General features: G+C 41.3%; 3 protein-coding genes across 3 annotated transcripts; 2 read left to right on the forward strand and 1 right to left on the reverse strand.

Moving 5' to 3' along the window:
- The first annotated feature begins 578 nt into the window (after nucleotides 1-578).
- Nucleotides 579-36621, forward strand: LOC132774475 (sodium-dependent neutral amino acid transporter B(0)AT1-like). The gene is made up of 12 exons (XM_060774622.2): nucleotides 579-901; nucleotides 11983-12123; nucleotides 14306-14443; nucleotides 16946-17127; nucleotides 20583-20693; nucleotides 22806-22918; nucleotides 24121-24249; nucleotides 24605-24761; nucleotides 26505-26709; nucleotides 29967-30126; nucleotides 33784-33946; nucleotides 36343-36621. The coding sequence occupies exons 1-12, from the start codon at nucleotides 700-702 to the stop codon at nucleotides 36553-36555; spliced, it is 1914 nt and encodes a 637-aa protein (XP_060630605.2). The 5' UTR covers nucleotides 579-699; the 3' UTR covers nucleotides 36556-36621.
- Nucleotides 36622-40166: 3545 nt separating this feature from the next.
- Nucleotides 40167-80632, forward strand: LOC132773457 (sodium-dependent neutral amino acid transporter B(0)AT3-like). The gene is made up of 12 exons (XM_060772706.2): nucleotides 40167-40329; nucleotides 49245-49385; nucleotides 53289-53420; nucleotides 56550-56731; nucleotides 58090-58200; nucleotides 61775-61887; nucleotides 64307-64435; nucleotides 66581-66737; nucleotides 71170-71374; nucleotides 73264-73423; nucleotides 78452-78608; nucleotides 80411-80632. The coding sequence occupies exons 1-12, from the start codon at nucleotides 40167-40169 to the stop codon at nucleotides 80576-80578; spliced, it is 1818 nt and encodes a 605-aa protein (XP_060628689.2). The 3' UTR covers nucleotides 80579-80632.
- A 5569-nt stretch (nucleotides 80633-86201) lies between these two features.
- Nucleotides 86202-133859, reverse strand: TERT (telomerase reverse transcriptase). The gene is made up of 16 exons (XM_067467557.1): nucleotides 133637-133859; nucleotides 129280-131131; nucleotides 124823-125021; nucleotides 124178-124367; nucleotides 121635-121817; nucleotides 119303-119464; nucleotides 117563-117658; nucleotides 113017-113102; nucleotides 107630-107743; nucleotides 103076-103147; nucleotides 100587-100775; nucleotides 97166-97292; nucleotides 96548-96609; nucleotides 91319-91443; nucleotides 89159-89275; nucleotides 86202-86471 (listed from the first exon to the last, which is right to left on the reverse strand). The coding sequence occupies exons 1-16, from the start codon at nucleotides 133856-133858 to the stop codon at nucleotides 86368-86370; spliced, it is 3900 nt and encodes a 1299-aa protein (XP_067323658.1). The 5' UTR covers nucleotide 133859; the 3' UTR covers nucleotides 86202-86367.
- Between the last annotated feature and the right edge of the window lie 265 nt (nucleotides 133860-134124).

The raw sequence follows: 134124 nt of genomic DNA on the forward strand, positions 1-134124 counted from the left end.
GCTGCAATGATGCTACCCTTACAAAATGAGTCAAAAACTTCAGCTATCTGATTAAACTTGTGTTTTGACATCTGTACTAGCTGTATCTTCCAAATTTAAATAATAATAATAATAATAACAACAACAACAACAACCACGATGATGTAACCATTATGTAGGCTAAATAGATGTTGGGGTGTAGTCAGCAAGCATGATTTCTAACATTAAGTCTTCAATGTACATAAAGAGGTTAATAAAACACTCTGTTGTTAAGGAAAATGTGTATATATACTGAAGTATCAGCACAGAAAGAAAATCCACTCAGAAGAGAATTACAGAAACCTTTTTTCAAACTGTGATTCTCCTGGGATAATTTTCTCCTCTCTGTTGTTAATGAGTGTTAGGCGCAGCGAAAACTACTTAAACATCCTGCTAGAAGTATGTACCATGCACCAAATTGCCCTGTGAATTGTCATGACAGCTTTTGATAGCTTCGATTCCAAGCAATCACGACATTTCATTGGAGCTTTGGCAGATAAGGCATTAATAAGTCTCAGAGTAACTGCAGTTAATCAAATGAGCTGCTGACGCTTCTTTTTCTGTCCCAAGTCAAGTTTAGTGTCAAAGGTTCACTATAAAGAGCTGAATCCAGCAGTTGGAGCGCCCATTTTGACCAGCCTCAGAACCAGCTGAGACGGGGACATCCAGCACGGAAACATCATGGTCAAACTACAGTTTCCAAATCCTGGATTGGAACAGAGAATACCTTCCCACAGAGACTTGGAAACTATTGAGGCTGCAGAGGCAGAAACGAGACCCAAATGGGACAACAAGGCACAATACATGCTCACCTGTATTGGCTTTTGCGTAGGGTTGGGCAATGTATGGCGATTCCCTTATCTCTGCCAGAGTCATGGAGGAGGTACGTCTCTGATCCTTCAAATGATCAAAAGGACATTTAGTGGAGAAAAACTGATTATAGCACATATTTTTGTCTACTGTGGTTTTCAGCAACACAATAACAAAGTTTAGACTTGTCATAGAGACAGAGAAATACATAGGATTGTGCTGTATATTTGTATTTTTAAACCAAGGCACCACAGAGTTAATTGGGATTTATGAGTAGAATATGCATGGGGATACAGTGGGTTTAAAAAAATGGTATATATGGATATTACAAGTAGACTTGTTTGTATTATTTGGTCACTTCCCTTGCAAGCAGAAAGAGTTAAACCTTCTGTGCCGTTCAGACAGGGGCGACTCAACCCATTACGCAAAGTAAGCATTTGCAGTATAGTTGATTTTTCCCAGGGACGCTCTTGAGGTGCTCTTGGAAGAAAATAGATCTTGACATATGCGAGTTGTAGTTACTGGGATTTATAGTTCACCTACAATCAAAGAGTATTCTGAACTCCACCAATGATGGAATTGAACCAAATATGGCACACAGAACTCCCACGACTAACAGAAAATATATTACTTACTTACTTAGGCGATCCCTCGCTTTCCGAGGATGATTGTCTTCCAATAATCTTGTGGGTCCGTATGTGGCTGTAGAGCCCTATTCTTGCTCTGCATCTTCTTCCGCAGTGAGGGCACTGGTTTCCAGGTGGCAGGCGGTCTCGGTCGGGGTTGGCTTGACGCGCCTTCCTCTTGGCACGTTTCTCTTTTACGCCCTCCTCTCGTGCCTCCTCAAATTCTACAGCACTGCTGGTCACAGCTGACCTCCAGCTGGAGCGGTCAAGGGCCAGGGCTTCCCAGTTCTCAGTGTCAATGCCAGAGTTTTTAAGGTTGGCTTTGAGCCCATCTTTAAATCTCTTTTCCTGCCCACCAACATTCTGTTTCCCGTTCTTGAGTTCGGAGTAGAGCAACTGCTTCGGGAGACAGTGGTCGGGCATCTGGACAACGTGGCCGGTCCAGCGGAGTTGATGGCGGAGGACCATTGCTTCAATGCTGGTGGTCTTTGCTTCTTCCAGCACGCTGACGTTTGTCTGCTTGTCTTCCCAAGCGATTTGCAGGAAAATATATATCAGTGATTAGCTGGGGGGGGGGGGGGGGTGCCAAAATACTGTTTGCTTACCGTTGAAAATTACCTAGGATCGCCTCTGCGTTCAGAGGTCCTTCTAATCCAGTGGTTCTCAACCTGTGGATCCCCAGATGTTTTGGCCTTCAACTCCCGGAAATCCTAACATCTGGTAAACTGGCTGGGATTTTCGGGGAATTGTAGGCCAAACATCTGGGGACCCACAGGTTGAGAACCACTGTTCTAATATTATGTATTCAAGCTCCAAAGCATACATCATTGCACCTGTTTTACACAATAGTATACATTGATGGAGAGCTCGTAGCTTGAGTGTTTGAATACGACTCTAGAGATTGGGTTTTAAATCCTTGCACAGCCATGGAAAAGTACTGGGTGATATTGGGCAAGTTATACTTTCTCAGCCTCAGAGGAAGGCAGAAACAAACCCTCTGAACAAATATTGCCAAGAAAACCCAGCAATAGGGTTGCCATAAATTGGAAACAATTTGATGGCAGATAACAACAAGTTGGGGACAATATTTCAAGATAAGAGCATATAACATGATTGTGCTGTTCTTGTAATAACATTTTCTGGCCTGTAAATCAGACACATGACCTTGCTTTTCTTTTCTTTTTTAAAAAGAATTTTTATTAAATTTTATATAGAACTAGCTGTCCCCTGCCACGCGTTGCTGTGGCCCAGTCTGGTGATCTGGAAAATAAAGTAATGAGAAAGTGTTGGTTTCTAATATATGTAATTCCTTTATGCTTGTGGGTAAATAGTATTTCTTGCTGTTTCTTTGTCAGTGTTGATGTGGAGAGTGTCTGGTTTGCCTACTCTGGAATATGCAACATATCATAGTCCTTCTTTAAGGGTCTCTTTCAAATCTATGATACTATATCTGTGTGTGTGAGAGAAAGAGTCATATCTATCTATCTATATTTATGACTGGATGGCTCTCTGTCAGGAGGGCTCTGATTACATTTTCCTGCCCTGGTGAAGAGAGTTGGACTGGATGGCCTTAAGTATTTTCTGTTGGTCATGGGGGTTCTGTGTGGGAAGTTTGCCCCATTTCTGTTGTTTGTGGGTTTCAGAATGCTCTTTAATTGTAGCGAACTATAAATCCCAGTAACTACAAATCCCAAATGTCAAGGTCTATTTCCTCCAAACTCCATCTGTGTTCATATTTGGGCATATGGAATTTTTGTGTCAAGTTTGGTCCACATCCATCATTGTTTGAGTCCACAGTGCTCTCTGGATGTAGGTGAACTACAACTCCCAAACTCAAGGTCAATGCCCACCAAACCCTTCCAGTGTGTTCTGTTGGTCATGGAAGTCCTGTATGCCATGTTTGGTTCAATTCCATCATTGGTGGAGTTCAGAATGCTCTTTGATTGTACGTGAACTATAAATCCCAGCAACTACAACTCCCAAATGTCAAGGTTATTTCCCTTAAACTCCATCTGTGTTCATATTTGGGCATATGGAATATTCGTGCCAAGTTTGGTCCAGATCCATCATTGTTTGAGTCCACAGTGTTCTCTGGATGGAGGTGAACTACAATTCCAAAACTGAAGGTCAATGCCCATCAAACACTTTCAGTATTTTCTGTTGTTCATGGGAGTTCTGTGTACCAAGTTTGGTTCAATTCCATTGTTGGTGGAGTTCAGAATGCTCTCTGATTGTAGGTGAACTATAAATCTCAGCAACTACAACTCCCAAATGAAAAAAAATCATAATTTTTTGAGTGATGGTCACTCCTTGTGTTGTGAGATGTTTTGTTGCCAAATTTGGTGTGATTTTGTTCACTGGTTCTTTTGTTTTTAAGGTACTCATTATGACCAGAGCATTTTTAGATAGATAGATAGATAGATAGATAGATAGATAGATAGATAGATAGATACAGCGAAAGAGTGAGAACAATAAAGTATAGAAAAGTAAAGAAAAAAAGAGAGATGGAAAGGCCAATAAAGTAAGAAGTAAAAAAGATATCCTAAATAAAACCCTAAAAAAATAATAAACTACAAGAATATATCCACACCAAAAAAAATTGAAAAAAGAAAAAAAAGTGACTTCCATTCCATCTTCTTGGATAAAATGGGCCCGGTCCTGTTCAACATCTTTATTAATGACTTAGATGAAGGGCTAGAAGGCAGGATCATCAAGTTTGCAGACGACACCAAATTGGGAGGGAGAGCCAATACTCCAGAGGACAGGAGCAGAATTCAAAACGATCTTGACAGATTAGAGAGATGGGCCAAAATTAACAAAATGAAGTTCAACAGTGACAAATGCAAGATACTCCACTTTGGCAGATACAGAATGGGGGATGCCTGGCTCGACAGCAGTACATGTGAAAAAGATCTTGGAGTCCTTGTGGACAACAAGTTAAACATGAGCCAACAATGTGATGTGGCGGCAAAAAAAGCAATTGGGATTTTGGCCTGCATCAATAGGAGCATAGTGTCTAGGTCCAGGGAAGTAATGCTACCCCTCTATTCTGTTTTGGTTAGACCACATCTGGAATATTGTGTCCAATTCTGGGCACCACAATTCAAGAGAGATATTGACAAGCTGGAATGTGTCCAGAGGAGAGCAACTAAAATGATAAAAGGTCTGGAGAACAAGCCCTATGAGGAGCGGCTAAAGGAGCTGGGCATGTTTAGCTTGAAGAAGAGAAGGCTGAGAGGGGATATGATAGCCATGTATAAATATGTGAGAGGAAGCCACAGGGAGGAGGGAGCAAGCTTGTTTTCTGCTTCCCTGGAGACTAGGACGCGGAACAATGGCTTCAAACTACAAGAGATTCCATCTGAACATGAGGAAGAACTTCCTGACTGTGAGAGCCGTTCAGCTCCCTGGAGTGTGGTGGAGGCTCCTTCTTTGGAAGCTTTTAAACAGAGGCTGGATGGCCATCTGTCAGGGGTGATTTGAATGCAATATTCCTGCTTCTTGGCAGAATGGGGTTGGACTGGATGGCCCATGAGGTCTCTTCCAACTCTTTGATTCTATGATTCTATGAAAATATTCTTATTATTCAAAAATATAAAAAATATATTAAAGATAATAAAATTGTCTCTCTTGTTTTTTATATTCGAAAATTGTCCAGATAGTCATGAAGATTGTCCCAATTCGTTCTTTTTTTTTAATCATGCCTGTACTTTTCTTCAAAAACTGAACTGTATCAGAAATCCAGGATGATTATTTCTTTCCTGGATTTCTCCGTCCTCTTGTGAATTGTTTGCCCTGTGAAATGGCCATCTGATGGGAATTGGCAGCGAGCACAGTCAGAGCCAACAGTGGATAGGAGACATTCCCTTTCCCCTCCCTTTTCTGCAATTGCCTTCTGTCTTCTTTTTCCTCCCTGTCTGTTTGTAGATGGATCATATGGATCATATCATTCTGTAACACATACAGGACCACCCCCACTTCCAGAACAAATAAAAAAGATAAAAGACACTAATGGCTGGGTGGTGAGAGGTTGTTAGCTATCATTTGTTTAATTGTCGTGGTGGCTTCGACAAATTTTAAAAGAGAGCGGTTTGCACAGATGACAGTCTGAGCAAGCTCCTTGAAAAGATATGCTGCTTGGTTAACATTCGCATTCTGCTAAATCTCTCCATTAATATACTTACTGAATCTCTACCTTGCCAAACTGCTGATCCACTCTTCATAATGATCCGCTTGACGTCATACAGGCAGACCAGCAATTAGGGAGAGACACAAGCTGCCACAGATCATTTTCCTTCTGCATTTTGAAAAGACTTTTTCAAAAAGGGATTTCCACTTCCACTAACCTCTCACTGTTTGAAATGTATTTCAGAGGTCTTGGAAGACTTTTTGCTTTCAAAAAGCACTAGCATAAAATAGTAGTAGTTTGCTGTCACACGCTGGGCCTGTGAAAGAGTCTGTAGACAGGACGTGTTTTCTGAATGCCCAACGGGACGCCGGGGGTGCCTCGGCTGAGAGGCCTTTCGGATTTCCCCACACAAAGTTCTTTTAAAGACTTAGAAAGTTTAACAAAGTTTTTATTGTTGCTTAAATCTTCAATAAATCAAACAAATACTTCAAGGATCTTGTGGATTTTTTCGGGCTATAGGGCCATGTTCTAGAGGCATTTCTCCTGACGTTTCACCTGCATCTATGGCAAGCATCCTCAGAGGTAGTGAGGTCTGTTGGAATTAGGACAATGTGTTTATATATCTGTGGAATGGCTGGGGTGGGGCAAAGAGCTCTTCTCTGCTGGAGCTAGGTGTGAATGTTTCAACTGACCACCTTCATTAGCATTTGAAGGCCTGCCTGAGCCTGGGAAAATCTTTTGTTGAGAGGTGTTAAGATGTGCCTGGTTGTTTCCTCTCTGCTGTTTTGCTGTTGTAATTTTAGAGTTTTTTAATACTGGTAGCCAGATTTTGTTCACTTTCATGGTCTCTTCCTTTCTGTTGAAATTGTTCACATGCTTGTGGATTTCAATGGCTTCTCTGTGTAGTCTGACATGGTGGTTGTTGGTGTGGTCCAGCACTTCTGTGTTCTCAAATAATATGCTGTGTCCAGGCTGGTTCATCAGGTGCTCTGCTATGGCTGACTTCTCTGGTTGAAGAAGTCTGCAGTGCCTTTCATGTTCCTTGATTCGTGTTTGGGCAATGCTGCGTTTGATGGTCCCTATGTAGACTTGTCCACAGCTGCATGGTATATGGTAGACTCCTGCAGAGGTGAAAGGATCCATGCAGCTGTGGACAAGTCTACATATGCGTTTTCTTGAAAACTTTGCCTACCTTTTTCCTTTAAATGCCTAACCTGCATTTTTTTGTAAAATGAAGTTACCACAACACTATAAAGTTGGAGAGTGAAGACAAAATTCATTGGAGCAACAGAATTCTTAATTGAGATAATGTCATGCCTTCGTTTTGATACCCTATAGTTAACCCATGACCTAAGCATCCAGTCTGCAAGCATAAATGGATAGTTCTGATTCCTCTTAGAAATACTTTCCTCATAAGTGAATGAACCTAGTAAGTTTTTTTTTTTGTTGTGTCAGGAGCGACTTCAGAAACTGCAAGTCACTTCTGGTGTGAGAGAATTGGCCGTCTGCAAAGATGTTGCCCTGCATGATTTTGATTTTTTTATCATCCTTGTGGAAGGCTTCTCTCATGTCCCCGCTTGAGAAGCTGGAGCTAATAGAGGGAGCTCATCCACCTCTCCCCGGATTCAAACCTGCGACCTGTCGGTCTTCAGTCCTGCCGGCACAGGGGTTTAATCCACTGCGCCTCTGGGGGCTTCCAACCTAGTAAGTGAAGAAATTCAACATTTTTTCAATGTACACCTTTTAGTCTTAAAACACTACTGGTTCTCGTTACGGGGCAAACGTGGTGGCCTAAACTTTCATTTTTAAAGTTTTCTTTAAAAGTCCCAACTAACTAGCCTTCTCAGATTATTACAGTGTTTTGGCTATCAATTTCTCAGATTTCAGGTTTTAGAGCGATGTATAGTTAGAATGAAAATTTGAAGTAATACCATTGATATCCCCCAATTTAAAGGAGAGATGTGGTGATGTCCTGCTGGTAGCTGCCTAGCTGTATGTTGACTTTAGATCTTTAGAAACAGGCCCAACAACTTCAGTAAACTGCCAGAAACTACATCTGATACTGAACATATTCAAGATTTTTTTTTACAAAATGTAGATTGCTTTACTTTGAAAGAAAGTAGAAATTCCAAGGAAAAATGCCTTTTTCCTATTGTGATGATCCTCAAGAACAGCCTTCTCCTCAAGCTAATATTTGCTTTGTGTGGGAAATCTTCAGTGACAGCAGTCATGTTTGTAAATGCACTTTCACACTAATTTTTAACAGTGGTTTAGGTATTCAGAAGAGCCAGATCTTGGTTAAATATTGAGCCCTTCCAGATTGGTCTAAAGTGTGGCGTAATGTAAAATAAACCACGTATTGTTCACGTTTGATCAGCCCGTACACTGCCTTGCCAGAGGAAAAAAAAAACATGCCACACAGATGAACAATAAAGAACAAGTAGTTTACACTTCTTAATTCAGAACAGCATATGTACAATGTGATCAGTTGCATCAATTCACATAATAATAATAATAATAATAATAATAATAATAATAACAAACTTTATTTATACCCCACCACCATCTCCCCCATATAAAACGGGGACTCGGAGCGGCTTACATGAGGCCAAGCCCGGCGACAATACATTACAGCAAAAATAAAAACAAATCAACAAAATAACATCACAATGAAATAAATAAGACATTCAAGTAAATAAACAGTGCAAAAATAATGTCCTTTTATGAGTGGTCGTATAAAATGGTCTTTCTCTGTCCACGTGGATTAACTCCTTTAGCATCTCATGAAGCAAGAGCACATTCCATACTCTGTCTCTCTGCTTCTCTTTTCAAATTGTCCATCTCTGCACCTTCATAGCTCAAGCCTGAACAAAAATGTAACAGTATCCAAAAGTCCCATCTCTCCGGGCATTGCCCAACCAACCATCTTCATGCTTCTTATTTTACAGTTGACACACATAATAGATAATAATAAAATATAATCCTAGAGTTGTAAGGGACCCCCAATGGTCATCTATACAGATGGCCACCTAGCCTCTGCTTAATTATAATAGAGAATAATAATAATAATAATAATAATAATAATAATAATAATAGAAGCCTAGAGTTGTAAGGGACCCCCAATGGTCATCTACAGATGGCCACCTAGCCTCTGCTTAATTATAATAGAGAATACATTTTTTTGTTGTGTCAGGAGCGACTTGAGAAACTGCAAGTCGCTTCCGGTGTGAGACCGTCTGCAAGAACGTTGCCCAGGGGACACCCGGATGATTTTTTTGATGTTTTTATCATCCTTGTGGGAGGCTTCTCTCATGTCCCCACATGAGGAGCTGGAGCTGATAGAAGGAGCTCATCCGCTTCTCCCCGGATTCGAACCTGTGACCTGTCGGTCTTCAGTCCTGCCGGCACAGGAGTTTAACCCACTGCGCCACCGGGGTCTCCTATAGAGAATAATAATAATAATAATAATAATAGGAGCCTAGAGTTGTAAGGGACCCCTAAAGGCCATCCAGTCCAGCCCTCTTTCTCCCAGGCAGGCCTCTTCTTTCTCCCATCTACTAACTCCCAACAGATGGGCATGTTGCCTCTGCTTAATATTAATAGATATTACTTGCATGCTCCAATATAAAGCAGTCTGATTTCTTGCAAAAGAGCTCTTTGAGTTTTACTAAGTTTAACTGGTCGCCCACTGGTTCTTTTTAAAAGGGGGTCTCTGTAGCAATTTCTGGACTCTGCAACAGAACTCTTCCAGGGATACAAGAAAAAATGGCATATTTTGATGAGCTGATCCTGTACTTCGATGGGGAACTCTTCATTTCACCATCTGTTTTATGTGGAATCATAGTGATATCATACAAAAGGGCCATTTCACTGATCCATTAATACACTATAACTTTTAAAAAAATTTTAATTAAAGGAAGGAACAAAGAATCCATTGTATTGTTGAAGGCTTTCATGGCTGAAATCACTAGGTTCTTGTGGGTTTTTCCGGGCTATAGAGCCATGTTCTAGAGGCATTTCTCCTGACGTTTCGCCTGCATCTATGGCAAGCATCCTCAGAGGTAGTGAGGTCTGTTGGAATTAGGACAATGGGTTTATATATCTGTGGAATGGCTGGGGTGGGGCAAAGAGCTTTTCTCTGCTGGAGCTAGGTGTGAATGTTTCAACTGACCACCTTCATTAGCATTTGAAGGCCTGCCTGAGCCTGAGAAATTCTCTTGCTGAGAGGTGTTAAGATGTGCCTGGTTGTTTCCTCTCTGTTGTTTTGCTGTTGTAATTTTAGAGTTTTTTTAATACTGGTAGCCAGATTTTGTTCATTTTCATGGTCTCTTCCTTTTTGTTGAAATTGTCCACATGCTTGTGGATTTCAATGGCTTCTCTGTGTAGTCTGACATGGTGGTTGTTGGTGTGGTCCAGCATTTCTGTGTTCTCAAATAATATGCTGTGTCCAAGTTGGTTCATCAGGTGCTCTGCTATGGCTGACTTCTCTGGTTGAAGTAGTCTGCAGTGCCTTTCATGCTCCTTGATTCGTGTCTGGGCAATGCTGCGTTTGGTGGCCTCTATGTAGACTTGTCCACAGCTGCATGGTATACGGTAGACTCCTGCAGAAGTGAGAGGATCCCTCTTGTCCTTTGCTGAACGTAGCATTTGTTGGATTTTCTTGGTGGGTTTGTAGATCCATTGTTGGACATAAAAAGAAACCCACTTGAGGGTGGGAATATATAGAATCATAGAGTTGGAAGAGACCTCGTGGGCCATCTAGTCCAACCCGCTGCCAAGAAGCAGGAAAATTGCATTCAATGCACCCCCGACAGATGGCCATCCATCTGTTGAGAAGGAGAAGGAGGAAGGGGAGGAGAGAGAGGGGGGAAGGAAAAAAGAGGGAGGTGGGCCACACACTCTGTGCACACACTCTGACTATCTCTCCCACACACACACTCCCACAGCACAAGGGAAGGAGGAAGGTGCCATGATGAGGGTAATAGGGACACACGAAACTGACATTGCTTGGAAAAGAGCCCCAAAGACCATCCATCCCAACCTCATTTGGCAGTAAAGGAAGACATGATCAAAGCCCTCATAACGGATGGCCAACCAGTTGAAAGGGAGCCCTAAAGGCCATCCGGTCCAACCCCCTCCTACCCTCCTTCCTTCCCTCCCTCCCTTTATCTACTTCCCTTCCTTCTCCTTCCCTCCCTTCTCTTCCCTTCCTTTCTTTCCTTTTTCTCCTCCCCTCACCAGCTCCATCCTCCTTTATTAAAACTACAGTGTAGATGCACCCAAAGTCATCCATTCCACACTGCCATGTAAAATCAAGATTATCTACTTAGGACTGGATTATATGGCAGTGTAGACACATGCACGCGCACACACACATGGATGGATGTTGGATCACTGGTTGGTGTGTGTGTGTATAATTACAATACTTTATATATTACTATTATATATATATTGCTATATAATACATTTATTATATATATATATATATATATATATATATTTGTTATATATATTACTATATAATATAATGTTACTACTATATATTACTATATTAAATAAACTCATAGAATAGACTTAGAAGGGACTCTACCATGGTATTGGGGGAGAACAGACAGGAAGGAAGGAGAGAAGAAAAGAGGGAGGGAAAAAGGGAAGGAATGAAGGAGGGAAGGGGGCAAGGAAGGAGAGAGAGAAGGAGGGAGGGAAAGAAGGAAAGAGGGAAGGAAGGAAAGGAGAGAAGGAAGGAAGGAAGGAAGGAAGGCAAGAGGTACCAAAGGAAGGAAGAAGAGAAAGTAGAAAGGAAAGAAAAATGGAGGGAAATGCAGGAAAGAAGTAAAGAAAGAAAGGAGAAAAGGAAATTAAGAAGTGAAAGAAGGAAGGAAACAGGGAGAGAAGAAAGGAGACAACGGAAGAAGTCGAGAAAGGGGGAGGGAAGGAAGGAAAGAGAGGAAAAAGGATGAAACGAAAGAGCGAAAGAAGGAATGAAAGAAAGAGATAGAGAAGGAAGAAAGGAGAGGAAGGAGAAGAAAAAGGGGGAAGGAATAGGTAGGTAACTCTCTTTCATAATAGTCCAGATATCTGCCTCTACTTCGAAAATTCTTACTATAGGCCACAGCAACGCGTGGCAGGACACAGCTAGTTTATTTATATGTGTAATCTTTTCAGGCTGAGTTTCACTTTTAAAAAGTCAGGCATGTGATTGGAGAGGAGGACGTGTGGTGTATTTCTAACTTGCTTACTTGTAAAATAATGTTTAAGATATAGGTAATTCAGATTAGGATTCCTTTCAGTTGTTTTTGTATTTATCTTTCTATTTGATAGTAAGTCATTCTTAGGATCATTAGCTCCAGTTGTCCTTTTGAACAAACAACTTACCCATTTTGGATTTTATCCTCACAGGAGCGTTTATGATCCCTTTCCTCATTTTGCTGGTTCTGGAAGGAATCCCATTGCTCCATCTTGAATTTGCCATTGGGCAAAGACTCAGAAAATGTAGTGTGGGAGTCTGGAGTGAGGTCCACCCAACCCTGAAGGGAGTAGGTAAGTTTACAGTAACAATAACTATAATAGTAATAATAATAGTAATTTATTTAACCGAGTAACAAACTGACAAAAGTTTGACCTATAATAGAATAAACCTGTGTCAAAAACATAGATCTCCCCTGCCTCCAAATTATAGTAAATGAACATCAAATTGCTAGCTGATTCTAGAAGCAATTGAATTATTATTTGAAGAATCTTTTCACCAACACTTAATTCTTTAATATTTATGGGGAAACACATTTCCCTCTTCCCTCTTCAGCAAATCCCTCTCTATATGTACTCATTTTGAAGCTTCATGCTTGCTGGACTATTATTATTATTACCTATTAAGCAATTTTTCAATTTTTTCAAATGAGAAATACCATTATTTCACCACATAATAGTCGCGATCGCATAACAGTCGCACCTCCCTTTTTGGAGTTCCATTTTTTGGTATTTCACGATTCTTCGCAAAATAGTTGCAACCCCTGCCCATGTGCATGTCTTTTGGGAGCCACCCATAGCTCTGAGGGGCAGGCACATGGGGTGGGTGAAGGCATGAGAGCTATGGGGCTTCCCTCAGCTGCTCCCAATTGAGGGAGGCCTTGGAGCTCTCGCCAGCAGGAGTGCAGGCAGATGAAGGATCACACACCTGTATGTCTGCCGGAGAGTGCTACAAGGTGTCACTCGGCTGCTGGGAAGAGCTACGAGGACTATCTCACCTGCTGAGGGAGACCCTGCATCTCTCTCTGGTGGGCGCATGGGCAGGCAGGTCTTCACCCGCATGCGCACATGCTGGTGACAGCTCCAGGTCCTTTGTTGGCAGACGAGGAAGGCCTTGTAGGTCTTGTTGGCAGGTGTGAGGGTTCCTTTGCAGCTATGGGGTTTCCCTCAGCTGCCAGAAACTGCAAAAAAAAGTCCTCACATAATAGTCGCACCCCCCCCCCTTTTAAAAAAAAAGAGTGGGGAAGTATATATTCAATATATTCTGTGTATTGAAACCATATAGAGAGTGACATCACTCTTTATATGCCAGTGGTTCTCAACCTTTCTAATGCCGTGATCCCTAAATACGGTTTCTCATCTTGAGGTGACCCCCAACCATAAAATTATTTTCGTTGCTCCTTTATAACTGTAATTTTGCTACTCTTACAAATCATAATGTAAATACCTGATATGCAGGATGTGTTTTCATTGTTACAAATTCAACATAATTGATGCATCGTGATTAATCAGAAAAAATATGTTTGGGGGAATATGGAAAACAGTTGGTGGGATTTGCAGTACCTTCGGCTGATTCAGCACTGACTTCCACCAACCACTGAAACCTTCACAAATTACACACCTGGACCAAAATTGGCACACAGAAAATACTGGAGGAAGTTGGGAAAAATTGACAATGGCTTAGGGGAGATGTAGTTCACCTACATCCCAGAGAGCACCATGAACCCAAACAATGATGGATCTAGACCAAACGTGGCACAAATACCCAATATGCCCAAATTTGAATACTGGTGGAGTTTTGGGAAAATAGACCCTGACATTTGGGAATTGCAGTTGCCTGGCTCTTGCCCTTACGAGGCCAAGCCTCAAGCGGAGCCCCTATAGCTTGGCTCTCACCCTCACCAGCTGGCGGGGTTGCAAGTCAAGCGAGGGTGGCTCCGCTCGCGGCATGGCCTCAGGTGAAGCCTCCCTCGCTGCCTCGCAAGCCCGCCAGCCGGCAAGCAGGAAGAGCCAGGCAAGGGATGCCTCGCACGAGGCCAGGCCTTGAACGGAGCCTCCCTTGCCTGGCTCACACCCCTGCCGGCCCAGCAAGCAGCAAGAGCCAGGTGAGGGAGGCAGCCATTTTGAGCAGACGAAGGGGGCAGGGCCGAAAGAGGCAGCCTCACGACCCCTCCAAAATAGCCAAATGACCCCCCCTGGGGGTCGCGACCCCCAGGTTGAGAACCGCTGTTATATGGTTTCAATACACGGAATATATTGAATATATATTTCCCCACTCTTTTTTTAAAAGAGGGGGTGTGACTATTATGTGAGGACATTTTTTGCACAGAACATATTGAATATTTTATTTTCTTTCTTCCCTCCCTAAGGCTCACTCTGTTGTTCTATAAATATATTCTATAAATATATCATAGCTGTAATTTTTTAAATGATACAAAATACAATTTGTCTCAAGTCTTTTCTTCTGCTCCATTAGGTTTGGCAGCAATGCTGGTCTCTTTCCTTGTGGGTTTATACTATAATACAATTATTGCCTGGGTGATGTGGTATTTCTTCAACTCGTTCCAAGAACCACTCCCCTGGAGTCAGTGTCCTCTCAATATAAACAATACAGGTATGGACCATGGCATGGAATGCTAATCATAACTGGCAGTCTCTCATTTCTTAATAATAACGTATCTCATGTGGAAGCCTTTCCAAAGGGGGATTTATTGGATTGAATGAGCAAAACTGTCATTTTGCTGCTGTTATGAATAGTAATGTAAATATCTGATATACAGGATGTATTTGGCACAAATACCCAGTACACCTGGATGTGAATACTGGTGGGATTGGGGGAGGGTATTGATTATGTCCTGTGGGAGTTGTAGTTGCTGGGATTTATAGTTCACCTACAATCAAGAGCATTCCGAACTCTACCAACGATGGAATTGAATCAAACTTGGCACACAGAACTCCCATGACCAACAGAAAATACTGGAAGGGTTTGGTGGGCATTGACCTTGAGTTTTGGGAGTTGTAGTTCACCTACATCCAGAGAGCACTGTGGACTCAACAATGATGGATCTGGACCAAACTTGGCACTAATTCTCAATATGCTCAAATATAAACACTGGTGGAGTTTGGGGAAAATAGACCTTGATATTTGGGAGTTATAGTTGCTGGGATTTATAGTTCACCTACAATCAAAGAGCATTTTGTTTATGTCTTATATTTCATGGTCTTAATGATTTTAAGTCAAAGTTATATGTAGTAATTAGTTATTATAATTTCTTTGTGCTATTGTAAGTTGGCATTGAATTTTTGCCATCAATGTGTTGTAAACCGCCTTGAGTCCCCCCAGGGGTGAGAAAAGTGGTATATAAATATAGAAAATAATAATAATAAATAACAATAATGCAGTTTTATACTGCTTTAACTGCTATTGCTGAATGCTACAGGATCTTGGGAGCTGTGATTTTACATGATCTTTAGTTTTCTCTTTTATTTGTGTTGTATTTTGAAATGGTCATATGACTGGTCAAATAAATAAATAAATAAATAAATAAATAAATAATAATGGGTTGTTGTAGGTTTTTTCGGGCTATATGGCCATATTCTAGAGGCATTCTCTCCTCACATTTTGCCTGCGTCTATGGCAAGCATCCTCAGAGGTAGTGAGTCCTTACTACCTCTGAGGATGCTTGCCATAGATGCAGGTGAAACGTCAGGAGAGAAAGCCTCTAGAATATGGGCATATAGCCCAAAAAACCCTACAACATCCCAGTAATTTTGGCCATGAAAGCCTTCGACAATACAATAATAATAATAATAATAATAATAATAATAATAATAATACATCGCACAGTCCTAGACGCTTGGGAAGTGTTTGACTTGTGATTTTATGATACGAAATCCAGCATATAGATCTCGTTTGCTGTGACATACTGGGCTTTTGTGTCAATAATAATAATAATCCAATACAATGATCCAATACAACATGATCCAATACAACAGCCAGCAGAGTGATCTTGTCTGCTGTGGACTCATCTTGTTGTGTTTCAAATAATAATAATAATAATAATAATAATAATAATAATAATAATAATAATTTGAAACACAACACAACAAGATGAGTCCACAGCAGACAAGATCACTCTGCTGGCTGTTGTATTGGATCACACGTAGGACACTTCCCAAGTGTCTAGGACTGTGTGATGTATCGGAGAATAATGCATGCAGATCCCAGTAAGGTGGCCTTCTGCAGCTGGCAGATGGTAATTTTGTCAGTGTCAATTGTGTTTAAGTGCAGGCCGAGGTCTTTAGGCACTGCACCCAGTGTGCCAATCACCACTGGGACCACCTAGATTGGCTTGTGCCAGAGTCTTTGCAGTTCGATCTTTAAATCCTCATATCAGACACTCTGCTGGCTGTTATATTGGATCACACGTCCAACACTTCCCAAGTGTCTAGATCTGTGTGATGTATCGGTGAATAATGCATGCAGATCCCAGTAAGGTGGCCTTCTGCAGCTGGCAGATGGCAATTTTGTCAGCACCGATTGTGTTTAAGTGCAGGCCAAGGTCTTTAGGCACTGCACCCATTGTGCCGATCACCACTGGGACTATCTTGACTGGCTTGTGCCAGAATCTTTGCAATTATTATTATTATTATGTCTTCTCTGCCAAAGAGTGCTGGTTCCTTACTACAGCTCACGTGATTCCATAGCATTGCACTAAGGCAGTTAGAATGGTCTCAAATTGCATTAATTCTACAGTACAGATTCATATTAGAAATAGCATCACTTGAAAACAAAGAAAGGATGTTTTTCCTCGCAAATTGTATTGATTGCTTGATTAAAACTCACCTTGATTGACTGAAAAGGATTTGTCCCATTCCCTGTGTTCCATATGAGTACCCATGGACACATCTTAATGTTTCATAATCTGTTTTGGAATTTCCTAAGTTTTCCCATTTATTTGTTTTCTGAAGAAAATTTATTTTTTGGAGTTTAGGATGTTGTTCTCGGGGAATTATGTTGAAATGTATGGGAAGTGTGCATGGGCACTGCCATGTTCCTTTTGATGCAACGAGCAACACCCACCTGGATCGTAACACTTTGTTTCTTTGGTTCAAGGTTTTCTAGATGAATGTGCAAGGAGTTCTGCTGTTGATTACTTTTGGTACAGGAAGACCTTAAACATCTCCACTTCTATTGATGATTCTGGGACTGTGCAGTGGTGGCTTCTGCTGAGTTTGGCTTGCGCCTGGGGCGTGCTGTACGTGTGCACCATCAGAGGCATTGAAACAACAGGAAAGGTACTTGCAGTCCTAGTGGCAAATGGAGAGCAGAGTATAGACAAAGAACAACAGAAAACAACTTGCTTAAAAGACTTACAACTTTGGTTGTAACCACAGAGGCTTGGTTTGATATGGGATCATGGTGGGTGATCCCAAGGGTGCAAATGGCAATAATGGTTCCCTGCAACTTGGAGTGAACCCAACATTCTCCAAGTTGTGCATCCCCCTTGCTGCCTTGACTCCCAAGTTTCTTTGAGAGGACCCTACAATGGGGATGATTTATTATTATTATTATTATTATTATTATTATTATTATTAACAGTATTTATATACCGCCTTTCTCACCCCTGGGGGGACTCAAAGCAGTTTGCACATAAATAATGGCAAAATTCAATGCCTTACATTGGGCACCGATACGATGCCAATACAAACAATTTCAATAGTAAAACATAAATTATAATTAAAACAATACATCAACAAGCATTAAAACAATAAAACAGTCTCGTCAGTCAAATCGCCATTCCAGCCAATCTCCCTCTAAAATGCTACATACATCTACTGTCCAAAGGCCTGGACCCAGAACCATGATTTAATTTTTTTTCTAAAAGTAAGGAGGGAGGGAGCTTATCTTACCCCATTTGGGAGTGTGTTCCATAGGCGGGGGGCCACAGCTGAGAAGGCCCCGTCTCTCTTCCTCGCCAGACTTATTTGTGCTGTTGACGGAAGCGAGAGCAGGGCCTCCCCAGATGATCTTAGATTATGACATGGGACATAGGGGTGGATGCGTTCAGACAAGTAAGCTGGGCCAGAACCGTATAGAGCTTTATAGGTTAAAACCAGCACTTTGAATTGGGCTCGGAGATGGACTGGCAGCCAGTGGAGCTGGCACAACAGAGGGGTGGTATGCTCCCTGTATGTTGCCCCAGTTAGTAATCTGGCTGCTGCCCGTTGGACTAACTGAAGTTTCCGAACTGTCTTCAAAGACAACCCCACATAGAGGGCGTTGCAGTAATCTATTCGGGATGTAACCAGGACCTGTCCTTCTCCAAATTGAATCCACCTCAAGCTAAAACTGCCCAAAGTTATGAAAATACATGATCGGAGAGTATATAAACAACAGGAATTCCAAGGCCTCCTCTCCACATTGAAGTGGATTATATTTACAGTTTTTCAAGTTTTTGTAGGTTTTGATTTTTAAAAATGTTTGGCACTTCCTTTATTATCTACTGAGTGAATAAGATCTAAACGCAAATTAGAAATGAATCCTATTGTTGTGCTGAGTGAATAAGATCTAAACGGGTGGCCAAATGGCGACATGGTTCCCCTCACTTAGGGGTTAATCCAGTCCTACATTCTCCAAGTTATGCATCCCCCTTGCTGCCTTGACCCCCAAGTTCCTTTGAGAGGATCCCACAATAGGGAAGAATGGGCATGCAGGCCCTGTCCTTCTCCAAACTGAATCCACCTCAAGCTAAAATTGCCCAAAGTTATGAATAATACATGAACGGAGAGTATATAAACAAAGGGAATTCCAAGACCCCATCTGCACATTGAAGTGACCAAATGACACTTGGCCATTATTCAGGCGGAACAGCAATAAACAGGTTTTAAAAGTCTGGGTTCAGATGAAAAATGAGGTGCAATGAGCATGGGGAAAATGCGAGACTTGGTGAAATTTACATGTGGTGCACTAGTGTGCACCAATGCATAACTGCATTAAAAAAACCTCTCGGGTATTCTTCAACTTTATGCATGCACTGCAGTGCATCTCCGCATCTCCGCAGCTACCTGGGGGGAAATGGTGGAAAACTTCAGGCAGATGTTCCCCCGATTTGGATCGTTCCAGATTAATGTGGTCACTCTGGCAGGGTTGCTCTGGGCCACAGAGTCAGGTGGACACTCTCTGGAAAGTAACGGGTTTTTAAAAACCTCGCTCCCCAATGAGATTAGATTGGCGTCCTCCCTCCTTTCTTTTAGGAAAAAAACTTAAATCGTGGCTTTGGAACCAGGTCTTTGGCGAGCAGGCATAACGGCACTTTGGACATTGAACTGGACCATATGATTGTGATAATAATGGAAACGGCTCTATGATTGTTTAACGAATGTTTATTGTTTTTAAATTACTGTGTATTAATTTATTTATTTACTTATTTATTTACAGTTCTTATATTCCGCCCTTCTCACCCCGCAGGGGACTCAGGGCGGATTACAGTAAACACATATATGGCAAACATTCAATGCCAGTTTGACAAACAACATTTAACAGACAAAGGCTATTTAACTTTTTTCTGGCCGCCGGGGGAGCTGCTGCTTTTCATCGTCCATCAACGACACCGATGAAGTTCTTCCGCATTCCACATTCCCCGGAGTCTTCTTTCTTTATGGCCTCATAAATTAGTTAAATTTAGCCTCCCACACAAGGTGGTACCTTATTTTCCTACTTGACAGATGCAACTGTCTTTCGGGTTGCAAAGGTCGACAACGGGCTACACAATGGCTGGACACCCACTCCAGCCCGGGCTGGCTTCAAACTCATGACCTTTTGGTCAGAGTGATCTTAATGCAGCTGACACTCAGCCAGCTGCGCCACAATCCCGGTTTATATTGGGTTTATATTGTTGTTATACTGTGATTTGTGGCATCGAATTCTTGCCAGTGTTAGCCACTCTAAGTCCCCCCTCGGGAGTTGAGAAGGGCAGGGTAGAAATGTTGTAAATCTATATAAATAAAAATTTAATGTTCGTTTGTGGGATTAACATAACTCAAAAACCACTGGACGATTTGACACCAAATAATGTTATCCTCTAATAAATAAAGCCTCCAGTGGTGCAGCGGGTTCAACTGCTGAGCTGCTGAACTTGCTGACTGAATCTTGCTGGTTCGAATCCGGGGAGTGGGGTGAGCTTTCGCTCTTAGCCCCAGCTTCTGCCAAACAGCAGTTCGAAAACATGCAAATGTGAGTAGGTCAATAGGTACCGCTCTGGCGGGAAGGTAACGATGCTCCATGCAGTCATGCTGGCCACATGACCTTGGAGGCGTCTACAGATAACGCTGGCTCTTTGACTTAGAAATGAAGATGAGCACCACACCCCAGAGTCGGACACGACTAGACTTAATGTCAAGGGGAAATCTTTACTAATAAACTCATATGTTAAATTTCAGCAATATGAGAGACAACATTTTATTCATTTCAGTCTTTTCATTCCACTTTTTAAAATCTGAGTTACTTTATGCATTGCAAAAGCAACAATTCCCAAATTTATTTGCATCAGAAAGGAGTTTCACATGGTTCTGTCTGTTGTGTTCTCCAATCTTGACTGACCATAAGCTATTAGGTACCCTTGCAAGCAGTAGTAGTCTTTAAGGCTGGAGATATCTATAGATGGAGAAACAGAAAGAAGGACAGAGATAAGCGTAGCAAAAAGAAATATGTGGGTGTTACAAACTCACTTGTACACATTTCTTCCCTCCAGGCAGTGTATATAACCTCAACGCTTCCTTATGTTGTGCTTACCATCTTCTTGATCCGTGGCTTAACACTCAAAGGCTCTGTCAGTGGAATTGTATTTCTTTTCACACCTGATGTAAGTATTACGTGGATTTTAAAAAATATATTTCATTGGAATTATTATTATTATTAATATTTATTTATACCCCGCATAGGAACATAATTGAGGAAGTGTGGCTTGGTTCCTACTTTACTTTATTTGCAAAAGATTGTTGACTCCTCTGTTTTGACAGTTAGGCAATCCCTCACTGTCTGAGTAGGATTGTCTTCCAAGATCAGTGTACTGGCGGTGGGTACATAGGTGACTGTGGAGCCCTATTCTTGACCTGCATCTTCTCCTGCAGTGAGGGCATCGGTTTCTAGGTGGAAGGCGGTCCCAGTTGGGGTTGGCTTAACATGCCTTCCTCTTGGCATGTTTCTCTCTTTCACCCTCCATTTGTGCATCTTCAAATTTACAGCACTGCTGGTCACAGCTGACCTCCAGCTGGAGTGCTTAAGGGCCAAGGCTTCCAAGTTCTCGGTGTCAATGCCACGGTTTTTAAGGTTGACTTTAAGCCCATCTTTAAATCTCTTTTCCTGTCCTTCAACCTTTCCATTGTCCATTCTTGAGTTTGGAGTAGAGCAACTGCTTTGGGAGACAGTGGTCAGGCATTTGGACAACGTGGCCGGTCCAGCGGAGTTGATGGTGGTGTACCATCGCTTCAATGCTGGTGGTATTTGCTTCTTCCAGTACGCTGCCATTTGTCCACTTGTCTTCCCAAGAGATTTGCAAGATTTTTCGGAGGCAACGTTGATGGAATCATTCTAGGAGTTGCATGTGACGTCTGTAGATAGCCCACGTCTTGCAGGTGTATAGCAGGGTTGGGAGGACAATAGCTTTATAAACAAGCAGCTTGGTATCCCTACGGATGTCCCAGTCCTCAAACACTCTGCTTCATTCGGAAAAATGCTGCACTTGCAGATCTCAGGGGAGTTGTATTTCTGTGTCAATGTTGACTTTTGTGGAGAGGTGGCTGCCAAGGTAGTGGAAATGGTCAACATTTTCTAATGTTACACCATTAAGCTGTATCTCTGGCATTGGAGAGAGGTTGGCTGGTGACCGCTGGAAGATCACTTTGGTTTTCTCGATGTTCAATGACAGGCCGAGCTTCTCATATACTTCTATGAAGGTGTTTAGAGTGGCTTGTAGATCTTCTGAATGTTGACTCCTCTACCCTGCAGATGGCTTGCGAAAGGAGATGTGTGAGCTTCCAGATGTTGTTGAATTGCAACTTTGGTCATCCCTCATCCTTAGGTGTAGTTCTAAGACTGATGGGACTCATTAAATGACATTTGTGGGTCACACGTTTACCATCCCAAATTCAATGTATGTCCTGGGCTTCATGCAAATGATCTCTACTGATTTAGCTGTTGATCAGGGGACATGAAAAGGTCAGCGGTATTGAACCTTGCTCTATGAACTCCTTTTCATCATGCCTGATGTAGCTTTTCAATATGAGCAACTTGTGCAAAATAAGGAGCATGGGAGTTCTGAAGCCCAGATTTGGAAGGCTGTAGACCAGTGGTTCCCAACGTTTGGTCCTCTGGGTGTTTTGGGCTTCAGTTCTCACAATTCCTTAACGGTTGGTAAGATGGCTGGGAGTTCTGGGAGTTGAAGTCCAAAAGTTGTGAACCAATGCTGTAGACAGTCATGTACTAGATGAACCAATGCTCTGACCTGATAAAAGATGGTATTATTTCCACAAACATTTTTTGGGTTGGGTTGTTGTAGGTTTTTCGGGCTACACGGCTATGTTCTAGAAGCATTCTCTCCTGACATTTCGCCTGCATCTGTGGCAAGCATCCTCAGAGATTGTTGGATTAATTACACACATGCCACCTGCCTTGCTTACCTATCACTGCAATGCTCTACTTTTTCAACTTGACTATCCCCTATTTCCTATTTTTCTGAATTGCAATCACTGCAATGCTCTACTTTTTCAACTTGACTATCCCCTATTTCCAATTTTTCCAAATTGAAACTTTGAACCACCACAATAGGATGCTTCCTATTTGGAATATGCCCTGTTCAGATTATCTTAAATTAACCAGATTTCATACCTAGAGTCACAGTTTAATTTGTTTTCCATGAGCTCTAACTGTGAAATTACCACCTTCACTTAAAGCTTTATTTTTTTCTCTTCCTCAGGTCAATGAATTAGCTAACCCGACCACATGGCTAGATGCTGGAGCACAAGTATTCTTTTCTTTCTCCCTTGCCTTTGGAGGCCTCATCTCATTCTCTAGTTACAATTCAATTCAGTAAGTTGCCATTACCTACGCCCCCCCTCAAAGCTTACGATCTTCCGGGGATGCCCTGCTCTTGAGCCCGCCTCTGTTGCAAATGCAATGAGAGACAGGGACTTCTTGGCAGTAGCCCCCCACTTGTGGAACTCACTCCCCATGAAATTAGGTCAACCGTTTCTCTCTTATCCTTCAGGAAAAAGTTGAAAATGTGGTTATGGGACCAGGCATTTGGATAGTAGGTTGATAAATGATGACAATACTATGGTAAATGGGCTATGGACAGGCTTCGGACCAAGTTGTTGATTGTAAAACTCAGATATAGTTTTGGCCAACTAATTGAATTTGCAGTATTTTAAATTGTTTTAATTTAATTTTCTGTTTAAAAGCTTCCAAAGAAAAAGCCTCCACCACAGTCCAGGGCAGAGAGTTCCACTGCTGAATAGCTCTCACCGTTAGAAAGTTCTTCCTAATGTTAAGGTGGAATCTCCTTTCCTGTAGTTTGAAGCCATTGTCCCGCATCCTAGTCTCCAGGGCAGCAGAAAACAAGCTTGCCTGCTCCTCCCTATGACTTCCCCTCACATATCTATACATGACCATTATGTATCCTCTCAGCCTTGACTTCTGCAGCCTAAAAATGCCCAGCTCTTTAAGCCGCTCCTCATAAAGCTTGTTCTCCAGACCCTTGATCATTTTAGTTGTCCTCTTCTGGACACATTCCAGCTTGTCAACATCTCCCTTCAATTGCAGTGTCCAGAATTGGACACAGTACTCCAGGTGTAGTCTAACTAAGGCAGAATAGAGGGGTAGCATGTGTGTGTGTGTGTCAGAAGTGACTTGAGAAACTGCAAGTTGCTTATGGTGTGAGAGAATTGGCTGTCTGCAAGGACATTGCATAGGGGATGCCCGGATGTTTGATGTTTTACCATCCTTGAGGGAGGCTTCTCTCATGTCCCCGCATGGGAAGCTGGAGCTGACAGATGGAGCTGAACCCGCTCTCCCTGGATTCAAACCATTGACCTGTCAGTCAGCACAAGGGTTTAACCCAGAACGCCACCGGGGGCTCCAATATCCATTTAAACTCATCAATAGCACAGTGACATACATGAGACTGAACTCACTCTTGCATCCCAACTAAGTGATATAGGTCCACAAATACATGTGAAAAGTTACAATGACAATTTTCTGAATTCACTGTAGATTTCTGTTTTGGTTTGCAGCAATAATTGTGAGAAGGACGCTTTGATTATCTCGGTTATCAATGGTTTAACATCCGTTTATTCAGCCACAGTCATATACACAATTATTGGATTCAGAGCAACAGAACGATATGATGATTGTTTTGAACAGTAAGTTGCTTTCTTCTCTTTGCGTTAACACTTTTCTAGTCTTTTGTCCCTTAATGTGATCAACACAATCATGCCATATTAAAAGTGTGGAGACCTCATCAGACAGCTGCTAGGCTCCATTTCTAAGAGACAATCTTAAGTCGAGCAGCAGGCATGTTGTGATGCCCACAACTTTTTCCATGCCCATATCACCCTTGCTGGATCTCATCTGGGACAATGGATATTAACTCTTTGTTCCTATTCACTTTCAGAAAGTATATAAGAGAGCTTTGATTATTCTAGTTAAAATGTAAAACATCGGTGTTTTGTGCAACAAAACTAGAAAGGCTTTGATTATTTTCTTTTCCATTTGCAGGAACATTCTCTTGCTTACAAATGTTTTTGATTTGCCAGAAGGTAACGTAACCCAGGATAATTTTGAACAAATGCAAGCATTCTGCAACATGACCAATCCGGCTCTTTTTCAAAGCCTTAAATTCCAGACTTGCAACTTGGACTCATTTTTAAATGATGTAAGGTGACAACATATACATATTGTGGCAGATTGAAGATAATAATGATGATGATGATGATGATGATGATTATGTTGTTGTTGTTGGTGTTACAAGGGAGAGGTAATGTTGAGGAAGTTTGGAATTTATTTGCACAATTTAAATGGTTGTGATATATCCTTCCACAGTTTATAGCAGTGTTTCTCAACCTGGGGGTCGGGACCCCTGAGGGGGTCACGAAGGGGTGTCGGAGGGCTCGCCAAAGACCATAAGAAAACACAGTATTTTCTGTTGGCTTTGGGGGTTCTGTGTGGGAAGTTTGGCCCAATTCTATCATTGGTGGGATTCAGAACGCTCCTTGATTGTAGGTGAACTATAAATCCCAGTATCTACAACTCCCAAATGTCAAAGTCTATTTTCCCCAAACCCCACCAGTGTTCACATTTGGGCATATTGAGTATCCGTGCCAAGTTTGGTTCAGATCCATCATTGTTTGAGCCCACAGTGCTTTCTGGATGTAGGCGAACTACAACTCTACTCAAGGTCAATGCCCACCAAACCCTTCCAGTATTTTCTGTTGATCATGGGAGTTTTCTGTGCCAACTTTGGTTCAATTCCATTGTTGGTGGGGTTCAGAATGCTCTTTGTTTACATGTTAACTATAAATCCCAGCAACTACAACTCCCAAATGACAAAATCAATCCCCCTGCCAACCACACCATTATTCAAATTTGGGCATACCGGGTTAGGGTTATGGTTGGGGGTCACCACAACATGAGGAACTGTATTAAGGGGTCGCGGCATTAGGATGGTTGAGAACCACTGGTTTATAGTTTACTTTATTTACAGCTGGGCATGGGAACAAAAAGACTAAACCAAAGATCATGAGGAGAGGTAAAGGTAGTCCCCTGACATTAAGTCCAGTCATGTCTGACTCTGGGGTGTGGTGCTCATCTCCATTTCTAAGCCGAAGAGCCGGCGTTGTCCGTAGACACCTCCAAGATCATGTGGCCGGCATGACTGCATGGAGCACCGTTACCTTCCCGCCGGAGCGGTACCTATTGATCTATTCACATTTGCATGTTTTCGAACTGCTAGGTTGGCAGAAGCTAGGGCTAATAGCGGAAGCTCATGCCGCTCCCCGGAATCGAACCTGCGACCTTTCGATCAACAAGCTCAGCAGCTCAGTGCTTTAACCCACTGCGCCACCGGGGGCTCATGAGGAGAGGAAAGGTGGAATTTGAAATGGGATGCTTTGGGAAGACTTAGGGCCCTTCCACACTGCCCTTTATCCCAGGATGTGATTCCCGATTATGTGCTTTGAACTGGAATATATGAGTCCCCACTGCCAGGTAACATGGGATAAACAGATAATTTGGGATCAGACCCTGGGAAATAGGTGCAGTGTGGAAGGTCCCTTAGAAGCTCAGTCTGAAGGCAATAGCTTTCCTGATAGTTTAAATCGATTTTTGAAAATAATTTAACATGAAAGTCAAGCTTCTTCTTGGCACATTTTGTCACGGCAAATTTTATACCTAAATTAAAAGTTGCATGAAGTAGGACCTAACTGTGTGTGTTCCAAATCCAGTTAGGAAACATGTTGGGGTCTCAAAATTGAGTATCACTAATGAGAGATAGACCTATATGTGTTAGGCAGTCACATAATTTAAAACAATAATAATTAGCTAATATTCTCAATGTCCTAACAAATACATTTTTAAATTATGTATCATTTTACAGTTTTTTATCTTTTACCTTGTGCAGGGCGTTGAAGGAACAGGCTTAGCATTTATTGTCTTCACTGAAGCTATAACCAAAATGCCCGTCTCACCACTGTGGTCCATCCTCTTCTTTATCATGCTGTTCTGCTTGGGTTTATCGTCTATGTTTGGGAATATGGAAGGTGTCATGGTACCTCTAGAAGAACTCAAAATAATACCCAAAAAATGGCCTAAGGAACTTGTCACAGGTTAGTTGGAAATTGTTGAATAATAGAGTTGTGCGCAGAATTCGTTCCTACCGTTTCTACCATTTCTTTCGTGTCTTCCGTTTCTTCGGGAGCACAAAATGAGAAGCCCCCTACTTGCTCGAAAATCTGTTCAACACAAAAGCCTGCTTTTGTCTGTAGTCGTACTTGCCTCCTTGCCATGGAAAGACAGCGAGTGTGTGGCGGGGTGTGCAGGCAGGCCCAGAATGCATCTGCAGCTGAGCACCTCTTACTCTAGAACAGGGGTCCTCAAACTAAGGCCCGGGGGCTGGATACGGCCCTCCAAGATCATTTACCCGGCCCCCGCTCAGGGTCAACCTAAGTCTGAAATGACTTGAAAGCAAACAACAACAACAATCCTATCTCATCAGCCAAAAGCAGGCCCACACTTCCCATTGAAATACTAAGAAGTTTATTGTTATTCATTTTATTGTTATTCATTTTAATTATTGTATTGTTTTAAAGTGTTTTTTGCACTACAAATAAGATATTGCAGTGTGCATAGGAATTCATTCATGTTTTTTCAAATTATAATCCGGCCCTCCAACAGTTTGAGGGACTGTGACCTGGCCCTCTGTTTAAAAAGTTTGTGGACCCCTGCTCTGAAATAAGAGACGCTATATTGTTAGGCACTGGCAGGTGCACACGCTTTCTGGGCCTGCCTGCATGCCACACCACACTCACACTCTCTTTCCAAGGAGAGTGCGTGTGTTGCGTGGTGTACATGCAGGCCCAGAAAGCACGTGCGCCTGCCAGTGCCTACAACCAAGCACCACTGTTGCACTCTGGAACAGGAATAATCCTCTGACTTTAAATACCACATGTTGAATAGGAAAAAAATCCTTTTATTGAAGATAAATAAAAAGCAGCAAAGTAAAAAGCACTTTAAAAAAATAGGTAAATCCAATTAGGTAAGAAGATAAGCAGGAACAAAATTAGTCCAAGGTAGAGTTCAGCAACGTCCATAAAAGCAAAGTCCACACACCTCCTGTCGGAACCCAGATGCCTTAAAGAGCCAGACACAGGAGTATATCCAAAACAATAGTTTATTAAATCAAAGTAAACAGGACTCAGAGACACTTGCTTCAGTGCCCCTGGTCAAATTTTGCAGCAATTTGCAGCTTGAAAAACAAACTTGGAAAATAAACCGGATTAAACTGGCAAAAAATCCGGATTAAATAAGAGTTTTTCCAAAACACACCAAAATCACACAGTTCAAAGATAATAAGCAAACAAAGAGCTGTGAAGAGAAGCCGTCATCCAGAAGCAGTCCAAAGTCGAAGACATCCCAGTTGAAAGTTCCAAAGTCCAAAGGGCAACGTCATCGTCAAAAACAGTCCAAAGTCAAGGAGATTCCACACTTACGAGAATCCAAGCCGGTCGGTACACGAAGTAAGCAGCAACCTGCAGATCCAGGACCCAAACCTAACAAGAAAGCAGCAGTGACAAGACCCAAGGCACGAAACCAACACTTTGCCTACTGCAAAGTTCTATCATTCCAGTGCCTACATTTATCTTACAGCTTATCATCCAATGATGAGCTGCCCTCCACCCCATCCTCATCACTCTCAGCTGGCTTAGCCTCTACAGCTGAACGCCAACGCCCATCCTTCCAACTCTTCCACCTTTTGACAAGACTTAGGTCTCCCCACGATCCCATGGTATCACCAGATTGCCAATTCCTGCCACCAGAAAACCCCTCAAAAGTGTCACTGGACGTTGGTTGAGTACACACATTTTGAATCTCCTGAACCTTGGTCCAATCCAGTGGTTCCTCTTCATCCCCATTACCCCCAGACACATCATTCCCAGAAAAGCCCATGAAATCCTCTTCCTCTGTGGAAGCAGTAAGTATGTCCTGGATCTTCTTTCTCTGACGCTCCTCGTCTGACTCCTGCTCTCGAGAAATCCTCTTAATGCCTCTATTCCCATCTGCATCTCCTTCCTCCTCCTCCTCACTCATTTCACTCTCAGAGAAACCTTCAAAGGATTCTTCATCAGTGGGTGACATAAGTATCTCCCGGATTCTCTTCCTTTGCTGCTCCTCATCTAACACCTGGGCACCTCGTTTCCCTCCTCTACCACTCCTACTACCAGTTGCAGCGTTGCCTACAGACCCTACTACAACACCTCCAATACAGCCCAGAAAATCAGGAATACATTGATCCAAGGCTTGGGTAAGCAATCATGAAATCCAGGAATCCAGAACCATGAACAAGAAATACCTTAGCATGAAACTTCAAATCAGGGTTTCCATAAAACAAGGACGAGAAATTGGTATGATTCTAAACGATGCTTCATCTGACTACACTTCTCAAACGTAAGACTTTTATCCCCTCGTTATCTAGGTCACTAGCGGTCAGAAATTGGTTTCTCTTTAGTTGAGGCTTTGTTATTGTTTTCTGTCAAAGCCTGGCAGAGCGTCTAAGCCTTTGCACAGCTCTCCTGTTTTGACTGAACACTTCTCGTCTATCTCTGGGCTCGTTATCTATTTGTTCATTAATTTCTGCAGGTGCTGAGCTATTTTCATGTCATCTCTCATGAGAACTCTCTGGTAACAATTCAGAAAGCACACCATCATCCCCATACTCCTTAGGGACATTCTCATGGGAAACTACAGGGATCTCCTGGTCATTCTCTGCATCACTATCACTGACCAAACCATTGCCATCTTTAAACTAATCTTGAACCTCATTAACATAATTCCCCACATCTAAAGCACCGATTCTGAAACGCAACAGCCTCTTATTCTAGAATAGAAACAGCAGGTGCCAAGTAAGAAGAACAGAAGTTGGTGGGAAGCCCTCCCATAATGGTCCGATTTTTGAGGCCCATACCGAAAAGAAATAGCTACCCTCCTGATTTCCGGAGGCTCCCAAAAAAATGGTTCGGGGGCCCCAATGAAAGCCGGGTCACAAAACCGGGCAAGATTTACCTCTAACGCACAATTCGATTGAATAATTCAAGCAGGGTGACAGAGGGGTCTGACCTTGATACAGCTTGGGTGGAATTACAAAATAGTCACCAGATGCCAAGAAATATATTCTTTGCCACTCTAAAAACATAAAATTATCTAATAATTATTTTCACCACAGGATCAAATAACACAAAGTGAAATGGTAGTAAATCCTTATTGATCTTCCATCAGAAGGCAATGAACCTCCCCATTTCCCCCCCCCCCCCTTTTTTTACATTGTATTTAGACTGACATAGTTTTGCTATCTCTTGTCTGTTCGCAGGTCTCATTTGTGTGGTGTCTTTCTTGATCGCCATAATTTTTGTGCTGAACTCTGGAAACTACTGGCTGGCTTTGTTTGACAACTTTGCTGGATCCATTCCATTGCTGATTATAGCTTTCTGTGAGATGTTTTCAGTCGTCTATATATATGGAATAGACCGGTAAGATGTCAATTGCTTGCCTCTCTACAGGCTTATCTTAAAGTTGTGCTAGAGTTGTGTAGTTTTCCTACGCCATGCATTTGAAGTACGAAATAAATACTTTCTATCAATTTTGTTGGGCCATTTTATGAATCACAGAAATGTCACTTAAAATTCTATATAAATACTATTACCTCCTTAATAGTAGGAGGTGCAATGTATTTATTCGTTGAATGGTTATGGTGCACTTCATAGTGGTTTATAATTATGAATTACTGTATATACTCAAGTATAAGCCTAGTTTTTCAGCCCTTTTTTAGGATGAAAAAGCTCCCCTCGGCTTATATTCGAGTCAAGGTTATTTATTATTTTACTTATTATTATTATTATTATTATTATTATTATTATTAATAATAATAATAATATTAATATTATTGCATTTATAGGTTAACGGTTGAGATTAATTTCACAATTCAGCAGTGCTTTCCAGTAGCTTCTTCCTGCACAGTATTTTCAGTCAACTGCTCCCACAGCCTGTAGTCACTCTGTAACTCTTTTACAGACACTTGAGCACATGCCCGGCCATTGTCAGTTTTACCATTGTCTTTCCCCCAGTCTAGATGATATTACAAACTTACCACAGCATACAGTTATATCTTGTCTTAGCAGACAGGTTTTTTTAATTACATATAGCCTTCGACGAACAACATCACAGCACAAGAAGAGAGAATACACTGTACATGACTTCCTTATATACAATTCTATACAATTACACATAGCAATCTCTGATTGGTTCCCAACTCATTAACTTAACTCAGACCCAGGATTACATCATTCACAATCACCTGGACTAGGCCAGAACACATTCCCCAAATGAAGTTCTATATACAGTTAATGCATGACTCAGCATTTCCAATAGAAGCCCATTAGCAGTGCATGACTCAGCTATATTACATTACAATATAATACAATTATTATTATTATTATTACATTTATTATTTTACTCTATTATTATTGGAAGGATACATAAACACATGTATATTGAAGAAGGTTAGAATAATGATTTAGTCAGAGTTGGACAGTCTAATCTTACAGTTTTATGTAAATATTAATAAACGTTTAACCTAGTGATGCTTCAATTAATGTAATTTTATTGGTATCTATTTTTATTTTGAAATTGACCTGTAGCTGCTGCATTTCTCACCCTCGGCTTATACTTGAGTCAATAAATTTTCCCAGTTTTTTGTGGTAAAATTAGGTGCCTTGGCTTATTTTCGGGTTGGCTTATACACGAGTATATACGGTAGTTATCTTTTTTAATTTCAAGACATTAGACCAGTGGTTCCCAACCTGTGGTCCGCAGACCACCAGTGGTCCGCAAGAACTAAAATATGGTCCATGGCCTCACCGTTATTACACCATTGCAACTTCCCACGGACCATGTCCCCTTCCTCGTGGCTATGCACCTGTGGCGAGAAGGTGTGGGAAAGCCATTAAAGACAGTTTCTTGGGTCTCGCACTCTATTGAATTTTTTCAACCTTCTTTTTTAAATACACAAACATTAACAAAATCCATGGATAATAACATAACCCAACCAAAAACATTTTTTTCTTAGTGTCTTTGTTTTTAGGCCTGTTCCTGGGGTTATTTGTGGTGCTGTTTCAGAAAATGGCATTGGATAGGCCATATCAGCTCTAGATTATTTTCTGTGGATGATCAGCTTGTTTTCTATGGGTGAGGAGATGGCAACTACTGGATGGCATATAATAATAATAAATAATAAAACTTTATTTATACCCCGCCACCATCTCCCCAAGGGGACTCGGAGCGGCTTACATGAGTCCAAGCCCAACAACACATCAGTAAAAACAACAAGCAATAAGCAAATAAAACAATACAATTAATATAACTCAACATATAGACAATAACACACAAGGGTTTAAAAACCTATGGCCGGGCCAGATGTAATAGTTTAAAATTTTAAAAATAAATGTTGGGCATGAACAGAGATAGGTTGGATGTATCTAGTAGGAGGGTTTTAAAGGAAATGTAGGGAGAACAACCCAATTGATAGTTAAAGTGCTTCTCAGGACATTTTGAAGGGAATTATTTCCTTTATTCAAGGAAGGCAGACTGGAACAGTCACGTTTTCAGGATCCTCCTAAAGACTGCCAATGTGGAGGCTTGCCTGATATCCTTGGGAAGTGAGTTCCAGAGTCAGGGGGCCACCACAGAGAAGGCTCTCTCTCTTGTCCCCACCAATCGCACCTGCAAAAGGGGCGGGAGCAAGAGCAGGGCCTTCCCAGATGATCAAAGAGATCGTGTGGGTTCGTACACCAAAATGCGGTCACGCAGGTAGGCGGGTCCCAAACCGTTCAGGGCTTTGTAGGTAAGAACCTGCACCTTGAATTGGGACCGGAAAATGAACGACAGCCAATGGAACTCCTTAAACAGGGGGGGCTGACCGCTCCCTGTAAGTCGCTCCAGTTAGTAACCTGGCTGCCGCCTGTTGTACCAATTGAAATTTCTGAGCCGTCTTCAAGGGCAGCCCCACGTAGAATGCATTACAGTAATCCAATCTGGAGGTGACTAAGGTGTGGACCACCCTGGCCAGATCCGACTTCACGAGGTATGGTTGCAGCTGGCGCACGAGTCTTAATTGAGTGAAGGCCCTCCCAGCCACCGCCGATGCCTGGGCTTCAAGCGTTAGTGATGAGTCTAGGAGGACACCCAAGCTGTGGACCTGTGACTTCAGGGGGAGTGCAACCCTATCAAGCAGAGGTTGCCACCCTATACCCCAATCCAGCTTATGATCGACCAGGAGGACCTCTGTCTTGTCAGGATTGATCCTCAGCTTGTTCATCCTCATCCAGAAAGCCACAGCAGCCAGGCACTCATCCAATACCCGAGGGGCTTCCTTAGAATTAGGTGGAAAGGAGTAGTAGAGTTGGATGTCATCTGCATAGAGATGGCATCCAACTCCAAAACTCCGGATGACCTCTCCCAGCGGTTTCATGTTAAAAAGCATGGGAGACAGAATGGAACTTTGTGGGACCCCACAGGTCAAAGGCCAGGAGTCCGAGCAGGTGTCCCCCAGCTTCACCATCTGGGAACGACTCTTCCAAGAAGGAGGGTCTGTATCAGAAACTAGAGCTGATGTGGTCTATCCAATGAAATTTTCTGAATCACCATCCCAAATAACCAAACCGAATCTGAAGTTGACCCAAAACGGATTTGTAATCCTTTTGGAACTAATATTGGAGAGTAATCAGGCAATATTCCCTAGTAAAAAAAAACAACAGCTTGGGAACCACTGCATTACACATTCTCTCTCTCTCACATCCACGTGTCTGACTAAGAGTGTTTGAATGACAATATATCATCCATCTCTTGGTTGGAACCTGTCGGAATCTGTTGATATATCAAAAGATTTACTACTGGAAAACAGCTTTTAGAAATCAATTAATAAAAAATGCCTTGGGTGTGTCAGTTGATTTTGCTGCACTTGATAACCAGCATTGGGAATTTTTAATAGATTTTATTGAAAACTATTGGATTTTATGTATTTGGAGTAGATTTCTGTATGTCTGCAACAACCATTTATAATATGTAATAGCTTTCAGGCAACTCAAATGCATGTCTAAGGCAGCCCTTACCTTTCTTTCTGTCTTTTCCAGATTTAACGACGATATTGAGTTTATGATTGGGCATAAACCCAATATTTTCTGGCAGGCGACCTGGAGAGTTATTAGCCCTCTCATTATGTTAGTTATTTTCCTTTTTTACTTTGTGGTGAAAGTGGGAGAAAGACTAGAATATAACATCTGGGACCCTGATTATGTAAGTAGACCTGCCTAAAGGAAGACTCCTTAAACCATTTTGTAAGCTTCTCTTTTCTCATCCTCTGCTCTCCTTTGCCTTTTTTTGCCCAATCTTTCTTTGCTTCTTTTCCCCACTCAGGGTTTTTTGTTTGTTTGTTAAGGATTCTGTTTGGGTAGGTAAGTAAAACAAATTACTTAACCCTAGAGAAACTAATGAGCTGTTTTAATGTGGCTATTAATTGGTATATACTGGATGCTTATGTCATTGTCATTCACCCAAAAATATGAAGCCGTCAAAAGGAAGAGGGAGTATGGTTGTTGAACCAACTATATATTTAAGTATCTTTTTATTTTAATTGTTGAGATACATCACACTGAGTATACCAATATACTCAGTGAAGGGGTGAGACACCTAGTATTATAAAGGTTAGGAACTGGGAAACACTAGAGCTGAGAGACTTAAAATGCTTCTTCAAATGAATTCAGCTGCCACCATTTCAATATTAATCAGGCTGAGGTAATATTGTGAGTTTTGTTCTGTAACACCACTGTGTCACTATAGTTTCTTAGAGGCTGCTGTGAAGCTGATTTTTAGTAATACTTTGACCACAAAGGTATTCACACTGAGGCTGGTATGAGTAAATAAAATAACAAGAATATTTATTGAACAAGCTTGAAATATTCAGATACAAATGCTTAATGGTTTCAGTAAAATACTGGCATACAAAGCTTGTGGTTGCGTTAGAGTTAAAATCTTAAAATCTTCTGGGTTACAAGTCTTCAAAGTTCCACCACAGAAAATTACTTCAGGAAATTAATCTCTGACAGTAACTCCCAAAAATCCCCCTCAGGAATCTAACCAAAAATACCCTTGAGAAGATGTGCAAGCCAATTGTGCAGATGTGGATGATTGTGGAGGGAATTAATCTCAGGCCTCAATTGTGTATAAGAATTTATTATAGAGGAGGCCAATTATTAGTTGTAAATTAAGGTAACTGCCACCAACGTTAGGTATTTGAGGTACCACCGATGAGATCTGGCTCTACAGACGCAGATTAATTGAGATGAGACGGTCTTCAACAAAAGATAACAAGTTTATTGTGTACAAAGCTATGGTTGCAGGTTGTTAAATAACTTATAGAACTTTGAATATCACTTGGTTTGTAATACAGTCAACTCTTTCAAATAACACAGCTCGTGGCCAACTTTTACTGAGGTGAAGCTCTTTAGTGAACAATGTTTCCCACTATAACTAGCCTTCCAATTTGATCTTTCCTTGATCAAATCTCTGATCTCTAGTCCTTCCTTGACTAGGGATCCTAACAGGCTTCCTTTGGTCTTCCTTGACTAAAGAAACTGGCCAGGTTTCTCTCTTTAGCCCTTCTAGACTGACCCCCCCCCCACTGCTCACACACACGTCTCTCCCAGGCTTTTCAAGCCTCCACATTCTCACACACTCACTGCTTTTTTCTAAAGACGCCTATAACTTTTCCAGCTTGGCTCCGCCCACTTCTCACTCTCCTGAGCTAGCCTGCCTGGTCTCCTTGGCAACGCTCACTGTGGATTCAAACCAGATAACTCTAGTTTTAGCTACTGTTACAAACACAAATATATATTCTAACAGTTAAACACATACATAGTATCAATGACTTCTGCACAATCCTGAACTAGACTTCCTTAGGAATTGAACAGACCACTAACTGCGTATTGCTCCTCCACAGTATTCTAGCTATTTACTCAATAGCTACTCTGAATACTTCACAAAAGACTAACCCAATCTTCTTCTCTAAACCCAAACCCGCTCTGACTAACACCAACACTAAGTGCTCTCTCTAACACCCAAACTCCAACTCCAACAAACTAACCGAGGCTTCAAGCCCCTGGTTTAAAAGGACACTTTTTTCCTCTAGACCACTTAGGCTCTGCCCCATCTTTCTAGCCTCCTTATTTTCCCTCTAAGACTTGAACACACCCCCTCAAGGCAAACCTAACTAAAATGGCTTCTCCCTATCTCCCTTTTCCAAAATGGATGCCATGGCTTTGCCAAGCCCACTCCCTTAGGCTATCAGGGAGCCAGCTAAGGTAAGGGATTCATTACAAGAAGCAAGAAAGGAGAGAAAGAAAAGGGGAAGGGAAGGAAGAAAGGAAGGAAGGAGAGAAGGAAAGAAAAAATGGTAGGAAGGAGAGAAAGAAAGGAGAGAAAGAGGGAGGGAAGGTTGGCCACAGCAACGCGTGGAGGGGTTGTTTCCAATCTATGCTCACCATAAAGTGAGCGTATCATGGAATTTTCTTGGCAATATTTATTTAAAGGGGGATTGCTAAAGTTGTAGCCTAACACTCACACCTCTGGATGTAAAATTCTCTGCATCCTAACCATGCTCCAAATGTCTGAAAATCTTTTCTTTCCTTCCACAGGATCAATTTCCCAAATCAAAATCAGTGGAATACCCTAACTGGGTTTATGCCATTGTTGTCATCCTTGCGGGAATACCCAGCCTGTGTGTTCCTGGATATGCCATCTACAAAGGCATTGCAACTTTGGTGAAGAGAAGAGATCCCGGACGGCAGGATCTAGTTAATGCCATCTCAGAAATGTCAATAAAGGGAGAACTGAGGAATAAGGTGTAATGCACTCTTCTGGAACACAATGAAAAAAAAAGACTTATCACCGAGAGGATCCAAAACATTGATATCTCTGTACCTTGAGATCAGACTATACCTGTATTTGGAGGATCTCAGATTTTATACAGGACTCACATCTTGAATGACTGCCTGCAGGAGTTACTGGATTGGGGGTTGGATACTGCTGATAACTGATATACATTTTTGCTACTTTGCCCCTCCACATGAGAGCCGCCATTTTGCATAAAAAATTGAACAATTCTATTTGCAATACTGTATTATTAAACTGATCATATTTGAACAATGAAATGAGTAGTTTGGTTCTTTTTAAAATTTGTGGAATTATCAATCTTCCTTTTCATCTGAACTGAAAACAATGAGTTTTACATAATAATAATAATAATAATAATAATAATAATAATAATAATAATTCCCTGACCCACTTCTATTTATCACAGAATGCTGAAACTGCACATGTGTACTTAATTACTTAGGCAATCCCTCGTTGTCCGAGTAGGATAGTCTTCCAAGATCAGTGTACTGGTGGTGGGTCCGTAGGTGACTGTGGAGGGCACTGGTTTCCAGGTGGAAGGCGGTTCTGGTTGGGGTTGGCTTGACGCGCCTTCCTCTTGACACATTTCTCTCTTTCACCCTCCATTTGTGCCTCTTCAAATTCTACAGCACTGCTGGTCACAGCTGACCTCCAACTGGGGCGCTCAAGGGCCAGGGCTTCCCATTCTCAGTGTGTATGCCAGAGTTTTAAGGTTGGCTTTGAGCCCATCTTTAAATCTCTTTTCCTGCTCACCAACATTTCGTTTTCTGTTCTTGAATTCAGAGTAGAGCAACTGCTTTGGGAGATGGTGTTCAGGCATTCGGACAACGTGGCTGGTCCAGCGGAGTTGATGGCGGAGGACCATTGCTTCAATGCTGGTGGTCTTTGCTTCTTCCAGAACGCTGACATTTGTCCGCTTGTCTTCCCAAGAGATTTGAAGGATTTTCCAGAGGCAGCGCTGATGGAATCTTTCCAGGAGTTGCATGTGGCATCTGTAGACAGTCCACAACTCGCAGGCTGATCTGTAAATTAATGTAAATACTACAAGAGACAATAATGCCTCAGTAAGGTTTCCAAAATGAGCCAAATTTGGGCAAGTGTTGCATCTTCAGAATGTTATTGTATTTATTTATTTCATATCAAAAGCATTGCATAAATTAGTATAAAATCGATAAAAATAGAAGGAGGTCAGGTGGCTAAATATCTTTTGACTAAAAACGGGCAACAGCAATGGCATTGTCTGGAGCCTCCAACAATACTTCCTCTGTACATGTGGCACTGCATAGTGGGCAAGCATAGAGATTCGGAGTTGTCTGTTCTGCTCCACAGTCACACAAGGTGTGGGATTCTTTTAGGTAGTGCCATTTTGCCAGGTTGTCTTTTGATCTGCCCACTCCACTTCTGAGTTTATTCAGGGACTTCCAAGTTGCCCATTCTTGGTTTGCCCCTGGAGGAAGACCCTCATGGGGGGCCATCCAGTTGGGGTTTCCTGGTTTCGCTGCCCAGAGGGATACCCTTGCTGTTGCTGGGGGGGACGCCAAGAGGAGTGGTAGTTCTCATAAAGCTTTTCCTTGATTTGAGTCTACTGGGAGGAGGCTGGTAGCCAAGTAGTGGGTGGCTTTCACAGTGTTCAACCTTATTTCTCTCACATTTAGCAACAACTTCCCATCGTACATTGGGGGGGGGGGGCAATGCCAGCTAGCTTGTAGAGTTTATCAACAGGTGTAGGTTTAAGGCATCCTGTGATTATTCTGCATGTTTCATTCAATGCTATGTTCACCTGCTTTGCATGGGCAGATCTATGCCAAACAGGGCAGGCATACTCGGCACTTGAGTAAGACAAGGTAAGGCTGATGTTCTTACTATTTTTGAGTCTGCACCCCATGCCCTACTAGTAAGTTTCCACATGATGTTATTGTGTGCAGTTACTTTGTACTTGGTGTTCAAGCAGTGTTTCCTATATGCTAGTGTTCGATCAAAGGTGACACTGAGATATTTAGGATGGAAACAATGTTCAAGCTCTTGACCTTCCCAAGTGACTTTCAATTTTCTGTTGGCTTCATTGTTGTGTAGGTGGAAAACACACACTTGTGTCTTAGCAGGGTTAGGCTTTGAAGTAGCTGGAGAGATCTTTCAAGGCATTAGTAAGTTGGATTTCAACTTTTTCAAAATCTTTTGCTTGTGTTGTTAGGCCAGAATGTAATGCTTTGGGAGAGCTAACTGTATGGATTTTTTTGAAAGTACCTATTTGCATCTCTACTAAAAGGTACCTATTTCAACAAATAAGTTAATAGGTCTGTGCAGGTACAGCTGTACCAGGAGCTCCAATTTTGTTTGCTTTGCATTGAATGCTTGTTGTAGTCCTAAGTTTCAGGGACTCAGCAGATAGGTGGCTTCTTTTGGCTGCAATCATAGGGCAAGCCACCTGTCAATTATCGTTAGGTTCCCTGGTCCCGCCCCCTTTTTGGGTTTTGGAGGGAATAGGAGCCATTTTGGGTTCAGTCCACACAAAGAAGCTTTTCATGCAGGACATAAAACTAAGAGCTCCTGTAGAAAGCTTCGTCTTCTATGGCTTGGCCGGGAGATATACAGTATTACAGCTCAGCCGGGGAGATATACAGCCCCACAGCTTGGCCGGGGAGAAAAGGCCCCATAGCTTGGCCGGGAGATATACAGCCTTACAGCTCCTCTGCTGAGGGAATCTGGTCTCACACCACTTCAGCCAGCCATCTCTGAAATCTGAACTCCTTTTTTCCTTGGAAGTCTACAAAGCTCTGCTTGGTAAGGGTCACTCGCGGAAGCCAGAAGCAGTTGGTACCGGGTGCAGGGGCTCCACGCCAACAGAGGCAAAGACAGACTGCGCAGATTAGAAGTTAAGGATTTACCTATTAGTTAAAATACAGTTATGAAGATAGTACCTGTCCCCTGCGGACAAGATTGAGAGAACTAATATTTTATCAAGAAAACCTTGAAGTTCCTGTTTGATTTCATTAATAAAGAACTTTGTTGAACCTTTAAGCAATCTAAAGACTCTGTTTTAAGGAAATCCAAAGGCCTTTAATCTGAGGCAGCCCCGGCGTCCCGTTGGGCACACAGAATTTATGTCCTGTCTACAGTCTTATGCACAGGCCCAGCGTGCGACAGCAGAAAGTCACAGGTGCAAAATAGTAGATATGCTTAATAAAGACTGCCATAACTACCTGGTGTAATTATTAGATTTTGAAATAGGGTTGCATAGCTACTCAACCCTTTGGGGGAACTAGTATGGTACAAGAGAAAGCAGAGGTATATTAAAAATTGGTACAAGGTCGAGACACCTATCAGCAATTAACACTCAGTGTATGTCTTTAAGTTGCTAGTCAGTTGTATGTAAGTTGCTAGGCAGTTGTATGTGCATACAATCTTTTGTATGATGTCAGAGCTGGAAAATTCCGCATTCATTGTTCAAGGTTTCCAAGCTGGTGTTTCCCTGTCTTGGGTTTGACAAATGATTGAAGGATTCAATGCTCAAGATGCTGCTTATCTCAAATAAACTCCTGGAGAAATAAAAATATAAGCAGTAAAGATGCAGCCAGAACCACCTGCTGATGATAGCAGGGTCATTGCCGATGATGCATCCAGACCAAAATGGGATAATAAAATCCAATATCTTTTAAGTTGCATTGGATTTGCTGTTGGTTTTGGGAATGTCTGGCGGTTTCCATATCTGTGCCAAACCTATGGAGGAGGTAAGAGAATAAAAAAAAAACCCAATTCACTATGTATTGTCGAAGGCTTTCGTGGCCGGAATCACTGGGTTGTTGTAGGTTTTTCCGGGTTATATGGCCATGTTCTAGAGGAGAAACTGCCTCTAGAACATGGCCATATAACCCGGAAAAACCTACAACAACCCACCAATTCACTATATTTGGTTTTGTTGTCGCTCATTTGGGTGAAAAGGAAATTGGATCATGAATGTTTGGAAAGATACACAATTGTTCTCTTATACATTGCCCCCCCCCCCTTTTTTGCTGGTTACATATTTTAAAAAAATATTTGGGATTTGAACTGAGAGATTGCAACTCATCCTTCCCTATCCTTCCCATTCAAGTCTTCTTTCCAAAATAAAGGCCAACTCAATCACTAGGTTAATAGATTAAAATATGATTGACTTCAGTGAGTTCGACTTTGAAATCTTCTGATCCACTGTGAATGTAATTATGTATATTCAACTCCCATCTAGAAGGATGAATTGAGATAAGTCAGTTCAAGTCTCAGATGTTTTAAAAATATGTCACTCATGTTGGATGATCTGTTTTTGTGAAGACAACCCATAACTTTAGAATAATTGCTTTTCTTTTGGAACATGAGGACACCAACAGTGGACTAGGAGTATATGGGCTATTATCAACAATATTTATTTATTTACAACATTTATATGTTGCCCTTCTCACCCAAAAGGGGACTCAGAGCGGCTTACAAGATATATATGCATTAGGGCTGGGCGGTTTCGTTAATTCGTAATTCGTTAAAAATTCGTTTTTTTTGTTAACGAAGCGATAACGAACCATTCTGGAGCAACTTAAAAACGAAACGAATTTTTCAATTCGTTTCGTAAATGCTTCGTATTTCGTTATGTATTCGTTTCGTTATTAGTTTGAGGTCGTTTCGTTATTATTTCCGCATGTCTGGGGCAAGTTTTATAGTTGTTTTTTGTTTAATTAGTGAAAAAAAATTATAATATCACACCAACAGTCAACAACAGAGGGAGAGGGAAGCTTCAGAAGTTCCCCCTGTCCCATTTGGAGGTTTTTTAGCGTATTGCGCGGTCGCGTCCGCCATTAACGAATCGATTCGTTATTGTTTCGTTTTTTTTACCATTTACGAAATTTCGTAAATATCGAACTTTTTTTTAAAAAAAATTCGGAATTCTTTTAAATATCGAAACGCAAAAAACCCCCAAAAAACGAATCGATTTTAGAAACAAATTTTTCCGTTGTTACCCAGGCCTAATATGCATACAATATATTGTATTATTAGCATAGTACAATATCAGTATTAAATAATAAGCACAGTGCATTTCTTTGCCGGACACACACACACACACACACACACACACAGAGAGAGAGAGGCCCCTGGTGGGATATATATATAATGTAATGTTCATTTGTGGGATTAACAGAACTCAAAAACCACTGGATAAATTGACACCAAATTTGGACACAAGACACCTAACAACCCAATGTATGTCCTTCACTAATAAAAACACTGAAAAACACAGCAGAAGGGACTTAAAAAGCCCCCAAAAGCTAAATGACGAAAAAGCCCCAAAAAGCTAAATCCTGCTGTCACCTGGGATTGCGACATCGGCGATCCATACTTTTGTTTTTTAACACGATTGTGAGGTCAGGATTATTATGCTCCAAAACTCTATTTGTCTGAATCCGGAAGTTTGACGTGTTCATTCTCTGTAACTTTTTCCAGCTTGTTACCAGTTCTTTGTCACAGGCAGATGGTATTTGTGGCGCAAGTTCCAATGAATCACCTGAGCAACGGCGTTATGCCTCTGCTTGTAGTCTGTCTGCGCAATCCTCTTGCAGCAGCTGAGGATGTGATCTACTGTTTCATCTGCTTCCTTGCAGAGTCTAAATTTGGGATCTGTTGTCGACTTTTCAATTCTGGCTTTGATGGCATTGGTTCGAATGGCTTGTTCTTGGGCTGTCAGAATCAGGCCCTCCGTCTCCTTTTTCAAAGTTCCATTTGTGAGCCCCAGCCATGTTTTTTCTTTGTCAATTTGGCTCTCAATTTTTGCCAGAAACTGTCCATGGAGAGCCTTCTTTTCATTATGTATTATTATTATTATTATTATTATTATTCTGCATCTAAACTCATTGGACTCCTGAGACAGGGATGCTGTTTTAAACCATTTCTTTCCATAGACCGCATCTCCGTCTATGAACCCGCACGCTCTCTTCGTTCATCCGGAGAGACCCTGCTCACGATCCCACTTGCGTCGCAAGCGCTGCTGGTGGGGACGAGGGACAGGGCCTTCTCTGTGGTAGCCCCCCGACTCTGGAATTCCCTCCCCAAGGACATCAGACAAGCCCCTACGTTGGCAGTCTTTAGGAAGAGCTTGAAGACTGGCTATTCCGGTGTGCCCTTCCAGAATAGGAAACCCCAGCAACACGTCCCAAAAGCACTTTATTAGAGATTAAGATTGTCCACACATTGCACTTATCCAAAATCCTTATATCACTCAGCATACTCAGCACTTTTTACTCTGTACCCAGTACATTTGCCCGGCCTAGTTTTATTGTGTCACGGTGTGCTGTTTTTACTGTTTACTGTTATTGCTTTAATGTTTTTGATTTGCTTTTGGTTTATATGTAATTGTTATACTGTTGTTTTATTGTGGCCTTGGCCTTTGTAAGCCGCATCGAGTCCTTTGGGAGATGCTTGTTAATAATAATAATAATAATAATAATAATAATAATAGGAAGGAGTAATCATCCATTTCTATAAACAGAGATTATATCTCTCTGCTAAGTACAATATTATAAGTGGAATGAATCAGCAAAGGAAAACTGTCTGTTCTCTATTCTTCAGTGCCTCTATTAAGCTATATCTCTCATTAATAATTTTTGAACAAGAAATTTGTGAAGGGAAGGAGTTATTATACACGTCGGGAAAGAGGGATGACTGCTTGCTGCTAAGGACCATCCATCAGAATGGCCCTTTTCACCATGGCAAGCTACAAAATAGAAAGGATACTGTCATGGACCCCATCACATGTTGTTAAGAGCCAAAATAGCAAGTCCTTCATGCTATTTTGGCTAAATTCATGATTTTTCCCCGTGATTACAGATCTGCTCAATTTTACGATTGCTCTGTAGTTCTGTGACAGGACAGGAGCAATGAGCAGAAGTTGTCTGACAGCAGCCATGACTCCCAGTAAATTTATGGTGACTGCCCATAAAATTGGTGGGGGGAGGGTTAAGTGTGATGAGGTGGTAGGATCACATGTGTTCAGTGTTTGGACTACAGAGGCAAACATTTGTATTTGCCGCTCTCATAGAATCATAGAATCAAAGAGTTGGAAGAGACCTCATGGGCCATCCAGTCCAACCCCCTACCAAGAAGCAGGAATATTGCATTCAAATCACCCCTGACAGATGGCCATCCAGCCTCTATTTAAAAGCTTCCAAAGAAGGAGCCTCCACCACACTCCGGGGCAGAGAGTTCCACTGCTGAACGGCTCTCACAGTCAGGAAGTTCTTCCTCATGTTCGGATGGAATCTCCTCTCTTGTAGTTTGAAGCCATTGTTCCACGTCCTAGTCTCCAGGGAAGCAGAAAACAAGCTTGCTCCCTCCTCCCTGTGGTTTCCTCTCACATATTTATACATGGCTATCATATCTCCTCTCAGCCTTCTCTTCTTCAGGCTAAACATGCCCAGCTCCTTAAGCCGCTCCTCATAGGGCTTGTTCTCCAGAGCCTTGATCGTTTTAGTTGCCCTCCTCTGGACACATTCCAGCTTGTCGATATCTCTCTTGAATTGTGGTGCCCAGAATTGAATACAATATTCCAGGTGTGGTCTAACCAAAGCGGAATAGAGGGGTAGCATGACTTCCCTAGATCTAGACACTATGCTCCTTTTGATACAGGCCAAAATCCTATTGGCTTTTTTTGCCGCCACATCACATTGTTGGCTCATGTTTAACTTGTTGTCCACGAGGACTCCAAGATCTTTTTCACACGTACTGCTCTCGAGCCAGGCGTCCCCCATTTTGTATTTTTGCATTTCGTTCTTCCTGCCAAAGTGGAGTATCTTGCATTTATCACTGTTGAACTTCATTTTGTTAGTTTTGACCCATCTCTCTAATCTGTCAAGATCGTTTTGAATTCTGCTCCTGTCCTCTGGAGTATTGGCTATCCCTCCCAATTTGGTGTCATCTGCAAACTTGATGATCATGCCTTCTAGCCCTTCATCTAAGTCATTAATAAAGATGTTGAACAGGACCGGGCCCAGGACGGAACCCTGCGGCACTCAGTAGTTAAAATGTGGGAATGTGTCCTGAATTTTTCAGTGAACCCTGGGCACCATCCAAACTTTATGAATTGCATTCCAACTTTTTAGTGTCACTAAATAACTCACACCTGAAATGCCCTACTTAGCAGTCGTCTCTCATACACAACCTGACATTTTGATCTTTTTGGCGTTCTCATCATTCTCCATCGTTACTGATTGACATGTCTTTATTGCCTGGATTTATTGCCTGGGTGATTCCAGTTATTTACTTTCTCTGACTAAATAGACATGGATTTGTTTGTTTTAATTTTTCCAAGAATCATCAGAGGCAAAAGGATAATAAACAGGTCTTGATTGTTTCTTAATATTGATTTCAAGAATTGATTCTCAAATATGCATTATTCATTGTGGGAAATTATTGTAAATTTTCTGCAATTGGAGAAATTGGGTAGAACTGAAGGTGATCAAAAGCAGGGCTTGCAGTTTTCTTATAATTTTAGACTACCTTATGGGATCTTAGTACATGATTTCCAAACGTTCTGCTGAATGAAGATTTTGCCCTCCATTGGATGTAAATATTTAATAAGCATGTGGACAATTTCAACAGAAAGTAAGAAACCATGAAAATGAACAAAATCTGGCTACCAGTATTAAAAAACTCAAAAATTACAACAGCAAAACAACAGAGAGTAAACAATCAGGCACATCAAATCACTCTCAACAAGAGATTCCACCCAGACACTTCCAAGCCATTAAATGCTAATCAAGGTGGTCAGTTGAAACATTCACACTTAGCTCCAGCAGACAAAAGTCCTTTGTCCCACCCTGGTCACTCCACAGATATATAAACCCATTTTCCTACTTCCAACAGACCTCACTACCTCTGAGGATGCTTGCCATAGATGCAGGCGAAACGTCAGGAGAAAATACCTTTAGAACATGGCCATATAGCCCGGAAAAACCTACAACAACCCAGTAAATATTTAATATTTTTTATTAATATTTTCAAAAACCTGCGAAACAGCGAGTCCACTAAAAGCGAACCGCGAAGAAGCGAACGAACCCTGTACTTATAAACTAGCAAAGTCTAGTTTAATACTAAATCCAAATGTTGCTGAGTATCATGCTAAATGTTTTACAATTAAGTTTTGTTGTATAAAATTACAAAACTGATAAAACAATGCAGATTAAAAATATATAGTCACAGTCTAAATCAGTGGTTCTCAAAGTGTGCTCTGCAGAGCCCTTGGAGCTCCACGAAGCAGACTGAGGGGCTCTGTGCTTCTCTCCTCCTCTTCCCTCCTCCTTCTCCAATCTCCTCCCCCTCCAAGCTTTCCATCCTCTTTCCTGCCCCCCCCCCCCCGTCCCTACCTCCTTCACTGCCAAAAGCCTTCCCCCCCTTTCGATTGCTGCCAAAAGCCTTTTTCCTAACCTTCCTTGTTTCCAAAGCCTATTTCCCTCCCACCACTCAAGGGTTGCTTTGATTTTGTTGTTCCTGTATGGCGTAAGGAGGTTGAACTGGATGACCCCTGGATTTTCTGCTATTATTATTATTATTACTAGCGGTCCCCTGCCACACATTGCTGTGGCCCACATGGGGGTTTTGTGTGGGAGGTTTGGCCCAATTCTATTGTTGGTGGGGTTCAGAATGCTTTGTGATTTTAGGTGAACTATAAATGCCAGGAACTACAACTCCCAAATGTCAAGATTCTATTTTCTCCAAACTCCACCAGTGTTCACATTTGGGCATATTGAGTATTCTTGTAGAGTTTGGTCCAGATCCATCATTGTTTGAGTCCACAGTGATCTCTGGATGTAGGTGAACTACAACTTCAAAACCAAAGGATACTGCCCACCAAACCCTTCCAGTATTTTCTTTTGGTCATGGGAGAACTGTGTGCCAAGTTTGGTTCAATTCCATTGTTGGTGGGGTTCAGAATGTTCTTTGATTGTAGGTGAACTATAAATCCCAGCAACTACAACTCCCAAATGAAAAAAAAAATCAATTTTTTTTGAGTGAAAGACATACATTGGGTTGTTAGGTGTCTTATGTCCAAATTTGGGGTCAATTTGCCCAGCGGATTTCAAGTTCTGTGAATACCACAAAACAACATTACATTTTTATTTATATAGATTATTATTATTACAAAGGCTGGATGGTCATCTGTTGGGGGTGCTTTTCCTGCATGGTAGAACAGGGTTGGACTGGTTGGCCCCCGAGGTCTTCCACTGAAATACTATTAAATTTAAGTTGGTTAAAATTGTTTTTCAGAAGTTTGACTATGCCTAATATAGATAAAATGAATATAATATAATATAAACATTTCTTCCATAAGAAACTTTTGCTTCAGATAGGCTCAGTGGCTGAAAAAGCTTGAGAACCCCTTGTCTAAATCATGATACTAAGAAATATTATAGTTTATCGTTATTGGGAAGAATTGCCACTATTAAAATGAACATTTTGCCAAAGCATCTATACCTTTTCCAGAATGTTCCGATAATCAAAAACAACAGATTATTTAACTACTGGAACAAAGAAATATTTAAAAAATATTAAAAATCTGGAAAGGGAAAAAACCGAGAATAAAGTTTAGATACCTGACGGACAAGAAGGACAGAGGAGGGTTAGGTCTACCAGATCTTAAACTTTACTACGAAGTCTGCAGTTTAAGCTGGATAAAAGATTGAATTTTATTAAGAAAGGAAAGAATACTAGAACTAGACGGCTTTGACAATTGGTTGGCATGCGTATCTCTGGTATGACCAAATTAAAAAGGAAAAAAACTTCAACAACCACTTCATCAGATCTGCACTAATGAAAATATGGGCCAGATATAAGGCTAAACTTTACCCAAAGACTCCTTTGTGGAGACTATTAGGATGGGCAAAGTGGCCCACCTATAAAGACATCTTAATCAAAAAAGAGGGTTCGCTACAACTGAAAACAAGGGAAGAAATTGTCCAAAAATTTAACAGTTTCATGGTTCCAGTTCATACAACTTAAGGAATACTTCAAGAAAGATAGAGAAGTAGGTTTCATGGAAAAAGGCAACTTTCAAGATAGAATCATATTGAAAGAAAAAAAATTATAACCAAGATTTATAACAAGCTGCTGGACTGGACGACGGAGACAGAGCTAGTTAAAGAATGCATGATCAAATGGGCATCAAATATTGGAAGAGCGATAAAACTGAATGAATGGGAGAAGCTATGGACTAAAAAGATCAAATACACCTAATCGACAGATTTAAAGGAGAATTTGGTTAAGATGTTCTTTAGATGGTACATGACCCCTCAAAAACTAAGCGTAATGTACAGAAATACCAAGAACAAATGCTGGAAATGCGATATGCAGGTCGGAACATTCTTTCACACCTGGTGGACATGCCCCAAAGTGAAGACCTTTGGGAAGATGGTACAAGAGACATGCAAGAAGATATTGAAAGTAAAGATCCAGCTGAAACCGGAACACTTTCTATTGGGACTAACAGATGAAGAAGTTGAAAGGGACCGAAACAAGGACATTTTATTCACATACCTCTTACTGCCGCTAGAATGGTAATAGCAAAAAAATGGAAACAAAGTGAACTCGTAACAAAAGAAGAATGGCTAAATAAAATTCAAGAAATCAAAGATGTGGATAAATTAACATTTGCTTTAAAAGAATCTTATGGAAGACCGATCGTAAAGACAAACTGGAAAATGGTGGACGATTACTTCACCGAAGAAAACAGACAAAAAATAACAAATAAAAAGAAAGGAAGAGTATGACACATGAAAGCAGTATAGAAGAGAAAGAAATGAGAAGAAAGGAAACATTAAGATCACGATATAAGTGGAAAGGAAAGACTTATTAAAGGCAAAATGGAACAGACCGGCAGTGGATATGTGGAGAAGAATATTGGAAGTCGATGTGAATTCCCCTACCCTCCCCCCCCTTCCTGCACCCTCTACACCCCCCTCTTTTCTCTTTCTTCTTTTTTTCCTATTGCGCCCCCCCCCCCCTGTATAAAATTTTTATGTATATATTCAGCCCAATATCACCCTATACCCTTACCCTGGTTTTATGTATGATTAAAGAGAAAATGTATCTAATAAAAAGTATTTAAAAAAGAAATATTATAGTTTGACTAGTTGTTGATTATTTGATTTTAATGCTGTTGATGTTGTCCAATTTAAGTTAAGTATTTCCAAACTGTATTTGTCACTTTCCTTTGTAAATATTCAAGTTAATTGCTGATCTTCCTAAACGATGGTGCCCAGAACAGTGAACAGTGCATCAGGTAAGTCCTAACCAAAACCGGATGAAATTGTGCCATTATTTCTCATGAGAGGGATACTACATTTCTATTTACGCAGTCTGTTCTCTCTTTAGCCTTTTTGGCTGCCACATCACATGGCTGACTCACATTTAGTTGTTGATCTTCCCATTATGGCTCTAGAGTTTGATTAAAGTGGCTGCATGACCATCTGTTGGGGTACTTTGTGTATTCCTACATGGCAGGAGGTTGGACTGAATGGCTCTTCTGGTCTCTTCCAACGATGATTCTAGGTACCATTGTCTATCGGACACTACTGTCATAACAGTTTGAATGGTCAGCCTCTGAGTGATCTGTACTTGGCTGTTATATTTTCAGGGGCCTTCTTGATTCCGTATGTCATCGCCCTTGTGTTTGAAGGAATCCCATTATTTCACATGGAGTTGGCCCTAGGACAGCGCTTAAGAAAAGGTACCACTGGTGTCTGGAAACACATCTCCCCTTATCTGAGTGGACTTGGTAAGTTTCTCTAGCTGTCACTATGAAATAATGCTAAGTATTGTTCAATCCTGGAAATGCGAGTCTGTGATGATATCAGGGACAAGTCAACGTTTGTATAATGGAAAAAATCAAGTATCTCGTTTCCCCGAAAATAAGACAGTGTCTTATATTAAGTTTTGCTCCCAAAGATGCGCTAGGTCTTATTTTCAGGGGATGTCTTATTTTTCCATGAAGAAGAATTCACATTTATTGTTGAGCAAAAAAATTGAACATTTATTATATACTGTGCAGTAGGTGTCATCACAAACTTTAGACCATGGGTCCTAAAACTAAGGCCTGAAGGCTGGATACAGCCCTCCAAATTCATTTACCCGGCCCTCACTCAGAGCCAACCTAAATCTGAAACGACTTGAAAGCACACAACAACAACAACAATCCTATCTCATCAGCCAAAATCAGGCCCACACTTCCCATTGAAATATTAATAAGTTTATATTTGTTAAAATTGTTCTTTATTTTAATTGTTGTATTGTTTTTAAGGGGTTTTTTTTGCACTACAAATAAGATATGTGCAGTGTGCATAGGAATTCATTCATGTTTTTTTTCAAATTATAATCCAGTCCTCCAAAAGTTTGAAAGACTTTGACCTGGCCCTCTGTTTAACAAGTTTGAGGACTCCTGCTTTAGACCCTTCAACAGAAAAGCAGACACCCCCTAAAGAATCAAAGTGACACACTGGTTGGCTGACTTACACACAGGGCCACAAAAAATAAAATAAAATAGGGGCTTTAAAGTAACTGGTTCCCACACACTGTCTGGAGACTGTAATGATCTCCCACAGCAGTTTCTGGACCACTTGTACAGCAGGGATGGTATTGCAGCTTCTGGCCACCATCGCAACAGACTCACACAGTAGGGACAGAGCGTACAGTATGGCGGCTTCTGGCCATCCGGGGAGCTCACCACAGAACACTTGTACAGAACAGTAGGGACAGCGTACGGTATGGCGGCAGGTGACAGGCGTCTTGATGCCTTGCCTGCACATTTACAAGCGATGACCATGGAAGGGAACATCAGGGTTGGTGGTAGGTGATGGTCTTCATGTCATGCATGCAGCTGCTCTACAACGGAAAGTGAAGATAGGGGACAATGGCGGTGGGCTGAAAGAATCACAGCTGCATGCTCTGGTGTTTTGTTCAGCAGACATGCTTCCAAACAAAAACTTCACTAGTGTTGTGGCTGAGCTATTTTCTGATGATGGGATTCAGATTCTTGCTGGGATTCAGCTTCCTGGCTCTTTGTCTGTGCCTCAAATCTCTGGGCCTGCTTCTGAGGCTCCCGCAGACAGTGCAGTGTTAACACAGCCGTTTCCACCAGAAAGGAATTTTAACGAAGGAGATAGTGAGCAGGTGCCTTCCCACGCTGATACCGAAAGTGTAGATAGTGACTTGACCCGGCAAACTCGCCTTGATCTCTGGGTCAGGCAGAGTTCTCATCTGGCCAGCATACGAGAAGCCAGCTCGGTGAAAGGTCGTCGCAATGCTTTTATGATTATGAGAGCCTAATGTTTTCATATTAGAAAGGTATTTAGGCCTTTTGCAAACTCTGAGAAAGCGTCAGTTCAACGTAGCTTACTAGCCTGGAAGCTTCATGGAATAACGTTAGCCTGGAAAGCAGTACGCTTGGGATTTCTTGCATTGTGATTCATGGGGCAATTGTTTCATTGCTTGTACCTGAGACTCTGGTTTGAACTTTGCCAATAGGATTGTGTCTCCTGTTTTTACCTGAAGGTCTTTGGAACTATATTCTGCATTTAACCTTATTCTTTGGAACTTTGCAATGCTTATTCTTTATTTTGACTTGGATTTTTTCCTCAATAAACTATAAAACTACAGCTCTTGTGTGGTAGTGTTTGGAAGCAAGGTGAAGCTTACTCTGAGTTGCAACAACTAGGTCTTATTTTTGGGGAAAGCCTTATATTTAGTAATTCAGCAAAACCTCTACTAGGTCTTATCGTCAGGGGATGTCTTATTTTTGGAGAAACAGGGTAGGTAAAGATTTTCTCTGGCATTAAGTCCAGTCGTGTCCGACTCTGGGTGGTGGTGGTGCTCATCTCCATTTCTAAGCTGAAGACCCAGCGTTGTCTGTACACACCTCCAAGGTCATGTGGCAAGCATGACTGCATGGAATGCTGTTACCTTCCTGCCGGAGCGGTATTTATTTATTTACTTATTTATGACATTTTTACCCCGCCATTCTCAATCCCCAAGGGGGGACTCAGAGAGGCTAACACTGGGAACAATTAGATGCCGCAATATTGATCTACTCACATTTGGATGTTTTCGAACTGCTAGGTTGGCAGAAGCTGGGGCTAACGGCGGGATTTCACACCACTCCCCGGATTCGAATCTGAGACTTTTAGATCAACAAGTTCAGCAACTCAGCGGTTTAACCCACTGTGCCACCGGGGGGTCCGGAAACAGGGTAGCTTGGCACTTATCAGTTTGGAACTGAAACAGGAGTATCCAAAATTGCAGCACGAGGAAAAATCAAGCTATTAGTGGCCCAAACTCTCCTTTGACTTGAGACAGGAGGAATATTTCCTTGTATACATTGTTGATTTTTTTGTCAAGACAATATGCACATGACTTTCGCCATTGCCGAGTTTCTCTCCGAAGTGGCCAGGATAAGACAAGTTCCTGTATTAGGCTGAAGCTTGCTCTGTATTTATTTGCATTGTTCCCATTCTTGTACATATATTCCTTGTATAGTGCACCATCCTGCATTTTAACCAGTTTTATCAGTTTGTTAATCTGTCTGCACTTTGTGTATCTTTTACAGCTGAGCTTTTTGGGTCTTTGGACTGTAATAAAGTTTTGATTGAGAAGATGAAAACACTTACGCAGGACAATGAGGCAATGAGATAGCAAAAGCATAATGAGTTTAAACATTCTCTAAGCTGTTATCAGATAATTTCTTAGATAAATTAAATTATATGAAAAACGTATATTTTTACATTTTTCTGTTGGGACAAAAGAACTGCAGACTTCTGAGCTCATATAGCTGCTTGGTTTCACAAGATAAAATAATAATAATAATAATAATAATAATAATAATAAGAGAGACTGAATGATATCAGAGAACATGACATGAATTGGGAGGAGTCATCCTTCAGCTGTGTGATAGGACATAAGCTCATTATTTAATGAGATACACAAAGGAGAGAAATATGTGAGATGGGGTGAGTAGTAATCCGGTCTTCTTCAAACATGGTTAAACAATGGGTTGCCTACTTTAAAATGAGTTTTCTGCGTAATAAAGTCCACAGTCACTAGATATGATCCCCCCCCCCCCCCACACACACACATACAAAATCCTCTTGTGTAATGACTTTGGACACTACCTCTGTATTGACGAAGGCTTTCATGGCCGGAATCACTGGGTTGCGGTCAGTTTTTCGGGCCATGTTCCAGAAGCATTCTCTCCTGACATTTCACCTGCATCTATGGCAGGCATCCTCAAAGGCTACCTACCATAGATACAGGCAAAATGTCAGGAGAGACTGCTTCTGGAACATGGCCATACAGCCCGAAAAACTTACTGAAACCCATCTCATTTTTTTCTGTCTTCACTCAACAATAATAAATCCTCAACCCGAGGGACTGACAAAAATTGCAAGTATATTTATAGCTGCTTTCACAGTATTTTAGACTTCAACTTGCAGTTCATTAACAGTGGTGTTTGGTTCATGTCACTATAGTAACCAGAAACTTGTTGCAATTCGAATGCAGCTTGATCATCATTGGATCTTTTCATTGGATGCAACTAACTCCTGTAATAATGTTGATGTTAAATTGCAAGCTCTGATTCATTGCTGTCACTTGTTGATGCCTATGTTGTGTCTACTTATGTATTCCACAGGTTATGGCTCTGTGGTGGTGTCATTCCTAGTGAGCGTCTACTATAATATGATTATGGCCTGGGTGCTGTGGTATTTTATAAACTCTTTCAGAAATCCCTTACCATGGAGTACCTGTCCACAAGATACTGCAGGTGAATTCCAAGATGCTTATTACTGCTTTCAGTTATTCGTGTCTTAGGCATTTTAAATGTTTGAAGGAGTTTTAGACAAGCCAATCCTCCTGGAGTCTCGCCATTTCTCCCTTGCTCCCACCTTTTACAAGGTCTTAGCCTTTCACTGCCAAAGAGTGCCAATTCTCACACAGCTGTGACTCCCAGGATTCCATAGCATTGAGACATGGAAGTTTAAGTGGTGCATCAAACTTCATTTACCCCGACTTTGGAACACCCTCCCCAAAGATATTAGACTAGCACCCACGTTGGCAGTCTTTAGGAAGAACTTGAAGACCTGGCTATTCCGATGTGCCTTTCCAGAATAGGATAACCCCCAGCACTATGTCCCAGAAGCACTTTATTAGAGTTTAAGACTCTGCACATTGCACTTGCCCAGAATCCCAACATACCACCTGTCACACCCAGCACTTTTGTAACCTGTACCCATCACTGGCCCGGCCCTGGTTTTTATTACGTAATGGTGTAATGTTTTGTTATTGCTTATGTTTTTAATTTGCTTTGTATTGTATTGTTATTGTTTGCTGTTGTTGTGTTGAGGCCTTGGCCTTTGTAAGCCGCATCGAGTCCTGCGGGAGATGCTAGTGGGGTACAAGTAAAGTTTAATAATTAATAATAATTTATTATACAGTGGAGATGCACCCCTTTTCATCTTTCCTCCAATGAGGACAAGACAGCATGGATGGCTCTACTCCTTGCTATTTTATTCTCACACCAGTAACTCTTTCAGCTACATCAGGTAGACTTGTGTGGAAAATTTGTTTCTTTCATTTCCTCCGTTTCCTTTGGTACCTTCGGTACTTCGGGAGCCCCTAACGGTAAAGGCTCTCGTGGTACGAAAACCTGCCTGACGGGAAAGCAAGTGGGAGCCGATCTCAGCTCCTCCTCCGCTTATCAGCATCACAGTTTAATCTTTTTTATTAATCCCCCAGCAAACAAAAAGAAATCCCTCATTCCCTGAAAACTACTACCAGTTACCTCTCCTCTTCCAAGAGGTCATCGCTCTTCCTTACCTGGAAGTGGGAAGACTTAAAATGCTATGGAAAGAGTGTGTGGCTGCTGGCATGATGCAGGCCTGGTTGAGAAAGCGTGCACGCACCTGCCTGCAGCACCTCTCCTATAGAGTAGATAGCTTTATGAACAAGAAGTCTTCCTAAAGCCTGCAGCCAAGCGTCTCTCCTCTAGAGTATTTATTTATTTATTTATTTATTTATTTCGGGTACTTCTACCCCGCCCTTCTCAACCCCCGAAGGGGACTCAGGTCGGCTTACAAAAAGGCACAATTTCATGCCTACACAATAATACAAATAAATATGTAAAACAGCAATTAAAACAATTAAGACCGTTAAAACAATCAATATATAACACAGTCAATAAACCAATCTCAAGCTCAGCGTTTGCCAACTCAGAGTCCAACTCAGCGTTCGCCAACTCAGAGTAAGAAGGAGCTTTAAGAACTTGCCTCCTTTAAATGCCTTGGAAAGAGTGCTGAAGCCCAGCACCTCTCCTCCAAAGTAAGAAAAAGCTTTCCAACAACAACGGTGACGTTGTTGTTGGAAAGAGTGCTGCAGCCGAGTGCCTCTCCTCTAGAGTAAGAAGCAGCTTTAAGAACTTGCCTTCTTTAAATGTCTTGGAAAGAGTGCTGCAGCTAAGCACCCCTCCTCTAGAGTAAGAAACAACTTTAAGAACTTGCCTCCTTTAAATGCCTTAGAGTGTTGCAACCTAGCATCTCTCCTCTAGAGTAAGAAATAGCTTTAAGAACTTGCCTCCTTTAAATGCCTTGGAAAGTGTGCTGCAGCCTAGCACCTCTCCTCTAAAGTAAGAAACAGCTTTAAGAACTTGTCTCCTTTAAATGTCCTGGAAAGAGTGCTGCAGCCTGGTGCCTCTCCTCTAGAGTAAGAAACAGTTTTAAGAACTTGTCTCCTTTAAATGCCCTGGAAAGAGTGCTGCAGCCTGGTGCCTCTCCTCTAGAGTAATAAACAGCTTTTAAAACTTGCATCCTTTTAAATGGCTTGGAAAGAGTGCTGCAGCCTAGCACCTCTCCTCTAGACTCTATTAAATATTACTATATTGATTAAATATTACTATATTGTACTATACCATTATATTGTAAAATTATTAGTAATATTACATGTAATATAAATATATAGTTATAATAGCTTATTGGCAGTATTATATTGCTTTACATTATAATATTATAAATATTGTATATAATTTTAACAAATTGCTCCCCTTAAAAATCAAATTGCTCCATCTTGGGAACCAAGTTGCTCTTCGATATTCACAGAATACCCCCTTACTCTGCTGATTAAGGGGGTTCAAAACAATCCCACCGAAACGGATGTGCTGTTAGATCTCCAATACAGAAAACCCTTGAGTTCAGCAAACTATCCAAGGGTCTGCGCGATTCTTGCCTGCAACGAAGCTGATCTTTAAGAACTTGCCTCCTTTATATGCTTTGAAAGAGTGTTGCAGCCAAGCGCCTCTAGAGTAAGAAAAAGCTTTAAGAACTTGTCTTTTTAAAATGCCTTGGAAAGAGTGCTGAAGCCAAGCTCTTCTCCTCTAGAATAGAAACAGGTAAGAAGCCTCCTTAAAGTGCAGGCGTGCCTGCAGCTGAACACCTCTAGAGTAGAAACAGCTCAAATGCCTAAAATGATGGAAAGGGAGCCTGGGAAGCCCTCCTCCATAATGGATAGAAAATTGGTCCTCTGGCACTACAGAGCAAAAACAGATACCTGCCCTCCAGATTTCAGGAAGCTCCTAAAAAATGGATCGGGGCCCCCACTGAAAGCCAAAACATGAAACAGGTAAAGGTTTACCCAAATTGCACAAGACTAATATCAGGTTGAATGGAAGTGAGTGGCCCACCATTGCCCAGTCAGGATTGTGCAGGAATTAGAACCTGGATCTCCCTGGCTCTGGTACAATATTCTGAGTGCACTGAATGCTGAGCAGAAAAAGGTTTCCCACATAGGGGACTTTTTCTTGGAATTAAGTAAATAGTTGGTGTTGTTCAGTCGTTTATCAGATGGTGCTAACCAGGTGTGTGGGTATCTCATCCAATAATGATTTATGTGCTTCTTATTTCAGAACTCATGGAAGAATGTCGTAAAAGCACACCTACCAATTTTTTTTGGTATAGGCGCACTTTGAACATCAGCGCAGATATTACGCAGGGCAGCTCGTTGGTGTGGTGGATGTTTTTGTGCTTGCTTGCTTGTTGGGTGGTTGTCTATATCTGTACCATTCGGGGCATTGAATCAACTGGAAAGGTGGTTGTTTTCTTAGTTCTTGGTCTTTTAAAAATATAAATATATATATCTATATACATGAAAATGTAATGTTCGTTTGTGGGATTGACAAAACTCAAAAACCACTAGACGAATTGACACCAAATTTGGACACAAGACACCTATCAACCCAATGTATGTCCTTCACTCATTAAAAAAACACTGAAAAACACAGCAGACGGGACTTAAAATGCCCCCCAAAGCTAAATGATAAAAAGCTAAATGACAATACAGAAAAAAGGGAAGAAAGAGGGAGGGAAGGGGAGAAAAAAAGGAAAGAAAGAAAGGAAAGAAAGAGGGAGGGAGGGAAAGAAAGAAAGAAGGAAAGGGGGAAAGAAGCATGGAAGCAAAGAGAGAAGGAAGGAAGGAAAGAGGTAGGGAAAGAAAAAAGGGGGAAGGAAGGAAGAAGAGAAGGAAAGACGGGAAGGAAGGAAGGAAGCAAAGAGGGAGTGAAGGAAGAAGGGAAAGAAGGAGAGAAAGAGGGAAGGTTGGCCACAGCAACGCGTGGCAGGTACAGCTACTAGTGTATATATATATGTGTGTGTGTGTCTTTAATTGTGCTGAATCTATTTAAATGCTTTGAATGTACTTTGCTTGAGTAGTAGCTTTAACAGAAGGACTGGACTCTATATTTAGGAAATAAATAAATGTTGGGGTAAGGTTGGCATTAAGGTAAGCTGGACCTATGATAGGCTAACTGCTGGACATTCATGGTTTCAGTCATGAGCAACTGAATGTAACCCCAAAAACCCATCCACACAACCTGGCAGCATTTGGAAAGACCATGTTTCTCCATGTGCTTGTTCTCAAAGCATTCCATGACCAGAAATGATCAAATCTCCAGCACCTGAAAAACACTTTATTAATGGTGCCCCCAGGATGTGAAGGTAGATGGAGGGCCATTGTTAATTGTAACTCTCTTTTGTAGAGAGAAAAAGCAGAATATAGATAAACATGATCATTGCAACCATGACAACTAAGGATCTTATCACATTGAGGTCCCAAAAGGAGGCAATAGTGTGGTGTGGGGGGGGGGGGGGATTCACCAGGCAGTGTTTCAAATCCAGTGGGCAGAGGGAAAACTATCACGCCATGCCCTGCATAATCCACGTTAGCGTTTCCTCCATCCCAAAGCAGAAAGCATAGCTATCCGGCTTACTTCTACACTAGCCCCATTCCTGTCAGTGAGAACACGGGAGGCAGTTCGTGTGATGTGGGATGTGGAGCAAGATTCGCTATGATGTGGATTTTACTATTAGTCACTAACAGTGACTTCACTAGTTCCCTCCTCTTTCCGTCCTTGTAGCTGACTGTTTTTTCTACTTTTTCTCTCTTTTTAGGCAATATATATTACAACCACATTTCCTTACATAATCCTAACTGTATTTCTTATTTATGGATTGACTCTTCCTGGAGCTGTTGATGGATTAGTATATCTCTTCACGCCTGATGCAAGTATCCCCCCCCCCCAAGTATCGTTGTTGTTGTTGCTGCTATTATTATTATTATTATTATTATTATTATTATGTTTATCTTGTTCCCACTTAAGTGACTGAAAAGTGAACTTAACATTTTTTGCAATTCAAACTATTTTTAATGAATTTGGGGTGGACAAAATGCAAACCCTAAGAGAACAATCCTTCCCAGAAATCATTCCTCTAGGAGTGTAGAAAGCATGTTGGTGACCTGGACCTCCTGGACCTCCAAGGAATCAAAACAATGTGGGGTGTTTTTTTTTGTTTTTTGTTTTTTTTTTTGCAATTTTTAAAGTAGAATTTTTTGCTTCAAAATTACCCAATATAGCCTGAGGGCTACAATGTGTCAAGGTCTCCTGGGCGCTAACGTGGTACTCAAAACACCTATAGTTGGCCACCCTTGCAATAAATATGGGTTGAGACATGCAAAGGGACTCATGTATCTACTGCTGTGAAAAGGGCAAGGGTAGAAAGAGGAAAGTTCAGCAGCCATTATATACATGGAACGCTTCATGGACCCTGGTCCTTTGCCACTTCACCTGTGTCAGTGTTCACTTAAGATGTGCAACAGTGTTTTAGGATACTATCTCATCTGTTAATATCCCCTTTGGATTTTTTCTGTCGTGTCAGGAGTGAGAAACTGCAAGTCGCTTCTGGTGTGTGATAATTGGCCGTCTGCAAGGACATTGCCCAGGGGACGCCTGGATGTTTTGATGTTTTATCGTCCTTGTGGGAGGTTTCTCTCATGTCCCTGCATGAGGAGCTGGAGCTGATAGAGGGAGCTCATCCGCCTCTTCCTGGATTCAAACCTACGACCTGTTGGTCTTCAGTCCTACTGGCACAGGGGTTTAACCCACTGCGCCACCGGGGGCTCCTGCCTTTTGGATAATCTGGGACTATGTGACTACTGGAAACATTCATTAAAGCTTGGCTAGGCCCAAGAACGGGAAATCATGTTCAATAGAGAGAACAGAACACTGGATAGCTGGAAAGAAAAGAAATATCTATATACTGTAAATGAAAATGTAATGTCAATTTGTGGGATTAACAGAACTCAAAAACCACTGGATGAATTGACACCAAATTTGGACACAAGACACCTATCAGGCCAACGAGTGACCATCACTCATAAAAACACTGAAAAATACAGCAGAAGTGACTTAAAAAGCCCAAAAAGCAAAAAGGTGCTACAGTGCATGCATAAAAACGACTCCTCCAGCAAACAAAACACACAACAGCATATTCACACTCTCTTCCGGACTACAGCTCCCAGCAACCCCTAGACCAGGCTCTTTAGGAGAGGAGGATGATCCAAATGCACTGCTTCCAAGATGCAAGCTTTCTTCTCCTTGGATTTCTTTGAGACCATCCCAATACCTGCATATTTCCAATTTCGTATTCCTGGACTGCAACTTCCAGCAATCCTCCAGATAGATAAGATAGATAAATTAGAGATAGACAGGTTGGTAGATAAATAGATTAGGAGGACTGCTGGGAGTTGAAGTCCAAGAATTGGTAGAGAAGGAGGAAAGGGGAGAAAGAGGAAGGGAAAGAAAAAGCGGGGAAGGAGGAAAGAGGAAGAGAAGGAAGAAAGGAGGAAAGAGGGAGGGAAGGTTGGCCACAGTAACGTGTGGCGGGTACAGCTAGTAGAGTATAAACACAAAATATTGGTTGGGGGGGGGGGGAGAAAAAGAAAAAAAAAGAATATGTAGATGACCTCCAGCCCTCTAGGCTTCTTAGCATTGACTCCTTTCTTGAGCAACCCACCCCTCTCAAATTATTCTTCAAAACTAAAAAATTGCGTCTTTCTCTTCCCCTTGAAATAAATAAACAAAAGGTTTCCAGTCTTTCCTCCCCCCCCCCCCCCCGCCCCTCAAATGTCCCTTCTTTTAATAAACAAGTTAATTTGTCTATCTCGGCAAACATTTTTATCATGGGTGCAAATCTACCAAGAAGATTTTGGGGTAATGCCATTGCAACAGCTACTTACCTACAAATCAGATTACTAACACAAGAAAGCACAAAGACTCAATTTGAGATGTGGCATGGAAGAGTACCAAACATAAAACACATTAGAAAATTTGGAAGCATAGCTTATGCATATATACCAAAACAAAAGTGACACTAACTAAACTCTACACCTGAACAAACAATTCTGATTGGATATGCAAGTGGAACCAAAGAATATTGAGTTGTGAACTTGAAATACTGGAGAAGTATCTGTCAGATATGTGACCTATTTTGATGAGCAAACTAGAGTCAACATCAGAGGAACCATAGTAGAGGAACCATAATAGATGAAGAAGATACAAGCTTAGAACTTCTTGAGTCTCTGCCTGATTTCGATGGGGAAGCTCTGGTTCCGTCTGCCACTGTTAAAAGCCTTGGGGTTGTGTTGGACTCATCACTGACAATGGAGGCCCAGATCACTGCCATAAGTAAGCAGGCCTTTTTTCATCTTTGACAGGCAAGGAAATTGGCATCCTACCTTTCGGTAGAAGCATTGGCAACAGTAATCCACGCAACAGTCACCACGAGGTTGGACTATTGCAACGCCTTATATGCCGGCCTTCCGAAGTCAACAACCCAGAAGATTCAGATGGTCCAAAATGCAGTGGCCAGGCTGCTAGCGGGATCACCTATAAGATCCCATATCACACCAATTCTGCCACAACTGCATTGGCTACCAATAGAACATCGGATTTCTTACAAGATTCTGATCCTGACATTTAAAGCTCAAAATGGCCAAGGACCTTTATATCTTAGGGACCGCCTCATTCCTTTTCTCCATCAGTGGTCACCTTGATCCACCGAGGAAAATCTCCTATACATACCGGGCCCTAGGGAGGTACACCTGGAAGCTACAAGGCGTAGAGCTTTTTCGACCTATGCTCCAATTCTGTGGAACTCATTGCCTCCATACATTAGAGCAATGTCGGCGTTGCGACCTTTTGTAAAGGCACTCAAGACTTGGCTGTTTGGTTGTGCATTTAAGTAATCAGATCTAATTTGCCAAATAGTCACTGTTGAATGTTTTTATGTTGAATGTTTTTATATTGTGTAAATGCTATTTTAGACTGTAAGTCGCTCGGAGCACCTTGGTGGAGAGCGACTAATTAAGAAATGAAGTGAAGTGAAGTGAAGTGTATTGACAACAATGTTTCCAGATGAAACACCAGAAAAACCATCTGAACTAGATTAAAATAACAAAACAGATGATTGACTTCAGAAGGGCAACGTGAGACATCCAACAGTGATACACAAACCTAAGAAGAGCTAATTGATACTATTGAGCCAGAGACTGAATCCACAGATAGACCAAATTCCAAAAGAAGAAGCTCATAGATATGTAGTACAAATCAACAGAGGTATACCACCTGATTGCAACACTTCGTTGTCACTGTATTTCTGTTTGCAATGTATTGGAACTAAGCAAACACAGGGGTGTTCTCTTCACTTACAAAGAAAGTTGCCATTCAGTGATATAGTGAAAAGGATAGTTTAATCATGCATTTAGCATTATTCTCTTTTCTATTTGTTTGTTGAACAGATAAAAGTCCTGAGCAATCCACGAGCGTGGCTTGATGCAGCCAGTCAGATTTTTTTCTCCCTTTCCGTAGGATTTGGGGGACACGTAGCATATTCAAGCTACAATCCACAAAAGTAGGTATATCTTGTTGAATTATGCAGTAGCTGTTGCCATCTGCTAGGTTATACAGAAATCTCCCAGTCTCCATTTTACTACACTTCTTTGAATCCAACACACATTTTCTTCCTGTCTTTATTTGATATTTAGTTATCAACTTTATGATTTTTTGAGCATGAAAATTCACATGCACATTTTAACATGATGTAGTTTTCAAATCTGTACCTTTTTCTCTCCCCCAATAATTGAATTGTGTGTTTGTGCAGATTTTTCAATTATTTGCAGTTTAGCAGTTAGCATTTCAGGTTATGTACATGGTCATGTGTATACTTTATTCCAACAAACCACCTTGTAAGCCTGGCAAATCTGTGATGGCTTAAAATTTAAGTGGATTTCTTATTGTAATGAGACCCAAAAGGGGCAACAAGACCTACTTTTGTCAATACTCTTGGATCAAGTGAAAGACGTTGACTACCCTTACGTTCCAAGTAGGAAATTGCTGTTATCAGCAGGTTGTTCAAGTCATTCTAATACAATGCTCCTCAACCTTCTTTAGAGATGAAGGAAAGCTCCTGCTATTTCTCTCCCATGACATTGCTCTGAAGAATAGCAGAGTGTGGCTGTTTAGTTCAGGTAAAAGCCAGCTACAAAAAATATTGCTGACCGGAAGGTTCGCAGTTCAAGCTGCAGGTCAGGGTGAGCTCCCACTGTCAGTCCTAGCTTCTGCTTACCTAGCAGTTTGAAAACAACAATGTGAACAGATAAATAGGGGAGGTAAAAGGTGCCCCAGAAAACATGCCAGAAATTTGATCAGGAAGGCGTCCATGGACAACAGGCTCCTTGACGTGGAAAAAAGGTAACAACAGCACCACCCTATGGCCGAGTCAAGCATAGCCTCCAGGTGCCCAAGATGCAAAGGACAGAAGCCTTGCCTCTGTCTATGTACTGTCTGTCTTTGTTGTTAATTGTATAACGGCATTGAATGTTTGCCATATATATATTCTGTAATCCACTTTGAGTCCCCTTGGGGAGATAGAGTGGAAGATAAATAAAATATATTATTATTATCCCCAAAACTGGCCTTTTAAAAATAATTGGAAGTTCAAGAAGCTTTAGAATACTATCGAAATGTTTCATCACTGTTGAAATTTACAGATACTCATATAGCAATAGATTGTGGATGAATGGCCCATCACTGTTGTGTGGATGAGTGTCCCAGATCACAGTTACTCATATAGCAACAAGATGTGCAGCTCTGGTGAGCTCCACAAATCATCCCCATGAAAAAAGTAAACACAGAGAGGGGATCGTTCAAAAATATTTGAGCAAATGAATTCAAGAAACAAGACTTCTTGGAAAATTAGTTTCAGCAAAGTCAGCAACAAAAGCCTGACTTGGAACCAGAGCTCTTTATGGCTGTGAATGTGAGAAGTCTTTCAGATGAATGGTCCAGTCAGTCAACAAATCATGTCCATTCCGTTTACTCTACTCCACCCCATTTTCCACTAGTTTTTTTTTTTTTTGCCTTCCTAGTTGTATAGCGAGAAGGAGCTGAGGAGTCTTCTAATCAAGGTGAAAGAAGAAAATGCAAACCTGGGTTGCAGTTAAACATAAAAAAAAACCAAGATTATGGCAACCAGACTGATTGATAACTGGCAAACAGAGGGAGAAGAATTGGAGGCAGTGATAGACTTTGTATTTCTAGGTGCAAAGATTGCTGCAGATGCAGACTGCAGCCAGGAAATCAGAAGACACTCACTTCTTGGGAGGAGAACAATAACCAATCTCGATAAAATAGTGAAGAGTAGAAACATCACACTGGCAACAAAGATCAGCATAGTTAAAGCAATGTTATTCCCCATAGTTACCTACAGATGTGAGAGCTGGACCTTAGGGAAGGCTGAACGAAGGAAGATAGATGCTTTTGAACTGTGGTGTTGGAGGAAAGTTCAGAGAGTGCCTTGGACCACCAGAAGATCCAACCAGTCCATACTTCGGGAAATAAAGCCTGACTGCTCACTGGACGGAAGGATATTAGAGACAAAGATGAAGTACTTTGGCCATATAATGAGAAGACGGGAAAGCTTAGAGAAGATAATGATGCTGGGGAAAGTGGAAGGAAAAAGGAAGAGGGGCCGACCAAGGGCAAGATGGATGGATGGCATCCTTGAAGTGACTGGCTTGACCTTGAAGGAGCTGGGGGTGGTGATGGCCAACAGGGAGCTCTGGTGTGGGCTGATCCATGAGGTCACAAAGAGTTGGAAGCGACTGAACGAATGAACAACAACAAATTTGTATAGCTTCCTAGTTGCAATTTCAGAATTGATATTCAGTTCCATGAATTTCATAATTTTCTTAGGGAAGGAATGCTTAGCATACAGTTTAGTACTGTCCTTTATCAATCTTAATCGGCTTACATGGAATTCTTTCCCCCAGAAATGACTGTGAAATGGATGCTGTCCTAATTGCGGCAGTGAACAGTTTGACATCGATGTATGCTTCCATCCCAATTTTCTCGATTTTGGGGTTCAAGGCAACCACGGGGTATTGGGAATGCTTGGATAGGTGAGTGATTGCAAATTAATGAAGAAAGTTTAAGCTATTGATCCATTTCCCCTGCTCTTCATATTTTCCCTGTGTGTTTCTTTATATAGTATTTAATGACATTTTGGTTTTTTTAAAAATTAAAGGCACTTTGAAAAGCGTAAGTATGTGTATGACCTTGGCTAGATTTTTTAAACTTGCTATACCTTGACCTGCAGTGTAACAGACAAATCTAGATCTATGGAATGGCCGGACAATGCAATTGGATAATGATTCACTAATGAGATGCTGACGATTTATGTTTTTATTGGTTTTGTATGGTTTTATATTTATGCTTAATGTTTTAATTGTATTTTGTGCTATTGGGGGCATCAAATTGTGCCAACTGTAAACGCCTTGAGTCGCCTTCGGGCTGAGAAGGGCAATATATAATATGTCTTTGGAAAATAGTCTCGGAACATCCATCGGTTCAAAATGTTGCTATCATGATTTTGTTTGGGATTGGAAAATATAATAATATTATATAAATCCTTTTCCTGCCTCACTTGCTGATACTTTTGTGGAGCTCAGTCCAATATTACTGTTCCAGCTGCAACCAAAAACAGTATTTTGGGGTGGTGGTGGCGGCAGCGGCGGAGGGATTGCATTTCCTTTAGATTTTAACAAAAAGGGCATGTTGTATTTCTACAAATTTTAGTAATACCTACAGTCTGCTGGTAAGGATTCATTTTGCCTACATGCACATAAAATCTATATTCATATGTAGGTACTTATATCCCCATACCAAAAAAGGGAAATGCGAAAGACTGCTCCAACTTCCGTACAGTGGCCCTTATTTCTCATGCCAGTAAGGTAATGCTCAAGATCCTGCAAGGAAGACTCCAGCAATACATGGAGCGAGAGGTGCCAGATGTTCAAGCTGGGTTTAGAAAAGGCAGAGGAACGAGAGACCAGATTGCCAATATCCGCTGGAGAATGGAGAAAGGCAGGGAGTTTCAAAAAAACATCTACTTCTGCTTCATTGACTATTCTAAAGCCTTTGACTGTGTGGATCATAATAAATTGTGGCAAGTTCTTGGTGGGATGGGCATACCAAGCCACCTTGTCTCTCTCCTGAGGAATCTGTACAAGGACCAAGTAGCAACAGTCAGAACTGACCACGGAACAACAGACTGGTTCAAGATTGGGAAAGGCGTACGGCAAGGCTGCATACTCTCACCCAACCTTTTTAACGTGTATGCAGAACACATCATGCGATGTGTGGGGCTGGATGAATGCAAAGCTGGGGTGAAAATTGCTGGAAGAAACATTAACAACCTCAGATATGCAGATGACACCACTCTGATGGCCGAAAGCGAGGAGGAGCTGAGGAGCCTTCTAATCAAGGTGAAAGAAGAAAGCGCAAAAGCTGGGTTGCAGCTAAACATAAAAAAAACCAAGATTATGGCAACAAGAATGATTGACAACTGGAAAATAGAGGGAGAAATTGTGGAGGCACAAAGATTACTGCAGATGCAGACTGTGGCCAGGAAATCAGGAGACGCTTACTTCTTGGGAGAAGAGCAATGTCCAGTCTCGATAAAATAGTAAAGAGTAGAGACATCAGACTGGCAACAAAGATCCACCTAGTCAAAGCCATGGTATTCCCTGTAGTCACCTTCGGATGTGAGAGCTGGACCTTAGGGAAGGCTGAGCGAAGGAAGATCGATGCTTTTGAGCTGTGGTGCTGGAGGAAAGTTCTGAGAGTGCCTTGGACTGCGAGAAGATCCAACCAGTCCATCCTCCAGGAAATAAAGCCCGACTGCTCATTGGAGGGAAGGATACTAGAGACAAAGTTGAAGTACTTTGGCCACATCATGAGGAGACAGGAAAGCCTAGAGAAGACAATTATGCTGGGGAAAGTGGAAGGAAAAAGGAAGAGGGGCCGACCAAGGGCAAGATGGATGGATGGCATCCTTGAAGTGACTGGACTGACCTTGAAGGAGCTGGGGGTGGTGACGGCCGACAGGGAGCTCTGGCGTGGGCTGGTCCATGAGGTCACGAAGAGTCGGAGACGGCTGAACGAATGAACATGTAGGTACTACTTAGGATAAATGGTTGTAGGTAATTTTTGTCAGGAATTGTAATGATGCAAATAATTAAGGTTGATTATGGCTTCCCTTACAGAAATATTAAAGACCTCACCGATGCATTTAAGCTGGTGGATCCAGCCCTTACAAGAGACAACTATACTATATGGCTGGATTATTATAAAAAACGTTTTCCAACTCAAATGAATAGTCTTCATCTGAAAGAATGTGATCTTCAGCACTTCCTGGATCAGGTACATTTCACAAAAACTTCCTGTTGTGAAAAAATAGTATATTTTTCTATAACTCAAAGGGATCTGCAGATGTTGAAATTTTAATGAGATATATGTACTAGTGGATGGGACAGAGTGAGCTACTTTCGAATTGGACAGATTATGTGCCATTGTCAATCGAGCTATTTACATAAAAAGTGGGAGAACATTTGGTTTCCAGGAAAGTAGGGAAAAAAAGATAAAGAAGGGCCGGGCTAACTAGGGAGAGAGAGAGAAATAATAATAATAATAATAATAATAATAATCTATATATATATAAATGCTCTGTGCATAATGAGTACCTTAAAAACAAAAGAACCAATGAACAAAATCACACCAAATTTGGCAACAAAACATCTCACTACACAAGGAGTGACCATCACTCAAAAATTATGACTTTGTCATTTGGGAGTTGTAGTTGTTGGGATTTATAGTTCACCTACAATCAAAGAGCATTCTGAACTCTATCAACGATGGAATTGAACCAAACTTGGCACACAGAACTCCCATGACCAACAGACAACACTAGAAGGGTTTGGTGGGCATTGATCTTGAGTTTGGGAGTTGTAGTTCACCTACATCCAGAGAGCACTCTGGACTCAAACAATGATAGATCTGGACCAAACTTGGCACAAGCACTCAATATGCCCAAATATGAACACAGATGGAGTTTAAGGGAAATAGACCTTGACATTTGGGATTTGTAGACACTGGGATTCACAGTTCACCTACAATCAAAGAGCATTCTGAACCCCACGAACGACAGAATCGGGGCAAACTTCCCACACTGAACCCCCATGACCAACAGAAAATACTTGAGGCCATCCAATCCAACTCCCTTTACCAGGGCAAGAAAACATAATCAAAGCCCTCCTGACAAAGAGCCATCTAGCCATAGATATAGATAGATATGATTCACACGCACACAGATATAGTATCCTAGATTTGAAAGGGACCCCTAAAGAAGGAAAATGATATGTTGCATGTTCCAGGGTGGGCAAACCAGACACTCTCCACATCAACACTGACAAAGAAACAGCAAGACATACTGTTTACCCACAAGCATAAAGAAATTACATATATTAGAAACCAACATTTTCTCATTACTTTATTTTCCAGATCAACAGACTGGGCCACAGCAACGCGTGGCAGGGAACAGCTAGTAATAATATAAAAAAGGGCAAGATGTATTTATTGAGTCTTTCTGAGTCATGTGTACCTTGAGCTCAATTCAACATTAGCACTACCTAAAATAAACCTTAACTAAATGAATATGACTCATTGGTCGCAGTGAACTTGAAGCTCATAAATTTCATAAATATTCTCTAGTTTTATAGGCAGGGCCTATAAAAAAGGTGGGGAAAACCATATGTTGAATATTCTCCAAGTCATTGGTTCTCAACCTTTCTAATGCTATGACTTTTTAATACAGCGCCTCATGTTGTGGTGACCCCCAACCATAAAATTATGTTTGTTGTTACTTCATAACTGTAATTTTGCTACTGTTATGAATCACAATGGTCTGCAGTTTGGAGGTCTTCCTGGACTCAGCACTGGCGCTTGATGCGCAGGTGTCAGTGGTGGCCGGGAGGGCCTTCGCATAATTAAAACTTGTGTGCCAACTGCGATCATACCTCGTGAAGTCGGACATGACCACAGTGGTCCATGCTTTAGTTACCTTTAGATTGGACTACTGCAATGCACTCTACATGGGGCTACCCTTGAAGACCGCCCAGAAACTACAACTTGTCCAACGCTCGGCAGCCAGATTAATAACGGGGGCAAATTACAGGGAGCGGACAACCCCCGTTTAAGGAGCTCCATTGGCTGCCGTTTATTTTCCGGTCCCAATTCAAGGTACAGGTTATCACCTATGAAGTTTGGGACCCACCCACCTTCGTGACCATATCTCCCTCCATGAACCTGCCCGATCCCTCCTATCCACGGGGAAGGCTCTCCTTTCGCCCCTGCCGTTATCACAGACCTGCCTTGTGGGAACAAGGGAGAGAGCTTTCTCCTCTGTGGCCCCCCAACTCTGGAACTCATTGCCTGGTGAGATTAGGTGAACCCCCACCTTAGAAAGCTTCAAGAAGGATCTGAAAACCTGGCTTTTCCGTTGCGCTTTTGGAGAGTAACCATACAATCTTATATTGCCGCTCACCCTCAACGTCTGTCTCTATAGTATACTTCCCCCCTTCTGTATGAAGGTCCTGTTATGACCCCATTTTTGATGAGCTTCTCCCCACAAATAATCTGCTCCATCTCTATCTCTTTTTAGCCTTTAGTATTTTATCCTGTACATGTGACGCGCTCACTGTCACTGTGATTGTGAAGGATTTTATTGTAATTTTATATTGCTTATTGTATTTTATGTTTTATGTATTTTATTATGTTGTTAGTTTGTGTTTACATTTTATTTTATTGTATTGCGTTGTTGGGCTTGACCTCATGTAAGCCGCCCTGAGTCCCCATTGGGGAGATAGTGGCAGGGTATAAATAAAGTATTATTATTATTATTATTATTATTATTATTATTATTGACACAAAAGCACAGAATGTCACAGCAAACGAGATCTCTATGCTGGATTTCGTATCACAAAATCACAAGTCGAACATTTCCCAAGCGTCTAGGACTGTGTGATATATTTTCAAATGATGCACGCAGATCCAAGTAAGGTGGCCTTTTGCAGTTGACAGATCGTGATTTTGTCGATGTTTATTGTTTCCAAATGCTGGCTGAGATGTTTTGGCACGGCACCCAGTGTGCCGATGAACACTGGGACCACCTGTACTGGTTTATGCCAAAGCCTTTGCAGTTCGATTTTGAGGTCTTGATAACAGCTGAGTTTTTCCTGTTGTTTTTCCTCAATTATTATTATTATTATTATTATTATTATTATTATTATTATTATTATTATTTAAATATGCAGGATGTATTTTCATCATTACAAATTGAACATAATTAAAGCATGTGATTAAGCACAAAACAATATTTAATTATATATTTTGAAATATTTATTCTAATTACAAATAAATGAAATTTTGTTTTAAAGCATAGCATGGGTAACAGTCTTAATATAAGCTTCTCCCAGGGCCTTCTGGGAACGCTACTAAGGCAGCATGCTTCCCCTATTCTCATCCTCCCTCTGCCAGAGCCAATAAATTCATTTTTATTTTTAAAATATCGCGTAACAGAGAATCCATGTAAAGCAAACAACGAAGTAATTTACTTTTACTTACTTAGGCGATCCTTAATTGGCCAAGTAGGATAGTCTTCCAGGATCAGAATTCTTGCGAGTCTGTAGGTGGCTGTGGAGCCCTATTCTTGATCTGCATGTTCTTCCGCAGTGAGGGCATTGGTTTCCAGGTGGAAGGCAGTCCCGGTCGATGTTGGCTTGACGCGCCTTCCTCCTGGCACGTTTCTCTCTTTCACCCTCCATTCGTGCCTCTTCAAATTCTGCAGCACTGCTGGTCACAGCTGACCTCCAGCTGGAGTGCTCAAGGGCCAGGGCTTCCCAGTTCTCAGTGTCTATGCCAGAGTTTTTAAGGTTGGCTTTGAGCCCATCTTTAAATCTCTTTTCCTGTCCACCAACATTCCATTTTCTGTTCTTGAGTTCGGAGTAGAGCAACTGCTTTGGGAGACGGTGGTTGGGCATCCGGACAATGTGGCCGGTCCAGCGGAGTTGATGGTAGTCTTTGCTTCTTCTGACTTTTGTCCACCTGTCTTCCCAAGAGATTTGCAAGATTTTCCGGAGGCAGCGCTGATGGAATCGTTCCAGGAGTTGCATGTGACGTCTGTAGACAGTCCACGTTTCACAGGCATATAGCAGGGTTGGGAGGACAATAGCTTTATAAACAAGCACCTTGGTATCCCTACGGATGTCCCGGTCCTCAAACACTCTCTGCTTCATTCGGGAAAATGCTGCACTCGCAGAGCTCAGGCGGTGTTGTATTTTGGTGTCGATGTTGACTTTGGTAGAGAGGTGGCTGCCAAGGTAGCGGAAATGGTCAACATTTTCTAACTGCGAAGTAGCGAGGCACTATATTCCTTTATGGCAAGTGTTTGGACTGGAAGGCCATGTGGTTTACTCAACCTTTGTTATATTATTAATTTAGGCTGGAAGTAGACTGGAAACTGCTGCAGTTGGTGAAAAAGCAGTGATATACGGTTGCTAAAGCAGATCCTCAGCTGCATGTTGCATTCAGTCTAGCTGCCAGAAACTTTCCAAGGGAGACCCAAACTGTCTTGGCACAACTGTGGCCAGCGTTTGCCCTTGTTCATCTTTATTTTTGTCCTCTCTGTCAGTATTGAACCATTATGAATCGATCTCTGTATTATGATCAGATAGCATTTAGAAACTAATTTGTCTCATTGAACTGCAATCTGTTCAATTTATATCTGTTTTTTTGGCAGAGTGCTTCTGGAACTGGCCTGGCCTTTATTGTCTTTACCGAAGCTGTTGCTAAGATGCCTGGAGCCCAGGTTTGGTCTGTTCTATTTTTCATCATGCTTTTCAACCTGGGACTCTCTTCTATGTTTGGACTTGTTCAGGGGATCTTGACTCCTTTCATGGACGTTCCCATTTTGGCCAGACACTTACGCAAGGAGGTCATATGCGGTAAGAATATTCTTTAGAAACATGTTTTCTTCACTCTCCTCCTTCATCGTTTGTCTAAAGCTGAGTATACTATCTAGTACAGGAGTCCTCAAACTAAGGCTGGATACGGTCCTCCAAGGTCATTTACCAAGCCCTCGCTCAGGGCCAACATAAGTCTGAAACGACTTGAAAGCACACTTCCCACTGTAAAACTAATAATATTTGTTAAAATTGTTATTCATTTTAATTATTATATTGTTTTTAATTGTTTTTTCACTACAAATAAGATGTGTGCAGTATACATAGGAATTCATTCTTTTTCCCCCCAAATTATAATCCGGCCCTCCAACAGTTTGAGGCACTGTGACCTGGCCCTCTGTTTAAAAGGTTTGAGGACTCCTGATCTAGTATATTAATACTATCATTTAAAGCCCTTCTCATGAATTACTTCAGTAACATTTATATCAACCCTCTAAGGGTGATGTTAGTGTTAGTAACATATTTCAAGTTAAGGCAGAGAGGCTACCGAGTGAATGTTCAATAGAGCTATAACCTTTTTCTTGTAAAGGCTCATTTTTAAAAATATTGTTAGCTGTTCCTACAATCCTTATGCAAGGTAGCTGTATGGGTATACAACCAAAAGAAAGACTGGGTCTTGTCCAGAAAACTAATCAATTTATTATTTATATTATATAATAATTTTATATATATTCTGTATTATAATAATATTATATAACATTTTAAATATTTAAAACAATAATACTATTAATCCCTAAATGTTTCCTTTTATTTATTTACTATATTTATATCCCATCTTTCTCTACCCCGGCTTACAGATAGGCATTACGAAGTAGGGGTGTGCAAAACAGCAGAAATCTGTTCTGTTTTCATTTTGAATTTCTGGTGCCCCTCATTCTGATTTCGGGAAGACTCTGGGAGATTAGGAGGGGGGCTGTTCCGATTCATAGTTTGGAATGTGGAGTTCCATTTCAAGAAGAATCTTCCCAGAAACAGAAGGGGACGCACACACACCCAGGAATCAAAACAAAAACAGAACGAAAATAGAAATGATATCTACCACTTTGCACGCCCTTATTAGAAAGGGGGTGAGGTGGGTGACTGTTCTTTTCCGCAGAGTGCCCGAGTCCAGGGAAAGCACAATAGCATATTATCAACTGTGCCACTTCCTGAATGGAAAACAGCACAGTTGATTACCTGGCCCCAAAGTTGTCGGATAATCTGGAATTTTGGGAAAATTCCCGATTACCGTGATTTCAAAGAATGCAGGTCAAGGTTGTGTTGTGCTGGATCAGCTGAATGCATCATCCAACAATTATAGTATTGCTCTGATGCCCTTGTACAGAAGAGAGTGTGTCCTAAACCATCCTATGTTTGCCCTAGATCTTACCTAGTCATCTGGTTGGTGGCCAGAAGTTATTTTTCATTTGTTATTCTCACTGGCCATGGGGGAGTGCTTTCTGCATTCCTTGGACTACTGTATTAACAGGTGGAATAACTAAAGAGCAGAGGGTTCATATGTATTGTCAAAGGCTTTAATAGCTGGAATCACTGGATCGGATAAAGTTGCTCAAATCCATTCCAACTTGGACAGTGTTGTTATACTCTTTAAGACTGGCTACTTGTTATACTCTTAGGACTACTGCCATCCCTCCACCTGCTGAGGTTAGCAGCAGCTCCCACCAGGTTTAATATAGTTGGATTGCAATCTTCAGTGCATGGAAGACATGGGGGGGGGGGGGGGGTTGTCAAACATAATCTTGAAAACTGGGTTTAAAAGATCTGGTATTAAGCTATAACTGAATGGATTGGGTGGGACTAAGGATAAACCCAAACTGGAATGTGAATGACTATCTATTCTTAACGAGAACAATATATTTTGTCTTCTCTAGGCATCATATGTTTGGTCTCTATGTTGCTGGGCCTGTGTTTTACTATCAGATCAGGTAGCTACTGGCTCGAGGTGTTTGACAGTCATGTGGCATCCCTACCGCTGTTGATCATTGTATCCACTGAAGTGCTCAGTGTTATATTTATTTATGGAATGAAAAGGTAACTTGGATACATTAACATACATATCTGGATAAGTTTTGAAGTGTTTGCATCATTATCATCATCATCATAATTTATCATTAAAGCTTACACAACAATTAAAGCAGTTATATAGCGTTCTCCTTAGTCCTACCCAAGCAGCAACCATTAAAAAACTGTAAGATAATTTCTCAATTTTGGCTTTCTGGTTTCTAATTTTTCCAACCTTAAATTGCACTTTGGATTTTTGGACACATTTTTTTGCAAACGAGTGCATTCCCATCTAATATTATATTTGTATGTCTGTACTTTTTCCTAGTCCATGCATTGGCCAAACTGCATTGGCATTTGATTCAATGGAGAACTCCAATGCAATATTCAGCACATTGAGATGGTGGTTGTTTGCACAGGCATCCTAACACACAAGCTTTTGTCTGCATAGGATTTTGCCATGACCAAGATGACTTACAGCTAAAACAGGGGTCCTCAAACTAAGGCTAAAGGGCCGGATACGGCCCTCCAAGGTCATTTCCCCAGCCCTTGCTCAGCGTCAACCTAAATCTGAAATGGCTTGAAAGCACACAACAACAAAAACAACAATCCTATCTCATCAGCCAAAAGCAGGCCCACATTTCCCATTGAAATACTAATAAGTTTATATTTGTTAAAATTGTTCTTCATTTTAATTATTGCATTGTTTTAAAGTGTTTTTTGCACTACAAATAAGATATGTGCAATGTGCATAGGAATTCATTCATGCTTTTTTCAAATTATAATCTGGCCCTCCAACAGTTTGAACGACTGTGACCTGGCCCTCTGTTTAAAAAGTTCGAGGACCCCTGATCTAGAAAGTCCAGTGGTGTCAGCTAGTGACTCCCATTTCAAGCAGAACAGTGAACCTGCTCCCCCAAAGAGACACAGCATCTTAGATAGGCAACTTCCAACCCAAATCCGGGTTGCATTAATATCTAACCTTTCTTGGTTAATCTAGAAATACAGCCATCTGATTAGGTTTCAGAGATCAACTGGCAATTGGCTCAACAACACTGGAACTAAGAATATTGGTTATCTCAGTGTTGCAGGCACCATTTCTGAAAATCACAATCTTGATATTGCTGTCTTATCTGATATTTCCAGTTGAGGCATAACAAGAAACGCAAAATAGATTTATAAAAAATGTGTTAGATTGTGAAGGTACACTGGTCAAGTGTCTTAAAAGTATTAGAATTAATTATAAAGGGCAGCCACCTCAGATAGTTTCTCAGTGTGGCTTTAAAATCTTATTACAGCAGACAAGATGGAATTAACTCTCTTGCCTTCTCAGTCAAGACTGTTAGCATTAAGTACTTTTCCATCACTGATGTAGCATTGGAATGGAAGATATCTCTTACAGAAAAAAAATGCAAAAACTGCTCTGCTTTTTTGGTTAATATTTGGTGTTGGTTGGACTGGAGATGTAAAATGTCTAGGGGCAAAGTGAAAGAATTGGGGAGATATTTTCCCTAAAAGTTTTGTTTTCTAAAGGGAAAAAAATCCCCATGGGATCAAAGTTTCATATCTCTAGGTGTGGTTATTTCCAATGGCTTTTATTGATATCTATCAAAAACCTTGTAGTACAGGCAGGCATCTATATCTGTTGCCTTCAGCTGTTCTACTTCCAGGATGTAAAGGACTTTAAAGACCAATGCATCACTTTATGCTGAGCCTGGAAACTAACTTGGAACTGGTGCGGTTGGCGGAGCTCAGGTGTAATCCGTTCACAACACCCAATTCCAAATATCAAATTTGGAAGACTATCTGGAATCCCTTACTCCCAAAGACTATGCCCCTGTGAAGTAAATGAAGTAGAAACAATAGAACACATTTTATTGCAGTGCCACTACTAGTCCCCCTAGGGGTGAGAAAATCAATATAGAAATACTGTAAATAAATACTATACAGTGCAACGTAGCCAACTTCTATATCCGATTTTGTCTCATATGACCAGCCATCTCCCACAGGGGATTGTTAAGTATCTTTTAGAGTATAAATGCCACAGGGTGACTCTCAGGGTGGCAACAAGGCTGAGAAAGAAACGAACCCCCAACAGAGATATTACTTATTTATCGTGTCATCAGCAACCATACCATGTTACTTTTCTAACAGAACAAAACAAACAAGCAGATAAAAAACACAAATTTTGCAAACTTGGTAGTTGATTAAATGTCCTTTGATCAGTATCTGGCCACTTGGAGTGCCTCTGGTGTTACCGCAAGAAGGTCCTCCATTGTGCATGTAGCAGGGCTCAGGTTGCATTGTAGCAGGTGGTCTGTGGTTTGCTCTTCTCCACACTCGCATGTTGTGGATTCAACTTTGTAGCCCCATTTCTTAAGATTGGCTCTGCATCTGGTGGTGCCAGAGCGCAGCCTGTTCAGCGCCTTTCAAGTCGCCCAGTCTTCTGTGTGCCCAGGAAGGAGCCTCTCATCGGGTATCACCCATGGATTGAGGTGCTGGGTTTGAGCCTGATATTTTTGGATTCTCGCTTGCTGAGGTGTTCCAGCGAGTGTCTCTATAGATCTAAGAAAACTATTTCTTGATTTAAGTCGTTGACGTGCTGGCTGATACCCAAACAAGGGATGAGCTGGGGATGTCACTGCCTTGGTCCTTTCACTATTGGCTGCTACTTCCCGGCGGATGTCAGGTGGTGCAATACCGGCAAAGCAGTGTAATTTCTCTAGTGGTGTAGGGCGCAGACAATCCGTGATAATGCGGTATGTCTCATTAAGAGCCCCATGCCGCATTATCAGTGTGGTGAGATGTGTTCCACACTGGGCATGCATACTCAGCAGCAGAGTAGCATAGCACAAGGGCAGATGTCTTCACTGTGTCTGGTTGTGATCCCCAGGTTGTGCCAGTTAGCTTGCGTATGATATTGTTTCTAGCACCCACTTTTTGCTTGATGTTCAGGCAGTGCTTCTTGTAGGTCAGAGCACGGTCCAAAGTGACTCCCTGGTATTTGGGTGTGCTGCAATGCTCCAGTGGGATTCCTTCCCAGGTAATCCTCAGAGCTCGGGATGCTTGTCTGTTCTTAAGGTGAAAGGCACATGTCTGTGTTTTAGATGGATTAGGGATGAGTTGGTTTTCCCTGTAAAAGGCAGTAAGAGCACCTAGAGCTTCGGAGAGCTTCTGTTCAACCATCTCAAAGCTCCTTGCTTGAGCGGTAATGGCACGATCATCTGCATAGATGAAACTCTCTGTCCCTTCTGGCAGTGGCTGGTCATTTGTGTAGATGTTAAACATGGATGGAGCAAGCACGCTCCCCTGAGGCAGGCCGTTCTTCTGTTTCCGCCATCTGCTTCTCTGGCCTTGGAACTCAACAAAAAAACTCCTGTTTTGTAGCAGGTTTCCTATGAGGTGGGTGAGGTCGTAGTCCTTTGTGATATTATACATTTTTCTCAGGAGGAGGCGGTGGTTCACAGTATAATAAGCCGCTGACAGGTCTATGAAGACAGCTCCTGTGATCTGCTGCCTTTCAAAGCCATATTTTATGTGCTGTCAGGTTCAGCACTTGCGATGTGCAGCTTTTGCCTTTCCTGAAGCCAGCTTGCTGGCATGGTTGTATGCAGACATGGGTGTATTTTTTCCATAATTCTATGCAAAATAAGTCTCTCCAGAACTTTGTAGAGGTGGCACAACAGGGAGATTGGTCTATAGCTTTTTGGATCATTACTGTCTTTGCCTGGCTTCAAGATGGCGATGACTCTTGCTTTCCTCCAGATTTTGGGGATCTGACAGGATGCAGTGCAGTTGTTCATCAGCTCCAGCTGAGATATTACTTGAAACCATGCGGATATATCTGGTATTTGATAGAATGAACTTTTCCTGAGATGGGAGAATTTATAAACAATTGTCTGTTTCACTGATGGGTCTATGGACCATAATAAATATTGTTGTTGTTATAATAAAACTGGATTATTAACATATTTGAATGCATATCAATTTACAGCTCTGTTTTGTATATATCAGTTTACTTCTCCTTGAAGACATAAACCATGGTTTAGTCTGGATCACAAATATGTCATAATTGTATGGTCAACCTTATTTTGATAAAATAAAAATCCTTCCACTTTCTCCCTTCCATGCTATTTCAACATGGAGGGATTCGAAGCTACAAGAAATAGTTACATTGCTGTCCATCTTTAATCTTGTTGGAAACCACTTTGAACAGAAAGGAGTAGAAAAAGGAATGATTTAGACAATCCTTCAATCATTGCATCTTATTGTGAACTTTGATGTTACCTCCTCTTTTTTCACCTTTCTTATGTAGCAGTAATAAGAAATCTGTTATTGAACTAAGATTCGTAACAGGACACTTGCAATAGTGTTCAATGAGCATTGGTGCCTGATGCATCATGCACTTTGCCGACTCTGCTATGCAGTAACATAATAACCATCCTCAACTCCTTCTTTTTTTGTAACTACTTCTTCAGCCACCGCTCTAAGGAGCACTGCTCTAATCCAGATTTTTTGGTCTACGATTCCCACAGTCTTTTTCTGTAGGCCAGTGAGTATTAAGCCTGAATTAATAATGTAGGGATATTGTTGAGCAGCAGAAACATTATTCCCTGGCTTAAGAGAACCAGCCTGTTGGGTGAATTGACAGGGAAGGTGGCCAAAGAAGAGGGGCATGCTCATCTGTCTCCTTTTGGTGACCCTGTTCCATGAAAACCAAGCTCCAAATTGCCACCATTATTGACCAATGCACCATGTGGTAGACCTCATAAGAAGCAGATGACCAGTTTCCACATACAACCAATCCCATTATAGACTATTTGGAGACTTGCATTTGACAATAATTTGATACTTTGTACTTGAAGGGCAATAGGACAGAACTTTCCATGGTCTTTCAGTCATTTGTGAGTCATCACCTGATGTTGTAATGATAAGGTAACGAAACAGTGTGTGTACAAGAATGAGATTTAGCTGGTTACATGTTTAGTATGATGCAGTGCAAGTATAAAGGCACTTCTCCGTTGATATGCCAATAAATGTAACCAATTTGGCTCACAGGTTTTGTGATGATGTGGAATGGATGACAGGACGACGTGTGAATTTCTACTGGAAAGCGTCGTGGCAAGTTATCAGTCCTGTGTTAATGGCGGCAGTACTTCTGGCCTTCCTGGCTATTCAGGGCGCACCAGGCTACAGTGCGTGGAACCCAGCTTATGTATGTGACCTTGGTATTCCTAGCCCTTTCTTATTTCTATGGCTAAAATTTGGTATTTACCTCTCACCCCCCCCCCCCCAATCTTGTAGTTATGGCTTTCTAAATTAGAAAAGGAAATCTTAGCTGAGATCCCACCACATGGTCTATATTTCTAAATTTCACAAATCTGCTGCTATGTCGCAGAAATGCAATGAAACCCTATTAGTGGTGCAATCGGTAAACCCTTGTGCTGGCAGAAAGGCTGACCAAAACATCGGCAATTCAAATCCATGGAGCAGGGTGAGCTCCTGTCTGTCACCTCCAGCTTCTCATGCGAGGACATGAGAAACGCCTCCCACAGGATGGTAGAATGTCCAGGCACCCCCTGGGCAACTTCCTTGCAGACGGACAATTATCTCACACCACTTTCTCAAGTCACTGCTGATACACACAAAAATGCAAAGATCAATCTGGGTAATGATAAGTGTTTTGATGTGCACTGGGCACTTTTGATGTGCATTAGGTGCTCCTGTTGTGTTCCAACATTTCTTGGTCAGTGCCTACATGCTTATTCAGGAGTGTTGCAGTGTGTATTTGGTGTTGTGGCACATTGGTCACTTCCCTGTGCAAAGGAAACCTCTATGTTGCGCTGCCCCTAGGGCTGTATCTAAACTGTAGTTTGATGAGGCACAACACTCTTTGGCAGAGAAGGCTGAAAAACTTGTAGAAATACAATGCCAATTCCACAGCATTGAATTATGGCAGAGTGGTGTCAAACTGCATTAATCCTACAGTGTAGATGTAGCTAGGTGAACAGAAATATTGAGAAAGTACTCCATTCCATTTTCAATATGTAAATCCACTTATGATTACACAAGTCCAACACAAGTCAACTTTAAAGAATATTATTCTTGCGGAATCCCAGAATGGGCATGCCTACACATCACAGCAGCTTAAAGGGCCAATGGGATTTTGACCTGCATCAATAGGAGTATAGTATCTAGAGCCAGGGAAGTCATGCTACCCCTCTATTCTGCCTTGGTCAGACCACAACTGGAATCACACTCTGCCCAATTCTGGGCACCACAATTGAAGGGAGATGTTGACAAGCTGGAATGTGTCCAGAGCAGGGTGACTAAAATGATCAAGGGTCTGGAGAACAAGCTCTATGAGGAGCGGCTTAAGGAGCTGGGTATTTTTAGACTGCAGAAGTCAAGGCTGAGAGGATACATGATGGCCATGTATAGATATGTGAGGGGAAGTCATAGGGAGGAGGGAGCAAGCTTGTTTTCTGCTGCCCTAGAGACTAGGATGCGGGACAATGGCTTCAAACTACAGGAAAGGAGATTCCACCTTAACATTAGGAAGAACTTTCTAACTGTGAGAGCTGTTCAGCAGTGGAACTCTCTGCCCTGGACTGTGGTGGAGGCTTTTTCTTTGGAGGCTTTTAACCAGAGGCTGGATAGCCACCTGTCAGGGCTGCATTGAATGCGATTTTCCTGCCCATGGATGGCCCACGAGGTCTCTTCCAACTCTATGATTCTATGCTCACGTAGTGCTCAGTATGTGGGAAAAATCAAACTTTGCTTTTTGGAATTGTTTCCCTGAATACTTTGGAATAGTGGTTCCTTGAATCCACAGATGTAAGACTGGATATGGAGGGCTGACTAGATATACTGCATTCATATACAACAGACGGTTTTTCCTTTCTATTTTCTGAACTTTCCTTTTTGAACATTGTCTATTTTTGTCTATCTTTACTCAGGTTTCATTGTACTAGTATTTGAAGCTGATTTCATGCTGAGTAATTGTTTTTCCTGCAGGTAGATTTTCCTGCGAAGGAGAAAAAAACTTATCCTGGCTGGGTTGTGTTCATCTGTGCCTTGCTGGCAATTATCCCATGTATGACAATCCCAATTGGAGCCCTTGACACTTTTATAAAAGTTAGATGCGGAATAAAACAGAACCAAGCTCCACAACCTTCTGCTTGATTTTACTGTCCTGCAATAATCTGGGTAGCCCTCTTCTACCTGTTTAAAAACAAAAACCCGAATTTTGAAGGTATTCTCTGGAAGTTCTGAGGCAACATCTGTATAAACTGCTCTACAACCTTCTTAATGGAAGTAGTGAGTATTCTAAAAAATAAACATGCTTTTCTATAGCATTGCAGAAGGTTGAAAATGGCTCGTGTATTTATTTCAAGCAGTTTTGTGCTACTCTCCAGTGAAAGAGATTTTATACAGTATCACCCATTTTAGTATCAGTACCAGGGCACATACTCACTGGGGAGGGGTTTGCTGACACCGAATGCCTAGGAATGAGCACTTATTAGCATTTTGGGGCTTCTTTGAACACTGTCAGCACTAAGTAGGATGTTTGACCTTTTCATATAGCTACATCTGCATTTCCTTGCCTACAATGAAAGGTGGAAATTAAGGCATAAACCCGATTGGCTCCCTGGCCATAATTCCGTTGATCTGTTTATTTATTTCTCGTGTCAGGGCAGCCAGTCAATTATATTACATTTCTAACAGAACAAAGCAAACAAACAGAGAAAATACAAAATGTGTGAGTTTGGTAGTTGATTAAATGTCCTTTGACCAGTATCTGGCCACTTGGAGTGCTTCTGGTGTTGCTGCAAGAAGGTCCTCCATTGTGCATGTGGCTGGGCTCAGGTTGCATTGCAGCAGGTGGTCTGTGGTTTGCTCCTCTCCGCACTCGCATGTCGAGGATTCCACTTTGTAGCCCCATTTCTGAAGGTTGGCTCTGCATCTCGTGGTGCCAGAGCACAGTCTGTTCAGCGCCTTCCATGTCGCCCAGGCTTCTGTGTGCCCAGCGGGGAGTCTCTCATTTGGTATCAGCTGTTGGTTGAGGTTCTGGGTTTGAGCCTGCCACTTTTGGACTCTCGCTTGCTGAGGTGTTCCAGCAAGTCTCTGTAGATCTTAGAAAACTATGTCTGGATTTAAGTCGTTGACGTGCTGGCTGATACCCAAACAGGGACGAGCTGGAGATGTCTCTGCCTTGGTCCTTTCACTATTGGTTGCCACTTCCCGGCGGATGTCAGGTGGTGCGATACCGGCTAGACAGTGTAATTTCTCCAGTGGTGTAGGGCGCAGACACCCCGTGATAATGCGGCATGTCTCATTGAGAGCCACATCCACCGTTTTAGTGTGGTGAGATGTGTTCCACACTGGGCATGCATACTCAGCAGCGGGGTAGCACAGCGCAAAGTCTTCACTGTATCTGGTTGTGATCCCCAGGTTGTGCCAGTCAGCTTTCGTATGATATTGTTTCTAGCACCCACTTTTTGCTTGATGTTCAGGCAATGCTTCTTGGAGGTAAGAGCACGGTCCAGAGTGACTCCCAGGTATTTGGGTGCGCTGCGATGCTCCAGTGGGATTCCTTCCCAGGTCATCCTCAGAGCTCGGGATGCTTGTCTGTTCTTAAGGTGAAAGGCACATGTCTGTGTTTTAGATGGGTTGGGGATCAGCTGGTTTTCCCTGTAAACCTAGAGCTTCAGAAAGCTTCTGTTCTACCATCTCAAAGCTCCTTGCTTGAGCAGTAATCTGTTATTATAATACATCCAGTAATTTTCTGGATCTGAATAATGTGGGGCCCAGAATTGACTAAGGCACTTACAAATGTGTAACCAGTTGAGATACATAGTATGTAATGATTTCTCAGGCTTAAAAATTCTAACATAATAATAATAATAATAATCATCATCATCATCTTTATTTATACCCCGCCACCATCTCCCCAATGGGGAATCAGGGCGGCTAACATGAGGCCAAGCCCTTTTAAAATACAACACAGCACAGTAAAATACAGAATACAAAACAAAATGTATCAGAAAATAAATTACAATAACAAAGTGACATAATAAAGCAAATTCACACAGTTTAAAATTGAACTGGATGGGCAGGCCAAATGAACAGAAATAAAATGATAAAACCCTGGGTGAGGTAGGAATAAGAAGAATGTAAGTGGGAGGGGCCCAACAAAATGAAACAGGGGGTAAGGCTTTCAGTTTAGAATGGGGGAAATGACTGGAACGTCGATTTGACGAATGAGACTGTTCGTCAATTTATGTTTAATTGTAGTGTATAATTGTAATTGTACTGGCATTGAATTTTGCCATTACTTATGTGTAAACCGCTTTGAGTCCCCCTTGGGGTGAGAAAAATGGTATAGAAATACTGTAAATAAATAAATAAATAAATAACTGAATAAATAAATAAATAAAGTGCATCATATAGGCAACACTATAGATAGAGCAACACAAATAGTATGGATGGTCACTCTCCAAAGGCACATCGGAAAAGCCAAGTTTTCAGATTTTTCTTAAAGTCTGCTAAGGTAGTAAGTAAGTAACTAAATCTGCTACGAAACAGGAGCTTTTTTGTTGAGTTCCAGGACTAGAGAAGCAAATGCGAAGACAAAAGAAAGGCCTGCCTTGGGAGCGTGCTTGCTCCATCAATGTTTAACTTTACAGAAATAACCAGTCACTGCCAGAAGGGACAGAGAGTTTCATCTATGCTAATGATTATGCCATCATCATTCAGGAAGCTTTGAAATGGTTGAATAGCTCTCTAAAGCTTTAGATGTTCTTACTGCCTATGACAGGGAAACCAGCTGATTCTTAATCCATCTAAGACACAGACATGTGCTTTTCATCTTAAGAACACACACGCATTTTGAGCTCGGAGGATTACCTGGGAAGGAATACCACTGGAGCATTGCAGCACACCCAAATACCTGGAAGTTACCCTGGACCATGCTCTGGCTTATAAGAAGCACTGCTTGAATATCAAGCAAAAAGTGGGCACTAGAAACAATATCATACAAAAGGTGATTGACACAACCTGGGGATCACAGCCAGATACAGTGAAGACATCTGCCCTTGTGCTTTGCTACTCTGCTGCTAAGTATGCATGCCCAGTGTGGAATACATCACAACATGCTAAAACAGTGGATGTGGCTCTTAATGAGACATGCAGCATTATCACGGGGTGTCTGCGCCCTACTGGAGAAACTACACTGTTTAGCCGGTATTGCACCACCTGACATCCGCTGGGAAGTGAAAGGACCAAGGCAGTGACATCTCCAGTTCATCCCTTGTTTGGGTATCAGCCAGCACGTCAACGACTTAAATCAAGAAATAGTTTTCTAAGATCTTGTTGCAACCCAGAGCAGGAAACTGGAGCCTCAGACAACAATCCACCATACTTGGCTTCAGGAAAAACAATCCTTTTTATTGATGAAAGATGAATACAAAATAGAAGAAAAATGCAAAGGTAACAAGTCACAGTAAAAATCAGCAACAAGAAATGTCCATAAACAAGATCATGAAACCCACAGCAAAACTGCTGAATCCTGGAACCTGTTAGCTATCCACTAACCGTACTTAGCACAACTAGAAAGCCTCCGAGGAACAAGGCCACTTGAATCAGGAGACCTGCAAACGCTGGCACATGAATCTGGAACGATGCCTGGTCTGAAGCTGTATTCAGACCAGGCATATTTAAGGCCAAGAAATCTATTGCGAGACACGCCTGAAGATTTTGTTTGAATTTCTTTCAATTTGGCTGACCTGCGTAAACATTGTGCTTCTCCCCGACTCTGCCAAATCTGCCCCCGCCTATCCTCATTAGGCAGGCCAGGTGTCTGATTCTCTGGAGACCTAAGACTAAGAGGAAAAGGGAGTGAACTGTCTCCGCTCGGCTCGGAATGTATGTTCTCATGGGAATCTTGATTTTCGCTTTCCAAGGCTGTAGGATTTTCACTACTCAAACCATCATCTAAATTGGCCTCAGAATTCACATCTACATGGGCATCAGGAAATACAATCAGAGAGTCAGGTTCAAGTTCACACACAGGCTGAACCCCAACAGATCTACAGAGACATTCGCTGGAACACCCCAGCAAGTGAGAGTCCAAAAGTGGCAGGCTCAAACCCAGAACCTCAATCAATGGCTGATACCAAATGAGAGACTCTCTCCTGGGCACAAAGAAGACTGGGCAACTTGGAAGGCGTTGAACAGACTGCGCTCTGGCACCACGAGATGCAGCGCCAACCTTAAGAAATGGGGCTACAAAGTGGAATCCACGACATGCGAGTGTGGAGAAGAGCAAACCACAGATCACTTGCTGCAATGCAACCTGAGCACTGCCACATGCACAACGGAGGACCTTCTTGCGGCAACACCAGAGGCACTCCAAGTGGCTAGATACTGGTCAAAGGACATTTAATCAACAACCAAGCTTGCAAACTTTGTGTTTTGTCTATTTGTTTGTTTTGTTAAAAATGTAATACAACTGTCTGGCTGCTCCTGACACAATAAATAAATAAAATAAATAACTCCATGTTTGTGTTTATACCAAGATCTACAAATAGCAGTATCCACTATAACCAACAAGATGCAGAAACAGCAGCAGATTGTCATAGAAATGAATCAGGTTTTATTTATGCTGAACAGTATCATCACCGTTGAAGCCTACAAGTAGAAACATACTAAGAAAGGTACAGTAATCCTGGCAAATGACCTCATGGATATATCAATAAATCAATCGTGAAGAGGACAGCAATTTCTCCTGTGCAGGTTTAATGTCCTCAATAAAACCACAGTAGTATCTCAAATCCTTATGCATGAGTGCATATTCTAATCTCAGCCTCATCTAATACTCTCACATAAAATGCTGGAGGGTTAACACTGAGCAGAGCAAGCCCCGGGCTGCACAGGATAATGACATCCCTAGTGAATCACCTCCTTGCGGATATGGAATAAGCAAGCTAAGAATGGGACTCTCAATGCAAATAATGAAATATCTTACAACGCTTCTGCATTTTTAGCAAGGTTTGAGAGAAATTACATGGTTCCCACACCACACATTATACAAACAACCCCCTCCCTTTCTAGTATAAAGATACTGGTCCTTTTTTGTAAACAACATACACAGAGAGTGATGCAGAAGTTGCAACCATTATTCCTTTTTTAGGCAAGATGCCAAAACAGACAGATATTTGGCCAGTGCTGGATTATACCAAAATGTTTGTTCTTGTTTAAATAAAAACACAAGAAAGGGCCCAAATCATATTGCTAGTGCCAACTAAAGCAGACCCACTGAGTCAGATTTACCAAAGTGTCAATTCCCTACTTAACAACTGCTTCAATGGGTTTATTCTAGCTGGGACTGAGGCTGGATCGACAATGCCATGTAATGCATCTTGGATATGATCAGAGTAGACCCATATTGTGTGATTCGATGCAGTTAAACTGCATTTTATAGTCTACGTTGACCATATAATGCGGTTCCAAACTGCATTATATGGGAGTGTACATCCAGTCTGGATTTCAACCAAGATTATACACAATTTTATCTAAGAAAAAAAACCCACTTAGTATTGATTTCTATCCTTACATTTTCAAAGATAATTTTCTGCTTATCATTGGTGCATGGAAGCAAACGCACACTCCACTCCTTTATGAGAAACAGCAGTGTTCAGCAGACACCAAATTACTCCACATTTTCTTTCCTTGGGACACCGATTTAAACATTTCTCATGGAGAGGGGATCTGGGAAAGTATTTTACCTTAACAATGCTCATGTTAAGTGAAGATCTAATTTAAGCAAACAGAAGTGTATTTAGACTTCATCTTTCAGTGGACCAGGCAAAGCTGTTAAAGAGAGCCTGTTGTGCTCTTAGGAGTCTGAAGAGATCTTGCGTGTGGAGAAGAAAAGGGAGCATGGATCTCGAGACGAATGTGGATGCAGGCAGTTAATCAAGGATAGTTTTGAAGTCGTCGTAGATGGATGGCTCTGTCACTTCCCTTAGCAACTGGACAGTAGCTTTTGGTATTTGCCGAAGTAATCTTTTTTTACCTACAAACACAGTGTCGCTGAATAATTGCTACTCGTCAAAGTGAACCAAACAGAACGAATACACCAGATCACCAAAATATAGGAGTACAGGCATGTGCGATCCATTAAAGAATGCTTCAAAAGTACCTACAAAACTTGGGGGGGGGGGGGGGTCACGCTGGTGCTTTGTTTCTAAAGTGTTTCTAAAGTATACTTAGTGAAAAACTGGTTACTATAAAGAGAATAATGAAATTTCGTTACTATTTCATTACTGTAACTGCGCATGTGCATAATTAAATTATTATAACTGGAGAAACTATAAGTTTATGTAAACATTAAAAAAACCTACAAAAACTATTTACTTGAATTTTATATAGCATGTAGCGGGGGGGGGGGGCTTGAGGGACTTCAGCCAGCCCCCCCCCCCCCCCGAAATTCTCAGCGTGGCCCGCGAGAAGGCCTTACTGGTACATCATTTAAACTGTTATGTTTATTCATATCATGATCTGATCACCATACTCAATATATCCCATATGCATGGGGCTATTGGGATAACGAAACAAAAGGTTTGCTAGGGTATATCCTCAGCCCCTCCTCTTGAATCAAACTCACCCCCCCCCCCCCCCAATCAAACTCAGCACCCTCCGAATCAAAATCCTGGCTACGGGCCTGTATACAATGCACAAGATAACCAGGGAATCAATTCCCAGGAGTTTCAGAAAAAATCACACATCTACAGATTTTGGGGGATTTTTTTAAAGTATAGACAAAAACAATTTATCCCCCCCCCCCAAAGCAACAGCCACAAGCCTTTTGAATGTCTGTCTATGACACACAACCACGTAACTTCAACTTAGCAGAGATTTATACTATTACTTACTTACTTTACTCTTCTTTGCAGATTCAATAATTTTATTATTATTAGACTGACTCTAAACACTATGGCTGGCTGCTGCAGCCCAATGCTGAGCATTGCATTCTGGGAAATGTAGTTTATCACAGGCATATGGCTCGCTTCCCAAACTGTGCATGGGCATCATTACTATAATTGGGGAAACATCAGGGACTCCTATATCCTTCATTTTTAAAGCTATGAAGGTGAAACTTGCTACAACAGTAGAACACATTTACCACGGTTAGCCCACAAAATTTCATGTTTCACTTATCTGTGGATTTTTGGCAAATTTTCAAAGTTTTTATAAACAACATTAAAAAAGACTACAAGAGCTAGCTCCCAACTTTCAGAAATACTCATACATGTACTGATTTTAGGGATTTAAAAAAAAGTTTTGATAAAAAATGACTGTTTAGGGAGGGACAAATCTTTCTTCTCTCTCTTGATTTGTATTTTCTGATTCTGAGGCATACTGAGAAATGTAGTTTAGGACAGAGCCTTTTGAATTCTTTGGCATAGGGCTCCCTCGCTTCCCAAACTACATTTCTCAAGTTCTGTGCGATTCCCAAAATGCAATGGTTCCTGTCTTCATGGCAAGAAGCCATTAAATCTTCACAGCGAGAAGCTATTAATCTACAGGGAGAGGAATGACAAAGGAGGCAGGTAGCTTTTCTTATGATTCCTTCCATTAGCTTAGCTTGCTTTGCATTGAATGAAACTGACTTTGGGAATCTTCCAAGCTTTATAAAACTAAAACGAAAAAGTATGGGGTCAATTTCAATTCTTAAGTTTTTGGTGTGGGCCACGCAAATGCTTCGGAATGGCTTAGGACTTACAAAACTTCCGATTTTCTTATGAATTCCTACTCATTGAAATGTTTTGCACACCTCTACAAAATATCCCAGCTTTCATAAAAATCAAGCCAAAAACATTTGAAAGTACTTAATCTCTTTCTTCTATGCTTAGAGAGGAACTAGTTGAGATGCTAAACATACCACTTGGAGCAACATGTTTGATGTATTTTTTAAATGAAGTTAGTATCAGAACCCCAATTCTCATCGGGTCCATGATATATGGTTTCTTGTTGGCCCAAAAAACATTTTCTTCCTTGGTAGTTAGCTCTGTGCCTTGTAATCAGGTGCCAAAAGATTGACTTCTGGCAATGAAGGAAAAGATGAACCAAAAAACCCCGCAGGAGAGAGCAACCAGTTAATCAATAGGGTGTGGCTGTCAGTTCAGCTATCACTAATTTAAAAAAAGTAACGATATGGTTGAAATGTGCAACAAGGCTATTTGGATCAATGTTCTCAAGGAATAACTCATATCAGATTAGATTTTATTACAAGAATGATGCTAGTGACTGTACAGATAAGGTTCCCCAAGTATAGCATGAAGACCTAGGCAATATTTAACTGTGTGTCATAAAAATCCACATATCCCCAATGCACATTTACTTACATCTATAAATAACTCAACAGTCATGGTTCTATAACTGCCTCCCCAACCCTACAGAAGGGAAACGCTTTATGTTTTCAGCAGTATTTCCTTACCAACTCCCTCCCCAAAACAAAAACAAAAAAAAAACCCCAACAGTCCTCTTACATAACCAAAACTGAGCACCATTAAGAAATCTGCATCTTTAGTTGGAAGTAACAGCTGATAAATTACTGTAATAAAACTGATTGTTTTTAATGAACGATTTATAGTACTGCACTTCCGTACTGCAAAGGTGGCTCAGAAGTGAAGATTAAAGATTTATAGTAATGCCCATTCTCTGTGTATATGAAGTATATAAAAGTAGAGAAGTACTTACACAGTGCGAGGGGCACAAGAAGGCATTTGTAGATAACTCTGTGAATGGCCAGTTTAACACTGAAGGCATGATAGCAAAGCCACTGGACTGCTTTGTAAGTAAGTGGAGATGAAATACCTATGGGAGAAAAAGGAATGTCTACAAGCAAAAATAAATCAGCAAGTGCTTATTTAGGAGCTATATATCCCATACTTTAAAGGTGCATGTGTGTACAATGTGGATTTGAAGACGGTACATCGCCAAAGTTGCAAAAGTTACTTTTTCGAACGGTGCTCAGAATTTCTCAGGCTGGATTAACACCGCCATATAATCCAGTTTCAGGATGCAGATTAACTGCATTGAACTGGATTGTATGAGTCTATGTTGCCATATACTCCAGTTCAAGGCATTCAATCTGCATTCTGAAGCTGGATTATATGGCAGTGTCGATCCAGCCTCAGCATGTTCATCAGATAGATAGGCTGAGGGAATCTGGGAGTTGTAGTCAAAAGCAATCATGTTTCTAAACTCTGGGGAAAGGACATGCTTTGCTTACGCAAGGGCACAAATCCAACCTTCAATGTGAACAAATTCAGCACATCATGGGAACTCTTATAACTGCCTTCATTAATCAAGAGCATCAAGATGTCAGTCTAGTCCTAAAAGGTCACCTCTCCAGGCTCTGGATGTGTTTTATGCCATTAAGAGGAGGCACTTTGGAACCTTCTACACGGCCATATAAAATCCAGATTATCAGCTTTGAACTGGATTATATGGCAGTGCAGATTCATATAATCCAGTTCAAAGGATATAATCTGGGTTACCTCATTTGACAATCTGGATTATATGGCAGTATAGAAAGAACCTTCCTGACAATACGTTTTGATCGCTGCCAACAACACATGCAGAACGAATATCTGAAGGGAAGGCTAGGTATGTTTCTAGTGTCTTTGTCCTCCATGCAGACCTGCTTCTCTTTAACACAAAAAGGAGGAATACTCTTGGTGCCACTGAGATTTCAAATTTAAATAAATCAATGTATTGTCGAAGGTTTTCACGGCTACCAGCATTAAAAAAAACTCTAAAATTACAACAGCAAAACAACAGAGGGAAACAATCAGGGACATCTAATCACCTCTCAACAAAAGATTGCCCCAGGCACTGTCAGGCCATCAAATGCTAATCAAAGTGGTCAGTTGAAACATTCACACGTAGCTCCAGCAGACAAGAGTTCTTTGTCCTACCCTGGTCATTCCATAGATATATAAACCCATTTTCCTAGTTCCAACAGACCTCACTACCTCTGAGGATGCTTGCCATAGATGCAGGCAAAACGTCAGGCGAGAATGCCTCTAGAACATGGCCATATAGCCCGAAAAAACCTACAACAATCCATTAAATAAATCTGTTATTCTAGAAGCTACCCTACTATCTTTACCAGCCTATCCTTCTGTTCTTTTCCTGAAAGTATGTTCTAAAGATGGGAGGGTGGCTGCTTGCAAACCAAAGCCTCAGTAAATTACTACTGCTAAAGTTCGTTGGACTGGGAATGTCTTATTTGTATGACTTGGGGCTTTAATGAAAGCAGGCGAAAGAACCAGAATGAGCAGTTTGCTTACTACTGAACAAAGTCAGAATTACAATGAATTATTTCTCTTTTGTTTTTGAAATTCACCACCATCATTAGGAAGGTCAAGCACTCTGCAAGGTTCATTGCCTTCCAGCTAGCCAAAATGGAGAATAGTGAGGGCCCTTCCACACAGCCACACAACCCAGAATATCTGAGTCCACATTGCCATATATCCCAGTTCAAAGCAGATAATGTGGGATTTTATTCAGCTGTGTGGAAAGGGCCTGAGTTAAAATGAATGGACTGAGAGTAAAAACAACACCTCTTAACCCAAACAATTTGCTTGTGAGGGAGGAAGGTGATCATCACTGGTTCTGAATCGGTTAAATTTGTCATTCAACTTCTCATATTCCCAGTCTTGGTTGTGTTATTCTCTCAACTCCCCAATTTGGGGATAGGAAAGCAAAAGAGAGAGTGACACAGTATTCAGTGATGCATTTATAGCACCATATCTAGCTCTCCTGGGGGGGAAAAAGGTAAGAAAAAGCTGCTCAAGCAGCCCTTCAGATAGACCTTTGGGATCTATTTTAGGTACATTTTATTTCACTCACCTGAATTTTTGGTTTTCAAAACACAGAAGCAGCATGAAGCAGTCTCAGATATTATTCCCAGGAAGAAACTAGGGTTGCTTTTAATTTTTTGGTTAAAGGGAAGTTGAAGAACACACGCATGAAACCTAGAATGAAATAGGACACAAAAAGCCCTCTCCATAATTAAAAAAGTAGCTAAAGTGTGCTTATGATTCAAGCCCTTGATAGGAAATAAATTCCAATGAAATTAGTAGAGGAAATCATTGTTTGTTTTCAAGTAGTAAGTTAAAACAGCAGTCGTTTAAGAGAGGGTGTCTTTGGTCATAGAGAAATCTTCTCTTAGGTCCCATCTACACTGTCATTATAATTATATATTTATATTACATGTAATATTACTAATAATATTACAATATAATGGTATAGTACAATATAGTAATTGTGCAGAAGTCATTATTATTATGCTTGTGTTTAACTGTTAGAGTATGTATTTGGGTTTGTAACAGTAGCTAAAACTGGAGTCATCTGGTTTGAATCCACAGTGAGCGTTGTCAAGGAGACGAGGCTGGCTAGCTCATGAGAGGGAGAAGTGGGCGGAGCCAAGCAGGAAAAATTATGTGGTTTTTAAAAAAACAGCAGAGAGAGGCTTGGAAAGGCCTGAGAGGGAGGTGTGAGTGTGAGCGGCTGGTGTTTTTCAGTCTGGGAGGGCTGAGAGGGAAACCTGTCCAGATTCTTTGGTCAAAGAGGACTAGAGGAAGCCTAGTTAAGATCCCTAGTTAAGGAAGGACTAGAGATCAGAGATTTGATCGAGGGAAGATCAAATTGAAAGGCTATTTATAGTAGTGAAACATTCTTCACTAGAGAGCTTCACCTCAGTGAAAGTTAGCCACAAGCTGTGTTATCTGGAAGAGTGGACTGTATTGTAAACCACGTGATATTCAAAGTTCCATAAGTTATTTAACAGCCTGCTTTGTACACAATAAACTTGTTATCTTTTGTTGAAAACCGTCTCATTTCAACTAATCTTCGTCTGTAGAGCCAGATCTCATCGGTGGTACCTCACATTGGTGGCAGTTACCTTAATTTACAATTAATAATTGGCCTCCTCCATAATATACTCTTCTATACAATTGAGGCCTGAGGTTAATTCCCTCCATAACATCCACATCTGTACAATTGGTGATAGCGGTGGGGATCTTCAAAGTTAAAATCCCTATACCCTGTCCATCGTTGTGTTCGCATCTTCCCAGTAATATTTAATACTGATATTGTACTATGCTAATAATATAATATATTGTGTGTATGTGTGTGTGTGTGTGTATGTACACACACACACACACACATATATTGTAAGCCGCTCTGAGTCCCCTTCGGGGTGAGAAGGGCGGCATATAAATGTCGTAAATAAATAAATAAAGCTCCATTATGAACCCACATTATATGACAGTGTAGATGGGGCCCTACTCTTACCTAACAGTACCTATGGCCTTTCAAAAAGCTACCTTTTACTTTCCTTCACAGCTGTTGCCTAGAAGAGTGACAGGACATAACGCGATTAAAGAGATAACTTGGGTGGTTTCAAAATACGCCTTAAGCCATTCTTGTTTGGCCTTGACCAAAGTGTATGTTCAGTATGATAAGCAGATGTTCACAGGGAGACAAGGAAAATAAATCCCTGTAGAAGAAAAAGGAAGAAGGAAGAAAAAGTGATTCAAAGGTTATCAATGCTCCAGAAAGTGAAGATGGGAGCCTCAGCTCATTACTTGGCAAAGCTGAGAGGACACAGGTTAAAGTCCAGGCAGAAATATCCAGACACTATGTTCTAAGGGGAGAAGTGGTTAATGAATTACCAAAAAAAAAAAATGCCACCTAAATTTAGAGAGCAACGAAAATGAAGAGAGATTGAAAAAAAGTGCAGTTAACAGGTTTGGCTTCGATTAAGGGCCTTTTCACACAGCTGAATAAACTCCCACATGTTCTGCTTTGAATTGGAATATATGGTAGTGTGGACTCAGATAACCTAGTTCAAAGCAGATATTGTGGGGTTTTCTGCTTTGATATTCTGGGTTATGGCCCTGAGATGAATTTAATCAGATGCTGATTTGCAGAAGCCATCATGTTTTGAAAATCATGTAGACCCACATCTGATTTAGTTCCCTTTGACTTGACACTGAGCCACAGGCAGCTCCTCATGTGAGCACACCTTCAAACCCTAAATTTGGTTCAATTAATGTGTGGATCAGGGTGTCACAGAACTAAATTGTGGGAAAGATCTCTGATGTCACAATGCACTTGGAAATCCTGCTTGGTACGTTTTGGCTGTGTTGTTATGCCCTTATACCTTTCCAGAGTTCTCTTCCTGTAGTCTTCAAACATTCTTCATAGAACCATACTTTCCTCTAATTATCAGGCAAAATGAAGTTCCCTTCCAGTTCCTTTCCTGCCCACTAGAGTTTGGAAGAACTGCTATTTGTGGCCAGCACTCCCAAGTGGCACAGCGGGTTAAACCGCTAAGCTGCTGAACATGCTATTTGTGGCTGGTGCTCCCAGTGGCGCAGTGGGTTGAACCACTGAGCTGCTGAACTTGCTCACTGAAAGGTCAGCAGTTCAAATCCAGGGAGTGGGATGAGCTCCCATTGTTAGCCCCAGCTTCTGCCAACCTAAGCAGTTCGAAAACATGCAAATTTGAGTAGATCAATAGGTACCGCTTCTGCAGAAAGGTAACAATTCTCTATGCAGTCATGCCAGCCACATGACCTAGGAGATGTTTATGGACAATGCCGACTCTTTGGCTTAGAAATGGAGATGAGCACCACCACCCCAGAGTTGGACATGACTAGACTTGATGTCAAGGTGAAACTTTTACCTTTTACAATTGTGGCCATGCTAGCTGGGGTTTAATTTAAAAAGTAACTTCCAAGTACTGCTTCAAAGGACTCATTTTTGCAACAGCAGATTTCTCCTTGTGCTCTGGTATACTCAGGGAGGGCATATGTGCCAAAGCAGCGACCTATTAGCATGACAGAAAGCCAACTGCTCCCACTGAAGCATACCAGTGGGATGGTAGAAGGAGGGGAAGCTGGAAAGATCTATTGGCAAGAAGCCTATCAACAACTGAAGCTCAGCATTTTAGAGCTCATGGAGCTCTTCTTCAGACAGGTTGTCACTGAGATATATAAGGACAGTTTCCGGGGGGAAAGTCTAAGAGAGGGCCGAGAGGGCGTATTATCCGAGACTGGAGAGAAGGGTTTATAGAAACAGACTAGTGGCACAGAAAGTGTGCAGCTGATGAGGCTAGAACAATTCCCAAAAGGATTGTAACCACTTTGGCTCCAAACACAACATGGCACTATGGGAGAGACAAGGAAGGAGTGGCACTTCAGATGCTGCTGGATTACATTTCCCATAATCCCTAACCACTTGGCTAGCAAGGATGAAAGTTGAAGTCCAGAAACAGATGGAGGTTTCTGCTATTTTTCTAGAATGCAGGAGTGGGCAACTGCATGGGGTTCAGGGGCTACACTGCGCCCGGAAGAAGGCATCACCCCTTGACATCCATCCTACCCACACAAAAATGTTTGAAAATTATTTATTTATATATTATTTATTTACTACACTTTTATCCTGCCCTTTTCAGACTGAAGACGACTCAGGGCAGCATACAGACTGGCAACATTAGATGCTGAACACACATAAATACATCAATTAAAACAGATTAAATCACATAATAAAATTCATAATAAAACTATATAAAATCAATTACTTCTGGGTTATTGTTTCTGTGCCCCACATACTTGGGAAATGATGATTGTAATTGCATTCTGCTATCCCTCCTGGTCATGTTAGTCAGTTCCTGTCAGAAAAAAAGTATACTTCTAGGCCTAAAACAGCCCCTCTCCCCAAATACAGTGATACTTTGACTTAAGAGTTCAATTAGTTCTATGACTGAGCTCTTAACTCAAAAACTTATCTCAAAGCAAAATTTCACATTGAAATGTTATTAATCCGTTCCCCCCCCAAAAAAAACCTTTTTATTACATGTTTTAAGAAAATGTACTTTATACATAAATAATGTACAAATGCACATTCACATGAATCAATAAAAAAGAAAGACCATTCCAGTCTCCCTCGCTCTCTCTCTCTTTAGAAAGTCAAACATACCAGGAATAAAAATCAACAAATCCAAAGTATCTCAAATAGACAGAAGCAAAGCAAACAGTAATCTCCAAAAATGGGCCAGAGCACGAGGCACAGAGGCTGCTCCCTTGAAGCCCTATCGCCCTGTATTCTCACACTAGCGCTCCCTCTGGAACTAACTACTAACTCAAAATGCTGCTTGTATGTCAAAACAAAACCCTGGCCGAGCAACAGCTCTTAAATAAAAAGTTGAGACACTCTTAAGCTGTGGTTCCACTGTATAGCAAAACTGTACCACATATCCTTTGGGGAATATAGCAAAAACTATATCTCAAAGGAAACCCTAGGTAAAGGTAAAGGTAAAGGTAGTCCCCTGACATTAAGTCCAGTCATGTCTGACTCTGGGGTGTGGTGCTCATCTCCATTTCTAAGCCGAAGAGCCAGCGTTGTCCGTAGACACCTCCAAGGTCATGTGGCCGGCATGACTGCATGGAGCGCTGTTACCTTCCCGCCGGAGCGGTACCTATTGATCTACTCACATTTGCATGTTTTCGAACTGCTAGGTTGGCAGAAGCTAGGGCTGACAGCGGAAGCTCACGCCGCTCCCCGGAATCGAACCTGCGACCTTTCAATCAACAAGCTCAGCAGCTCAGTGCTTTAACCCACTGCGCCACCGGGGCCCCCAAGGAAACCCTAGAGACCACAAAATCTCCCCACCCCTGCTATACAGCCAATTCAGTCTAAATCTTTCCTGAAGAACAGGCAATCCTTGCATCACTTATTTTTACATAGACACACTGTTTAAAACAGCTCTTCAGAAAAACACAACATCCAACAGCATGGCTTGCAAAATACAAGAGATAAAGGACGAAAATGACTTTCTTTTTACAGGAACAACTATGCAGCTATATCTCTGCCAAAATGATTTCACCACTAAAGAAAAGCACAAGGAGAAATATGGAATAGAAGATACGCACTTCTTAGATTCAGATGCCGACATGCTCACATGGCACGAAAGAGTGCACCCAGGGTCAAAGGCACTCCTGGCATTTCTTAACCCACAGCACCTTCCAGTGGCTTTTGATAGTATTGGTACTTGCAAATTAACTCACATACCTGTAGGCTTGCAGCAGAAGGATCTTGTAAACATTAATACAGACTGTTCTAAGACTATTAATCTAAATTGAGACAGAGAGAAAAAATAAACATTAAATCATACATTATGGGGTAAGTTTGTCTGACATAAATACATGTGGACAAAGAGGAATAATTATTTTCATACAGGAAAATACAGGCACAGTAATCATAGCAATTTCTACTACAAGTTGTTCATTCCATATCAGGAATTTAAAAATCCAAAATAGCCTAAAATTGTCCACATGCACGGCTGGAAATTCTGAAATTTGTTTCAAATGGTTTAATGTACACAGACTCTGTCATGCACAGAATTATTAAATAGACGGTGCATAAAAATTATCTTCGGGTTATGTGTACAAGGTCTGTATGAAACGTAAAAGAATTTGGTGGTTAGACTTGGATCCCATTTCCAAAGTATCTCATTATGTTTACGCAAAAAATTGAAGTAATCTGTAAGAAAGAACAATCCTTGTCATAAGACTTTTGGATAAGGAATATACAGCCTGTACTGGATAGCATTAAGGGCTTAGTTCTGGTTACACATTTTAGATTAATTCCATCTAAATACAATCCTAATTGTGTTTTGATTTTTCTTACCTGCAAATCTACAAACACATTGTGACATTTCAGCTTCAGGACAGCAAGTAGTTTATTTTTCATGCTCACACCAGCTTTGACGCTAGAGTTGAAAGAGAGGCTTGATCTGATAGATGTGCAGGAATAGCTGCAGTTGTGGCAAGGCAGAGAAGAAGGGAGGGAGAAAGAGTGAGACGGAGAGAGGGAGTAAGAAGAATATAACAAGCTATTTGATCAAAGTAATTGGTTTGCTTGGTTGGATTTGAGGAAGATTCAAATTGTTGCTTTTTTCTCTGATGGGTTCAATTGGTATGGATTTCCGATACACAGTGATCTGTAGGGGAAAAACGCTGGATACTTCACAGCTGTGTAATCAAGATAATATTAGCATGCCAAAACTGCAGACTTCTAAATGATATATATTTCAGCATCACCCATTTCTTATGTTCATTTTAAACACTGATAGTGGGTGAAATAATGACATGAGAAACACTCAGCTTCAGAAAAACACATTTAACTCAAAAAAATCACACAGCCAACACCGAATTCTAAAAAAAATTAACTAAACCAATACGTAGTTAAAATCGAGGAACACATTAACCTTGTACTACACATAAGATATATTCTTGAACTACTCAACTGAGTTAATGACTGGCCAAACAGTTTAGCAGTAATGCTATTGTTGTGTGACTTGTTGTCATCCTTTGAGTAGTCTAAAAATAAAGTTCTGAATGTGTGTGAGGATGTGCAAATATGAATTTGGAGCTGCAAATACAGAAAGCGGCACAGCTTGTAGGTAGCTGGGAAAAGGCTGTACAGATTACTCAGCTTCCAGCCAACATATTAACTGGAATTATCAGTCAATTAAAAATATTCTAGTCAAGCAATGATCTGCTTTTTAACTTGGATTGGAAGCCAAGCCCCATGAGGAATGGCCTAGGAAGCTGGGTATGTTTAGCTTGGAGAAAAGAAGGCTGAGAAGGGTCATGATTGCCATGATTAAATATCTGAAAGGCTATCACATTGAGGAGGGGCAAGCGTGCTTTCTGCTGCTCTGAAAACAAGGAAATGGAGCAATAAATTCAAATAGCAGGGAAAGAGATTCCACCTGAATATTAAGAACTTCTGAACAGTAACAGCTGTTCATCAATGGAACTCTCTGCCTCAGAGTTTTGGTGGAAGCTCCTTCCTTGGAGGCTTTTAAACAGAAGCTGGATGGCCATCTGTCAGAGGTGCTTTGATTGTGATTTTCCTACATGGCACTATCCATGATACTATCCATTCTGACAGTCCGCCACTTACAGGTTAGAACAGAGGTGTCAAACAGGTGGCCCTCCAGGTGTTTGGGACTCCAACTCCCATATGCCTATTACAGCTTTGGCATTCCAGGAATTTTTCACTAACAAAATTACCATGCTTCGGCAGGAACTCCCTCCCACCGTCGACACTTTGAGTGAGCTGGAGACCTTGTGGCCGCTTAGTGGGCCTATCTTCGATTTACACCGCTTCACACGGAGGATGTCGCCAGAATTCTGGCTACTGCAAAAGCAACCACCTGTTCTCTTGATCCGTGCCCCTCTTGGCTGATCAAGAGCTGCCTGGAAGGTCTACTCGATCCGTTGTGTAGTATAATCAATGGCTCTCTTGAACAGGGGATTTTTCTGGACAACCTAAAAGAGGCAAGGGTTCGTCCCTTGTTAAAGAAACCTAGCTTGGATCCTATGACCCTTGCCAATTACCGTCCTGTTTCTAATCTGCCATTCTTAGGCAAGGTGATAGAGTGGGCTGTACTGGGACAATTGCAGCAATTCCTGGATGACACAGCTGGCCTGGACCCTTCCCAGTCAGGTTTTCGCCCGGGTCATGGGACGGAGACAGTCCTGGTTGCCATTACGGATGAACTCCGTCGCCAGTCTGACAACGGTGGATCCGCGCTACTGGTACTTCTCGACCTTATCACAGCATTTGACACCGTCGACTATGATCTAATGATTCACTGTCTTGCCATGTCCGGAGTTCGTGGTCAGGCCCTCAATTGGTTCAACTCATTTCTCCGGAACCGGAGTCAATGCATGGAGTACATGGATCAAGTCTCCGATAGATCCCCCCTCCCATGTGGGGTCCCCCAAGGTGCAATTCCTTCTCCTCTTCTCTTCAACATCTATGTTAAGACTCCTTGCTAGTTTGGCTCGGAGTTTCAGCCTGGACTGCTACCAATATGCAGACGATACCCAACTCCTTCTGCACCTAGAGCCTGGAGCAACGTCAATTCCAGACAATTTCACCCTATGTATGGAAGCTCTGTCAAACTGGCTACGTGCTAGCAGACTGAAGGTGAACTCAGCGAAAACTGAGATTCTCTGGCATGGCCGCCCGGCAGGTCTGATTCCTCTGTTGGCCACCTTCGATGGTGCCGCCCTATCTCCATCGACCACTGTTAAGAACTTAGGTGTCATCCTGGATTCACAGCTGACAATGGAAGCTCAGGTCGCTGCTGCCAGCAAACAGGCCTTTTTCCATCTACGACAAGCGAGGCAACTGGCACCCTACCTATCTGACGAGGCTCTGGCAACTGTCATCCATGCCACGGTGACGTCTAGGCTGGACTATTGCAATGCCCTGTATGTGGGCCTTCCGATGTCTACGACCCGAAAGCTTCGTATTGTTCAGAATGCGGCAGCCAGGCTACTCACAAGAACACCCATGAAATGCCATATAACACCAGTACTGCAACATTTACATTGGCTTCCAACTGAGTACCGTGGCCTGTATAAAATGCTAGTTCTGACCTTTAAAACTCTTTACGGCCAGGGTCCATCGTACCTTAGGGACCGCCTCTCCTTCTCCTATCATAGGAGGTCGCAACGAACAGCCCAACGTGACTTACTCCATATACTGGGTCCTAGAGAAGTGCACTTGGAAAGGACCAGACGCAGAGCTTTTTCTATTTCTGCCCCTGCCTTGTGGAATTCCTTGCCGCCCTACATGAGAGCCATGCGTGACTTAGGGCCTTTTACTCTCGCACTTAAGACCTGGCTTTTTACTAGAGCATTCGATCTCTGTTAATTTTTAATTTTTGTATGTATGTATTTTATCTTTTATAATTTAACTGTAAATCACCTAGAGCATTCTCGGATGGAGGGCGATTAATAAGTTATTAAATGATGATGAAGATGATATACCCTTGCAAGTTGGTCAGGAATTCTGGGAGCTGAAGTCCAAAATACCTGGAGGGCCACAAGTTTGACACCTCTGGTTTGGGTTAGACTGTCTTCAACATTTCTTGCAATCCATACTCTAAGTTAGGTGACAAGGATCAAAATAGTCTTAGGATAAACAACTGCTAAATCTCAACAATCCTAGTTTTCAATCAGTTTCTTCATTAATCTTCCAATTAAAAGCATGCAGCATGAATACTGATACAGACATTAATCCTATTTACCTGGAATAATCACAATACACTTCAAGTGTCCGTGTATCAATCAACAATCCACACCAAGGAAAGACACAGTGAAACGGCAATTGTTTGAACCCTGACAGTCCAGGGATATCTTCATCGACAGAAAAATTCACCACCGTCTTGGATGCATTTATAACAAAGCCATACTCTGGGATTCCCGTGGCTAGGGTTCTAGGTCAAAGCAAATGCATGGTTACAAGTTTAAATAGGCACATAATATATGACACTGTCTCTGCTCTTCTGATTTCTTTTAAAATAACATCCCCATAGCACACTTGGAGGAAACAGAAATCTGAGGATTTTTAGAAAATAATAAGAACTAGGCTGGCAACAGTCACCAAAGGGGTTTTTCTGTAGCCACCTCTATATTTTGGAATTACCGGCCATGAGAGATTCAATAGCTGAACAAGCTGTCTGTTGAGTGGCCTGTTCTGTGGGTCGTGACACTGTCTGAATTTAAAACAGTGTCACAGACCCATCTCTTCTGGCAAGGTATTGTAACGATTTTAAATTCACTATATAACAACATTTGAAAAAAAAATCTGTTCCTGGTTTGAAAGTGTTATTCCTATTTAATTGTGCAGTACTGACTTTGAAAGTAGTTGTAATACTCCAGAAACTTTTTTTTCTGGTTGCCACAAACTATGTTGAATTGGTTGAGACTCAATACGACACTCATTGAAAAACGATAGCAAAATACGCTGCAGGATGTCCCGCAACAATGAAGTTTTTGCAGTTTAATAAACTTTCCCCATGTTTTTATGATAGAACCAATGAGGAAATGTTATTTATAACTTAGAACAAAATGCGTGTTACATAGTGCTATGTGTTTTAATACATTTTAAATTATGTGCTGATCATTATACATTGGTTGTATATGCTCTTTTAAATTGATGTTTCAACGGGTTTATGTGCTAGGTGTTTTTAACTGATGGCATTATGTTGTATTGACACAACACTGGAGGCACTGAATGCTGGGAGTCCGGATATGGGGTCAATTTATTATATATTTCGCTATATGGTGTTTGTTGATTTTTTTTTTTAAAGTGGGCAACAATAACACACACTAGCCGTCCCCTGCCACGCGTTGCTGTGGCCCACTCTGGTGGTCATGGGCGTTCTGTGTGGGAGGTTTGGCCCAATCCTATCTTTGGTGGGGTTCAGAATGCTCTGTGATTGTAGGTGAACTATACATCCCAGCAACTACAACTCCCAAATGTCAAGATTTTATTTTCCCCAAACTTCACCAGTGTTCACATTTGGGCATATTGAGTATTCGTGTAGAGTTTGATCCAGATCCATCATTGTTTGAGTCCACAGTGATCTCTGGATGTAGGTGAACTACAACTCCAAAATTCAAAGTCAATGTCCACCAAACTCTTCCAATATTCTGTTTGTCATTAGAGTTGTGTGTGCCAAAATTGGTTCAATCCCATCATTGGTGGAGTTCAGAATGCTCTTTGATTGTAGGTGAACTATAGATCCCAGCAACTATAACTCCCAAATGACAAAATCAATTTTTTTGAGTGAAGGACATACATTGGGTTTTAGGTGTCTTGTGTCCAAATTTGGTGTCAATCCATCCAGTGGTTTTTGAGTTCTGTTAACCCCACAAACGAACATTACATTTTTATTTATATAGATAGATATATATTTAATTTTCCCTTTCCTTCTGCACTCAATTAGCAAATACAACCCTTCTAGTAGAGTTTCCCCATCAGCTGGAACAACCCAATAATTCATATATGCTACATTAACACACTATAATTCAAGAAAAAACATTGATCTGCCCTTTAAAACTAGGCAAGGAAGTCAAATCTGCATGTTTTTTCTGGCTTTGCAAAGTCCATTTTTTTGTGAATTATAGGAAGATGGATACACAGCAAGAGCTATCTCCAGACAATCTTGCTTTGCAGCCAGGAATTGTCTCAAATGTCAGCAGACACAGCACATCCTTTTCTTTCTGAATGTTAACACAGCCCCAAGGGCAATATTAAACATTTTGAAATAATATCTTTCCTCTATATTTCTATCATCTGTTCGTTTGTCTGTATATGTATGTATGCGTAGTATGATATGTATCATGAGCCAAAATTGCCAAGAAAATTATTTTCATGCCTAATATCACATTCATTTTTGTATCTATACTTAAACCAGTGGTTCTCAATCTGTGGGTCCTCAGATGTTTTGGCCTTCAACTCCCAGAAATCCTAACAGCTGGTATTTCTGGGAGCTGTAGACTAAAACACCTTAGTACCTACAGGTTGAGAACCACTGACTTAAACAGAAAGCAGAATATACATGGTCATAGTTGTCAGCATCAGCTATCTGTGCAGGAGATAATATGGAGTGAAAGCAGACCAGAAAGGGGGCTATATTTCCATTCCTTAGTAGTCACAGCTAAAAACAATCAAAACACAAAAAAAGGTAACTCAACCACCAATATACAAAAAATGGAACCTTTGTCATACCTCAAAAATGTTTTTGCTTGGTCTAAGTGTGGCGTAACAAGCAAGAAGTCATCTGTTAAACGCATCAGTATTCTGGAATATTTTAAAAAGAATGTTACATTGGTCTAGAGAACCATTTAATTTTTCTAGTAAGCATGTATAATCAATTATTGCTTTGGCACAAAAAGCAGTTTCTAAATGTTAGTTTGTCAGGACATTTTATCTCGTGTTAAAATCAAAACACCCCACAATCCCTCTATTATCCTAAGCTCACTATTTTTATGGATAAACTTTTCTTTGTCCTCATTCAGTAAGATAGGACACTTCTGTCTCCAATACTTGATTTGTTGATAATTTTTACAAGCCCTATGAGGAGCAGCTTAAAGAGCTGGGCATGTTTAGCCTGAAGAAGAGAAGGATGACAGGAGACATGATGAGGGCCATGTATAAATATGTGAGAGGAAGTCATAGGGAGGAGGGAGTGAACCTATTTTCTGCTGCCCTGGAGACAAGGACGCGGAACAATGGCTTCAAACTACAAGAACTACAAGAAAGGAGATTCCATCTGAACATTAGGAAGAACTTCCTGACCATGAGAGCCGTTCAGCAGGGAACAAGCATCTATACAACACACTGTAAAACCCAACAGTTAAAACAGGATGCAAACAGGAAAAAACAGAGCATGTAAAATATACATCATGAGGTGCAGTGACACAAGTGCGACATGTGCTAGAAACTGCACATTCACCTGTAAAAAGCCGGTATAAAAGATCAGTCATGTTAAACTGATCTAACAAGCATCTATACAAAACACTGTAAAATCCAACAGTTAAAAGCAGGATGCAAGAAGGATAACACAGAATGCAAAATATACAATGTGAAATGCAGTGACGCAAGTGCTGCATGCGCTAGGAACTGCACATTCACCGGTAAGAAGCCGGTATAAAATATCAGTCATGTTAAAAACTTAAGTAAGCACCCCTTAGGGCAGCGGTTCTCAACCTGTGGGTCCCCAGGTGTTTTGGCCTATAACTCCCATAAATCCCAGCCAGTTTACCAGCTGTTAGGATTTCTGGGAGTTGAAGGCCAAAACATCTGGGGACCCACAGGTTGAGAACCACTGCCTTAGGGGTAATTGATCCCACTCGGGATAAAAGTATCTTCAGCAGTTGATTGTGATGTCCACAATCAGTCTGGCCTTGATTTTATTTGCTGCCAGGGTAAAGAGAGAAACCTTATAAAGTGATTGTGGATTTGGAATAGGATAAAAGGTAGATCTTTTCTGCAACCATGTTCGATTGTAGATACCACAGAATAGGTCCTAATATTATTTTTTTTTGGTGCAGAATATAGGGAGCCGGTGAACAAGTAGTGAGACAGAAGCTAAATTTCTGAGGCCCCACATACACAAAGCCAACAAGTCAGAGGAGTGTCCGAGTATCTGTCATCCAACACTGCTGAGGACATACTTTAGAATCACAGGGCTGTTAAGAGCTTGTCTGAGTTTAAGGAATGTAAGGTTGGTTAGGTACACAGCCCTTTCATGGTCAAATTTTCAACATGGAGCTGTTAATAGCTTGTCTGTCCATTTGAATGCCTTGATTATAAATGTATTCCTGCAGCTTCTCTCCTGAGTTCAACATCGAAGGTTTATGAGACAGAGTATGGTATACTTCCAGCAATTTCTGATGTCTTGAGCTCCAAACTCTGCATTCTGATAAATGCTGAAAGCATAGCTTTGGGAAAACCATAGATGAGGAATCCTTTATGATTCTCCAGTAGTTGTATAGGGAAAAGTGAATGTGGGATCTTATGGAGGATAGACCAACTTCTCCCCTAACGAAGGCTGATGGGTGCATTTTATATAATGGACACCTTTTTATTATGCTATTGTTTATAAGAGGACTTGAGAATTCAAGAATGTTTGTGTCTAGAGGGGGAGCCTAACACCAAACCCCAGCAGATACTGAGGGCTCACTGCATTTTGGGCAAAAAAGTACCATGCAAGTTCTTTTGTTATTATTTTGGCAAACTATAATGCCCTGAAGCAGAACGCCCTTGTTACGCCAGCTCCACTGGCTGCCTATCAGCTTCCGAGCACAATTCAAAGTACTGGCTTTGGCCTGTAAAGCCCTCAACAGTTCTGGCCCAGTTTACTTGTCCGAATGTATTTCCTGCTACGATCCACCTAGGGTCCTAAGATCATCTGAGGAGACCCTACTCATTGTCCCCCCATTGTCACAATTGCATCTGGTGGAGACAAGGGAAAGGGCCTTTTCTGTGGTGGCCCCCCAGCTATGGAACTCCCTCCCGAGTGAAATTAGATCTGCTGCATCCCTCTTGACCTTCCGGAAACAAGTAAAATCCTGGCTATGGGATCAGACCTTTGGAGAATAGGCTGACCTACTGACGTGTTGACTTATTTAGAACTGATGGACTCTCCTTGGATAATGATTTAAATCAGTGACCACTGACTATTTGTTGTCTGTTTTTATATTGTTTATACAGTTTTATATTGTTTAGACTGTTTTATATTGTTATTATTACATTACTGTTACTTGTATATTTATGTTTTGATGTGGGCACCATGGGGTGCCACTTTGTTAGCCACCCCGAGTCCCTCTGCGGAGGTTGAGAAAGGACAGGATATAAAAGCCCTAAATGAATAAATAAATAAATACGTTCTCTGGTTGTCGGGAGGCTGGTTTATCTGGGAGAAGTCAGAATTTCTTGGCGCAGGACAGGGAACTGTAATTTATTGGAATTACGAAATAATATCTCAAGAAATAGATTTTGCGTTCATTCTACTTTATGTTTTCTGGCTCTCAGTATTTGATTTGAACAAATACAATCACAAAGACCACTCTGGGCAACAGTCAGTTGAGCCCAGTGTTTCTCTGAGATCAGAAAAATATGCCACAGCTCAAACAATGCAAGTTTTTTATTTTGTTTTTTAAATCCCACTACAAAGAGCTTAATGCTTATGCCAAATAAGCATAAGTACTGATGGTTTTGCCAACCTTAAAATTATTATTATCATCAGTCACTCCACTTGGATAAATGGGTTTGTGGCATTCTAATTTATTTGTATAAGAAGTTGACTTATCTACTCATTGGCCACTGGGCAGAGAACAAGCAGTTATAAGAAAATATGATGTTTTTCCAAAGGCTTAAGCAATGATAATTGGGCAGGTTTGTGACCTTCCGCATCATGGTCCTCAAAGTTAAACTGAGGACAGTCCAGACAATGATCATTTATGAAAACCGGTTTCTCCCTTGCTTGAAAAGGATTTCTACTTTGGAGAAAGGCCCATTCGTAACTAGGAGTCTGGGTGCAAGTCCAGTGCTCATAAGTTGGGAACTGCCTTTATTCTGTACAGGGTTCAAGACAGAGGGGACCCCAAATAGTGCTTGTTACTTTGCCCACAGAATAATTACATTGCAATTTCATGTTTTTAGTATATGACAGAGGATCTGGTTATTGGCATAGCTTCATCATCAAATTTGTTGTAATACAAGAGAAACTTACTTCACCTCTGTCTCAATGAAGCTGGTCAGAAATCATGACATATATGCAACCGGATTACAGGCAGTCTCAGAGTTACAAATATCCAAATTACAAACAACTCGTAGTTAAGAATGGGGGTGAGACAACAGGAAATGAGAGAAATCTACCCTTGGGAGAGAAATTCACCCCTGAAAGAGTTATCATGGGGGAAAGATGTCTCCACTGGAGCTTGATAACCAGTCTTTGTTTGCACAACATGCCATTTTTTCAAAATCCAATTCTCACAGGGATGGAAAGTGTGGTGAGATCTTCTGAACAGGGGCACAGACAGCAAAACCAGGTGTTAACCCTTTCCTATGCTATCCAAAGCATGCATTTATCTATCGATCGATAGATCGATCGCTGGTGTTACATTTTAAAATGTACCTGTTCTGACTTACAAACAATCCAAGAACAAACCTGCAGAACTTGTTTGTAACTTAGGGACTGCCTATATATCTGAAATGCAGCTAATAATATTAGATAAAATATACCCGAAACTAAATGATTTTATTGATTAGCCAATTGGCCTTATCAAAACAGACAATGCAAACACAACATACGGTATATATCTAATCCGAGTAAAATTATAAATATATAAGTACAGAGAGAAAAAGTGGGGATGGTCAACTTATAACCGATTGTACCTTCATCTTAGGCATATAAATCATTTTATCCCCCTTTGCCCAGGATATTTCACACTGGCCCTTCTGGTGCTGAATATCTATCAGGATTTTGGTACAATGACGTTAGAGACTCTAAGAATAACTATAAAGCCAAGAAGCAGAAATATATATTTGCGTGTGCATGTGTATACACACAAACACAAACAAGCCCAATAATTAAAAAGTTCTCAGTTAAAAATTAGATGACTGATATTTGACATGGGACAATTAAGCTAATTTGTTCTCAACTCTTAATTATTTGCTGGGTTTTAACTTAAATCTTCTGAAAGAGTGGGAGCAATGTTGCACCCCTACTCTAGGGGAAGACAAGTCAAATCAAAGTAAATACATGAAATGTCATACCCATCCTTCTGTATGCCCTGCAGCAGCTTGTTCTCCATGTCTCCATAGCACATGTTGCAAAGTAGAGTCGACAAAATGGAGCCCTGGGGGATTCCACAGTTCTGGGCATAGTACCTGGCAAATGGGAGGGACCAAAATTTATGTTCAGATACACACCTGGACAAGGTGATAACAGCAGCCAAAGTGTGCTTCAGCAGTGTCACAATTATACAGTTCTGAGTCCATGTTGGAGCCCCTGGTGGCGCAGTGGGTTAAACTGCTGAGCTGCTGAACTTGGTGATGGAAAGGTCAGCGGTTCAAATCCAGGGAGCGGGGCGAGCTCTTGCTGCTAGCCTCAGCTTCTGACAACCTAGCAGTTTTAAAACATGCAAATGTGAGTAGATAAATAGGTACCACTTCTGCGGGAAGGTAACGGCACTCCATACAGTCATACCGGTCACATGACCAAGGAGGCATCTACGGACAATGCCGGCTTTTCGGCATGGAAATGGAGATGAGCACCACCCCCCATATTTGGACATGATTTGACTTAATGTCAAGGAAAAACCTTTATCTTTACTTAAGTCCATGTTGTTGTTGTTTTTTTTTTTAAAAAAAAAACAAGTCAAACAACATGTGATGTGAGAAACCTGCAACACTGGCATATCTGTATTTCTTAAAATATTTCCAAAACAGTGAGTGGAATCAAAACTTTGGGGGAGGTTGGCCCTTTCAGCAAGGGCCACTTCCCCCCAATGCTTAATTTCCCCAAAGGGAGAAAATATAGGCACAGTACAAATGTAGTATAAAAGTGCATAACCATATATACATCAATGTACATGTGCAATGATAATGCCTTAGATTAAAAAATGTGCTATAAACATTAAGTCCTGTCACTTGAGCATTGTAACTGGATGTCAGCTGTCACCAATGGTGTTATGGATTTTGAAGAGGCACAAATGGAGGGCGAAAAGGGAGAAACGTGCCGAGAGGAAGGAGCTCAAGTGAACCCTTGTTGGGACCACCTTCCATCTGGAAATCTATGTTGTCATTGTGACAATCCATAAAGATCAAGAATAGATTTCCGCAGTCACTTACGGATCCACCAACAGGACTCTACCCTTGGAAGACAATCATTCTCAGCCACAAGAGAAAGCCCTTGATGATGATGCAGTAGATACACACTTATTTTCCCTCCCACTGTGAAACTACGTTCCTAATTTAACACTGCTTTTAACATCTAATTTTCAAGGAGCCCCAGGTGGCGCAGTGAGTTAAACCCCTGTGCTGGCAGGACTGAAGATCGACAGATTGCAGGTTCGAATCCGGGGAGAGCACAGAAGAGCTCCCTCTGTCAGCTCCAGCTCCTCATGCGGGGACATGAGGGAACCCTCCCACAAGGATGGTAAAAACATCAAAACATCCGGGCGTCCACTGGGCAACGTCCTTGCAGATGGCCAATTCTCTCACACCAGAAGCGTCTTACAGTTTCTGACATGACATTATTGATTGACTGCCACGTTTTCAAACTCAATTATGGTGGGAATCCAATTTTTATGAATTTCTAACAAGAATAAATTGCAGAGTCTTATGAAATGCTGTATTAGTCTAGATTCTGTACACGAGACTAAACAAAGCATTCACTGAGAACTAAAAATGTTATTTGGAAAGACTTTGATCTTCTCTTCTTGTCAGCTTCGATCACATATAGAAATCTACCCTTCAGAAATACAGCCAGTACTGTGTATCTTGGTGATAACTATTTTTCTAGCGTATGGAGCCTGCAATAATCATCCTAGCTTTTAAACTTTCTTACCGAATCCCAAACTAATCTCAGTTCTTTGGCTTGGAAGATCACGTAATTATGCCCAAAGTCAATAGTTTTCACAAAAATAACTTCTCAACCAAAAGGCAAATTCATCATGTTCTTCTACAAATATTTCATGGAATTCTGAACAAGACTTTCTGTTAGTTCAACAACAATCTGACCACAGCAATCTAACAAATACAGCAGAAGTCTTTGCAAAAGGGCAAATCTGGAAGGAATAAGGCCCAGCCTTGACCACTAACCCTCCAAATATTTGCACAGGTTTTCTAAATGTTCATCTATCAGTAGCCAGCAGCTTCCAATACTGACAAAACACCCTTTTCTGAAGGCTCTTGTGTGGAGTACCAAAACAAGGTCTTTGACCAAACACAAAGGATGTATAGAACAAATTGTCCAAGTTTGTAAGGAATATCAAATACATAATTTTATATGGTGATTATTCCCAATATCGGTTCTAAATGGCAGGAGTCAATTCTGGAAGATATGAACTAATACTGTTTTTTAAAAAATATCTAAAATGATTTTAAGGAGGAAAAAACCCAGTTAGATAACAAACATAATGTAAAAAAGTGTTACTGGCCTTTTCTGAATGAAATAAAAGCAAGTTGCTTTTAAAAGAAGCCAGAATACTATGATTAGTGGAGAAGGGCCAGTGCATTCATTTTGTTACAAAGCTTCAGCCAACAGTCCAGATGCGAAAAATAAAGACTAGAAAGTGAAGACTCCAAAGAGAAAGGATAAACTTGCTTAAATGTTTTTTGATAATGATGTATTGTGGATTATTTTACACTATGTTTTGTATTTTGCACCTGTTTCTTTTTTCTATGTTGTACACTGCAGTGAGTCGCCCTAAAGGGCTGAGAATTGCGGTATATAAGCGAAATAAATAAATAAATAAATAAATTCTGTATATACTCAAGTATAAGCCTAGTTTTGCAGCCCTTTTTTTAGACTGAAAAAGTCCCTCTCGGCTTATACTCGAGTCAAGGTTGTTTATTATTTTACTCTATTTATTATTATTATTATCATTATTACATTTATCATTTTACTCTATTATTATTACATTTATTATTTTGCTCTATTATAATTGTTATTATTACATTTTCACTATTTTACTCTTTTATTATTATTATTACATTTATCATTTTACTCTATTATTATATTTATTATTTTACTCTATTATTATTGTTATTATTACATTTACACTATTTTACTCTTTTATTATTATTATTACATTTATCATTTTACTCTATTATTATATTTATTATTTTACTCTATTATTATTGTTATTATTACATTTACACTATTTTACTCTTTTATTATTATTATTACATTTATCATTTTACTCTCATTATTATTACATTTATTATTTTACTCTATTATTGCTGTTATTATTACATTTCCACTATTTTACTCTTTTATTATTATTTTTTAATTACAATGATTATTTTACTTTCTATTATTATTAGAAGGATACGTAAGCACATTTACATTGAAGAAGGTTAGAATAATGGTTTAATCAGAGTTGAGGAGTCTTATCTTAAATTACAGTTTTATATAATTTTTTTTAAAAAATTAAACTATTCATGCTTCAATTAATGTAATTGTATTGGTATCTATTTTTATTTCGAATTTTACCAATAGCTGCTGCATTTCCCACCCTTGGCTTATACTCGAGTCAATCCATTTTCCCAGGATTTTTGTGGTAAAATTAAGTGCCTTGGCTTATATTTGCGTCGGCTTATACTTGAGTATATGCATTACTTAGGAGATGGATGATTTGACAGTTTACATCAATGGGGCTGAGATTTAAAAGAGCATTTGTTTCTCGGCAATAGCTGTCCATGTTGTAAAATATATATTTTTAAAAAATTCAAACTGCATGGATACAGAATTTGTGGATATGGAAATCCACAAATTTGTCAGATTTTGGGGAGAAAATACAAAACAATGGAAAGATACTCTGATGAAGAGAATCCTGCTGAAACATTTGATTCCCTCGTCCCAAGTTCTTAAACACAGCTCCCACTTGCCCCGACACTCCCATGTTTCCAGCACCTTCAACATGACCATGTAGGAGCAAGCAGAACAGGCAAGTGAGGAACACGGCCCATGAGTAAATTCTAATACATTTGGTGCCTCAAATGTTAGCCCTGTTTCTGGGTATATTTGAACCGCTGACTCCAAAAATGGCACCTGTTTTCCCATATCAGCTCTAACTTTTGAGATACAGAGCATATGGAATCAACCAGTCGCCATCTGTTCACCCATTGAAAACTATGATAACCATTTCTAAGAAACTAGAGAGCTGATGTGGTCTATCCAAAGCAATTTTCTGAATCAAATAAACTGAGGAACAGGCCTAAAAACCAAGACACCAAGAATTTATTCTTGTTGAGCTGGGCTGTGTAATGATCATGCAGGATCTTTGGAGGAGTCCAGCATCATCATCCTCTGGCTGACAGAGGGAGCTCATTCATGCTCTCGCAGGCTCCCACAAGTATGATAAAACATCAAAACATCCAGGTGTTTCCTGGGCAACATCCTTGCAGAGGGCCAATTCTCTCACACCAGAAGCGACTTACAGTTTCTCAATTTGCTCTTGACACGGAAAAAAAAATCCTCTGACTTTTAAAGGTGCTGATAGATGCTCCCCATCATCCATGGCTACTTGTTTACTTACCCACTTCCAGTAGATATCACATGGACATATGGATGAGAATGGTGGAGAGATGTGGAAAGATTTCTGTCTACCACTGCCTGATCAAAAAACAATACTTCCCATTCACTTGCCTCCCATCCAATTTTTTTTTAGCATAGAATAATAATTCCTCAAGACTTAAAGTTTTGAATACAGGAAAAATATTGTAGTAATATTTCTCCTCCCATAATGGGCAGAAAACTGGAGTAATTATTCATTTTTACATTCTCTTCCTCTTGAGCAAGTGAGGGAGAATTTGGAAAAGAAAACACACTGTTTGGGAAGGGGAAGAGGAAAGACAAATATATCATATATTGAAAGCAATGGCATCCATGCTCCGCTGCCCAGCTTGACCCCATTATAAGCAAAGGGAAGCTTTTTCCGCCCCCCAAAAGGGCTGAAAAACCAGGCTTATCTTTGGATATATACAGTACTTCTTTCTTATTTTCAATTTTTATTAGGTGTTTATTTGTTAGCCACCTAGAGTCCCTATGGGGAGAAAGTTGGCACAGAAATAAATGTAATAATAATAACAATGTGCATGTTGGTCCATAAAATAGAATGGTATTCCAATGCCAATCTTTAAAACGCCATGCACTTAAAAATTAATTTCAGAAACAACCTCAACAATTGATTCAAAGGGATCTGATTCCTCTTGGTGTCAATTTCTCACCTGTGAAGTGGACAGAGTGGGCCAAATCAAGTAAGACTTTTGCAAGGATGAATGATGTTATCCAAATGGTTGGTAGATAATCTTTGTAGAGACAAATTGAATGATATGACCCCCGCAACAAGCCACCAGGCCATTGCCTCTGATATCAGATGCAGTCATCCAAAGCAGCAGGTAGAAAAACAAAAATAAAAAAGGGGAGATATTACCTGCCCTCAATCTTCAGGATGCTGTTACGAATCAAACCCAAGAAAAACTCTGAGAGGTGGGAACTGGTCTCCTTCAGGGTAATACTCTAAAACAACAAAAAATACCCAGAATAAACAAACAACTCAGACTGACTATTCCAACAAGGTGTTTGAACTTTGTCTATTTTTAAGTTGCTAACATCAACTATTTCAATCATTCCCCCAGCGAGCTGATAATAATTTCCATTTTCTTGGCATCAAAGGGCTGGGAGAATGATCTAAGGGACTAAATTTCTATTCTGCAAGAGGGGAAATAAGTGTGTATCTAATGCAGTAGCACAACCCATGCACATTAATGTGCAGCACACTTTTTGGGCATTCCTTGCCAAATAACAACAATCAACTAGCCTTTAACTTCTGTGGCATGGATATTCTTCAAACAAGACCTACATATTTCTGAATGTTTAATATTGAGATCATACTGAATACAGATTCCCATAAATCACAATTATTGTATCGGTCCAATACTGTATTAGATTTTAACATGTACTGTATATACTCGAGTATAAGCCTAATTTTTCAGCCCCCTTTTTAGGCTGAAAAAGCTCCCCTCGGCTTATACTTGAGTCAAGGTTATTTGTTATTGTACTCGGTTGTTATTATTATTATTAGTAGTAGTAGTAGAAGTAGTAGTAGTTAGGCCTGTGCGGTTTCGTTCGTTAATTCGTTATTTCGTTATTAATTCGTTATTTTTACCACATCCGACGCGATTTCAAAACACATTTTTAAACCCGGAAGGGTTTAAAAATATCGAAACAGCAGCCCCATATTTTTTACGAGCTTCAGCTCGTGTCGTTAATGGGATGGAGGCTGCTGAGTGCTGCTGGTGCCTGGGAGCCAATCCGGCGCTCCCAAGCACCCCAGCAGTAAATGGGGCAGGCGGGGCGAAGGGGCGGCGCGAGCAACACAGCTGGGAGGAGGAGGAGGAGGGCGCAGGAACCGATTGGATGGCGCTCTTGCTGTGAGTTTTCAGGCTCTTTTGCTGTGAGTTTTCAGGGCTGTATGTATGACCATGTTCCAGAAGCATTCTCTCCTGACATTTTGCCCACATCTATGGCAGGCATCCTCAGAGGTCTGTTGGAAACTAGGCAAATGGAGTTTCAGTTTATCTATGGAATGTCCAGGGTGGGAGAAATGAAAGCCATTCAATGCTAATCAAGGTGACCATTACTGCAACATTCACACTTACAAAATGTTTTGTAAATATTTACGAAATTTCGTAAATAACAAAACATTTTTTTGGAAAGTTTTGTAAATATTTTAAATATCGAAACAAAAAAACACCCCAATTACAAATTGATTTTAGAAACAAATTTTTTCTTGATCAAACAGGCCTAGTAGTAGTATATTAGTTTTATTTCATGTATTATTTTACTCTATTATTATTACATTTACAGTATTTTACCCCATTATTATTATTATTACATTTATTATTTTACACTATTTATGATTATTAAATTTATTATTTTACTTTATTATGGCATTTATTATTTTATTATTACATTTATTATTTTACTCTATTATTACATTTATTATGGCATTTCCATTATTTTACTTTATTAATAATAATAATTATTAAATTTATTATTTTACTCTATTATTGTTGGAAGGATATGCAAGTACATTTACATTGAAGGTCAGAATAATGATTTAATCCGAGTTGGGAAGTCTTATCTTAAATTACAGTTTTATGTAAATATTCAAAAACATTTCACCTCCTGATGCCTCAATTAATGTAATTTTATTGGTATCTATTTTTAATTTGAAATTTACCAGTAGTGGCTGCATTTCCCACCTTCGCTTATACTTGCATCAATATGTTTTCCCAGTTTTTTTGTGGTAAAATAAGGTGCCTTGGCTTATATTCGGATCGGCTTATACTTGAGTATATAGGGTATATAGTTTCAATGTGAAATATTTATCTGAAACACGCAGAGGCAAACTCCTGGGAACTTGTGGTAAGAGCAAAGTCTAGCTGGGACTACAAGAACAGAAGATCATTACCAAAAAGGCAGCAAACTGAGCTGAACTGAGAACAAAAGGTTTCCTTCAAAAGACAAATGTGTTAAACACCACCATCTACTGACAAGAAACAGCAAAGGCATCCCCTCAAATACATGGGAAGCAGAAAGGAAAGAAGGTGGAATAAAAATGGAATTTTCTGTATCAAATAAACCCCTTCAGACTAACTGTTTTTATTTTAGCATGAGCTTTTGGGATCAAATCCCCGCTTCTTCAGATTCAGTATAGCAATATGGGTTTATAGCCACAAAACCCCATACCACATCCTGTTTTTTTCTCCCTCTCGATACTCATTTTTAAAACATAAGAGATAAAGAGAGGGACTTCTTTGCAATCAAATACATGGGGAAATGTTAAGGCTAAATTCAGCAATATAGAAATTCAACTTCATTATTGTATAATTCCATAGAATTTTCCACAGATCAACAAACTGAGCTTTCACACACATTTCCCTCTGGCATAATTTGAAGTTTATCATGTTTTTAAAAGTCTCTTCAGCTGCTAAAGTAGCCCACCTTCAAAAGATTTGGAAAGTTTGGTGCAACACAACCAGCACTATCCTATCAAGGCAGATAAAATTGAAAAAGTAAAGACGGTACATATATACACAAATAAATAAATAAGAGCACTACCACATTAATAAATAATCTGGAAGCTAAATAACATTTGCTTGTCATTTTGCAGAGGTAGTGCACTAATTATTAAAGAGCAATCCTAAGAACCACTGGACCACATTTGGATGTAGGGGGCACTGGTGGTTCGATTCGGAATTGACCCAAACATATTTTGGAACTTTCTGAAATTTCCCGAATCGCTTCATTAATGGCAGACGCGATTGTGTAATGTATGGGATTTCTAGTGTCTTCTTAGGCAACTCCCAGCAAACAAAGAAAAGAAAAAAAAGAAAAAGCCCTGCCATTTTTGCCTTGGAAGATGACTTCACTACTTTGGGAAGGGGAGTTTGTGTTCAAAGAGTGGCTTGAATTGATGGGAGATCTAGTTCTTTTGAGGCAATGTGCAACACAAGCTAAAAACACCGAGGCCAGAGAGACCAGCTACAACGTTGGCTTTTTAAAATGTTGGGGTGAGTGCTTTGGTTTCTCTGTGTTGCTCCCACCCACGCCACTCACCCACATACACACTACCCTCGCAGTGCCCACCCAACCCAAACCCCAACAGCAACAACATACAACACACATGCTCTTCTTCCAACTTCCCTTCAACACAACCTCCCTTCCCTTAGTCTTTGTCTTTCTCCTTCTCTCTTCCCTTCCTGGCTCCGAATGAGCATCTGAGCTATGGGTTCCCCTTTATATACAGCAATGGCTGCCAGTGCCGAAACCCCTCGTGCTTTGGTTTCTCCGTGTTGCTCCCACCCATGTCACTCTCCCAGGTACACACTACCCTCGCGGTGCCCACCCGACCCAAACCCCAACAGCAACAACACACAGCACACACGTGTTCTTATTCCAACATTTCTTCAACACAATCTCCCTTTCCTTAGTATTTCCCTTTCCCCTTCTCCCTTCCCTTCCCGACTCCGAATGAGCCTCTGAGCCATGTGCTCCCCTTTATATACAGCAATGGCCACCAGTGCAGAAACACCTCCCTTCCCCAAAACGTCTCCCCTGATTGGCTGGAGGAGAGGCAAGAAGCCTGCTTTTAACTTAATGGGGAGCACCCGGTGGCGCAGTGGGTTAAACCCCTGTGCTGGCAGGACTGAAGACCGACGGGTCGCAGGTTCAAATCCAGGGAGAGGCGGATGAGCTCCCTCTATCAGCTCCAACTCCTATGCGGGGACATGAGAGAAGCCTCCCAGAAGGATGATAAAAACATCAAATCATCTGGGCGTCCCCTGGGCAACATCCTTGCAAACGTCCAATTCTCTCACACCAGAAGCGACTTGCAGTCTCTCAAGTCGCTCCTGACACGACAAAAAAACCCAACTTAATGATTTATCTATTGTTTTAAACTGTTGTTATATTGTTGTTTGCTTGTATGTATGCCATTGAATTGTTGCCGAGTGTAAGCCGTCCTGAGTCCCCCTTCCGGGGTTGAGAAGGACGGGGTAGAAATACTGGAAATAATAAAGTAATAATAATGATGCTTCCTCTGAGGTTAACTGCACTGAACTCTGCTTACCAATTTTTATTTAATGTTTTTTAATTTAATGTATGCCTTGCCTTTCTCAAGGTGGCAAGTGTGGATTGCTGCTAAATACGGTCAGTGTGGATTGGGGCCTATAAGATGGAGCTATGGCAGGGGATCCTGTATTCCAAATAGCCTCTGCCATGAGTTCAATGAAGGTATTAAGAAAAACCGTTTGAAAATAACAGCAGAGTGCTCTATAAGGCGGTGATAAAGAAGAAAACAATTATATGTAGTACTGCATAAGCACTCTCAAGTCAGTAAGGATTAAATAACAACAACAATAACAACAACATTAAACAACCTATTGAAAAGAGAGTGGCTCCTAGAAACATACTTGTTCAACTACCACTGCATTTCTCAGTGAAGTGCTCTCTTGAAGATGACTCACAAAATGGTTCATCTCAGGCTTAAACTCCTTGAAAGTAGATACCTATAAATAAATTCAGATTAAAATATTTTAAACTTCGGAATTGATGCTCAGTACAATAACTGTGCTGAGAGCAAGCTGTCATCATGTCAGAAAACATAAAGGATTACATCCACTTGTTAATTCAAAAGAGAGCAGACCCAAATTTTGTCTGCATCAAAATTTATGTAACTCCCAATGATTCAACTACTTTAGCTGAAAACAGCAGCTGGAACTAGTCCAAAATAAATATGACCATCTGTCTTCTTCATAACACAGAGTATGCTTCACTTTTTAAAGAACTCTTTTCAAAGAAGACATGCATGTGTACACTCATAAAAGAAAAAATAAAGGAATTTCCCCTGACAATAAATATCTAACTAGGAAAAGATCTGTTTTTAAAGGCCATTTGATGCACTCAAGCAATAAATGACAGTTAACACAAAGTTGCTCAATAAACATCTCAAAAAACAACACACTGGTATATTTCAGGAAGACTGCTAAAAGAATAGCATAAAGCCTGTCAAAATGTCTCTTAGAATGCCCTCAAAATAAAATCTGAAATAATAAAAAATGGTTGCTGGTTACAGCAATAATATTTATTTAGTCGCTCCTGATACGAAAAAAAAAATTAGTCTTGGAATATTGGTTTTTTTATTTTTTTCAAAAAACTAAGTACCATGAAAATAGTTCCTGGTACCAGTTCTTTATATGTTCCTTTAGAGCTCTGCGAGCGTAACTCATAGCTTGTTACTCCACAAGCATGAATGCCTGCCATTGTCCACGAGTAAAGCAATCTACACTGTCATAGAATCCAGATGATTAAAGCAGATAATCCTCATTATCTGCTTTGAACTGCATTATATGAGCCTACACTGCCATATAATCAAGTTCAAATCAGATAATCTGGATTTTATCTGGCAGTGTAGAAAGGGCCTTGGAAAGTTGGAGAGTTTTCACAATAAGCTCACCATCTATCTCAGCTTCAGGTGCGGAAATGCAAACACTTTGCATCCTAAAATGCAATGTTTATTCATGTACATTTCTGTCTTTACATGGAAAGTCCTGTTTTTAATCCTATCCCCACCATTAAAAAACACAAAAATAAAAGTGGAGCAATATCTTCTTCCCCCAGCAGACTTCCCTTAAGGATGAGCTGTCTAGCCAGTGCATATTATAAAATATCTAACTTTAGTATTTTGGCTTCCTATCAGTTAGTGGGGGCTGGTGAAACCCATGTTAGTGGGACAGTGTGTTTGTTCTACAGTACAAAGCTTTAAAAAGCAATCCAAATTGCTGAACCTATTTTGGGGCAGGAGAGAGGAAAAGGGCAGGCCCCAGCATTTGGATATCTCTTTTTAAATACAGAATAAACCTCTGAGTGGATTCACCCTCCCAGGGCCCTTCCAGACACACCCTATATCCAAGTATATGATCCCAGGTTTTCTGTTTTGAACTGGATTATATGAGTCCGCACTGCCAGATAATCTGGAATAAACAGAAAACATGGAATCAGATTCTGGGATATAGGACCTGCCTGGAAGGACCCCCAGTCACATGGGAACCACCAGTAACAGCTGCTTTAGGCAACAGAATATACAACAACCATCCAGAGAAAACCATCCAGAGAAAACCATCCAGAGAAAACCTAGAGGAAGAAGGCATTACGTGTCTCCTGTAATATTTTCTTAGAAGTCCATTTCTTGTCCTTATGATAACTGCGTAGCGCCGTATGCTGTACGTGGTCTTTTTGTTTGGAGGAAGGGCCTGTGAAACTACCTCTACCAGTTTGTCATGAGGGATGGTATCATAAGCCCCTGTTACATCGGCCTGGAAGAGAAAACAGTACAGTTCAGTCAACAGTTCTTACAACAGTGGACTGATGTTACACAAAGTAAACATAAGAACTCGTGTGAAGCAGTGCTGAGTGTTGGGTGACAATTCTGGAGACCAGAGTTCAACTCCCCATTTGGCCATGAAACCCCACTGGGTGACCGTGGGCACATCACAGTCTTACAGCCCTAGAGGAAGAAGGCAAAGGCAACTCCTTTCAAAGAAAATCCCATGACAGTGTCACCTTAGGTTGGAAATGACTTGAAGGTACATAACAACAGCAACCACAGTAAGAATACTGTAATGGGAGGACATTCACAACCAAATACAAAGAAAATATCCTGCAAAAGTATTAACAGAAATGACATAACATCGCAAGCGCAATTGGTGGGGGACGAGGGACAGGGCCTTCTCGGTGGTGGCCCCTCGACTCTGGAACTTGCTCTCTAAGGACATTAGGCATGCCCCAACTCTGGCAGTCTTTAAGAGGCCTGAAAACATGGTTGTTCCAGTGTTCCTTCCCAGAATAAGGAAACCCTAAGCAACATTTCCCTAATCGCACTTTACTAATGATCTAGGATTGTCTGCTCGCCTCATCTCTCTCCAAATACCTATCCTAGTTATATGTCACCTGGTCATGCCCAACATTTAAAAAAAAATTTAATTATTACATTTGGCCCTGCATAGGTTTTTAATGCGTTGTGGTGTTATTGTTACTGTTTATTGCTTTGTTTATGAGTTTATTTATTTTCTGTATTGCTGTTGTTGTTTTTACTGATGTACTTGGGCTCGGCCTCTTGTAAGCCGCACCGAGTCCTTCGGGAGATGGTAGCGGGGTATAAATAAAGGTTTATTATTATTACTATTATAACATGATTTTTAAAAATATACTCTTGCCTTGATAAGCTTGCAATCAAAAATCCAAACAAAAATTATAATAGGAGAGGAAGAAGCAGAGAACAACAGGGGACAAACCTATGCTCATCTTCTAGCATGTCCATATGCTTAATTCCCAAGGAAGATGAAGGGTTAATTCCCAAGATGTGAAGGGCACATGCCAGAAGCCTTCTAGAGAAAGCATGTTTTTAGGAGGGTTTGGTAGAAACCTTCAACAGACAAAGACTAAGGATTTTTAGAGAGCAAGGGAGAGGAACACTATATGTTCCTGAATTGAGGTAAGTTTTTGCAAGATTACCAAACATTTGCCTGGAATCTGTGCACATCAGAGACACTTATTTGGGTATGAAGAAGCCATGGTTACTGAGGGACCTCTAAGGGGGGCACGGCTGTGATACAGATGAGAGTCCTTGCTGTTAAATTTGTTATGGGCACACATCATGTCATTTCATGGCAGCCGCTTCAGGATCCTCTTGGGACTGGGGATCTCTAGCAATGTCACTATGCAAAAAAACCCTTTGCAATTTCCGGTATATGAGGGCAGTTAGTTTCTGCTAACTCGGACAACTAGAAAGGGAGAAAAGTTGACCAAGTTAGCAGAAACTACCTGCCCTGATATACTGCTGTTGTTGGCTTCACTGTGAATGTCAAAACCTGAATTGGGTTTTATTTCAAGCTATTAGGTAAAGGTAAAGGTTTTTCCCTGACATTAAGTCCAGTCGTGTCTGACTCTGGGGTGAGGTGCTCATCTCCATTTCTAAGCTGAAGAGCCAGCATTGTCCGTAGACACCTCCAAGGTCATATGGCCAGCATGACTGCATGGAGCGCCGTTACCTTCCCGCCAGAGTACATCTATTGATCTACTCACATTTGCATGTTTTTGAACTGCTAGGTTGGCAGAAGCTGGGGTTCACAGTGGAAGCTTACACCGTTACCCAGATTCAAACCTCCAACCTTTTGGTCAACAAGTTTAGCAGCTCAGTGATTTAACCCACTGCGCTACAGGGGTCTCCATTATGCAGCAGAAATTACAGATGAAAACCTTCCATTTTGTGGCACAATTTACCTTCAGCAAAAAATCCTGAAATGTTTAATTAACTGATAAGAAGCTAAAGTGAACATCAAGCAATTTACCTCTCGAAAACAGGCCACAGACACTGGGCAGATAGGATTACAGCAGCAATATTTTACAGTGCAACCCTATGCATGTTTATTCAGTCTGTGCTTCAGTGCTCACTTGGATTGATTTTCAAAGATTTTCAAACCATACCTTCACAAAGTAGAATTTAGGCATTTCTTCATTCTTCTCCAAGATCTTCAAAACAAATTTCTTCCACTTTGCATAAATATCATCTTTCCCAAAAACAGATGACCCAAGCAAGGCAGGATTCTTTATTCGTTCATAATTAAGAATACTAAACAAGTTCTTCAGTTGTGTATTGAAGAACTGAACCTAAAGGAAAACAAAAGAAAATACAAAGAATGGGTTGTTGGTGCTGATATGAAAATATTTTATATTCACATATGTGTAAGCTGGTTGGTTGCTCTGGTGGATGGTTAAACTAAAGGGTTCAAAGAGCAAGTCTGAACAGTTTGATTTTTTTTTAACCGAAGATGAGGGTTTTTTTTTGGAAAGGACGAGGACAGACATAGAGAACGTTCCAGTGTGGAAGTTAAAATAGAAGACATGGCTGCATAAAAGCTTACCAAAGAGATTTCAAATTTTAAAAGAACACATGTAGTTGGCCCTTATGTATCCATGGATTCAATCATCCACAGATTAAAAATACCACCTCCACCAAAAATCTTGATTTTGCCATTTTGTATGAAGGGTGGCGTTTTACTACACCAGGCATCCTCAAACTGTGGCCCTCCAGCTGTTTGGGCCTCCAACTCCCAGACCTAACAAATTGTTCAATTGTCAGGATTACTGGGAGTTGAAGGCCCAAACAGCTGGAGGGCCGCGGTTTGAAGATGCCTGTACTACACCATTGTATATAATGTTATCTGAGATCCATGGATTTTAGCATCCATGGATGGTCCTGGAATCAAACCCCAGCAGATACCAAAGGCTTACTGCATGTAGATAAAGGTAAAGGTTTCCCCTTGACATTAAGTCTAGTCGTGTCCGACTTTGGGGGTTGGTGCTCATCTCCATATCTAAGCCGAAGAGCCGGTGTTGTGCGTAGATGCCTCCTAGGTCATGTGGCTGGCATGACTGCATGGAGCGCCGTTAGCTTCCCACAGAAGCAGTACCTATAGATCTACTCATATTTGCATGTTTTCAAACTGCTAGGTTGGCAGAAGCTGGGACTAACAGTGGGAGCTCACCCTGCTCCCTGGATTCAAACCGCCAACCTTTTGGTCAGCAAGTTCAGCAGCTCAGTGGTTAACCTGCTGCGCCACCGCATATAATATATACTGCATATAAGAAACAGAAACATAAGTGCAGATAATTAGCCCTGATAAACGAGAGTGAAGCCAAAGCTGATTAAAAATGCCAATAACAATGGAGTTCTTACCCAGCTGTGATTGAAGAGAAAGGAAAGAAAAATTAGACGACAGAATGTCAACAGGCATTGAAGACAGTGGCAGCTCATGCCTGCCATGTCAGTGGGGTAGTGCTGAACTCACAGGAGATTTTAATCCCCCTCCGAGGTGAGAACGGTGGGGTATAAGTACAGTAAATAAAATAATAATAATAATAATAATAATAATAATAATAATAATAATAATAATCTGAATTTTAAAGAAGCTATCCGGAAAATGAATGGCAGCTAGTGGAGCTCCTTAAACAGGAGGGTTGACCGCTCCCTGTAAGGAGTCCCAGTTAGAATTATAACACTAATACATTTTCAAAAATATTCTGCTCTTGGTTTGAAAGTGTTATTTCCTGTTTAATTGTGCAGGTCTTACTTTTCAGTAGTTGTTATGCTCCAGAAACTTTGTTTTTGGGGCTGCCACAAACTATATTGAATTGGTTGGGACTCGTTGACATATTTATTGAAAAACTAGAACAAAATGTGCTGAGGGTGTCCTGTAAAAACAACATTTTTAATAAACTTTTTCCATGTTTTAATGATAGAATCAATTAGGAAATGACATTTATAACCCAGGAACAAAAATGATGTTACGTAGTGTTACAGGATGGGTATACCGGACTTTTTAGGGATAGATGAGAGAAGGATCTTTGAATTATAATCAATCGCAAGCTGAACATGAGTCAGTAGTGTGGCATAGCAGCAAAACAAAAGGGGTTCATTGGATGTTAGTATGCATTTATAGAGCAACCACTTCAAGTCACAAGAAGTAAAAGTTCCACATTACTTCACACAAGCCAGACTTCATCTGCTGTTCTGGGAATTGTACTTGGAGGTTGAAGACTAACTGGAATGGGCTCAAGTGTATATCAGGGTCACAAACAAGCCTCTAAAATTGGATTAAGATGGTCTAATACAGGGGTCCTCAAACTAAGGCCTGGGGGCTGGATACGACCCTCCAAGATCATCAGGGTCAACCTAAGTCTGAAACGACTTGAAAGCACACAACAAAAGCAGGTCCATACTTCCCATTGAAATCCTAATAAGTTTATATTTGTTAAAATTGTCCTTTATTTTAATTATTGTATTGTTTTAAGTGTTTCTTGCACTACAATTAAGATATGTGCAGTATGCATAGGAATTTATTCATTTTTTTCAAATTATAATCTGGCCCTTCAATAGTTTGAGGGACTGTGACCTGGCCCTTTGTTTAAAAAGTTTGAGGACCCCTGGTCTAATATAATACCAGACTAAAACACAGGAAGTCAAGCACCTTTCTTGCTCTGGTCTTCTTGCAGAAAGTTTTGGCTCCAACTACGCTATCCAGCCGGACCACAGGCCGCAGTCCATTTGTTTTGGGAATGAAGCGGAGTTTTGAGGCCAGAGGAATATACTTTTCCTTCTGCAAAATTTTGATCTTTTCCTCTGACAAGGCATGGAGATGTACTTTGGACAAGTGGTTCCTAAAACAGAAGGTAATGTTAGTCCCATGGTTATAGACTACAAAGCAAATTTTGTCATTTCCTCTTAAGATTTGCTTCCTTGCAAGACTCAGTTCCGAATGTCTACCATCACAATATTCTTCAAAGTAGTGTTTGAAATCAATTCCTTTTCTGTTCCTACCTCTCAGCTAGAAATTAGAACATAATTGCACATAAGGGCCAATCTGACGTGCTCTAGTCACCATATTCTTCCTCCTATTTTCTTTCAATGGGTGTAACGTGTGTATCATCTCAACCCACCTTGCAACTTTCCAAATTTGGGAAGCTGAATTCAAAAATAGAATTAGCAATAGGGTTCATGTCTAGTCTATCTGCAAGTGTTATCTATCTATACACAGGAAGACACAGGAGACAGCAACAAGAGATCATACATCTCTCCTTGGACAGGCCATGAGCAGCTTTCTAATTATAATTACCTGATTCCAATAGCCTCTAACTTGCTCCAAACAGTTTTTCTGAAGAAGAAAAGTAAGTTCTTTTGAAACATGGTCTCGGTGATATAAAAGAAAGAGCGGAGGAGCTCTGTAACATAGGAATCCATCAGCCAGTAGAGGAATTTGGACATTAGGTCTTGACGAAAATGATGTTCAGAGGCAGGAACAAAATGACCATTTCCTAAATCCAGAAATCAAGTTTAATGACATTGAATATAGGACAATACTGTTTCCAAAAGATTCCTGTCTTTTGAGGAATATTTATTCATGTTTTTACTAAAACCAAAGGCTGTAGTTCTACAAAGAAACATATGCCAGAAGCGATAAAGCAGGGGACTCTCTTTAAACTTTCTACCAAGGCAGCTTCCCCAAGTGAGATTAACAGGAAGACATTGGCTATTATGTTTTTAATGGTTTTTGTATTGCATTGATTTCATATTTATTTTATAATTCTGTTTTAAATGTTTTAATTGTATATTGTGGATTGTTATGGCATCAAATTGCTGCCAATTTGTAAGCTGCCTTGAGTCACCTTCGGGCTTGAGAAAGGCGGGATAGAAATATCGTAAATAAATAAATAAACAGAACACTAACAAGCATACCATTATCAAGCAGAGAAGCAGACCACATATGTCCCTCTCCTACCCAAACTCAGCCTTAGAGCACAGATGCTAATGCCAGGGGTCCTCAAACTAAGGCCTGAGGGCCACATACGGCCCTCCAAGGTCATTTACCGGGCCCTTGCTAGGACCAACCTAAGTCTGAAATGACTTGAAAGCACACAACAACAACAACAATCCTATCTCATCAGCCAAAAGCAGGCCCACATTTCCCATTGAAATACTTTGTTGTTCATTCGTTCAGTCGTCTCCGACTCTTCGTGACCTCATGGACCAGCCTACGCCAGAGCTCCCTGTCGGCCGTTACCACCCCCAGCTCCCTCAGGGTCAGTCCAGTCACTTCAAGGATGCCATCCATCCATCTTGCCCTTGGTCGGCCCCTCTTCCTTTTGCCTTCCACTTTCCCCAGCATAATTGTCTTCTCTAGGCTTTCCTGTCTCCTCATGATGTGGCCAAAGTACTTCAACTTTGTCTCTAGTATCTTTCCCTCCAGTGAGCAGTCGGGCTTTATTTCCTGGAGGATGGACTGGTTGGATCTTCTCGCACTCCAAGGCACTCTCAGCACTTTCCTCCAACACCACAGCTCAAAAGCATCGATCTTCCTTCGCTCAGCCTTCCCTAAGGTCCAGCTCTCACATCCGTAGGTTACTACAGGGAATACCATGGCTTTGACTAGGCGGATCTTTGTTGCCAGTCTGATGTCTCTACTCTTCACTATTTTATCGAGACTGGACATTGCTCTCCTCCCAAGAAGTAAGCGTCTTCTGATTTCCTGGCTACAGTCTGCATCTGCAGTAATCTTTGCCCCTAGAAATACAAAGTCTGTCACGGCCTCCACGGTTTCTCCCTCTATTTTCCAGTTGTCAATCATTCTTGTTGCCATAATCTTGGTTTTTTTGACGTTTAGCTGCAACCCGGCTTTTGCGCTTTCTTCTTTCACCTTGATTAGAAGGCTCCTCAGCTCCTCCTCGCTTTCGGCCATCAGAGTGGTGTCATCTGCATATCTGAGGTTGTTAATGTTTCTTCCAGCAATTTTCACCCCAGCTTTGCATTCATCCAGCCCCGCACATCGCATGATGTGTTCTGCATACAAGTTAAAAAGGTTGGGTGAGAGTATGCAGCCTTGCCGTACGCCTTTCCCAATCTTGAACCAGTCTGTTGTTCCGTGGTCAGTTCTGACTGTTGCTACTTGGTCCTTGTACAGATTCCTCAGGAGAGAGACAAGGTGGCTTGGTATGCCCATCCCACCAAGAACTTGCCACAATTTATTATGATCCACACAGTCAAAGGCTTTAGAATAGTCAATGAAGCAGAAGTAGATGTTTTTCTGAAACTCCCTGCCTTTCTCCATTATCCAGCGGATATTGGCAATCTGGTCTCTCGTTCCTCTGCCTTTTCTAAACCCAGCTTGAACATCTGGCAACTCTTGCTCCATGTATTGCTGGAGTCTTCCTTGCAGGATCTTGAGCATTACCTTACTGGCATGAGAAATAAGGGCCACTGTACGGAAGTTTGAGCAGTCTTTCGCATTTCCCTTTTTTGGTATGGGGATATAAGTTGATTTTTTCCAGTCTGATGGCCATTCTTGTGTTTTCCATATTTGCTGGCAAATGGCATGCATCACCTTGACAGCATCATCTTTTAAGATTTTAAACAGTTCAGCTGGGATCCCGTCGTCTCCTGCTGCCTTGTTGTTAGCAATGCTTCTTAAGGCCCATTCAACTTCACTCCTCAGGATGTCTGGTTCTAATTCATTCACCACACCGTCATAACTATCCTCAATATTATTATCCTTCCTATACAGATCTTCTGTATAGTCTCGCCACCTTCTCTTGATCTCTTCAGCTTCTGTTAGGTCCCTGCCATCTTTGTTTTTTATCATACCAATTTTTGCCTGAAATTTACCTCCAATGTTTCTAATTTTCTGGAAGAGGTCTCTTGTCCTTCCTATTCTGTTGTCTTCCTCCACTTCCATGCATTGCTTATTTAAAAATAGTTCCTTATCTCTTCTGGCTAACCTCTGGAATTGCGCATTTAACTGGGCATATCTCCCCTTTTCACTGTTTCCTTTTGCTTTCCTCCTTTCTTGGGCTACTTCCAGTGTCTCAGCAGACAACCATTTTGCCTTCTTGGTTTTCTTTTTCTTTGGAACGTACTTTGTTGCCGCCTCCTGAACAATGTCGCGGACTTCTGTCCATAGTTCTTCTGGGACTCTGTTTACTAAATCTAGTCCTTCAAATCTGTTCTTCACTTCCACTGTATATTCGCTAGGAATGTTAGTGAGATCATATCTAACTGGTCTGTGTATTTTCCCTGATCTCTTTAGTTTTATTCTAAATTGAGCAATAAGAAGTTCGTGATCTGAGCTACAGTCAGCCCCAGGTCTTGTTTTCACCGACTGGATGGATGTCCGCCACCTTTGGCTGCAAAGGATGTAGTCAATCTGATTTCGGTGTTGACCGTCTGGTGAGGTCCATGTATAAAGCCGTCTTTTAGGTTGTTGGAAGAGAGTATTCGTTATACACAGCGAGTTTTCCTGGCAAAATTCTATCAGCCTGCGTCCCGCTTCATTTTGTTCTCCCAGACCATGCTTGCCTGTGATCCCAGTTGTCATTTGACTTCCCACCTTGGCATTCCAGTCTCCTGTAATGAAAATAATGTCTCTTTTTGGTGTATTATCCAGTAGGTCCTGCAGATCCTCATAGAACTGATCTACTTCTGCTTCTTCAGCAGCTGTGGTTGGGGCATATATTTGGATCACTGTAATGTTGAAAGGCTTTCCTTGCACTCGAATTGAGATCATTCTGTCATTTTTTGGGTTGTATCCAAGCACCGCTTTAGCGAATTTCTTATTAATTATGAAGGCTACTCCATTTCTTCGATGTTCCTCTTGTCCGCAGTAGTAGATCTGGTGGTCATCTGATGTGAAGTGGCCCATTCCAGTCCATTTCAGTTCGCTGACCCCCAGAATGTCTATCTTTAGTTTTGACATCTCACCAATAACAACATCCAATTTGCCCTGGCTCATAGATCTTACATTCCAGGTTCCTATGGTGTGTTGATCTTTAGAGCATCGGATTCGTCGTTCACCTTCCTTTCAGCTTTGAGCTAGCTGCGTCATCACATCTGGGGCTAGTTGAACTTATCCTCTGCTCCTCCCCAGTAGCATTTTGGCCATCTTCCGACCTGGGAGTCCCATCTTCCAATGGCATACCGACATATCTCTGGTTGTACTGGTCCATTTAGTTTTCTTGGCAAGGATACTGGAGTGGTTTGCCATTGCCTTCCCCAGGGATCACGCTTGGTCTGACCTCTCTGCCACAACCGTCCCGTCTTGGGTGGCCCTTCACGGTTTCGCTCATGACATCATTGAGGTGCTCAAGCTCCAGCGCCCCGACAAGGCGGTGATCCTTTGCTGGAGATTGAAATACTAATAAGTTTATATTTGTTAAAATTGTTCTTTGTTTTTAATTATTGTATTGTTTTTAAATGTTTTTTGCACTACAAATAAGATATGTGCAGTGTGCATAGGAATTCATTCATCCTTTTTTCAAATTATAATCTGGCCCTCCAGCAGTGACCTGGCTTTCTGTTTAAAAAGTTTGAGGACCCCTGCTAATACTTTCAGCTTGGGTGATGGGCATGAAGCAGGATGAAAATAACTAACTCACCACAACATCCACGGACAACAGACTGATAACTTCTGTGGACTCCTTTGCAAGGCTGGGAAACATTCATGCACAAGAATACTGAACTCTAATACCCAAGTCACTTTGGTATTTGTGACATTCATGTAGTTATTATCTTTTTAAAAAATACCTTTGGTCAGACGCAGCCAAGTGCAATCGTTCACCCTCATTTTCCACATCAGATCCTGCATAGAAAATGTGGCAAACTTCCCCAGGGAGATGAATTTCTTCACATTTTTGTAGAAGCGGCATTTGTTATGGCTAGAACCCCAGAGCGCAGCAGGAACCACTCTCTGTAAACATTCCCTCACAAAGGTGTACACTTGCCAGTGACTACTATGTTGTTTAAACAACTCCTTGAAGTTGGAAGTGGAAGAATCCAGGGCAGGTTTCTCCTCGGGTCCTTTTTGGCCCAACTCAACCTCCTGACAGCTTCTGCTTGAAACTCCTGATGCTCCTGGGAAGTGGCCTAAACCGACTGGTACAGAACTGAGGTAATCCTCCATAGTATTGGCCTCCTGGCTCTTCTGGGATGAATGCCTTCTCTCTTGGTTCCCTTTTTCCTCACAAGTTCGCTTTTCTGTGCCAAACTTGTGTGAATCAGAAATCTTGATTGGGCAATTCTTTTTTAAAATCCTTAGATAGGGGCACTTGGCATGCTTCTGTAATAGTTCCTGGAACAGGCTTCTCATCTGCCAATAGCGTTTAGGAAGCCTCTTTTTTCGCTTGGAATGGCTCAGGTTTGAACTGCCAAGCTGCTTTGGGATCTGATTGGTGAAAAACACATTCTCTATTAGCTTTTGCCCCCCTGACGGAGAACCCTTCAACTGATTTAGCACAAAAAATTTAGGCAAACATTCACTGAATCGTCGACGACAATACAAAAGAGAGGATCTCTTAAAAGAAGGATTATCAGAAGTCTTCCCACTTGATTTAGAGTCATGGATACTTCTGGCAGTGGCACCATCTGCTGATACCATCCGAGTAGATCTAATGCCACCTCCTTGTTTTGTTGACCTATCGACAGATTCTATTTTGGTGCTAGGCTCACAGTGAGTTTTACTCCCACTAACTAGCGTCATTGTCTTACCACTCACAAAAGACTTTTGATGATCAAGAAGATGTGCATCTGGTACAGCAGAGGTCTGTTCTCCATATTCATTACTGTGTGGCACAGGAGTTAGCCCATCCGCCAAGCAGGAGCTTGTGGAGCTTTGAGATGTGACACCATCACCATCTAGGCTCAATGGATGTTTGCTTTGAGTGGGAACTGGGTTTCCCATTTCTTTCTGTAGCCTGTCCTCTATTTGCATGATTTTTATTCTTTTTGTGCTCAGTTCACAACGGCCTTTCCATTTTCTTTTCAGAGATCGTGTTGAAGATGTACGCTCACTGGCCTTTTGCCTGCTTTCTGGGCATTCGCTGGCACTCGCTGTAAAATTCTGCTTGACTGTTTGAACCACTGAAGATTGTGGATAACTGCCCTCCAAAACATATATTGCTTTCCTTCCTAATTTTCTTCTAGGATGCAACTCCTTCCAGTTTCCTCTTGCTGGGCATTGCTTATAAGATGAAAACCTCCTTCTTTGCAGGTAACCAGTCAAGGCGCTGTGTTTTGGCCCAGGATACCTCTGCCTGAGGAATTCAGGAGAGGGAGATGCATCCTTGAATGCAATTTCATAAATGGGCTGCCCACAGATTTGGTAACAACAACTAGGTGGCACTAACATAAAGAGAGAGCAGTGCTCCAATATATACATGAAGACATCATCCCCAACTCTGTTCAGAATCAACTCCCAGAGAATACTCTGAAAAATGGTTTCTGTGGTATAATTGGTAAAGTAGCTGTAGACATTTGGCATGCCGGGCAACGGGAGATGGTTTTCATCCAATAGAGAATAGCCAAAGGCCAAGACATTCCTTTTGTTCTTTTCACAGATTCGCTGAACGACTCTTGCAACGACATCTTGCTGACTAGAAATCTGGAAGTGAACAAAAACGTTATGACTATATTTCATTCATTGTCATTTAGGATTTCGCGGGATTGGCATTAAAATTTTGGGGCACAGGTCCTAAATTATGTATTGCAAGTGTGGCCCACAACATGATGTCGGGCTGCAGCTCCCATCCTCCCTTGCTTTTGCCTAGGCTGGTTGGGACTGATGGGATCTGCAGTCCAGTAGACCACAAATAATAACAACTTTATTTTTGTACCCCACCTCCATCTCTCCAAAGGGACATCTAGTCCAACCTCCTGCTATGCAGGAAATGTACAATCAAAGTACCCCTGACAGATGGCCATCCAGCCTGTTTAAAAGCCTCCAACAGAGTAGCTTCTTTAAGAAAGATCTAAAAACTTGGCTATTCCTATGTGCCCTTGGAGAGTGACCGTTCAACCCATTTTGTTTGTTTCCATCTACAATTGTCCTCATGATGCACTGTCAACCTGTCCTTAATAAAGCCAAACCCCACTGCCCCCCTGACTCCTCCCTCATAAATATACTTTTATTCCTATCTCACCCAGGGTTTCAACTTTTTAACATCTTATCTCGTGCATTTGACCTGCCCTTTCTGTTGAATTTTATTATGTTACTAGCCGTCCCCTACCACGCGTTACTGTGGTCCAGTCTGTGTATATGTATTTTGTGTGTATGTCCCCGGTGGTGCAATGGGTTAAAACACTGAGCTGCTGAGCTTGTTGACCAAAAAATCGCAGGTTCGATTCCAGGGAGCGGTGTGAGCTTCCACTGTCAGCCCTAGCTTCTGCCAACCTAGCAGTTCGAAAACATGCAAATGTGAGTAGATCAATAGGTACCGCTCCAGCGGGAAGATAACGGTGCTCCATGCGGTCATGCTGGCCACATGACCTTGGAGGTGTCTATGGACAACGCTGGTTCTTTGGCTTAGAAATGGAGATGAGCACTACACCCCAGAGTCAGACATGACTGGACTTAATGTCAGGGGACAACCTTTTTTTAAAACATTTGTGTATATGTGTGTTTGCATGTTTTGCACATGCATTGTAATTTTTATTTTGTGGCTTTTTAAGTCTTTTCTACAAATCACAAACCAGGCCCAAACTTGGCACACAGAGTACTCATGACCCACTCTACATCCTGATGCAGTTCTAAGGGGGAATGGACCATGGATGATGGGCCTTGCAGTACCTTTACTCACTGAAACCACTGCGACCCTCATCCTGTGACTGATGAAGACCAAACTTGGCTCACAGAGCCTCCATCCTGGTGTAGTTTGGAGGAGGATGGACCACAGATGATGGGACTCGCAGTACCTTCACTAACTTCCTGAAACCACTGTATATAAATAACTGATAAAGACCAAGCTTGATACACAATTACTTTCTCAAATAACCCAGGACACGCAGGGTCCCCAAGCTAGTCTGTAATAAACCCCACTTGCCTAGTTTCCAACAGACCTCACAACCTCTGAGGATACCTGGGCGAAATGTCAGGAGAGAATGCTTATTTATTTATTATTTAAACTTATATGCCGCCACTCCCCTGGGCCTCGGAGCAGTTTACAAGAATAGTTAAAATCTAACAAAATTTAAAAGCAGTTTAAAACAATTTAAAAACGGCAATATCAAAAATCAAAGGCCTGTCGAAATAGGTATGTCTTGCATGCCCTGTGGAAAACTGATAAGTCCCACAAGGCACGGACTTCGGGTGGCAGAGTATTCCAGAGCGATGGTGCCACTGCTGTGAAGGCTCTGCTTCTGGTTGCTGTTAGACACAAGGTCTTGACACTGGGGACTTCCAATAGATCTTGGTCCTCAGAACAGAGGGATCTCTGGGGTTGGTAGGGGGTGAGGTACATCGGCCCCAAACCATGCAAGGCCTTAAAGGTGAGTACCATCACTTTGAAAGTGATCCGGTGCTCAATTGGTAACCAATGCAGCTGTTGTGAGTTTGGTGTTATGTGGCATCTCATCGGAGTTCCCGCAAGAAGCTGAGCAGCTGCATTTTGTACCAACTTGAGCTTCCGGATCACCGACAGAGGAAGGCCAATGTAGAGGGCGTTACAGTAGTCCAGTCTTGAGATGACCGTGGCCTGGATCACCGTAGCTAGGTCGTCGCTGGACAGGTAAGGGGCCAGCCGTCTAGCCTGCCGTAGGTGAAAGAAGGCAGTTCTGCTAACGGTGGATACCTGGGCCTCCATCGTCAGCAGAGGGTCCAAAAGGACTCCCAGACTCTTTACCAATGATGATGGACGTAGTGCCTCGCCATCCAGGGTTGGCAGCTGGATGTCCCCACTGCCCATACAACTCAGAAAACGCGCTTGTATTAAAATGTTTGGGGGCAGCTTGTGCTCCCCTGAAGGAGCCAGCAGCCTTCCAGGGCAAGTTATAAGCGCCTCAGTGTGCATACTATGGAGTATTTTTGCGGGAGAGGTCCCTGTGTGTCTCCCCAGGCAGTGCTGAGGAGAAGCGCCCACGGCAAGGGGCGGGCCTGGAGAGGGCTGTTTACCTGCTGGAAGCTCAAGCGAGGCGGGGGCGCCTTCCCCCCGCGGGGCCTGCCCACCAGGCAGCGCTCCACCAGCACTCGGAAGCACTTGGGATCCCCCTCCTGGACCAGCGGGGCCCCCGAGGCTTCGGCCTCCTTCTCCTGGAGGCGCCTCACGAAGGCCTCCAAGGGCAGCACCTCCTCGAAGCAGCCCCGCAGCAGCCTGCACACCCGCGGGCGCCCCATGGCCTGGCCAAGCCCCGCCCCCTCTAAGCCCCGCCCCCTCTCGGGCTTGGAAAAAGCGCGGGAAACGCGGCGCCCTCTGTTTTCTTCAGGCAGGAGTCATTGAAGTACGACGCCCGCATATGCAAGGGTGAGGGATGCCGAGGGGCGCAGTCCAGCAATCCTTAAAGGGGCAGCATCCTTTCTGCTCCTACTTCAGAGCGATTTCTTTTCTTTTATTTACCAGCAATCTCAGTGTCAGGTATGAGTGAAAGTGACAGATATATGGG

Source organism: Anolis sagrei, chromosome 4, assembly GCF_037176765.1.
Source record: "Anolis sagrei isolate rAnoSag1 chromosome 4, rAnoSag1.mat, whole genome shotgun sequence".
NCBI lineage: Eukaryota > Metazoa > Chordata > Lepidosauria > Squamata > Dactyloidae > Anolis > Anolis sagrei.

Bases quoted from the DNA above. Each gene is read 5' to 3' on its own strand.
- TERT (XM_067467557.1), bottom strand. From the start codon at position 133,858: ATGGGGCGCCCGCGGGTGTGCAGGCTGCTGCGGGGCTGCTTCGAGGAG. The intron at 91,444-96,547 runs GTATGTGAGTTA...ATTTCATTCTAG, and splicing joins CTTCTGCTGCAAGCCTACAG to GTTTCATGCGTGTGTTCTTC. The intron at 89,276-91,318 runs GTGAGTGAAATA...TTTCTCCCATAG, and splicing joins TTTGAAAACCAAAAATTCAG to GTATTTCATCTCCACTTACT.
- LOC132773457 (XM_060772706.2), top strand. From the start codon at position 40,167: ATGCAGCCAGAACCACCTGCTGATGATAGCAGGGTCATTGCCGATGAT. The intron at 49,386-53,288 runs GTAAGTTTCTCT...TGTATTCCACAG, and splicing joins CCCTTATCTGAGTGGACTTG to GTTATGGCTCTGTGGTGGTG. The intron at 71,375-73,263 runs GTAAGAATATTC...TGTCTTCTCTAG, and splicing joins ACGCAAGGAGGTCATATGCG to GCATCATATGTTTGGTCTCT.
- LOC132774475 (XM_060774622.2), top strand. From the start codon at position 700: ATGGTCAAACTACAGTTTCCAAATCCTGGATTGGAACAGAGAATACCT. The intron at 14,444-16,945 runs GTATGGACCATG...CTTTGGTTCAAG, and splicing joins TCTCAATATAAACAATACAG to GTTTTCTAGATGAATGTGCA. The intron at 30,127-33,783 runs GTAAGATGTCAA...TGTCTTTTCCAG, and splicing joins TATATATATGGAATAGACCG to ATTTAACGACGATATTGAGT.